This window comes from Haliotis rubra, unplaced genomic scaffold (assembly GCF_003918875.1).
Source record: "Haliotis rubra isolate DU_JTF1 unplaced genomic scaffold, ASM391887v1 Scf21, whole genome shotgun sequence".
Classification (NCBI taxonomy): Eukaryota; Metazoa; Mollusca; class Gastropoda; order Lepetellida; family Haliotidae; genus Haliotis; species Haliotis rubra.
In genome coordinates this window covers 1,288,963-1,433,141 of record NW_025766114.1, presented here as the reverse complement: position 1 = coordinate 1,433,141, position 144,179 = coordinate 1,288,963, and the positions used below count along the sequence as shown (strand labels likewise).

The following is a 144,179-nucleotide window of genomic DNA, read 5'->3' as shown; positions in this document are numbered from 1 at the left end:
AGGATTCAAACCCAGACCTGACAGTAAGGCACCTAATCGCCAGCACACAAGTCAGTGATCTAAACCACTCGGCCACTGCAGCTTACTCAACAAATTCTTTTGAATCCCTGATTGGCGAGACCGTCTCCGTGGTGTAGTGGTTAGAGCGTCCGCCCGGAGTACGGAAGGTCGCGGGTTCAATCCCCGACCGCATCATACCAAAACACGTTAAAATATGGTACTTGTTGGTCCCTGCCTGGCGTTCGGCATTAATGGGTACAACAAGGACTGGTCGGCTCGGAGTCAGTATAATGTGTCTGAGTGGGGTATTCATGCTTCACTGTGGCATGGTATCTCAGTGGGCTAGCACTATAAAACCAGCTTCAGTCTGGGCTAGTACAAGCAGCTGCACATACACATACACACGCATGCACGTCAATATAAATATTCTCAAGCACGACGTTAAACCCAATTCCACCACCACCACCTGATTGGCGAACTGAAGCTTCAGGACAATTTGTCACACACATAACCTACATATGTCCAGTTTCACATCGATGTTCAACGTGTGGGTGGTTGAGGTTCAGACCCAAATGAAGTTAGAGCTTTGCATGACAGAATGGTTGTGATTCGTATGTCAGACTGACCCTGATCTTGACACAGTGTTTCTGCTGGCTTTTTTTACAGCTGGACATTGTGACAGGCTAGCAGTTCAAATACCTATCATTTGTACATTTTACCGGTCAAGTGATCATGCTTTTCATTGTGCGCGAAACCTTGCACCCTAACACCAATCAGAAATGTAAAGGTTTTCACAATGCATCAGTGCCGCTAATTTTGCTTGGGGTTTTCCAAAACTGCAATTTTTTATTTGACAACACCTCGATGTCATTGTGAAAACGTAATCTTTTTCGAGGAGAAATAAAATTGACTGTGGTAATTAGAAAATTGATTTTAAAATTTGCCCGACACGATGACCGCCAGCCTTTGAAATTACAGGACGTTCTAACTTTGTCAAAGGATTGGATGTTCTAACTGCATATCAGTGTATCCCAATAGTGTTGGTTGATGCTCACAGTAGCAATCATTGGATTGTCTATCCCAGACTTTAATATATTTGACCCCTGTCAGATATGCTGGAATATGGCTGAGTGTAGTTGTAAACAGCAAACTCATTGCCAGGGCAGAATGTCAGTGCCCAGCTGAAATGACCATGGTCAACCACAGCTTACCACGGTAGACCATGGTATTACCATGGTTTTCCATGCTAAACCGTGGTTACCAACATTTCGCCCCATGGTCTACCATGGTACACCACAGCAGACCATGGTCACCAGAAACCAGGGAAGACCATGGTCATCTTCAAGTTTTGATAATGAAATAAGAAAAAGTTATGCAGTAATAGTGAGTGAGTGAGTTGGGTTTTACACCACTTTTAGCAATATTCCAGCAATATCACAGCGAGGTATCCCAGAATTAGGCTTCACGCATTGTGCCCATTTGGGGAATCGAACCCGTGGTCTTCAGCATGATGAGCAAACGCTTCAACCACTAGGCTACCCCACCGCCTGCTATGCAGTAAAATGTCAAGGGAACAGTTTAAAGCAACCTTAGCCAATTTCACTTTCTTACTCACTGGATATTTTAATCAGTATGTGATATATATGTGTATCATGTGCTTCCTTCCTGGAATTCAGCAATCCCATCAATAAGAAATCACTGCTAAGAACAGAATCGATTGTACAATCTGAACTATATTATGAGCATGTGTTTGTTTTTCTGTTTAATGCCACACCATCACCATTACCATCACCATCCATCACATCAGCATCCATCACCATCACCATCACATCACCATCACCATCACATCACCATCCATCACCATCCATCACCATCTCAAATTTCAGCAATCATTTGTTTTAACTATTCATTCCTCCAAGGTGTTTGATTGACATAAACATGTCAATTGCCTGTTCTTAAAAATTTGTATGTTTAAAACATTGAATTTCATTACAGGCTAAAGTGAAATTCTTGTGAAAGCTTTGACATGATGGGAATTTTATTGCTTGTGATCTATTAGTTCTGAATGTTGGAGGCACGATATCAAGCACAGTGCATTTAGAAACAGATTGTAAAGAGGAATGGAGAGCTTCTTGATGACCTACAAAATTTGATCTGGTAAATTCTAATGTCATTCAGTTGTAGTTCTTTAAGATGCAGTAGTTCAATGCTGCACTCAGCAATATACCAGCTATATGGCGGCGGTCTGTGAATAATCGAGTCTGGACCAGACAATCCAGTGATCAACATCATGAGCATCGATCTACGCAATTGGGATAAGATGACATGTTAGCAAGTCCTACCACCCGATTCCGTCAGTAACCTCTTATGACAAGCATGGGTTCCAGAAGGCCCATTCTTTGATCCAGATCTTCACAGGTGGTTAAACCAGAGAATATTCTGACAATTATTGAAACAGATTCCATAGGTAGTCAAAGGTAAAATAAAGTGATCAGAATTACATGAATGGGTAACTGTAAACCAGTGATGACAAGTGGTGATAATTTTGTCAACCACTGTGTCAAAACTCACGCACTCACACTTTTAGCTTAGCTGACAAGTTCCAGCATCCTCCGTCATTTGTCATTTGTAAACATCTTCTCCTCAGAAACTATTTTTGCACAAACTGGGATAAAATTTGATACTTATAAAGTTAGTTGTGATTCCACACAGAAATTCTGTTTTCATGCAATATTCTTAAGAAAGTCTTTGTTTTGATACCATGTTCTTAAATTGTTTCTAAATGAAAATTTGCCTCTAAAATGTTCTCCTCCAATATAACTGTTGTAGATGAACTTAGGAATGTGTTGTTCTATTATTGTCCAGTTCATTGGGTTTGATGTAAGTCCTCAGTATTGAAGTAGTAATTATATTTAAATGTCAATTCCTGACTGTAACGATTTTTATTATTTGCCTATGACTTTATGTATAGGTGAGCTACAGTGCCGTGGCAATATTTTCATAATATATGAGTCTTATATAAGTCTAAGATTTTTATGTATGTTTTGGCTTGAGGCACAGGGCTATAGTCGTACTAATGGTGGACAGGACTGGTCACTTGGGTTCATTAGCTTACCAAGACAAATTGCAGAGTACAGGGTCAAAGAGAGACAGACTTGAGTTGACAGTTGCAGCATTATTCATTATCTGCCAGAAATATCCCTGGATTACTAGATGTAAAACCTTCACAGGAACAAGGGAACACTGTTAATGTCACAGTCAGACATATTTCAGCTGTCCACAGCAGACTATACATGGTAAAGGCTGTAGTATGATGGCAACAACGGACAGTGTCTGTCTGTCTCTCTCTTTCTCTCATATCTCTCCCTCTTTTTCTTTTTCTCTGGGGCGGTGGGGTAGTCTAGTGGTTAAAGCGTTGGCTCATCACGCCGAAGACCCGGGTTCGAATCCCCACATTGGTACTATGAGTGAAGCCCATTTCTGGTGTCCCAAGCCGTGATATTGCTAGAATATTGCTAAAAGAGGCGTAAAACCAAACGCAGTCAGTCAGTCTTTTTCTCTGACTCATCTCTTTTTCTTTTGCTCTCTCTCCTGAGATTTCCTGTCATTGTAGAAATGTTGTTTTGATGATAGCAAGTGTTGGTGATGAATTAATTATCCTGACCAACCATTGGCACCCATCACAAACACTGCAAACCCCTGAACAAACAGGGAAGTCTTATTGAGTTCCCATGACCATAAGGGTTGGACTAGTGGTTAAAGCGTTCACTCGTCACGCCGAAGATCCGGGTTTGATTCCACACATGGGTGCATGTGTGTAGCTCATTTCTGATGTCCCCCATGGTGATACTGCTAAAATTCTGCTTACAGCAGAATAAAACTAAACTCACTCACACTCATTCAAATCCCAGATTCTCATGATTATTGATTATTCATTTTCAGCACCATACCTGTTCATGTTGTTTCTGCCCTCCATGTTTTTTGTGAATAATTGCCTTGCCTTTGCGTGTGTTTGTGGTCAGAGCCACATGCTGGGCAGGATACATTTTTTCACAAACACCTGGTATCATGACTATTTCATACAAGATTTCTTCTGATTGTAGAAATAGTTTTCTCTTATGTCCATTCTCAGTTTCTTATTATCTGTACATTCAGAGGTTTTTTAACTTTGCATTTTGTCATTGTATTTGAACAGGGAAAGGGTTTGGTCAATTTGATTTGCAGTTGCTTTCAGACCTCTGTCACTCAGCTCATATTTTTATGGACTGACTGACTGACTGAGTTTAGTTTTACGCCGCTTTTAGCAATATTCCAGCAATATCACGGCGGGGGACACCAGAAATGGGCTTAACACATTGTGCCCATGTGGGGAATCGAACCCGGGTCTTCGGCGTGACGAGCCAACGCTTTAACCACTAGGCTACCCCACCGCCCCTATTTTTATGGATGTCTATATACAATACATATATAGCACACTGTCCATGGAACAAGACTTGTTTCCAGAACAATAACTGACACACATGGAGATGGAATCTGCCATGGAATTATTGAAACGTGTGTGAGATTCCTCCTGGCCAGACTCCAAGCCAATTCAAGGAGCTGGAGAGAATTCATGATCAGTTTATGATGGCAGAGAGCTATAGATTATCGACTTTTTGAGCTGACCATGTTCTTTCAAGGAAACAGTTGCATGAGACTGTTGTTATTGTAAAGTTGTTACACTACTGAAGTGTATAAACCATGCCTCAACTAAGAAAACCTATTAATTTTAAATTACGAGCAGACAGACTCAACGGAAACAATGATTGTCCGTAAATATAGTTACAAGTTCCAAATGAAACCTCCAGTCACTTCCAGTCTCAAATGATCACCACTGCCAGACCATAAATACCTGATACCCAGACTGAAAATACTTGGTCCACTCAGTGGCATAAATCCTTCACGTAGATGCAAATGGACCCGATTCCAATCACCTTCAGGTTGCACCGAAAACCATTAACGAGACGGCAGTAGGTAATAGCACACCTTGAGTTAATTACAATCCTCCCAAAGACTCACTGTTTTGTTTCAGCTTACAATGAGACAGACATGGTTCTATGTCCTGCCCTGACCACGCAGCCATTAAACTATCGCGGGACATAAATTTGTTCTAACTACTGTCTACCTTGACAAGACTATGACTGAGAAGCAGACATAAATCAACGATAATAATTTACACTTTTATTGACTTTCCCCTGTGACATTAGCCATGGAGGAATAAAAGTTATTTTATATGGCCCGGTCCTGTTGTATTGGAAATATAAAATGACATAATGATAATTGATGTTCACAAGGATGTGGTGGAGTTTATGGACGTGTCCGAGATGTCGGCATCATTCAACGGATTGTGATGTTGACAGAACCGAGGATGAAGAAGCTCCTTGGTGAATTGTTACAAGGACATGCCTGATGGATGTCCAAACACTGTGGATGCTAACATAGGCATCCATCAACCAGCAGCTTCAGTGTATTGTGCCACTGGAAGACGCTTTATGACTGCATGTTTTCAATAGTGTGTCAGGAGTATTGTAAATGCTAAATTGGGCAGGATCTGTTTCATGGCTGAGTGAGCAATTGGTGGCCGGTTCAACGAACAAGTAGGGTGTGTTGGAGAGTATTTGTGTCACTGACTGAAGGATCGGGGATGATCTATTGTAGTGGTTCAAGGATGGGTGTTGAGCCAGGATTCCCGGACTCTTGAGACTGCAGTGTGTATGGTTCTTGTCCTAATTGGTTATTTTGTCTGTGGAGTGGAAGGTTAAGAAGACTTTTCTGGCTGATAGAGGAAATTGAAACTGGTCCAAGTAGGTTATGTTTCGAGGACCGTATTTGCCATTTGTGTCTTTAAGGATGGAAGGATGACTTCATGTGATATTATTTTTGGCAGTCTTCTTTTTTCACAGTAGTATGACTCAGAAAAATCAATGAAATACAAGGTGCTGTAATTATAATGCATATGAGGGTAGGGTAACCTTGTGGTTAAAGCGTTTGCTCGTCACACTGAAAACCTGGCTTCAAAACATGGATACAAAGTGTGAAGCCCATTTCTGGTGTCCCCCACCCTGATACTGCTATTATGATCCTAAAAGTTGCAAAGAATGTTACTCATTCACTTAAAGTGAATATTTTAGAGAAGGGATTATATGTCCCTATGGCGTGCAGGGTAAATAACAAAAGGCTGGAATTTCAAAGAATGCGACTTATAGAATGTTTGTTACAATCAGTAGATAAGGAATCACATTATTGAGGATAATTTTATCACAGACATTACAACTGTGTACAGAGCTGGTTCCAACATGAAGAACGTACATCAGTGTCTGAAGACAGAAGCAAATGAAGAAGGATCGTTTTATCATAGACATTAGAGCTGGTTCCAACATAAAGAACGTACATCAGTGTCTGAAGACAGAAGCAAATGAAGAAGGATCGTTCTATCATAGACATTAGAGCTGGTTCCAACATGAAGAATGTACATCAGTGTCTGAAGACAGAAGCAAATGAAGAAGGATCGTTCTATCATAGACATTAGAGCTGGTTCCAACATGAAGAATGTACATCAGTGTCTGAAGACAGAAGCAAATGAAGAAGGATCGTTCTATCATAGACATTAGAGCTGGTTCCAACATGAAGAATGTACATCAGTGTCTGAAGACAGAAGCAAATGAAGAAGGATCGTTCTATCATAGACATTAGAGCTGGTTCCAACATGAAGAACGTACATCAGTGTCTGAAGACAGAAGCAAATGAAGAAGGATCGTTCTATCATAGACATTAGAGCTGGTTCCAACATGAAGAACGTACATCAGTGTCTGAAGACAGAAGCAAATGAAGAAGGATCGTTCTATCATAGACATTAGAGCTGGTTCCAACATGAAGAATGTACTGGTACGTAAGTATCTGAAGACAGGAGCAAATGAAGAAGGATAATTGTATCATGGACATTAGCTGTGTTCAGAGATGGTTTCAACATATCAAATGTATTTTAGTTTCTGAACAGAAGAAGCCAAATTAGAAGGACAATTTCTTCAATGTTAGAATTGTGTCCAGACCTGGTTCCAATAACTGTATGTATGTCACAGCTTTGGCAGACAGAAGCCAATTCAGATGTAAAGTTCCATCAAGACATTTAGTTCCTATTATGGACAGTGCTTAGTTCCGACATACTGAAATGACCTGATTTTACCATAATGCACCTGGGACCAGTTAGTTGCAACTGTAATGAAGAAGACAAATATACCGTTAATTACATCCACCATACTCGTGACATTCTACAGTTGTTGGGTTTAACTGTACACAGAACGTTGTCTACTTGGTGGAGCTCCTTCGTCTGATCCAACATCCATCCAGTGACACATGCTACTGATGTCCTTGTCCCTCATGCCCAGTTTAGCTGGGGATAATTGTCTGAACACTTTCTGTCTGCCCCTGTCTCCAGAGAGCACTATCAAACATTTGTATTAGATTTACTTCAGTTAAGTAATTGATGTCACTGAAAGACATGGGCGCTCTTTCCACTTCTTTCCTTTTAAACAAGTTTGTCCTGGATCAAGATGTGGCAGGTTTGGAAAAGAGTGCCATTAGAAGCCGCACAATGGAAAGTCCAGATGCGGGACTGGTTGTTTTCGTAATGACTTCCGTCATGAAATTGCCGCTTGTATAGCTTAAATTGGCTGGTTAGACTAGCAAGTTGTTGCCCTGAATACATGCTGTAGCTTCATGGAGAGGGATTGCAGCGACATGCAATTATATGACAAGGTGTTCCTTGATTGGAATCATTTAGTTTATGTGGACGGCATTGAGCTATGCATAGACCTTGAGCTGCATGACAGTCTGTCCAGACAGTTGTTACATAGCTATTATTCAGGCAATGTGTCAAATCTGTAAACACTGCATCATTTTAATGCATGTTTATCTATCCAGAAACAGCTGTTACATGCGTGATTGTTCAGACAATGTACCAGTGAATCCAAGCTAAACAGCATCAGTTTAATGCATGATGACCTCCCCAGAGACAGTGTTTGGTTTGGTAGTTTTATGCCGGACTCTACAATATTCCAGCTACATGGCGGCAGTCTGTAAATAATCAGGTCTGGGTCAGACAATCCACTGATCAACATCATGAGCACTGATCTACACAACTGGGATATGATGGCATGTGTCAACCAAGTCAGGGAGCCTGACCACCTGATCTCGTTAGTTGCCGCTTATGACAAGCATAGGTTGCTGAAAATCAATTCTAATCCGACTCTTCATGGGTCCCAACAGACAGTGATTTTAAAAGACTTGCTATTCAGTGTATCCTTGGTGTCAATATGGTATCAGTTTAATTAATTCTCTGTACTTTACAGTGAAAGTGCAATCCTAAATATAACATGTTGCATTTGACCACTTTCAAACATAGCCTTGGCAGTTGGAACAGGGTCAATTTACTCTTGTCAGAGGTGTACACAAAGTGTGACCTAGACTACCAGTTGTTTGACTTCCATTTTTGTGGAAACCGTGGTGGCAGAGTGGGTTAGATCGCTGATTTGTGTGCTGGTGATTAGGTGCCTTGACACTCTAACAGTGTGGGTTCTAATCCCAAATGAGGCTCAACCCAAAAAAGGTACAAGATTCTGTACCTTTCTGTAGGGGTGAAACGGTACGCTCTTACCACAGCATGGTACGTATTGCGGTACAAAGCATTTGGTTCGGTCAGTTTTGGTTCCATATATGAGATATGATCATAATGCAGAAAAGAAAAGAAACGCATAGATTTTGACAAAATGATTCTATTTCTAGACATTTTAGAAATGGTTTAAACAGGTGAATAAAATGGCGGTACAAAAACCGAAAATAATTATTTTTTTGGATTGTATTACGGTATACCATACTGTAGGCGAAATACTGCGGTTCTACTAATACCGTGGTATACCGTTTCACCCCTACCTATCTGAGAAAGTGTAATCCCAAATGTAACACATGTTGCACCAGTTTAAAGCATGATGATCTGCCTGGAGACAGTTGTTACATAAGCCATTTATCAGATACACCAGGGGACCAAGATCATTACAGTAAATTCATGATATACATTTTCACTTGATACTTAATGTGCATCATTCTTTATTATTTGATTTGTTTACCAAATGAAGAATATGGCTTACAAAAGAAATGCCGCCTTTTGTTGTTACGGGAATGTATAAATCCCTTCTCTTCAACATTCACCTTGAGTGAGTGAATGAGTGAGTATGATTTTATGCCCCTTTTAGCAATATTCCAGCAACATCACAGCAAGGGACACAAGAAATGGGCTTCACACATTGTACCCATGTAGGTAGTCTCTCATACAGACCTTGAAGCAAATATATCCAAGAAAGCCCACCAAGTCTAGAAAATGTGGCAAGTCTAGATTTCCTCAGCTTCAGGAAATGAAAAATGTCTCAGGGCTCCTTTTCATTATATATGGGTTTTTTTACTATGAACTTTTTTTCAGTAAAATATGTTCATTTGAGTGACTAGCTGTTAGTCTACCATGTAGGGAATTGAACCATTTCTTCAGCATGATGAGTGAACACTTTAACCACTGGACTACCCCAATGCCCCCTTCCCTTTGAATTCAAATAAAACTCATCAAAATACAATATACCTTTTGTCTTTCACATGACTTGATTTACGTGATTAAAACAATTTATGCTATGTCTGAAAAAGGACACATTCTCTCACGACTTTCATACTATCGAAGAAAATTAGGTGGGCACATATTAATCAAAATACCTATGTTGTCTCTTTCCAATGTCGTAGAAAACATGAAACCGGCCATGACGTCAACCCAGTGGTATAAAGTTTTCAGTCATTCATTCCATGTGGTAATAGGACTTGTTCTCCATTAATAATTGGATGACATGGATCAAATTACATCTACATAGTGATGAAAATGTGTCAGCCTGAGACCTAATTTAGTGTTTAAATCAGGGCATCTGTTACTTTATTAGTTTAGTTTTGTTCTGTATTTTTAATAGTATCTTATGAATTGTCATAACAAAATGTTTTTATTGAAACAGTTTGGATATTCATGAATATGACAAAAATGAGACCACCCTTCAAACACCTATAATTCTTGGGATGAAAAACCTGCTTTTATACACAGCAATATATGGTTTCTATGTGAAATTTGATGTTAGGGAGGTTTCTGAATGACATATGACAGTTTAGGTATTTTCTTTAATACGCTTTACTTCTTTGACCTGCTGTAAGTAAAATACTTCTTTTTCCAAAATCTTTTGGACCATTCTTCTTTTACTCTCTGAGGACTTTTGAAAGTATAATTTTCTTAAAATTATTTGCTTAATATGTCAAGTGAGCTGCAGAGGATTTTGGATTTTTATTTTTTTTATTTTAACCATGAGAATATGCTATGTAGAAGAAAACATGTGTAGAGGAACCTTTAAAAAGGTAATAATTCAGTAAACCCCTGAAGAACGGCGTTAGAATTGGTCTTCTAGTAACCCATGCTTGTCATAAGAAGCGACTAACAGGATCAGTTGGTCAGGCTTGCTGAGTTGGTTGAAAAGTGTCATCATATCCCAATAGATCCAACAGAGTTTTCACAGCTTTTTTTGTCTTCTACACAAAGTGGAATCTCCCTCTGAGGAAGTCAAACCCTACCCGTGAAGATCCGCATTAGAATTGGTCTTAAGCAACCCATGCCTGTCTAAGGTGACTGAAGGGAATCGGGTCATCAGGCTCACTGACTTGGTTGACTTGATGTTGATCACTGGATTGTCTGGCCCAAACGTAATTATTCGCAGACCACCCATATAGCTGGAAAAGTGCAGAGTTAAAAAAATAATAATAAAAAAAATAAAATTAAATAAAATAATTTATTGTATGTTGTTGCAGTAAATGTAGGTGGTCTTCAGTGGAACATAATTGATAATGTGTCCAAACTGTAAACAATAGTAATTCCGATAGATAATCTGATGAAACTGTAACCATTATGCCTATAACGGCAGAAGGATCTGTCCACAGTAGTGTTTCACATTAACAAAGGTCTGTTGTCAGTCGTCAGCCAGATGAAGTGCAAGTCACATAATTTAATACTGATCCAGCAGTCTGGACACTATACCTGAGTCACAATTAAAACTCATGATAGGTTTGCATGTGAAATGTCTGGGACATAATAGTTTCAGGGTTTGTAATCAACTCCATCACCAGCAAATACAGTGATATGTGGTTTGAAATGGGACACAGTCAACTCAAGAAAGTCTAATATTGTAACAATGTGTGGAGTTGGCTGCAAGAGATTGTGGCTAATATTGCACAAGAATATTGTTGTTTGTGAGATGTTATTGGTGTTCAAAGAAGATGGTTTCCCTTCCGTTGGAAACAGGCTTCATTTTGATTTGTTGGTTAGAAATGAAGCAGCAAAGTGTACGTATCTATTCATGTGTGATAGAAGAATGCAGTGGAGACAAGATAGAGAGACAAGATACTCTCAACAAGGATGAGACGAGAGGGATGACTTGACATACCAGTCATCGCCCTTCCCATCATGTTGAACAATATTCCAGCATTTCCAACCTTTGGTATCAACATTTCACAACATTTGAGTTAAAATCAAGCAAGTTCTAACTTTGAACATTCCAAATGCATCTAAGATGTTTCATGAAGTTTATACCTTTCAAGTCCTCAGCAAAGCTTTCAAAACATTTAATGGTAGAAGTGACATTTACATATTTGATGCATCCCTGACAAAAATTATGTCCACGCATGTGTCTTTATCATCTCGTGTTTTGAAGTGAGAATTAACTTGCCTTTGCATGTGTTTGTGACTAGTGCCACTGTTCTTTGCAGATTAAGCGCATTTTTTCTAAACCAGGCATTCTCACTATATAATGGTAATCTATAAGCACATGCTAATGCTATAGTCAGAATCATTCAACGGAGTCTGCTTTTGGCAGAGGTTTCTTTTGATAATAGACACGTTTTTTGTCACTTTTATTTATTTACGAACCTATGAAGTATTGATGAAGCACACTGTGGAATTGCCAGTGATAGATGACGAGGAATTGTGTACATCACAGATTCCGACAGTGATCACTGATCGAAGTCACATGGGACACCCTGCTACCAGTTCCGTTTTAAACAACCATTCCCTGATCTCTCCTTATTGTGAACCAATCAATTGCCGTGACAACCTGGATGGTATATTGATACAGTTTATGTGGTGTTCCTGTTGATTTATCAGTTAGCAAAGATCAAAGAATCTTAGATATATTGGCTGAGCTGACACGTAAAATTTCTTTAATCTTTATCAACTTTGTTCACAAGTAACAAATTATTTTCATAGATGAAAGTAACTTTTGATGTCTTACCTTGGAGGGTCAGCTGTTAATTTTCAATGGAACCAGGACAGATTTTGTTAGGTTGGTATACTGTCTATAAGGGCTGGCTAAAATGGTTGGTAATCAGATATATCGTTGATAGCAAATATTTTCATTGAATATCGATATGAAAATCGTACCATTGATAATTTCATACAGAAACTTTTGTGATAGAATAAAATTTATTCCCACAATACACAAAGTTAGGATTTTATTCATTGGCTGCTTGTTGATATGTTAAGTTCTCGAATGAGAGATGGATGTTTTCTCTTGATGGTACCTCCCAAATTTAAACACACTAATCATCTTGTTTTTCCATACTTGCCTTGGGTAAGTTTCACGTAATTAAGCAACTGAAATTTGAAGCATTTTGACACAAGTGATAAGATCGAAAAAGTGGGTAGGTTCAACAAGTTTCTTTAAAGTTATCTAGGTGCTGACAGACTTGTTTGTCTCTGTTTCTGGGTTGTTAATCTCAAGACAACAAGGGCTTATTTATTTTCTTGATAAACATGGTGGTAGTGAATGAGTGAGTATAGTTTTATGACACTTTTGATACTGTTCAAGCAATAACATGGCTTGGGGGACACCTGAAATGGGCTTTACACATTGTACATACCTGCTTCTTTGGCATGACAGGTGAATGTTTTAACCCCTAAGCTACGCCATCTTCCCCATGATCTTTGTAAAACAGGTTCCCGAACCACAAAGCGTAAGTAACGTTACAACCTGTCGTAACTCATAGACTTACGAATGTCGTAGCACTATGAACCCCCCAGTACTCCTAAACAGACCCTAAATCACTAAATTCTTACTCAGCACCACTCAGTCAATACCATCACCAATCCTAGTCCAAAGTAGTGGACCCTTACGACAAGTATAGGATCACGGGGACCATTTCAATCCATACAACAGACAGGGTGGTGGGGTAGCCTAATGGTTAAAGCGACACTCGTCACACTAAGTCAATACCATCACCAAGCCACACCCAAAGTAGTTGACCCTTACAACAAGTATAGGATCACGGGGACCATTTCAATCCATACAGCAGACAGGGTGGTGGGGTAGCCTAGTGGTTAAAGAGACACTTGTCACATGCAGTCAATACCGTCACCAAGCCTAGCCCATATAAGTGGACCCTTACAACAAGTATAGGATCACGGGGACCATTTCAATCCATACAACAGACAGGGTGGTGGGGTAGCCTAGTGGTTAAAGCGACACTCGTCACACTCAGTCAATACCGTCACCAAGCCTAGCCCATATAAGTGAACCCTTACAACAAGTATAGGATCACGGGGACCACTTCAATCCATACAGCAGACAGGGTGGTGGGGTAGCCTAGTGGTTAAAGCGACACTCGTCACACTCAGTCAATACCATCACCAAGCCACATCCAAAGTAGTGGACCCTTACGACAAGTATAGGATCATGGGGACCATTTCAATCCATACAGCAGACAGTTTGGTGGGGTAGCCTAGTGGTTAAAGTGTGCGATCGTCACACTCAGTCAATACTGTCACCAAGCCTAGTCAAAAGTAGTGAACCCTACCAACAAGTATAGGATCACGGGGACCATTTCAATCCATACAGCAGATTTTGTGGTGGGGTAGCCTAGTGGTTAAAGTGTGCACTCGTCACACTCAGTCAATACCATCTCCAAGTCACATCCAAAGAAGTTGACCCTTACAACAAGTATAGGATCACAGGGACCATTTCAATCCATACAGCAGACAGGGTGGTGGGGTAGCCTAGTGGTTAAAGCAACACTCGTCACACTCAGTCAATACCATCACCAAGCCACATCTAAAGTAGTGGACCCTTACGACAAGTATAGGATCACGGGGACCATTTCAATCCATACAACAGACAGGGTGGTGGGGTAGCCTAGTGGTTAAAGCGACACTCGTCACACTCAGTCAATACCATCACCAAGCCACATCCAAAGTAGTGGACCCTTACAACAAGTAGAATCACAGGGACCATTTCAATCCATACAGCAGACAGGGTGGTGGGGTAGCCTAGTGGTAAAAGCGACACTCGTCACACCCAGGTTCAATTCTCCACATGGGTACATTGTGTGAAATCCATTTCTGGTGTCCGCCAGAATTGTTTGTCAAAGTATTGTGGGTGGTGGGGTAGCCTAGTGGTTAAAGCGTTCGCTAGTCACGCCAAAGACCCGGGTTCGATTCCCCACATGGGTGCAATGTATGAAGCTTATTTCTGGTGTCCCCCGCTGTGATATTGCTGGAATAAAACTAAACCCACTCACTCAAAGTATGGTATAGTAAAACTGTCACAAATCTAAAAGGCAACATGCAACCAGTACACAGACTACAGGCATGCATGTTACAATAATAGTGCAACATCATGAATGCAAACACTCACTAAAAAGTTAACTTTCAACCCCTTTCACCTTTGCTGGAGACTTGACATGTTATTTCACTTGGTTTCATGGTCCTTAATTCTTTTAAAGTTCATATGTTATTCTCAAATTACTTCTCTTTGTAGTTCTATAATGTGAGACAAGGGTTCAGTTCAACTCTTCAGGTAAAAAACCGACAGTCTATAGCCTTGTTATGAAATGTCACCAGCTGAGCATATCATCATGAGGGTTTTGTGTTGCAGGATGGCAGGTGAGAGATGTAAAGTTATAATATGACTGATGTAACGTCATGATAGATGGCAAGTGTAACATCATGACAGATGGCAAGTGTAATGTCATGACAGATAGCAAGTGTAATGTCATGACAGATAGCAAGTGTAATGTCATGACAGATGGCAAGTGTAACATCATGACAGATGTAACATGACAGATAGCAAGTGTAATGTCATGACAGATAGCAAGTGTAACGTCATGATAGATGGCAAGTGTAATGTCATGACAGATGGCAAGTGTAACGTCATGACAGATAGCAAGTGTAATGTCATGACAGATGTAACATGATAGATGGCAAGTGTAATGTCATGACAGATAGCAAGTGTAATGTCATGACAGATGGCAAGTGTAACATCATGACAGAAGGCAAGTGTAACATCATGACAGAAGGCAAGTGTAACATCATGACAGATGTGATGCCATGAGAGATGGCAAGTGTAATGTCATGACAGATGTAATGCCATGAGAGATGGCAAGTGTAATGTCATAACAGATAGCAAGTGTAACATCATGACAGATGGCAAGTGTAACATCATGACAGATGTAATGCCATGAGAGATGACAAGTGTAATGTCATGAAAGATGGCAAGTGTAACGTCATGACAGATGCAAGCGTAACATCACGACAAGTGTAATGTCATGAAAGATGGCAAGTGTAATGTCATGACAGATGGCAAGTGTAATGTCATGACAGATGTAACATCATGATAGATGGTAAGTGTAATGTCATGACAGATAGCAAGTGTAATCATGACAGATGGCAAGTGTAACATCATGACAGATGTAACATCATGACAGAAGGCAAGTGTAACATCATGACAGAAGGCAAGTGTAACATCATGACAGAAGGCAAGTGTAACATCATCACAGATGTAATGTCATGAGAGATGGCATGTGTAATGTCATAACAGATAGCAAGTGTAACATCATGACAGATGGCAAGTGTAACATCATGACAGATGGCAAGTGTAACATCATGACAGATCCAATGTCATGAGAGATGGCAAGTGTAATGTCATAACAGATAGCAAGTGTAACATCATGACAGATGTCAATGCCATGATTTCAGGTAAAACTGACAGTCTACCAAACCACCAGATGTAACATGATAGATGGCAAGTGTAACATCATGACAGATGGCAAGTGTAACATCACGACAAGTGTAATGTCATGACAGATGGCAAGTGTAATGGCATGACAGATGTAACATGATAGATGGCAAGTGTAATGTCATGACAGATAGCAAGTGTAACATCATGATAGATGGCAAGTGTAATGTCATGACAGATGTAACATGATAGATGGCAAGTGTAATGTCATGACAGATGGCAAGTGTAGCATCCTGACAGATGTAACATCATGACAGAAGGCAAGTGTAACATCATGACAGATGTAATGCCATGAGAGATGGCAAGTGTAATGTCATAACAGATAGCAAGTGTAACATCATGACAGATGGCAAGTGTAACATCATGACAGATGTAATGCCATGAGAGATGCCAAGTGTAATGTCATGACAGATGTAATGCCATGAGAGATGGCAAGTGTAATGTCATAACAGATAGCAAGTGTAACATCATGACAGATGGCAAGTGTAACATCATGACAGATGTAATGCCATGAGAGATGACAAGTGTAATGTCATGAAAGATGGCAAGTGTAACGTCATGACAGATGCAAGGATAACATCACGACAAGTGTAATGTCATGAAAGATGGCAAGTGTAACGTCATGACAGATGGCAAATGTAATGTCATGACAGATGTAACACCATGATAGATGGCAAGTGTAATGTCATGACAGATAGCAAGTGTAATCATGACAGATGGCAAGTGTAACGTCATGACAGATGTAACATCATGACAGAAGGCAAGTGTAACATCATGACAGAAGGCAAGTGTAACATCATCACAGATGTAATGTCATGAGAGATGGCAAGTGTAATGTCATAACAGATAGCAAGTGTAACATCATGACAGATGGCAAGTGTAACATCATGACAGATGGCAAGTGTAACATCATGACAGATCCAATGTCATGAGAGATGGCAAGTGTAATGTCATAACAGATAGCAAGTGTAACATCATGACAGATGTCAATGCCATGATTTCAGGTAAAACTGACAGTCTACCAAACCACCAGATGTAACATGATAGATGGCAAGTGTAACATCATGACAGATGGCAAGTGTAACATCATGACAGATGGCAAGTGTAACATCATGACAGATGGCAAGTGTAACATCATGACAGATCCAATGTCATGAGAGATGGCAAGTGTAATGTCATAACAGATAGCAAGTGTAACATCATGACAGATGGCAAGTGTAACATCATGACAGATGTAATATCATGACAGATGGCAAGTGTAACATCATGACAAATAGTAAGCATAACATCATGACAAGTGTAATGTCATGACAGATGGCAAGTGTAATGTCATGACAGATGTAATGCCATGAGAGATGACAAGTGTAATGTCATGAAAGATGGCAAGTGTAACGTCATGACAGATGGCAAGTGTAACATCACGACAAGTGTAATGTCATGACAGATGGCAAGTGTAATGGCATGACAGATGTAACATGATAGATGGCAAGTGTAATGTCATGACAGATAGCAAGTGTAACATCATGATAGATGGCAAGTGTAATGTCATGACAGATGTAACATGATAGATGGCAAGTGTAATGTCATGACAGATGGCAAGTGTAGCATCCTGACAGATGTAACATCATGACAGAAGGCAAGTGTAACATCATGACAGATGTAATGCCATGAGAGATGGCAAGTGTAATGTCATAACAGATAGCAAGTGTAACATCATGACAGATGGCAAGTGTAACATCATGACAGATGCAATGTCATGACAGATGGCAATTGTAATGTCATGACAAGTGTAACATCATTACAGATAGCAAGCATAACATCATGACAAGTGTAATGTCATGACAGATGGCAAGTGTAATGTCATGACAGGTGTAATGTCATGAAAGATGGCAAGTGTAACATCATGAAGATCATGACAGATGACAAGCGTAATATCACGACAAGTGTAATGTCATGACAGATGGCAAGTGTAACGTCATGACAGATAGCAAGTAATAATGTCATAACAGATGTAACATCATGATAGATGGCAAGTGTAATATCATGACAGATGGCAAGTGTAATGTCATGACAGATGACAAGTGTAACATCATGATAGAGGTAACATCATTATAGATGGCAAGTGTAATGCCATGACAGAAGGCAAGTGTAACATTATGACAGATGGCAAGTGTAACATCATGACAGATGTAACATCATGACAGATGGCAAGTGTAGCATCATGACAGATGTAACATCATGAGAGATGACAAGTGTAATGCCATGACAGATGGCAAGTAACATTATGACAGATGGCAAGTGTAATGTCATGACAAGTGTAACATCACGACAGATGGCAAGCATAACATCATGACAAGTGTAATGTCATGACAGATGGCAAGTGTAATGTCATGACAGATGTAATGTCATGAGAGATGACAAGTGTAATGTCATGACAGATGACAAGTGTAACATCATGACAGATGGCAAGTGTAATGTCATGACAGATGGCAAGTGTAATGTCATGACAGATGGCAAGTGTAATGTCATGACAGATGGCAAGTGTAACATGACAGATGGCAAGTGTTACTTCATGACAGATGGCAAGTGTAACATCATGACAGGTGGCAAGTGTGACATGACAGGTGGCAAGTGTAATGTCATGACAGATGTAATGACAGATGGAAGATGCAACATTACGGCAGATGAAAAATGTGACAGTATGAAAGCTGTAACATGATACAGATGTACCAGTATGACATGAAAAATTGAACATTACAACAGATGACAGGTGTAATGTTCTGATGTCTGACAGATGTCACAACATAGAGATGACCTTTTCACCATAGATATTTTGAAAATGCTACATCCAGTCATTGCTACAGGCAAGTCATAATGACAAAGACTATACTGATGTCAGTGGCCGGGATTCCATGGTATTGTTACAGTACAGGCAAGCCCTCAGTACATCCACAACTAATTATCGTTCAGCTCAAAACACTGTTTCCTGAGACAAGGTCTCTATCAGGTGACCGCCTCCGTGGTGTAGTGGTTAGAGCGTCCACCCGGAGTGCAGAAGGTTGCGGGTTCGATCCCCGACCGCGTCATACCAAAAGACGTTAAAATATGGTACTTGTTGGTCACTGCCTGGCGCTTGGCATTAATGGGTACAACAAGGACTGGTCGGCTCGGAGTCCGTATAACGTGTCTGAGTGGGGTATTCATGCTTCACTGCAGCATGATATCTCAGTGGGCTAGCACTATAAAACCAGCTTCAGTCTGGGCTAGTACAAGCAGCCGCACATACACATACACACGCATGCACGTCGTCATATGAGCGAAATATTCTCAAGCACGATGTTAAACCCAATTCCACCACCACCACTCTATCAGGTATTCTCAGTTGTATCTGAGATGGATAGTGGTTTGGTTTGGTTGTTGTTTAACGCCGCACTCAGCAATATTCCAGCTATATCATGGCAATCTGTAAATAATCGAGTCTGGACCATACAACCCGGTAAGCAACAACATGAGCATCATTCTACACAATTGGGATACGATGACCTGTGTTAACCCAGTCAGCGAGCATGACCACACAATCCCGTTTGTCACCTCTTATGGCAAGCATGGGTTACTGAAGATCAATTCTAACCCGGACATTCACGGGTGAATCATTACACAGAAATGCTAATGTCTTGGATACTGAAGTAGCTATACTGTATCAGAACTTTCTATCTCGAGGTGAATGTCATTTGACTTCTGTCTTCCCAAAATAGAAGTGATGTCATTAAACCTGAAGTAATAATAGCTTTTCGACTGAGGTAGCTAGAGGCACAGAACTTTCTGTGTCAGATTAAACGAAGTTATATATCATATTGCAGACTTTTTCTGTCAGTGACGTCAGTAAATTAGACGTGTTTAGAACTTAAGGTACTATTACTATGGGGATTTTTGTTTCAAATTTGCCCAGACTAGGTATTTGTTCTCTCGGAACGGAACTTAGTGAGGTGAATTTGCACACAGACATAACCATTTGTCATTTAGAAATATTGAAATGCATCTGGCCCGGCCCAGATGAGTTTGATCTATGACAATTTGTCTTGTGACAGGGTAAATTGGGGACGAGGTTGTCTCTATCGCACTAGCCTATTATTTTTATGTGGCTATTTATAAAAATGTCACATTTCAGAAACAAAAGCAGTCAATTTTGTTCATGATTCCAGGCTCTTAAAAAATTATTTCAAGCACATTTTTCAATTTCAAAATATTTTTGGGGAGCTCAGACTTTAGCAAATTTTAATCCCATCAAGGGAGATGTATCCTTTTGTGTCTGAAGACATGGAAGCATATTTTGGATGATTATGACTTGGCTCTCTGATTCCCTACAGGAATAGTCTCTGATAGGATTAATAAATCTTAAAAATATTCCCACTTCCGTTATTTATGGGCAAAATAAATTCATGGTCGGTTTAGTTATAACCAGAAGTTGAACATGTCACTGTAAGAGATGTATCCTTTTGTGTCTGAAGACATGAAGCATATTTTGGATGAATTTGGTATGGCTCTCTGATTCCCTATAAAAATATTGGGTTTAAATAATCTTAAAAATATTCCCACTTCTGTTATTCATGGGCAAATTAAATATTCATAGTTGGTTTGTTGAGCATGCCATACTAAGATATTCCATTTTAAGTCCATGATATTCAAATTTTTCTTCATAACATCTGAGATGAAGAAAATACTTTTAGGGCAATAACCATTAGAAATCATTCATTACTTTGAGGAAAAATTTCTTGAACAAAACTAGGCTCTTACTTAAATTATCCATCTTTATGGACAGACGAACAAATGGTCAGTCTTGGAGGATGAAGATAATACGTCCATGTGTAACTGTATGCTGGGAGACATGATCCAGACAAACGTGGTTCGACTGTACGGAGTATTGAATGTTAGATAATACCACATCATTAACTATGATGAGATTAGCACATTTGTGTGTGTTTGAACAAGCACGGGATGTGTTTTTTGTTCCATTCAGACTGGGCTTATAATGAATTAGTTCATTGATTCCATATATTGATCGTGTCCCACTTCATTTCGGGGCCTGCAGTTGGCTTAATGTCAAAGGTTGGCAAGGCCCTGTTCTCATTCCTGCGAAAAAGGCTCTCAAATCTCTGTCTTCCTTGCTTGTCTTATACAAAGATTTGTGATAATTTCCCAACTTCGTGGGTATACTGGTATTTTGTGATGATTTCAAATGCTAAGGGTGCCATGTGGTAGCCGTGTGGTTAATGTGTTCACTTGTTGGGTTGTAGTTCTTAGTTTGGTTCCCCCCACAGGAACATTATTATGTAAAGTTTTGTATTGGTGTCTTTATTGTTTGGGAATAATGCAGAAATGATGACAATCCCAGTGTTACCATATTATTATTATGTTTCTTTTTATCATCATCATCATCATCATCATCATCCACTCACCAGTGAAGATCCGGGTTAGAATTGATCTTCACTAACCCATGCTTGTCATCAGAGGTGACTAACCGGATCGGGTGGTCAGGTTTGCTGACTTGGTTGACACATGTCATTGTATCCCAATTGTGTAGATCGATGTGCATGCTGTTGATCACCAGATTGTCTGGTCCAGACTAAATTATTTACAAACCGACGCCATATAGCTAGACTATCGCTGAGTGCGGTGTTAAACAACAAACCAACCATCCAATCCACTCTTAGTCTTTGGTAGGATTATTTGTTATCTTTCCATGATACAACAGACTATGATAACTCAAGTGTGTTTTGAAATAGCTGATCATCACTATTATAAGTTGAGTGAGTTATCTTCATTATTATCATTATCATTGTTAACATAGTCATGCTGCTAACAGTTCCGTGGCCGAAACTTCTTTAGGTTTTCAACTGGTATTTGATCGCTGGAGTTCATATGATCACGCATTGTCAGTTATCTGAAGCCTTAAATGTTACACCAACTGATATTTGCATGCTGTTCGTCAAGTCAATGAGTTGAAAATGGGTTCAGTCAGTTTATACGATTCTTCCAAATCTAACAGTTTTCAAGACATCAAAACTTTTCCAAGTGATGTAATTACTATCAAACTACACTTTGAATGTGTGCTTTGGAGAATTACGTGAGTTTTATTAATTTGTTTAAAAAAAATTTAAGCCATTGATTTAGGAGTCAAGTTTTGCCAAGTCTGTGAGCTTTGCAAAAAGAAATATCCTTTTGTCCTTCAAACTGTTGTACCACCTCGAGATCTTCCATGTATATTTGTGATGATATGATCATGTAGCCTGTATTACGAATATGTTGCCCCTTCAAGCAAAATACTCCAAGAACTCAATTTTGCTGTATAACTATCATTTTTATATTCTTCTATAAATCCAAGATAATCAAATTATTCTTTATGGAATACCCAAGATGAAGAAAACATTATTGCTGGTCCAAATTATGTGACAAAACTGGACTGTAACGTCTTTAACCATAGCCAGGTCTTTGGAATCTTTCATGACAAGGAGCAAATCAAATAGCATGCAAATCAAATGGAGGGAAGAACGTGATTTAACAAGAAGAAAAGATCTAATTGTGCTTCCCCGTTCGAGATAAAACCTTTCTTTTCACACTGAACCCAAAATACACCCCCTAGTGTCAGCAAATCACATCACTTCTTGACGTCGTTTTAATTCTTTTCATGTGCTTTGCATGCGATCCCTGACTTTTTTAGTCTGTGGAACTAATGAATGGCCCTGATTTCCAATGCGATCGTCATGTTGAGAACAACTAATTTTCAAAGGTTTTAGCTTCATTTTAAAGTTCAGCTGATTTTCCTTGAGGATAAAACAGCCAGACGTGGTAATTGATAGATGTTTGATTTCATGTTGGTCGGAGCATTCATCAAACATGTTTGAAGGCAGTATTCCCTATCAAACATGATTGATTAAACAAGGACTTGTCTTTGATTGGATAAAAGATTAAAACTTGTGTTTGGTCAAAGGGGCAAATGTTAGTTTGGTTGGTCTTGTATGTTACTGATCGTATGATGACATTTGTCTGTGATAAATTAAACATGGCAGTGGTTGAGTCAGCTGAAAGTGTTTGTCATTTGGGTCAAAATTTTGAAAAGATTTTCTTTAAATATTATTTTAATGCGGGTAAAGGGTTTTGTTTGTTTGATGCCAGCGCCACATCCAGCACAGTTTTATAGCTACGTGATGGTGGCCTGTAAATAATTGAGTCTGGATCAGACAATCCAGTGATTGACATCATGAGCATCAATCTATGGAATTTAAACACATGATATGTAAACTAAGTCACTGAGCCTGACAACCTGAACCTGTTAGTTGCCTCTTATGACAAGCATGGGACTTCACAGGTGATTTATCTTACTGGTAATCCTAGTTGGTGGATATGTTCAGAGATTTGGCCCAACTTTTCACAGTTTTTTTTTTCTTCTTTTTTTTTCGTTTTTGGGAGCTCACTCACTCACTCACTCACTCACTCACTCACTCACTCAACCACTCACTCAACCACTCACTCACTCACTCAACCACTCAACCACTCACTCAACCACTCAACCACTCAGTCACTTGCCCACTCACCCACCCACCCACCCACTCCATCTTCCTCCTAACTGAGATCTGTAGCCCTGACCACTACCTTCTAAATGTCATCCAAGAACCTCTTCAGGGGAAATATGGCTGAGTCCAAATTTACCAATTCCTTGTCTATCATCTATAGTTTACAAGGCTTGGAGCAGAGTGTATTATGAGTGTCTGTAGATTGGTTAGTTTGTACAGCAGTGTAAAAGGACTAAAAGCCAGAAACCCTTCTCCATAAGGCCACAAATAAAAGCGTCACGATCCTTTCCATTATCATCGCAATTCCATTGTATTCAGACTATATCATTACCATGTGTTAATGGAATCAGATTTGCGAAAAGATGAGTGTATCCTGCCCCAGCTGCGGCACCCGTCACAAACAACCAGTGGTTCGATCCCAGGTTGTGCCATAGACATACTTCTTGTTGCTCTGCCTGGTGTTGGGCATTGGGTGGTTTTTAAGGTGCTTTTAGCAATATTCCAGCAATATCAAGGTGGGGGACACCTTCACACATTGTTGGGGAATTGAACCCCGGTCTTCAGCATGACGAGCCAATGCTTTAACCACTAAGCTACCTCACCGCCCTGTTAAAGTACTAGCCAATGAGACACAAAGGTACATTGTTGACAGGCATTTCTTAGATGCTGATGAATGATAAAGTTTACAAACACTTATGGATAGCTTCTCTATTATATACTCACGTCGTCATATGAGCGAAATATTCTCAAGCACGATGTTAAACCCCATATCACCACCTCTATTATATACTACTCACACTTTGCTAAGGATCACAAAAAATTACAACTTTACTTAAAAATAAATTTATAATTTGAAACTGTATCCATTTAAAACTGGATAAATAATAATATGGTAACACCTCTTTAGGTAAACAGCCACTTCAATCTAACCTTATGCACTTGATACATGAGTAACCATAAAAATGCAATGAGATACTGAAACCTTAGAGGAACCATGCTTACAATAAGCTTTGATATTCACATAATAGTATTCTGTTGAATCCATGATTTGATCCTTAGCAAAGTGTGAATAGTATACTCTAATAACCATGTGTCTGTGTAGATCATTATATCACAGTTAAGCAAGGCAGTGGAAGATGATCTATTCAGAAACATAACCTTTGAAGCATCTCTCTCTCTCTCTCTCTCTCTCTCTCTCTCTCTCTCTCTCTCTCTCTCTCTCTCACCTCACACGTGCATTTCATCTCTCTATGAACACCTCACAGAAACATAACCTTTGAAGCATCTCTCTCTCTCTCTCTCTCTCTCTCTCACACACACCAACGTGCATTTCATCTCTCTATGAACACCTCACAGAAACATAACCTTTGAAGCATCTCTCTCTCTCTCTCTCTCTCTCTCTCTCTCTCTCTCTCTCTCTCTCTCTCACACACACCAACGTGCATTTCATCTCTCTATGAACACCTCACAGAAACATAACCTTTGAAGCATTCTCTCTCTCTCTTCTCTCTCTCTCTCTCTCTCTCTCTCTCTCTCTCTCTCTCTCTCTCTCTCTCTCTCTCTCTCTCTCTCTCTCCCACGTGCATTTCATCTCTCTATGAACACCTCACCTCTTTCACCCAGCTGCCCACCTCATGATACAAACCAACAAAGGCATTACTGACCAGTTCAAGAGAGTTTTCCTTTATCAAGAAAGTTAAGTTCCATGTTGATTAGAATTATTTTCTGCTTTACAAAAGGTGGAGTTAACAGTTAATCTAGGATTTAGACACCAAGCATTGGTGAAAGAATCTTATTGATAGAAATGAACAACTTTAAGTCATTTTGAGTAATTGCTTTTCTTAATACTTTCAGTTTCTGCGACTAACACTGTTTCATGTATCAGAACTTTGCAGTAAACACTTCTGGCCATTTTCGGAAACCTTTTAATCAACAGGGATGCCAAGATCATTGTCAAGCACTCAAGAAAGTTATGGCTAACATGCAAAAACAGCTGGAGAAGTTGGTGTAGGCGTCTGTTGTGGTCCTCTGTTAATTTGTCTTCTCTAAACTCAAAGAAAGGGTCCCCGAAACTTTAAGAGAGAGTCTGGCACAATAATTTACCTTACATTTGTCACTTCATTCAAATAAACATGTCATTTTGTATGTTGTTTTTGACACTTTAAGAGTAAGTCTGGCACAATAATTTAACTTAGATTTGTCATGTGATTGAAATAAACATGTCATTTTCTATCTTGTTTTTGAAACTTTAAGAGAAGCCTTGAGCAACAATTCCAATTAGATTTGACAAGGCATTAAAGTCACCAAACAATTTTAGATCTTTCTTGTTATAAGAGATTATTTTGTGAGAAATATTATGAATCTACTGAGAAACCACAATGACATGGGAATCTGGAACATAAGTATGATGAGAAGCGATATTGGAGTCAACTTTGTGTGCAGACTCTTTCAGTGTTGACACAACCCCTAGTGTACAGTACACAAACCTGTGCACTTAAAAGAACCCACGAATCCGTTGGTATATGACCAGATGGTGGCCACATGAATACGTGCAAACACCTAGTTGCGGGTACAGCAACGTGCAGTGAACTTGGACAAAGTACTGTGACTATGTGTCCCAGTCCACCTAGCTGTGAATGGGTACCTCGTTAGGATGAGAAAGCGACAATAACTCGGTGCGCCTAGTGGCTGCAAGAGTTGTATACTCCCCAGGGAGTTGAGATTGATAATACGATGTGGTGTTGAGATTGACATTCAATGATGGAGGGAAAAATACCAGCGCCTTGAGCATGCACTAGTTGCCTGGATATATGTGCGCTATATAAATATCCTATAATAATAAAAAATAAATAAAAAAATAATAAAATATTGTAGTGCCATTGGTGTTGATAATATACCCCTTGTCCTCTTGAACTGGGAAAGATTTGAAATCATTTAAGAAATCAGTTTGTCAGAAACAGGAGCTGTAGGTCAAGAGTGAGTTAGTTAGTTTTACACCACTTTTAGCAATATTCCAGCAATACCATGGTGGAGAACACCAGAAATGGGCTTCACACATTGTACCCATGTGGAGAATCAAACCCAGGTCTTCGGCGTGACGTGTGAACGCTTTAACCACAAGGCTACCCCACTGCCCCCTGTTGCTCTAGACATAAGTAACAATGAAATGAAGTGATAAAATTTACAGATTGCTTTTGGTATTCACATCTGACGTCCTCTTCAGAATGTACCAAACTAATGTGCCAAGTGTGGACATGTTTAGAGGGATGTTCCCCAAAGCAATTACAGGTCAAATATTTCTGGTGATCAATAGGGATCCAAATCATGTGTACAAATCACTGTCAATATAGACAAACAGGCCTTGATTTCTTGGAAAAAAATTAAGTGTTTACTCAAATTCCAAACTCAGAGTTTGGCAATTTGAAACAGCGGAATTTTTAACTCAACTGTAATTGTAAAATAAAAAAGCCCAAACAACTTACCGTATATGACCGACTATAAGTCGGAAATTTGATACCAGAAAATGAAGGTAAAAAATCAGACCCGACTTATACTTGAGTTCATTAATCTACCCAAAAAAATCCCGAGGTCAGGTGTGTTAATCTGCCAGCCCTGCGAACTCAACTGGCAATGTTTACCGGGATCCATATCATACTGTACGTTTCCAAAGGCAGCCAATCATATTACAATGGATACCGTCCTCGTGAACGAAAACTTAAGATGTAGACGAAAGTTTTGGGTAAAATAATGCTATTCTGAACATATTAAGCAAGAAATCGCTACCTATACGTAAATTATGGGATTTATTTGACGTATCGTGCTAGGTTATGACCTGTGACAAAAATGATTCATGCATATATTTTCGCATTAAACATCGTGTCCGGGCGTGAAGATTGAGGCGGCGATACCGATTCGTACGGGGAAAGGGACCGACTTATACTTGAGTTACATGGTTTTGGCAAGAATTTAGAGGGTTGAGAAAGGGGCCCGACTTATAGTCGGATTCGACTTATAGTCGGTCATATACGGTAAGTAATCTATCCACGAAACTCAAATTGTCTACTATGTTTGAGTTTAATATCAATTTCAGTTTATTCTGGGAAATGAATTTTTCTGCCTCTTCTCAAATTTGAGTAAAAACTCTGACTTAAGTCAAAACTTAGACTTAAGTTTGTTTCGAGAAATCGGAGCCAGGTGTCATGCAAAATGGGAACAGTCAATTTTAGCCTTGACCAACATTTTCATCTGCTACTGACCCATATGACTGGCAGATAAATATGCCATTGGAGACACAGGAAACTAGTGCTACTTAATAATCATCTCATTTTAAACATGGCAACAATAGTGATTGTGACGGCTCAAAGGCTCATAAGAGCCATGTATTTAAAGATCATACTTAATTGGAAATGTGAACCATATTTGGTATTTACACAGAGATTATTATACGATTATGTATGTCATACTGAGACATTAAACAAGAATAAAAATTCATGTGTTTCCCGAGCAAAGTAAATGTTATGCATAAATTATTACACAAGTCTCATAAAATCAGTCTGACACACATGAAAGTGTAATAATTTATTTCTTATCTATTAGCATGCTATCCGTATCATGCTCCATATCAGAAAAATGGACTGATCACAATGAAATTTCAGAAAAAGTAAAATTGTTGAATGATGTCAAATATCTTTCACAATGATGTCATTTCTCAATGACATCATTCTGACCTTATGATTGGCATGTCATCGGCAATGACTTCACTTCGGTATGATGTAAACAATACATTATGCTCATGTTGAGAAAGTTGCTTAAGTGCATGTGCAATTTTAATTGACTTGGGTATTTATAATAATAATAATAATAATAATAGTGCACATTTATAATGCGCTCATGTCCACACTAGCAGCATGCTCAAGGCACAACAATCAAAAAGTACATAGGAAGTACAAAAATTCATAGAACTGGCGGAAAAGATAGGTCTTGAGACTCGCTTTGAATGAATCAAATGTTGGAGAAAGTTTAAGATCTTGGGGAAGAAAGTTCCACATGTAGGGGGCATAATGTTCAAAAGATCTCTGATCCTATTGGTAATAAAATTGTTTATCATTTAATAAAGGATCTATCTGTGACATAAGCTTATGACATAAAAACGTGTATCATATGCAAATTACATAATTATGCAAATTAGATATGCAAATTAGATAACTTGGACTCTGTTGCCAATGCAAATCAGTTACTGAATATGCCAAAAAGAAGTTCAGGTGCATGGTTATAGTCTGTTTGCATTGAAAACGTACCGATGAATGTCAATTTAAACAAAAAAGTAAATAGAATAAGATGAAATTAAGATTGCGAATCCTCATAATTTTACCTTGCCAACTGAACATTTAAATCTCAGAATTTTATTCAACTTAGGATAAAAGTTGTTTAACAAACAATCATAGTTTCAAATCGCTATTATTGGTTTGTATTACAAGGGTGTATGCACATTAAATGAAACACCGGTACATGTAGAGTTGGTCTAAGTTAACGCTCATCACGAACCGCACGTGCATTTGTTTCACTGTTCCAACTACTGCTCTTGCCCCCTTGTAATACAAACCAATAACAGCGATTTGAATGTATGATCGTTTGTTAAACAACATATGTCCTACAATGAATAAATTCTGAGATTTAAACGATCAGTTGGCAAGGCAAAATTATGAGGATTCGCAGTCTTAATTTCACTTTATTTCATTTACTTTTTTGTTTAAAGTGAAATTCATCGGTACGTTTTCACTGCAAACAGACTATAGTCTCGCTGTATGGGGTCTTGCGTAGTCCTGTTGGGACAGGAACTGTGGACAATGCTGCATGATTGGAATGACGACTGGTGTGATGATTTGGTCACAGTAACGCTGAGCGTTGAGTGTTCAGTGGACTACCTGACCAAGTCCGCCTTCCAGGTTCCAGTGTATGGCAGCCCACACCATTATGCTGTCTCCTCCGTAGAGGTCACGTTGAATGACGTTGGCGGTGTCGAACCGTTCACCCCTTCATCGCCACACTCAATCTCTGCCATCCGCCTACTCCACACAAAAACGAGATTCGTCAGTGTATAATGTCTCGTTCCACTGCTGCCGTCGCCAGCGTTGATGAATTTGCACCCATCTCAGCCTTTAAACTGACGTTGTGGCAATGGCACGCCAACTACTTGTCATTATGCATGTAAACCTACAGGTGATTTCAGACTGTCTGGGCATGAATGCATGTGCCCGTTGCTTGTCATAGCTCATTGGCTAGATGTGCTGCACTCGTCCTGTGACGTCTCGATGACGTCACCAGATGATGATCCTCATGTGGGGTGGTTGCATGAGGCCTTCCTGACCTGGGTCAAATCCCCAACTTCACCAGTCTGTTGCACCAATTGTCGAAGATGCTGAATTGTACTTTCATGGACCTGGTAGGGTCTGGCGACGTGTCTTACACTCTGTCCCGCATGTAATCCCCCATAGCTTCATGAATTTGACTTTCATTCAATCCTGATCGACGCCCCATTGTCAGCGGAGTTTATCACTGTTTGGTTTCTTGCAACAGTGATGTCAGTGTGCGAAATCCACCCTTCTATGTTCCTCAGGATGCATGCAATTGTCATTAATTCACGTCAACGTGATTTGCACGTGTAACATCTGGGTTGTCAACACGCTTCAACTATTGCCCAGCCATTGACCGGATTTGGTAGAGTTAACATTTTCTCATTGTTTGACATCAACCTGGGCCCCGTTCCTCAAAGCGATTGTAGTGCAAAGTTGATCGTAACTCCCATACTTTAACATAGACTTACGACTGTGGTAGTGCTACAATCGCTTTGAGGAACGGGACCCTGAACTTTTGGCACAAAAAAATCTTCATTCAAAATTTACGAAAAGATAACATGCTAAATGTTTTTGGTTCAGTATTTGAGGTAGTTATCTCCTGTTTGTGTTTGTTCGTTCTTTTGTTGTTGAACGCCCCAATCAGCTTATTCCAGCCATATGGCGGCGGTCTGCAAATAATCAAGTCTGGACCAGACAATCCAGTGATCAACATCATGAGGATCGATCAATACAATGACATTGTTGTTTCTGGTTCAGGTGGATAACCCTGTTTAAGAAGCATGATACTAGAATTCACCACTTGTGTATTTAAATATGTCATTTATCAACTCCATTCCCGAAGCCAAAGCCTCGGCAAATATCACTTGACAAAGCCACGATTGATATTACCCATATAAAAAAACACTCTATGAATCTTTTATGTATGTCATTGTGGGTTAATTATAATCATGTTCACTTCATCATACAACCATTTATTAGTATCATACAAATAAACACACACACACACATATATATATATGTATGTTTATGTGTAGTCACCTCTAAAATAACACAATCTATTGCCGATGAGCCAAACTTCAACAGTATGACCTAGTTACCAACTAATGGCATCATTAAGACTAACCTGCAGGCGTACAAGAATTCAATACCATATATTTGAACAACATGGCATTATATTGCCTTACTGAAAGCGTCCTTCTCCTATTCCTAATGAGTCTACACATAAGTCGGTAATCATTGCATTGTGAAGGACACATGAAACATTTTTTTACTACATTTTTTTGGGGTTGGTTTACAGATCCACTGACCTTAAAAATAGTAAAATTAGGAACAAAATATATCCAGAATAACAAGGTTTTTCAATACTGTTGAAGGCAGAGATTGCTTCGACAACAAATATATTCCAAGGGATTTTTTGGACTTAGATATTTTCTGTCCAAAGGTTCAATATCGTTTTTAAAAAATAACCCATTTAATTTGAACTAAAACATGCCTTTCCATCTGTTTACGTTTAAAACAATTTTGCTAGCCCATTTCTGGTATCCCCAGTCATGATATTACTGGAATATTGCAACAAGCAGCATAAAACCCAATTCACTCACTAGCTCTTGAACCTGAACTCTGTTCATGTGTTAGTTTTCTGAAGCATCTAGTGAATGAGTGAGTGACTTGGAGTTAACACTGTTTTGAGCATGACAGCTTAAAATGACACAAACTTTCGGCACAATAACATTATAGTCATTATATATAATATATATAATGATCATTATTATAATGATAGTTATAAGTCTATCATCAGTGTGAAGCCCATTTCTGGTGTCCCCCGCCGTGATGTTGCTGGAATATTGCTAAAAGCGGCGTAAAACCAAACTCAGTCAGTCAGTCAGTCTATCATCAGTCTTAGATCTAGTGACAGGGTTACAACAGCATCATATGCAACACTTCAATCTAAAAAACGCAGTTGATGCTAAAAAACAAGAACTGAGAAATTTAAATGAAACTGTACTTTTGTTGATTTTTAACAAATCTTACGTTCTCACCACTAAATCCTGTATGATTCCCCCCGATATGAGCTCCTAGACAAATAATGGACCTGGCTTGGGGTTTGGCCAGTTGATGGCGGTAGCCTTGTGATTACAAAAATACCAAGCTACACTTCACATCATTCCTGGAGATTAATTCCACAGATATTTTGCATCTGGATGAAAAATGTCTGAAAGTTTGTGAATAATTCCTCAATACCACTAAAGTAGCATAAAAACCATATTCACTCCAATAAACTTGCTGTTCTCGCGTGCTCTTGAAATAGTTTTTTGGCTTAAAGTGTACACTCTACTCACAGGTTGAGCCAGAGAAATCTTTGTTCAAGATTAACATGGAATTCTTGACTCAATCATATTATGTTTTATTGGAGTCATAATCAAGAACACTTTTAAAAAGCAGAATTTTTTAGAAATAAATTGAATTAGAAAGTTCCTGAAGAAGTTTTTTTCATTTTTTGTGATATTAGAATAAAATAGATTTAAAACTTCAGACCAGACATGTTTTGCGTATAGTGAATTGTCTGATCAATTAATTCCTTATTTTGATCAATACATTCTGATAACTTTATTTTATGAAATGAAATTTGAAAGTGGCATATATCGCATTTTTACGAGTGTCCTTCAATGGGAGATTGCAGTGAATCGGAAGGACACTTTTAAGTTGTATAAAACTATTTAATTTTATCAGAAATGACAAAATGACTTTTGTCATGCCAGTTTCAAACCGAAACGGTTTCATAAAGAGGTTATTTGTACTGAAACAATATTTATTGACTGCTGTAATCTTCCATCTATGGTAACCGACGCCACGATGCATGTCAGTTGGGTAGCCTAAACCACTCCGTAGCACCTCGTTTCTTGGCAGTTGCTTCATCGGCTAACATTACTGGTGGAAACATTGGCGTTTATGTTTTTTCGACAGATAAACCCGGACACGGCAACGTTAGCAATCCCCAATGCACATGGGCATGAATTCACAGGTTTGTTGTGAAGAAACAATACATTTCAGAATGTGACCTAATTGAGAGGTCATCGGTTGTCAATCAAATCGTTAGAATCTCAGGTCAAGTTGTTACGATGTCAACGCGATTGAATATTGCTAAAAGTATGCATACCCAACGTTGACCTCGTGGGTAATAAATAAACTCAGTCATTGTGGTTCAGTCCATCTATTTATGTCTCAGGGTGATGCTTTTACCAAAGTCCAGTGAAACTTTTATTGGTCTGCTTTCTTCAGTCTATGTCTCATTACTCCTGGAAGACCAGGTTTGACCCCCACAAGCTAATTTCTAGAGTCTCCCTCCCTCTGTCCTTCCTGTCCTTCACCCACTCGTCCTTCACTCACTCACTCACTCACTCACTCACTTACTCACCATGTGGCTTAGCCAGGTAAATAAGAGGTCTGGCACTATGCTCTCTCAACCTCCAGTGCTGACAGTGTTAAATGGGAATATTGTTTGAAACCCGACAGGCACAGGTTCTGTGCAGCTCCACACAGTTTTTCTCACAATCCTTGTTTTTTCTAAGTTAAAGAGATCCAGCTGTCAGGAAAATACAAGTAACTTGTGTCTAACCTGGGTATAGGTTTTGACATGATGGTACTTCTTAATTGGAATAGGTTCATTTGTTTTCTCAGTGTCAGTAAGCTTTTCTCAGCTTCCTGGGGTGTATTCATTCTCATGGGTACAAAATCCTTGCACCGACACCCAGAAACTCAGGAGTGACTCATCCACCCACTGTCATTGACTGACACAGAAGGTGAAATCAGTATATATTAGGCTTCCATAACCTACTGAATTCTAAATGTCTGTCAAAATCTTGATTAGAAATGTTTGAGAGGCAACCCCACCTCTTCTGCATGACAAGCTATCACTTTATCCATGAAGCTATCATGCGTCTTAATGGAAAACAGATTAGATTTCATAGAGCTGCATGTCAAATGAGTTTGACATTTATCTCGCCTATATGCATTGACTACCACTTGAGGGGATTTGTCTGGAACGTCCTGAAACCCGTGTCACCAAACACCGGCTGACAGCGGAGTCAAGACGTAACACACGCCATTGCCATGACCCAGTTTGTCTTTGTGAATCCGAGCAGTTAATGCGTGACTTTTGGGGATAAGGTTCAGACAAAGACTGGGGAGAATCACAGGATGCATAATCTTGGCTTATGGACATTAAAAGACAAAATGTCAAGTCTTATTGACAGCACTGCCGCTTTTATTAATTATTACATGTCCAAGATAGGTTTTCAACTTCCTGAGGGATTACGGATTATTTGCTGGGGTTGTGTAGGACAGTGACATTATATTCACAGAAATGTTGTATTTCATTATGGGAAAGTAAGTCAGTTCGGTTCAACACGGCTTTGAACTGTATTCTTGTTTTATCATTGCGTGTCAGCTTAACGTGGACAGAAAGCTTGAGGCGATGCTTGTCTCACGTTTTCACCTCGGCAAGACTCTTGGGTATAATGCTGGCAAACCTTGGAAAATAATCGGGTGAATTGTCATTCGAACCCGCAGTTACACTTTTCTGTCGGTCCCTAGGGACACAGCTCTGCATAGTGATTCTGTGCAGGACCTTTGTCATGTCTTTGTGGGGGCGGTGGGGTAGTCTAGTGGTTAGGCGTTCGCTCGTCACGCCGAAGACCCGGGTTCGATTCCCCACATGGGTACAATGTGTTAAGCCCATTTCTGGTGTCCCCCGCCGTGATATTGCTGGAAAATATTGCTAAAAGCGGCGTAACACCAAACTCACTCACTCACTCACTCATGTCTTTGTGACACACCTACACTGATGTCTGTTTTTAAATGCTTTCTCTGAGGCAAGGACCCGTGAAGATCCGGGGTAGAATAGGTCTTCAGCAACCCATGTGCTTGCCATAAAAGGCGACTATGCTTGTCGTAAAAGGCGACTAACGGGATCGGGTGGTCAGTTTCACTGGCTTGGTTGGCACATGTCATCAGTTCCCAATTGCGCAGATCGATGCTCATGCTGTTGATCACTGGATTGTCTGGTCCAGACTCGATTATTTACAGACCGCCGCCATATAGCTGAGATATTGCTGAGTGCGGCGTAAAACTAAACTCACTCACTCACTCACTCTCTGAGGCAAGATAACTACATCCCTTGTGTGAGCCTGTTATGCAAATTACTTTGTATATGATCATTGCACATTCCTGTATTCAAGCATTTTGGCCAAATAGCTATACCATAATGAGTTACGAAAAAGGTTTGTATTGAGAAACTTATTATGATATTTTGAGAGTTAAAATTTTTGACATTTATTGACTCTGATTATACACCTAGATGATATTCTCTTTGAGTGGCATTTTAGAAGAATCTGTATCGATATGTCGCACTCACGAAATGAAAAAAGTTTGTTAAATATTGCAGATCCTATTTTACTGCACATTTAAGTAAATATTGCTAGTAATATAATAAAAGAAAACTGAAGTTTCTCATCTTTTTGGCAATGATGTCAAAGTCAGCACGTCCAGTTGCCACCATCTTGTCATTGATACAGGGAAAGAAGCTTCATGAGGCAAAAAAGCTCGTGTTTCTGATGTTTTGAAAAACAATTTCAATACCAAACATCATTGGTGTTGTATTTGTGGTTGGATGTGCTGTAAAACACTACAAAAATGATGAAACTTGTGGCAGATTTGTTTACCAATTGTACAGGAACACAAAAATATTTTTAGAACATGTATAATTTGCAAAGCATAATTCAGAATATTGGTAGTACCATGCAGCCCTGATGTATATTGGTGTTTCTTATTTACAAGGTGATAGGTTATCGCTTGGTAGTAATGGATGCTGTGACAGTACTTTAGAGCACCTGGCCAAATGCTCACTCGACCAAGATAAAACTTTATCTTTCCATGAGCAAGGTCACTCGACCTTCTATTATTGTATCAGGGCATGAATCATTCTTTACCAAGAGGGATTATCTTCTTTGGTCATGTGGACAAGGCAACCAACTTCGGATCAGAATGTCCATGGCTCGAATCCCAGCACAAGGCTTTGAACCTTTATGGTTCTACATTGAGGCACAACATGGGGCTGGCCATGCTCATATCAAATTTAAGCATAATGTGTTTCAATACCCTGTACTTTTAACACCAAAGACCTACAGACCCGTGCCAGTTATATTCGCACACTTGACGTAACTTCCATAGACTTACATGTTAATTTAGTGTAGCATAAATAATTTTCATTAACTTAATTTTTGTATGATCCAAGTCAAATTTTGCACATTTTTGAGGAATCATCTTACCTACAATCACATAATTTCTGTTTAATTGTCTGTTGCTTATTTATCAAACGGCAACAATTTAATCAACATATGTACAGTGCCGTGAACTCCTTTAACATGGCGGCCTATGGGATTGTGCATTGTGGAACCATACGTAAGCTGATAAATGTGATGTCATTAGTTAAATAGTGGTCAGAAAATTGAACTGAAATTATGTGCACAGAGCAGAGATGATTTCAAATTTGCCTGTCAAATTTTACAACGATCTATCCTAAACTCACATCATGAAAATGATTTATGCTACACTGAAATAACATGTAAGATCTATGGAAATGATATCAAGTGTCCGAATATTACTGGCACGGGTCTGTAGTTCCTGTCCTCCATTTTGATACAATGTAAAGCCCATTTGTGTGTGACCCCTGAAGAATCAGGTTAGAAATGGTCTTCAGCAACCCATACTTGGCATAAGAGGCAACTAACAGGATCAGGTGGTCAGGCTCGCTGACTTGGTTGACACATGTCATCATATCCCAGTTGTGTAGATTGATCTTCATGCTCTTGATCACTTGATTGCCTGATCCAGACTCAATTATTTACAGACCGACACCATATAGCTGTAATATTGTTGAGTACAGCGTTATACAACAAACCGACCATTTGTGTGTGTCTGCAGTCATATTACTGGAATACAGCTAAAGTCAAACACTAACTGGTCAACATGAACAGTTATCTAACACTAAGGTGAAATTGGGTTTAACGCATGCTTGAGAATAACACTCATGACGTGCATTCGTAGGTGTAGTCTTGTACTACAGACTGAAGCTGGTTTTATAGTGCTAGCCCACTGAGATACCAGCAGTGAGCATGAATACCCCACTCTGACAAATTATAAGGACGACCAGTCCTTGTTGTACCCATTAATGCCGAGCCAAGCAGGGACCAACAAGTACAATTTTAACATCTTTTGGAGCAGAGACCCTCTCGGCGGACGCTATAAGGACAAGTCACTGGGGTAAGATGGTTGCAGCATGCTGCTGAAGAAGTAGAAACCAAGTGTTCCTCTTCAATACCAATCATACAGCAATGAACATATTGTTGACACCATAATCATGATCTGTTTGAATGTGGGCTTTGTGTAACAAAAATTTGTTTTCTTTCCTAGTTTCTTTTTGATCAAATTGCTGTATTGATGGAGTTTTGTGTACAAGTGAGTGAGAAACCTATATTTGTTTCCTCACCAATTGCAGCATATTTTAAAATGTGTCGTAAAACTTTGAAATTTAATAACAAACTAAAATTAGTCCCTCTCAAATTGTTGTATCCAAAGTTTACTGTATGAAGGTCACATGTTACTTTAGGTCTTGCAGCCTTTGGCTATTGTTGATGTCTACCTTTATACTATAGGCACTAGACTTAGGTCATGGCCTACTAATAAAAAACTCCAGGGCCTAGATTTTCGAAGCTCTCTTATCGCTAAGATAATCGTAAGTGCCATACATTAACATTAACTTACCACTATCTTAGCTTTAAGAGAGCTTCAAAAATCTAGGCCCTGGGTTATAAAGAACTGTCTATTTTGTTTGACAAAACAGGAAATCCTTTCAAAACTCACCTGAGAGCTACCATTACTGGTGAAATACTCTGACATTGGAATATAAGTGACTGAATTCTTAGTTGGTCAGCCTCCTATTATCTCTTTGTGGGAGGCACCTGCAATTGGAATATATGTTACTAACAACTATGCTTGTCATAAGAGATGGCTGCTTGTCATAAGAGGCGACTAACAGGATCAGGTGGTCAGGCTCGCTGACTTGCTTGACGCATGATGATGCTCTTGATGTTGATCAATGGATTGTCTCGTCCCAACTTATCATTTACAGACCGTCACCATAACGTGGAATATTGCTGAGTGCAGGATTTTCAACAAACAAAGAAGAAAGGGATGAATACCTTTGGTCTTTGGACTGTTCATTCAAATTGTTTGCATTAATGGATCACTGGATTGTCTGATACGGACTCAGTGATTCACAGACTGCCATCATGTGGCGTGTACAAACAAACATACAAAACCTATGTGGGGAACATCAAAATATTCTCAAATGTTGGGATTCCCCAGCAACCCGTAGGAGGCAACTTAAAACCCTTGGAGCATAATGCTGCTGTAAGTATCAGACCTTGACTAAAGTCCTCTGTAATATGATGAACACAGCATTTCAGAGAACCGTCTCACTCCTCCATCAGGCGACTGAAAGAAAATTGGTGCCCCTGCCATTGGCATGCAGAAGGGCCTTGGTTGTCTTGCTGCTGGAAAAGGTGCCGTCTGTGTTGGCTTTGTTCTTGAAGAGGCTGTAAATCTGATGGCTGACAGGGCCAAAGTAGGGCATGGTGATTCTGATAATTAATGGGGCAGGTTTGGATCTTGGCTTGTAGTTGGCGGGCAGTGAAATTGAAAACTAAAACTAAACTAACTGAATATGAAGTTGGAAATGTACTATCCAGGGAACTAAAAGTGATTCTCTTTGTTAACCTGATGAAATAATTAAGTACATGTGTAATAATAAATGGAGAACTGAATGTGAATGCCTTTCAACATATGTAAATGTGTCAAGAAACTTAATGTGATACCTTAAAGTCTATTATCTACACTATCTAACTCTATTGCAGCTGGCTGTGTGGAAGGTCTATTTCAATGAACTATTAAATTCTGTTCATCAATCTACCTACGTCCTGCATGGATGATCTATCAAAATGACTCATGATGAGATGTCAACCTAAATCAAATAAGACCCAAACTCAAGTGCATCCGAATCGATGGTTTTCCTCATGGTCAACGATACATGGTCTGACCGCATGGGAAATGTCATACTCCTCAGTTTCCTGCAGGCAAGTTTACGTTTACGTGGCCTGTTCCAACTGTCTGTGTTCAGACCGATGGTAACCGCCTCCGTGGTGTAGTGGTTAGAGCGTCCGCCTGGAAAGCGGAAGGTAGCAGGTTCGATCCCCGACCACGTCATACCAAAAGACGTTAAGATATGGTACTTGTTAGTCCCTGCCTGGCGCTCGGCATTAATGGGTACAATAAGGACTGGTCGGCTCGGAGTCAGTATAATTTGTCCGAGTGGGGTATTCATGCTTCACTGCGGCATGGTATCTCAGTGGGCTAGCACTATAAAACCAGCTTAAGTCTGGGCTAGTACAAGTAGCTGCACATACACATACACATGCATGCACGTCGTCATATGAGCGAAATATTCTCAAGCACGAAGTTAAACCCAATTTCACCTCACCTCACCTCACCTCAGACCAATGGTCTTGTTCACCAGATGAAGGTATAAGAATATAATCCAAAACGTCGTCTGAGATTCAACTGAAGCATAGCTCCCTGCACACTAAAACCACAAATGCGTTTTTTACCTTGACAGTAGGACAATTATATCACAACACCAAAAAGTCAATCTTTATTCTCGGACAACTCCACTATATGTAGAGATCAATATACTTTGTGATCTCTGTTCCAATAAATCTATATTTAGATGCTAACAGTCCGTGTAGTGCGTTTTTTATACCTCCTCACAATGAAGAGTAATCAGAGTCATATTTCGGGGAAAGCTTGAAATAGGATCAGATAGGAATTTGTAAAAACCTCGCAGCTGTGATCTTGCAGTTGTAACATGGCTAACAAAAGAAGACTTTCAACATGCTCTGGGAAATAACTCTGATTATGAGAAAAGAATGAAAAAGAGAAAAGGGACAGTTCTGACATTTTAAATTAGTTTAATAACTGTCACATAACAAATTAAACTTGAGCTCAGTTATGTCAAAAAGCCATGTTTGTACAAAGCTGGTACATTTTTTGTGACAAAAAGTACAATAGCAAGCAAACAACTAAATATGTTATTAACAATGAACTGTACAATATAACATTAGGCAGTATCACATCTCGATAAACAATTTCCAACATCATTTTGGAGTATTTGTCAAATAAACATGATATATTCCTTCACTTGCAAATTCAATCCTGTTTCAGTTTAATTTTTTCTGTATTTTTGAAAATAAATTCAATATTAGGTAGAAAATATGCATTTCATGTATAGAATATATATTTTAAACATGCCTTGTCTCTCTTATTGTTTTACAATTTTATTTTCATAACTGAATGAAATTTATGTATGTGTGTCATATGTACACTATTTGTAAATTGTGAATGGAATGTGGTTCATTTTGTTGACACAGGGATCTTCAATGGCTCTTGTTGAAATAGAATATTCAATAGCATCTTTTTATATTTCAAATATATATGCTTGCTCAAAGGTTGACCATTGCAAATAGATAAATTCAACAAAAATCTGAATCAATGCTTTTCATCATTCATACTCTATTTCTGGATTTGGTTTTGTTTCTTCAGGTACTGTATGTTTTCTTGATTTGTTTATTGTGTACAATACAAATACTGAATCATGTATGACCTGATATTTACACCGTTATTCTGGGTAGTTTTTATTTGTCTTGAAACAACTTGGAGAATTCATTACCAAGAATCCAATTTGAAACCTTACAAAAACTAAAGAAGACACATATTTGTATGAAATTTTTACCAATTACTGAACACTTTACATTTTAATCATCTTAAATGAATATTTCTCACTGTGCTGTTGTTCACTATTGCAAAATAGTATGTTTGTTCATGTGTAATACTTTTTTGATGGTATATTCCATATATCTGTTTGGTATACTATTCCTTTGATGAATGCTGTTTTGAAACATCTTTAAGAATTTTGTCACAATTTCAGTTTCTCAGTTCAGTGAATTAAAATTTCTTCTTTTTTTTTGCAAATGAGGGAATACCATTCTTATCTGTCACCTGAATATTATGTATATATTGCATAATACATCATGCATTTATATATATGCATAATTTTCAGCATCTCTGAAAAACAAAATAGAAACATAATGTACAACCCATGAATACCAGTATGCCTGACTGGTACTTGTGAGTAACTGTTTAAGGCGAAAATGTTTGGTAGCATGTTTGCATGACCTTGAGAAGGGGTCAAGGCCCAAGGTCAGAAAACATGCTGTTGGCCTTGAACAAAGTCACTAACAAGTCTGTTTTTACAGAAAAAACATACATCATCCTCACAAATGCCTCATTCATTTTGAACTATTTCAAAACATTTTATTATGACCTGACAAGTCAAGATGCATGCTTCTATCGCCACGTCACTCTGACACATGAGTTTGCATATGGCTCTTTGGTCTCTACAAGCCATGGCTAGATAAAATAATCTACAGGACTGTTCCACAAGAACAGCCATACTGAAGCTTAAATAAGGCAACCATTATCCTAAAGTAAATATATCACATCTGATACCATTCTTCTGCACACCAAATGTTAATATTTGGTTATGCATAACCTTTGTATGGTTCCATGTCATCACAGGTATAGAATCCTTCAGATACTTTGCCATCACAATGCTTCCAGACAGCTTCTTCCCAAGCTATGTACATAGATACAGTTCATTTTGTCTTCAAGAACATTGTCACTGTTTCATGCTACAAGACAAACCTTTTGAAATCTTTCAATCTGGATGTGATTAATATCAGTTGAGATTATCAAGATCGAAGGTCATCGCACAACCTCTTCCAGTGGCTTATGACGTTTCAGTAGTTCCAATAGTTTTTAGTTATCCTGAAAGCAAATCCTGCCAGCAGGATTTAACAAAGCTTTTGTTCCTCCAGAAGCTCTGGATCTGACAAAGTGTTCTTGTTCTTCTGTTCCTGCACATGAACACTTTCCATGTTGATGGTGTCCGACATCAGAACGTCTCACCATTATCAGTTATGAAGATGTTTTTCTTCACGAAATTTTCCATTCATGACACCGTGTAATTTACAATCAAACATGCTTCAGCAGGTCGCGTTGTGTTCATATTGAATAATACATTTGTAGGTAAGCATGGGATGACAGCAACAAGAATACTCCTGAAGTGTGAGATCTCCACCAACAAAGTCTTCATCCCATGAAGATCAATATTTGTTTTTGAAGATCACCCACCACACTCACTCGGCACAAGTAAGAGGCACTGAATGTTTTACCCAATGGTGTGTGCATTCTCATATATTCATGTGAAGTGTTATCCAAGGCATATACCTGTATCAGTTCAGCTGCGTTTCAGGAGTGTTGAATCTTCACAAGAATCTGACCTTGTCTCATCACTATACCATGGTGGTGTCAGTCTTTACAACGCTGTAGGTAGCCCCATTCTGCTTGTGATATTTACTGAAGAAGGTTTTGTTCTTGCCGATGAAGAGGTTCTTGAAGGTGTTCCTGAACTGCTGACTCATGATGCAGTAGAGGATGAAGTTGACGCGCTGTTGATGAGAACCAGAATGTCCATCAGGTCCCCCAGAGTGACGTACACGTCCCACAGTTCAGTACTCATAGATCCTATTAGGGCCAGGATTCCTTGAGGCAGTTCTGTTATAACAAAAAACATCACAACAGCCACCAACATGACCGTTGTGCGGTTGTGCTCGTTGGATTGATGTTCATGGTCAGATGCTCGGCTCACTTTTCCTAGTAGTCGAGCACGGCGTCTTTTCGCCTGCTGCATAGCCAGAATGAGCAGTGTGCTTAGAAATACCAGTAAGATGCAAGGGAGGATTTTGATAACCACCCCATACAGCCACTTCACAAAGGACGTATACCAGACATGCTTACTGGCAAATTCCGTTTCCAAAATCCAATAGCATGAAGTAGAATTAGGGTATTGTGTTCTTAAATCCACTACCTGGTATATAACATAGTTGGGACAGCAGACAATGATGGTAACAATTACAATTAAGCCTACCGTCAGTTTGGCTCGTTGTGCACTGCATAGTGTCATGGCTTTGGATGGGATGCAAACAAATATGTACCTGAACACTGCTAGTGCTACTGTCAACCACATAGCCATGTTGTGACACGTGACGATGAATAGGTTGTGGAACAGAATGAAGTACATCCACTCCTTTGGGTGTTTCACATCATCACAGTTAGGTTGGCTGATGATGTACAAGTATGTTGCCATGATCGGGTACGTGCTCATCGTAAGCATGTCTGCTATTGCCAGCGCCGTGAGGATATAGTTAGTCGGTGATAACATATGCTTGCGCGTGAGGACAATTATATTCAAGGCATTGGATATAATTCCAAAAATACATACAGCTATGCTGAGGTAGCCATGAATCCTACCGTATGAGGTGCCAAATTTCTGGATTGGTGATGGCGTTGTGGCTGTCAACATTTGTGTCACGGCCTCCGCCACGTCAATCACCACACTGGGTTTGAGAATGTCAGAGCCATTCACCATGGGTAAATGTCCACTTTGGTAACCAATTGAATTTGCAGCCATTTTGAAGTTGAATCCGTTTCCCTTTCTCAAGTTATAAATCCAACCGTAACTGCATTTGTGGCAATGAAAAATCGTTAGATTCAGATCCCAAAATATGTTTCAGAATGAAACTCACTTTCAAATGAATGTATTTTGAATCCAAAACAAACAGAATTTCTCCAGCTTGAGTTTGTTTATCAAGTTTAGGGATATAAATTTCACTTAACTCCCTCCTAGAAGAAGAAAAGAGTGATTTGATGGGAGTTCACACAGCGAGATAAAACCACATTCCTTAATAGGAAAGCATAAGATGATAACTTACAGCGTCTCCAATCTAAATTCAAAAACGGATCTAATTCTATGAAGTGGCTTTGTCTCCACTTCACATGATAAAAGGCACAACAAGCTTGCTTCCATGTCCAATAAACAAAATTCAGCTGATGAAGTTAGGACGTGTCATTCGGTTTCTCAAGCTGTTGTCTACTAATTGCCACCCAGCTAAATCCATGAGCGGTTGGTTGAGGCTCCAAGAGTGGAGACTGCAGGAGTGTCCTTCCCTTCAATTTTCATCATCTTCTCAAAATTAGAAATTGCTGTTTGGCTATTGAATAATGGTAATATAGTCTCTTCAAGCTGTGGGGTGGGATTTACACAAGCTTCACCTGGTAGATTAGGAACGAATTTAATCGTCTTTCGGAAGACAGATTTAATTTTGCTGAAAGTTATATTCCAAGCCACTGTGTTGTGAGGTTCGTTTTTTATGAAGTTTTTGTAATGTTGTTGTCTGAATCTTTGTTTGATTTGCAGTTACCTCTTTGGTGTCTCTGAATTATGAAGATGGTTGACGCCACTTATTCACTTGATTACACCCTTCAATTCTCACACCTAATTATGCTCAAGTCCTTCGATCCTTCCTGTCTCACAAACTACATTTAGTGGAACTGCAAAATGGTTTAGGATCCCGTTTTCTTGAAGACAAATTAATCAAGTTCGGAGCAGTTATCAGATGTAACACTAGAAATGTCCGTCAAGTGGGAAAGTTGGCATTCCTCAGTCAGCGGACAGAATTACAACCTTCATGGTAAAGTCCACGACAGAACATCCTTCTTGTTCTTCCAGAATAATACAGCACACACAGGGTCACAATTTGACACGTATTCAGAGAGAAAGTTTGGAAATAGGTGAACCTGTTGACTTCCTGTCTTCGTATTGATCAATCCCTTGCTTGATGATTATTCCCGGAGGTCTGGATAATCCCTGTACTTTAAGTCACGGTTCTGCAAAAGTGTCCGTCACCATGAGCAATCACCATGCAGCCTGGCTGTGGTTTAAGTCTGAAAAAAACAAGATGAGGGTGTGTTATTCATGGGCTCAGCACACCAAAAAATACTGTTATTAAAACAAACTGAATTGACATTGAGGATTTCTTGTCTAAATTGGAGTCAAGATTTCTGGAAGAATGTTTAAGAAAAAAACAACTTCTAGAATGATCTGTGGGTTGTATTGATTTACAAATAATTATCCCCGATCATTTTTTTAAAGTGCTTTTCAAATTTGTCAGGTTTTCAATGTCATATGAAGCTTGTTAATTATGATGAGCTGGAATATTTTAAGATCACAAACACTCCAAATACATTCTAGGTCTTCAAAATAATTGATTTCAATGACATTTTTTAGAGCATTTCCTGGCAGTAATATAAACAATGGACAATATGGACAACCATTTCAGTCACACTTTCTTTTCAAACCAATTATTTTAATTGGAAATCCTAATTACAAAAATATGAATGAAATGAAGAGGATAAGGACCTATTAAGCCTGCAGTTAGTCTTAAACAACTTTATTGCAGACTGCTTTGAAATAATCGTGAAAAATAATTAGACATCTTCCAATGACTGACAGGTAGCTTTTCCACTGCAGGGAGGAGGTACCTACATACCCAAGATGAATTTCTTTATTTACTGTTTGAAATATTTCGTTAGTTAAAGGCTTGCTCATGTCGAAATGTGAGAAAACTTGATACTTAGTTATTTTCTATTTTAAAAAGTCTCCAAGATGAGCCTTTTTGACACATATATTAACCTTTACTGAACCACCTTGTCTGGAAGACACTTCTCTCATTTCTTCTGAAAGGCTCTTATAACCATTTTTCTGCATCAGTATTTTTAATTTGTCAGTGTAATTTCCTTTCTTATAGCTCAAAGAAATAGTCTAAACATTTGTAGTGTCACATTTTAATCGGTCTTGAATGGGTGGAAATAGTCCTCATTCCTTCTCACAACCTAGACAGTGTCAGAAAATATTTCCATTGTTGGCTTGGTGACTGAGATTTCATCTGTTTTTTCACCCAGTTTGTTGTATAATTCAATGTGTCATGTAGGTAGACGCCAGATTTCAGTACAGGTTGATCACTGTTACAGTGAGCTTATAGTGGTGTAAAATCCGATGGTGAAAAGTTTGGTTGGAAGCTCTGTAAATTACTTTGTATGTTGTCTTTTTAAGAAGAAAATGAAAGTTTGATTAGGAATAGTAGGGTAATGTAATAAGTCAGGGGCGTATACATCTTTTGATAAAGGGGGTGTACACAGTTCATTTTCACCCCTTTTCACGCGAGTTTCAATTGTCATTTAATAAACTAATAAACTTTCAGGACAAGGGGGGGGGGGGAACACCCCTGTGGATCAGCCTATGTAAATGTGATACCTAAGCCAGCTATATATCTTCTCAAAATATCAGTTATTTATGTCTTTAGTGACCGGTGACAGACAATGCTGAAAGCCATTGCTTTTTTAACAACAATTTGGAAAGTTGATGTGTAGTAATGGGAATACAGTAAAACAATGGGAAAATGATGTATAGTAATCTAAAGGTGGTGAAACAATGGGAAAATGATGCATTGTTATCTAAAGATGGTGAAACAATGGGAATATGATGTATAGTAATCTAAAGATGGTGAAACAATGGGAATATGATGTATAGTAATCTAAAGATGGTGAAACAATGGGAATATGTAATCTAAGAGATGAAACAATAGGAAACAATAAAGATGGGAATATGATGTATAGTAATGGGAAAAGGTGTATAAATCCAAAGATGGTGAAACAATGGGAATATGATGTATAGTAATTTAAAGATGGTGAAACAATGGGAATATGATGTATAGTAATCTAAAGATGGTGAAACAATGGGAATATGATGTATAGTAATTTAAAGATGGTGAAACAATGGGAATAATGTGTAGTAATCTAAAAGATGTAGGGAAACAATAGGAATATGATGGGTAGTAATCCAAAGATGGTGAAACAATGGTGTATAGTAATCTAAAGATGGTGAAACAATGGGAATATGATGTATAGTAATCTAAAGATGGTGAAACAATGGGAATATGATGTATAGTAATCTAAAGATGGTGAAACAATGGGAATATGATGTATAGTAATCTAAAGATGGTGAAACAATGGGAATATGATGTATTGTAATCTAAAGATGGTGAAACAATGGGAATATGATGTATAGTAATCTAAAGATGGTGAAACAATGGGAATATGATGTGTTGTAATTTAAAGATGGTGAAACAATGGGAAGATAATGTGTTGTAATTTAAAGATAGTGAAACAATGGGAATATGATGTATAGTAATTTAAAGATGTTGAAACAATGGGAATATGATGTGTTGTAATTTGAAGATGGTGAAACAATGGGAATATGATGTATAGTAATCTAAAAGATGGTGGTTAAACAATGGGAAAATGATGTATAGTAATCTAAAGATGGTTGGAAACAATGGGAATATGATGTATAGTAATCTAAAGATGGTGGGAAACAATAGGAATATGATGTATAGTAATCTAAAGATGGTGAAACAATGGGAATATGATGCATTGTAATCTCAAGATGGTGAAACAATGGGAATATGATGTATAGTAATCTAAAGATGGGTGAAACAATGGGAATATAAGGTGTAGTAATCTAAAGATGGTGAAACAATGGGAATATGATGTGTAGTAATCTAAAGATGGTGAAACAATGGGGAAAAGGTGTATAGTAATCTAAAAGATGGTGAAACAATGGGAATATGATGTATAGTAATGATCTAAAGATGGTGAAACAATAGGAATATGATGTGTAGTAATCTAAAGATGGGTGAAACAATGGGAATATGATGTGTAGTAATCTAAAGATGGTGAAACAATGGGAAAAGGTGTATAGTAATCTAAAGATGGTGAAACAATGGGAATATGATGTATAGTAATCTAAAGATGGTGAAACAATGGGAATATGATGTATAAAGTAATCTAAAAGATGGTGAAACCATGGGAATATGATGTATAGTAATTCTAAAGATGGTGAAACAATGGGAATATGATGTGTTGTAATTTTAAAGATGGTGAAACAATGGGAATATGATGTATAGTAATCTAAAGATGGTGAAACAATGGGAAAATGATGTATAGTAATTCTAAAGATGGTGAAACAATGGGAAAATGATGTATAGTAATCTAAAGATGGTGAAACAATAGGAATATGATGTATAGTAATCTAAAGATGGTGAAACAATAGGAATATGATGCATTGTGGGAATATGATGTATAGTAATCTAAAGATGGTGAAACAATGGGAATATGATGTATAGTAATCTAAAGATGGTGAAGAATGGGGAATATGATGTATAGTAATCTCAAGATGGTGAAACAATGGGAATATGATGTATAGTAATCTAAAGATGGTGGAAACAATAGGAATATGATGTATAGTAATCTAAAGATGGTGAAGAATGGGAATATGATGTATAGTAATCTAAAGATGAGGTGAAGAATGGGAATATGATACATTGTAATTTGAAGATGTTGAAACCATGGGAATATGATGCGTTGTAATTTGAAGATGGTGAAACAATGGGAATATGATGCATTGTAATCTAAAGATGGTGAAACAATGGGAATATGATGTAAAGTAATCTAAAGATGGTGAAGAATGGGAATATGATGTATAGTAATCTAAAGATGGTGAAACAATGGGAATATGATGTATAGTAATCTAAAGATGGTGAAACAATGGGAATATGATGTATAGTAATTTAAAGATGGTGAAACAATGGGAATATGATGTATAGTAATTTAAAGATGGTGAAACAATGGGAATATGATGTGTTGTAATCTAAAGATGGAATATGATGTGTTGTAATTTATAAGATGAAGATGGTGAAACAATGGGAAGATAATGTGTGGTAATGGGCAGATGGAAAAAAAATGGGAAGATCATATTTGGTCCTTTTAAGATGATAAAATTCATAGGAAGATATGCACAGAGATGAGCTTTATGTACATGATTTCAATTATCAAACTCATACTCTAGTAGTCCGATGAAAGTTTTCAGCAAATTGCTTTACTGTTTGAATTTGATTTTATATGGCATTCTTTTGGATCAGTCGACCCTGTAATGTTGTTTTCTATCTAGGAGGCTCTGAATGGTGGTCATCATTAGCATTTGGGGTTTGTTGGTCCATAGTCTGCTAATCAAAACATAAAATGTTTCGGCCGTGCAGGCTGACTTCTGACATTATACAGACCACCACTAGCCGGAAGTCGGACTGGGCATTTCATACTCCAGATTACTCGCCCTTACACAAACAATGGATGAAGTCAAGTAAATCTCAACTGTAGGATAAACAGAATCAATAACATTTTCAGAAAGAAAGATTCAAAGCCAGGAGTGACACCAGTGTAGTGCTTCTTAGTGCTGCAGGGGCGGTGGGGTAGCCTAATGGTTAAAGCGTTGGCTCGTCACGCCAAAGACCCGGGTTCGAATCCCCACATGGGTACAATGTGTGAAGCCCATTTCTGGTGTCCCCTGCCGTGATGTTGCTGGAATATTGCTAAAAGCGGCGTAAAACCAAACTCAGTCAGTCAGTCTTAGTGCTGCACATGAAACTGTTGGATGTGTTTTGGAGTTCAGTCTTACAGGCATATCTGGTTTGCATATAGCATTTGTCTTCAACACTTATCTTTTTTATCTAATACTCGGTATCAAAATTTTATTACACATGTGTTCTGAATATCTGAGATAATTTTGGCTATTTGAAACAGGTGTTGTGTAACCAGTTGAAAGTTATCCAGCAAGTGTTGTGTAACCAAAATAGGTTAGTCGACGATAGTGACATCAGAATGCTGAACTGTCTGTTTCCACCTTGATATTTTAAATTAACATTATGACTCCATTTAAGCTGTTTTTGACCCAAAATGTCAACCAAACCAAACATTAGTTAGTGGACAATTAAAATTCAATTTTGATGTCCTGGGGATTAGTAGTTTTTTCAATTGAATATTTTGAATTGTTTATTTTTATCTATAAAGTAGTTGTGACAGAGTTGTCTCCCTTGTTTACATCCGGCAATGTGCGCGTGATTTGTCATCATGGAATACACTGTTTTCCCTTTTTGTGTGTAATAAATAGATCATAAAACTCATGGATGTTGAATATGGAAAATATTCCAACTCAATCTTATTAATAATGGTTTTCGCTCTTGAATATATCTAAACATTTAAAAATATCCTGTTGGAATATTTTCCATGTTCAACACCCACTCATTTTGTAATCTCTATATACTGTGTTTGTGAAGAGTATATATAAATGGTTTAACTAGACTGCTAAGGAGATAATCTCTCTTGGAATACGATAACTGTGACTTCATATACAAGCAATTCAGCTAGTTCATCGATAAAAGATTTTCAAGGTTTGTAGACGATTGCACTATAGGTTCATGAAGAAGTGGTTAAAAGGCCTCTGGATAGATATTCAAACACGGTTTATGTATAAAGGATTTATCTTGGGGCATTGACAGATGGTTTGAGTGCAGATCATGTGGGTAGTCTGAAAGATGGATAATTGTTGCCTACGGTCAATTTGTAGATGGTCTTAAAAGGTTGGTAGGTGCGTGAAGAACGGTGTTACTGGACTAACGAATGGATGGATAATTCTTTTGGGTCTCTTTCATAATCTGCTGATGTTCGAGTTGAAACCGTTCCTGTGTGATGCCGATGAAACACTAATGACCAAACTCAGAGACGACACCACTGCTCTGATCACTTACAGGTGCAAATGAAACAATCACATCTTTTGTCTGGTCGGAATGGGAAATGGAATGTTGCAGAATGTTCTGTCTCACAAACATGTCTCCTACCCCCAAGCTTCTAAAGACCTGCTCCCCTTGCCGCCACATTCTGTTCTCCCCGACCCCACAAAACAAGCAGTGAAATGTATTTATGTGGGGTCTGACTCAGCCTCCATGGAACAGGGACATTTGTTTTCTGAAGAGCAGTCCGCATTTTGATTACCACTTTGGCTGCACTTCGGATATGTTAAGCAAATGTTGGCTTAACCCTAGTCTGGTAGATTTACTTCAGCTGATGTTTTTATGTTGTTTGTATTTCACGAAACCGAAACAAAAAAACATGAATCTTCTGTTTTTTACCTTTGTGAATGCACATTGCTCTTGATCACCAAAGATTTTTTTTTTTTATCACTACTTGTCTGAGTGGTGTAAGTGAGGGAGTCAGTGAGTCTGGTTTTACGCCACTTTTAGCAATATTCCAGCAATACAACGGCGGGAGACACCAGAAATGGGCTTCACACTTTATACCCATGTGAGGAATCGAAACCCGGGTCTTTGGTGTGACAAGCGAACACTTTAACCACTAGGCTACCCCACCGCCTCCTGAGTGGTGATTGCTGCCAGCGGTGCAGGACGTGATTACACTTTCCTTGAACACCTGGTGTCATTGCAATTTATTCATATATTTGTCACCACTCTTTGGGACTTTTACGCTCTATGGAATGTTTCTGTAGATATTTGAGAATATCTATAATTAATGAAAAACGTGACAGGCTTTATTCTAAGTTGGTCACTGAATCTCGCTTAGCAGTGAATCTGATGGAGAGAGAGATTTGTTCATTTTGTTCTGACATTTAACACCTGTGAAGTCATAAGAGCCGACTAATGGGATCAGGTGGGCTCGGCTGACACATGTCATTGGTTCCCAGTTGAGTAGAATGATGCTCATGCTGTTGATCACTGGATTGTTTGGTCCAGACTTGATTATTTACAGACCGCAGCCATGTAGCTGGAATATTGCTGAGTTCGGCATCAAAGTAAACTCACTCACTCATTCACTCATTCTGACATTTAACTAACATTGGATATTTCTGAAATATTTTTAGAATATTTTAAATATTGTTACAATGGACCTCATAAATACTGTCCCAACAGTGGGTTGTAATAATTACAACTTTATATGACAATAAATTTGTAAATATGGAATTAGCGGTGACAAATATAGACTGTTTCTGTGCACAGTGTGTCAGATTACGTCACTGAGGGTAAACAATGCTGGTTGTCTAGAGTAGTGTGATGGTGATTGTGTCAGGCAGTGATTCCTCTGAGTTTCTGGACTTGAGGGTTTCTGCAGCCTATCTTCTGTCCCACACTGAAATGCTAGTAATGCTGTCTACTTAGGCAAGTGATTGTGTTTGAAATATGCCTCTGTGAGTAAAAGGGTACTGACTAGTAACCTAGCATATCAAAGGCAGCTTGGAGCTGAAAATGCACTTATCCACTAACAACGGTATTTTGGCATTTGGGAAAACATTATATCTAAATTTGCTTACAAAAATCATGTGGGTCCAATTCTGTATGAGTTAGTGACATTTAGTAGTGGAATCAGAAAAGACCAGTTTCACATGTATTCTAACTTCAAGTGATATCAGCAGTGTATGAAATAAGCCAAAAATCCAGCCAGACATCAGGGCTTGTAACAGCCCATAATGGATTTAACCAGACCAAATATGGTGAATTTTTACCAGATCGTCAGACTGGCTAGCTGTAAATTTAAACCGTCCATCAGAAATCTCGGGTGGTTGGACGGGCCTTATTTCATACACTGATATCAGCTTCCAAAACTACACAGTTTCAGCCCCTATTTTATTTTTAATCTTCAGACTCCAACCACACGTGAAGATCCGGGTTAGAATTGGTCTTCATAAACCTGTGCGTGTTGTAAGAGGCGACTAACGGAATCAGGCGGTCAGGCTCACTGACTTGGTTGACACGTCATTATATCCCAATTGCCTAAAAGATCAATTGTCATGATGTTGATCACTCGATTGTCTTGTCCAGACTTGATTATTTACAAACTACAGCCTCATAGCTGGATTATTGTTAGTGTGGCGTTGAACAACAAACAAACAAAAAAACCAAAAGATTCCAACCCATCCAAGCATTAATCTTCCTGAAAAGCTACTCTCCGCCTCCCTGGTTCGCTTCATGTCCATGACTATATTACAAGAAGCATGTAAATCTAGGCTACATGTTGTCCGACAACTCCATTAGGTAACCATAGTGTTTAATAATAAATGTTTAGCTATTCTTCCCTCATCTACCCTTTTACTGTCATGGCTTTGAATAGCCTTGCAATGTTCAAGACGAAAGAGGCCATGTAGTTACTTTTATTGCTTAAACATGTAGAGCATTCACAACGGATGAGTACCCATGAGTCTTTGGTTTCCACTGGAATGGCATCTGAAATACATTCGTCTTCTCCATGTCAGGTTCACATGTCATGACTTTGAATACTTGTGCAGTAAGTCAGTGTTAAAGGTAATCAGTCGGAGTTTACAGCCTGGTGATAAGAATTGAAAGCATGGCTGGGAATAGATGAATTCTAGCCGTTAGATCAGCAGGACTTTACTGCCGTGCTTTTAACAGCCGCACCTTGAGAAGTTTGCGGTGTGTTTGCGTTTGAAGCAATCATTTGGATTTTAGAGCTCTTAAAATTTGGAACATGGTTGAGTGAGTGAGTTGGGTTTAATGCTGTGTTTAACAGTATTCCAGTTATATCACAGTGCTACAGTTTCATGTGGTGAAACTCATTCGTAAGGTGCTACAAACCGAGAAACATTATCAGGGAAATGGGGATGAGTTCGACCCACAATGTTAGCTTCCTGAACTGCCCAAGGGACACAACTCTTAAAAGAAATTGTGGGGATATTTTATCTACATTTTTCAATTCTGAAATAGTTTTTAGTGCCACATGTACTGTAAATGTACATGTAATTATTAATCCAAATCCCCCGAAAAAGAGTTTATTATCTGTTAAAATAGTGTTAGTGAGGGAGTGAGTGAATATGGTTTTATGACGATTTTACTAATATTCCAGCAATATCATGGCAGGGCTTCACACATTGTACCCATGTAGGGAATCGAACCCGGCTCTTCAGCATGATGAGCGAACGCTTTAACCACTAGGCTACTCCACCACCCCTAAAATAGTGTTAAGACCAAATAGCAGTGACAATTGTATGAATGGATAGCTGTAAATCATTGATGACACCTGGTGTTTGCATAAAGGTAATTATTCCCTGCACAACCGACCGCCTCCGTGGTGTCGTGGTTAGAGCGTCCGCCCGGAGAGCGGAAGGTCGCGGGTTCGGTCCCCGACCAGGTCATACCAAAAGACGTTAAAATATGGTACTTGTTGGTCCCTGCCTGGCGCTCGGCATTAATGGGTACAACAAGGACTGGTCGGCTCGGAGTCAGTATAATGTGTCTGAGTGGGGTATTCCTGCTTCACTGCGGCATGGTATCTCAGTGGGCTAGCACTATAAAATCAGCTTCAGTCTGGGCAAGTACAAGCAGCCGCACATACACATACACACGTTAAAGCACGACGTTAAACCCAATTTCAACTCACCCTGCACAACCACTGCCAACCCCCACGCACACAATTTTCAGGAAAGAGTGAGTATGGTTTACGCCGCTTTTAGCAATAGTCCAGCAATATCACGGCGGGGGACACCAGAAATGGGCTTCACATATTGTACACATGTGGGGAATTGAACTCGGGTCTTCGGCGTTATGAGTGAACGCTTTAACCACTAGGCTACCCCACTGCCCCTTTCAGGAAAGGACAAAATCCTTTGAGTAGGTAGTATAAAATCTCCCAGGTGCCTGCCGAAAGGTGAAAATGATTTCAATTGCTGGTGTATCAATGTAGTGTTATGTAACTGTCATGACTTGGAATGTGTTTGCCATAACATACTCTGGAGTGTAATAAGGCAGTTTTGTCAGCATGAGTAAGGTTTCGTTACATGGTTGTATCATAGCAACAGTAATTATTTTGACTGAAGGAAATCTTCTAAAATCTTCTGGAAACAGGAATGTTTTGTGCCTGGTAATGGTGTTATGTCATCATTTCGGTTTTCTTGCGTCGCCAATTCTTTGAAGTCCGAGCGCCATGTTGATATTGTCTGTCTATATGTCATCACCAAATGAATGGACAAATAACTCTGTTTGTTGCGTCACTTTATGCTTAAACTTGGAGAAGGTGTGTGATAAAGGTTTGACAGTTTGATCTTCGTTTGATGCTCTTGTCAAACGATGACCTTATCAACACATGAAGTTATCCTGTCTTGTAAAGTTTGACATGTCTGTCCTTCAACAAATATGTTGCTCTCAAAACTATTATTTGAAAACTCTTTGTGTTTCCTTGACCCATGTGGCTTTGTGATCAAATAAAGAAATTGGTGTTTAGATAAATATCACAATTAACTGTTATTTTCAAAGGTTTACATGGCAAGAAATATGCAGGACTCAAACTTAGCATATGGTACTCCACATACCAGATTGACCTGTCTAAGTTTAAATCAAACTCACATCAACAATTTAACACCCGACTACAAGTAGTTTGTAAAATTTAATCTCATTTTGAAAAAAAAATGTTTGAAATTATTAAAAATTTTGAGGCATTTTCTATCAAGCAAATAGAGATATTTAAGTAAGGTAAGTCTTGGTTTGAGAATGCCCTTGAATAAACATATCATTTCAATACAAAGTAAACTGTTTTAAAATGAAAGTAATGTATATTTTATTGAAACATATCTTTTTATGATTAGATGATCAGAAATGAATAAACAATAAAAGTATGTAAACGTTATGAAAGCTTAAACAAAACTATGGCTGCTTTTACAGGCATAGAGTTGAGCGTTAATAAACTGATAGTGGAAGAAGAAGAAGGATAAGTTGGAGTTAACTTTACCAATTATCTCTCATAGATTACGAATAACAAATGAGAAAATGGAGATGTGATGGTAAGATTGCCTGGACTGAAGAAAGAAGCCTTTTCCCACGCTCTTTATATTAAGGAGTAAAAAGGTCATAAATGTGCTTTTAAATGATAAAGATGTTACAAAATTAGAATTGGTAAATTAGTGTTTAAGAAAATCCATACGAAACCTTAAAAATAATGTCATGTGAGAGCTTAATGGCAATGTTATGGATGAAGATTAAATGTTTCTGAATAAAAAAATAATCTTGTTAGTATGGTGTATGGTGAAATATTGCCTGTTAACCCAGAAAAAGTGTCGTTTTTCCACAAATAGTCATGTAAAGGAGGATGTTTTTTAAATATAAACTGTTGCAACCACATTAATTATTGGAGTTGAAAACATATTTGAAAAGTGAAGACTGTACTCAGTTCATGTTCCAGGCATGATGGTCCAGAGATAAATTATCAGAAGAATTTTATTTGCCAGATAAATTGTCACAAGACCTTGAATTGGACATGTTCTGGGGTTTTCTCACAACGTATTCAGTGTTTTTTGTTTATTTGCAGGTCTGAAAAAACTGTGTGGACCAAGCATCAGTCTACAGGTCACTGACACGATGTTCCGTGGAGGAATTATTAGTGGACATTGATGAATGGGTGAGTTGGAATCTCCACGTGAATACAATCAATCTTTTTACACTGCTTTATCAATACTCCATCACCTCAATATAGAATCTATCACCCTCCATGTTGACACCAATTAGTGGTATAATTTGTTAAAAATAAAAAAGATGAATCTGTGCTCTTGTTTAGCTTAACTAAAAAATGCACAAGGGTTTTAAAGACCCCAATCATCAAAGTTTGGCGTTGTCAGAGTTTGGTCAAAAATGTTATCCTGACATTGACTTGAGTGGATTTAATAGGCTGAAAATACATGGAAAATTGATTACAATGTAAAAACTGTTATTTTTATTTTCTTCCAGAGATTTATTTTCCAAAGCGATTTGTAACTAAATTTGAAATGCTTTTTCTCAAATGCAAACAGGATCTTTGATGGTCGCAAAAGGGGGAAGGCTAATTGGAAGAAAATATTCATTTATCGGTTGAGTTTCAATTAAGCTTTAGTTCTTTCTTTAGCTCACCAGAACTAAAGGTCTGAATTGGCTTATGATGAGGCATGTTGTTCTTCATCTGTCCAGTCGTAATTCAGCAATAAGGGACAGTGAGATAGCTCAATGGTTAAAGTGTCCGCTCATCACGCTGAAGACACAGGTTCGATTCCCCACATGAGTACAATGTGTGAAACCCATTTCTGGTGTCCCCCGCCATGATATTGCTGGAATATTGCTAAAAGTGATGTAAAAATAAACTCACTCAATCACACCCCTTCATTAATGACTTAAGCTTTAGAAGGATACACATCCCCATTTTGGTGTGTTTTCTTTTGTTACAAGTAGGATAGGGTGCGTTTCCCCTTTTTGCATACACCTAGTGTCTTCATGCCATTAGGAATTGGTGTTCAGCAGCACATGCTTGTCGTAAGAGGTGACTAACGGGATCGGGTGATCAGGCTTGCTGACTTGGGTGACACATGTCATCGGTTCCCAATTGCGTAGATCGATGCTCTTTCTGTTGATCATGAGATTGTCTGGCCCTGATTTGATTATTCACAGACCGCTGCCATATTGCTGGAATATTGCTGAGTACTGCATTAAACAGAAACCAACAAACCAATTTACCATGATTCCTGCATATGTCACCACTATTTAGAATTTTACTCCCTTTGGAATTTGGTTTCGGCAGATAATCAGGCAGAATATTCTCTATCAGTGACATTATATTTTAACAAGGTCAGAATGACATTGACTTTCTAGGTTAGAACTAACAATCAATTGAAATTGACTTTTCTTTGATGTCCTGAGATGCATTCTTGTTTAGGTAAGTGATACTGAAAGATTAGTTACATGTATCAAAGAAATGATAATAAATAATTTCTTAAAATGTTTGCAAAACAGAAAAATCACAGTGAAAAATATTATTATTCATGATAGGACCTCTCCAAGTAATAATGCAATCTCACAATAGAAAGATTCAACATTACTGTCATATTTCAAAGGCCTGAGATGAGCATGAAATTAAATATGAAAAAGCATGTTATCTTTGTTCATTTAAGATATCGAAAAACTATACCATCAAAATATATGTAATATGGACATATTTGTCGTATTTCAAAGACTTTCTATCTCTGTTGTAAAGGAAGATTGGAAAGGATCTTGTAACAGCTTTTAGATGAAGAATGTTTTCTTTGATGTACCAGTTAAATGCCTTGTTTCTGGAATTTCTACACTACCTTAAGACCCAAGGACTATAGTCTTACAGTTAACATTCCTGAATTAAAGTTTCTACAATCATAATCTCCTTTAATGTTAAATGTAATTGTACTTTGGATCAATGAGGGTTTCATTTTTGTTATCAGAATCTCTTTCAAAGCAGTGTATTGTTTATCTTATTCAGTTGTGAGACTGGTGGAGTTCTGGATAGAGAACATCAGTGATTTACTCATCCTTGGGTGCATTATTCTAAGGGTCAGTAAAAATGGTAATTGTTGTTGTTGTGCCTGGTGCTTATGAGATAATACAGGGACAAGGATTGGAGTTCATATACATGTATTGTGTCTGTGAAGGCTATCCATGTTAAGGGGACAGTAGTTTCTGAATGGGCTAGCTCTTTAAAACCGGCATCAATCATGTTATGTTTCTACATTAATAGTGGCTTACGAAAGTTCATCAGCATGAACCCATATTAACACAATACGCGAACTCAGTATTCACTTGATGAAAGGGCATGGTAATGTCATTATAAACAATACAGAGGTCATTGCCCATGCCAGTTTAATGTCTTCATATATAGGTATGTTGGGGAGTTAATTATGAATCATTTGGTGAAAGATTAAATCTTTTTTTTGTGTGGTGAGTACAGCAGGGAGATTCATTAAGGCCAGTTCTCTTTTACTACAATGTATAAAGTGTGAAGCCCATTTCTAGTGTCCCCTGCCATGATATTTCTGCAATATTGCTAAAAGTAGTGTAAAACCTCACTCACTCACTTTGCTGTTTGGCAAAATGTTTATTGTAAGGATGCAATTCCTCCTTAAAATGTCAATATACTTTTTGAAATTAAACCTACAAAATACAACTACAATATGATTGGTACAAATTTAATAGCGGCATGTTACATGATGAACACAATATTATCCTCAAATCAACTGTATATGAATGTGAATGTCCACTAGTCAAAAGCTGCTGCCAAAACTTACATGAATAAACATATTTACGAAGAACCCTCCATATCCTCTCTGCTTACGTTACCAGAGTTCAAAACAGTGAACCATTTTTGTATAAATGATAACAGGGTGAAAATACTTCGTGTCCAGCTGTTCTATTATATTTACATTACGGAATATCCATGTGCTAATTTCCTGGAGACAACTGTCAACATTTGCGTAAGGCGGTCACCTTTATTGTAATATTGTCACCTGAATGGCGACCGATAATGACTCTAACGGATATTGTGGATAGCCGGACTGGTTGCAATAAGCAATAGACACAAAATGTCTATTTCTGGCTATTAGGACAATGACATATGAAATATTATTCCCATGGTAACTGTCAGATGTAACATCGGTGAATATGGCAACAACAATATGCCAATGTCGTTAACCATTTGATTGGGGTGTGGGTTTCGCAGGCATCAGCTTTGAATTTTTCTCCTGTTAATGGTGACTTATTTTGTTTCGTTCTTGTTATTTTGTCACGGAATATGGTGATTATGTTTTTGACATTAATGATAACTGTATAAAATATTGAACATTAACTGCAAGAAGTGGATGAGGGGAATTTGAATCAGCTGGAATATTGATTCTTGAGGCTATGGTTTCATGTTTTCATCATAATCAACTTGCCGCAGATCATGGAAAATGTTTGATGGCTCTGCATGATTGGGAGAACAACCTCATCGATTTAAATTTGTTTCAAATATACCATGCTATTATCCTCTTCTTTATCTTCGTCATTAATAATATCATCATCATCATCATCATCATCATCATCATCATCCTCTGCATGATGGAAAGAACAGTCTCAATTTAAATTTGTTTTCAAATATAGGATGTTATCCTATTCCTCATTTTCTTCATTAATATCATTATCATCATCATCATCATCATCATCATTATCATCATCAATTTTTGCCTCAGATGTATAGTCATTGTCCTCATCATGTGATTTAAAATGGCATTTAACTCAAATCACTCACAAACCATCATCATCATCATCATCATCATTATCATCATCCTTAATAAAGACATTGTAATAGTGGTATTTTTGTTATCTTCATCATCATTAGCAATATCAGCAGCAGCACCACAAACCACCATTGCAATCATCATCAATAAAGACATTGTAATTGAGGTATTGTTCTCATCTTTATCATCGTCATCATCAACCTCATTAGCATCTAGGCTGGGATATAAATATAAAACATCATCATCATCATCATCATCTTCTTTTTCTTCTTCATCAGCATCATCAATAAAGACATTGTAATAGAGTTATTTTTCACATCTTTATCATCATCATCATCAACAGCATTTACATCTAGGCTGGGATATAAATATACAACCTTCATCATCTTCTTCATTGGCAACAACATGATGATGATCATCATCATCAACAACAACAACCTCATTAGCATCAAGGCTGGGATATGAATATACAACCTACATCATCTTCATCGGCCTCATCATCATCAACCTCATTAACATCAAGGCTGGGATATGAATATTAAACCAATATTGTCATCTTCATCACCACTATTACTCATCTTCCAAACCACATCATACAACATTCCAGCTGGGATCAAATACCTGCTTGACTAAAATCCTGTGTATTTATAACCACTATCAAACACAGGAGCATTGCTAGGGCTATGAGTAACTGGAGCAGCTACTTACCTCCCAAGAGACCATTAACTCCTTCCAGTTTACCCTACTGCTAGGCCCACTGTTATTAGAACCAGTTGTCTCTTGAAGGAGGTCTCATCACTCTGAGTTAGTTGGAGAAGTTAATTACAGTACTTTTACCACTTTAAGGGTTTTACAGTCATGGAGTCGCTGGAACAGAGATTTATCTAGACTGCCCACAGGCCAATATTTGGCACCAAATCTGCAGCAGATATCAGAAAAATTCCAACTGAGTGATAACTTTCCCAATTTGTGTTAATATAGTTGTTGAAATTAGGCCTTGTTGAGGTAACGGGTTTTTCACTGATAACAAGACCAATAAATATGTATTGAGGACGAGGATATAGAGGCTTTGCTTTACTTCTGAATTATAAAAATCTAAAATTAAGAAATCGTAATTTTTACGAAAAGAATATATTTCACAGTTTGCCAGCCAAGGGCACTTTGTTTGGATTTGGTTAGTTGTATGTTGTTTAACGCTGCACTCAACAATATTCACCTTTTTTTTGGCGGTCTGTAAATAATCGAGTCTGGACCAGACAATCCAGTGTCTAATCCGGGTTAAAATTGGTCTTCACCAACCCATGTTTGTCATAAGAGGCGACTAGCGGGACCAGGTGGTCTGGCTCGCTGACTTGGTTGACACATGTCATCGTGTCCAAATTGCGTAAATCGATGCTCATGCTGTTGATCACTGGATTGTCAGGTGCAGACCCGATTATTTACAGACTGCCACTATACAGTTGGAATATTACTGAGTGTGGCGTAAAACTAAACTCACTCTTCTCCCAACCTCTGTGTTACAATTATATAACCATCTTTTTTCCACTTTAACTTTGATGGCAAATTTTTGAAAATATTTGCATATTTGTTACTTGAAAAGAAAATAAGCATATGAATCACTATACTCAGACCTTAAGTGATTGTCTGTCTCCCAAAGAGAATAAAATTCAAATTGATTCCAACGTCAGCCTAGATTGACTGGGCAAATCAAGATTTCCTCAGCTCCACAAGTGAAGAATTGTTCTGGGATCCTTTTGGGTTATATTATATATATTTGGTTTTTGGACTAAAAGTCAATCTGTTCCATTAAAGATGAATGTGTTAGGCTGCAGCAGCATCTGTTTAGATGTTACTTTCAAACAAACTAACAAAACATTAAGATGTGAAAATCTTCACCTGTTATGAGTGTCTTTATTACTGTATTCCTGTATAACCACCAGCATTTAATTAGTAATCATTTTGATGGAAAAGAAAGTCCTTTTAAGCCACATAATCCATTTTTCATCAAATCCTAATCATGTTCATGAGAAATTTCATTAAATGTGTGAAAATGATCACACATGGTTTAATTGAACCAAATTGGTTCACTAGCGCCTTGATGAAGCAGTATTATCAGCTGGCATCACTCTGCAGATTGCAGGCAGGGAGAAATTTACAACTAAGTGCATCACCCTCATTTCGTTAATAGCTGTCATATATCTGAAATGGACGACATGCAATAATAAACTTGAAGACCATCCTACAAGCTTTGGAAAACACTTCTCAAGTAATTTGACGTTTTCTTACCAAAGAAAGGAATTTGCCAAATCCCATCTAAAGAAGTGAGTGAAAACATTTTATGGCTTCTCATTTCCTAAGTAATTCTCAATAACAATTACCCTACTTAGAAACTGGTGGTCAGCTCAAGGAGGCCCTGTTTGTCAGTGCCCAGAGTCACTGGAATCAAACCACTTAAAGTTCTCTATATCAGGGAAGGATGAGTCAGTCACATCATAATGCACAAAAGAGCTTTGAAATAAAATTGAAATTCATTTGACGAGGTCTCTTCCTAGTACTAATGGCGCGTAGATCGAAATTGGATATGATGTGTTTCGAAGTGAATTTTTGTAGTTAGTTCACTGGTGTTCTGATTTAAATTTAATGACTGTTTCATGGAAATCATTGAGAAAGGTCTCAATGTTTTAGCCTTAAGAAAGGCATACATTGACATTTTAATTCTGTGAAACGCTAACAGAATACTGTCATCATTAAGTTTGATCATCTTTATTGCTTGTGATATTTTACAAGGAAATAGTTGATCTTACTTTTGTTTTACAATGCTAAAAACTATGGTTGCAACTGGATCAGTGTTGGAGCTGATATTCCCTTTACAGTGACCATTTCATTGTATTTGATATATTATCAAAAGGCATCATCTGGCATCAGGTTTTTATGTTTGAAGGATATATATCCTTTCTTATCAAATACCATGTTTGTCTTATCATATGTCCATGCAGAGTGCATAGTTTCAGCTCGCAACCAGTTCCATGACAGAAAAAGACAAACTGTAAAATTTAAGGGAGTACAGCAAAAAGTGTTTCACTTAATCTTACTGAGAGCAGTAGTGCCATTGAATCAGACTGAATTGAAATCCAGCTGAAAGTGTAATGTCACTTGAGTTCCAACTATATGTTATCTTGTCTGATAAACATAGATTGCAGAAAATAGTTTTATATTTGTAGTGGTGTCACTGTATCAAGGGGTGGTGGAGCAGCCCAGCGGTTAAAGCAGTCGCTCGTCATTCTGGTGTTCCCCCGCCATAATATTGCTGGAATACTTCTAAAAGTGGAGTAATACCAAACTCATTCATTGTCTCACTCACTCATTGTGTCACTCACTCACTCACTCACTGTCTCACTCACTCACTGTCTCACTCACTCACTGTCTCATTCACTCACTCAACCACTCACTCAACCACTCACCCTATCACTCACTCACGTTACAGCCTCCTGGTGACAACATCAGCATGTGGAATTTTATTTCTGCATGTCTACTTGGCAAAGATGAGATAACCTCTACTTACTGACCTGCACAGATTGGCATTTTCAGAGCCATGCAAGGTACAAGAGTGATCTGTGAAACACTAGCTGTTTCTGTATATCAGGGCAATAGCATGCTGTCGAGTTGATATTTTCATCCTAACTTTGAGTTTGCAAACAAAGCTGTAAGTCAATTATGTAAATCAATGCTGTCATGATTGTCTGGCTCACAGTCCCTGTACCATATTATTTTCCATTCCTTTCCGCCCAGCCTTTAGTCTTTTCTATAAATATCATTTAGGGACGTCTAGACTGTCCACAAGTTCAATATGCTGGCGCTTATTTTCAATGTAACATAGTTGCCCGTTTCTATAAATGTTACATATTTTAAGAGACCAAGTGAAAGTCTTCTGCCAGGACTTCCGTTTTACTTGAGCATAGATGAACATAAAGCTGCTGAAAAGAAATATTCTGCTATTTATTATTTAAAAGCTTTCTTATTATATTAAAACGAGGCAAGCTGTTCAATATAAACCTTAAATTGGAGAAATCTATACATGCCAAAGTATTGTATAATTTGTACAGTTAAGCCTGTGTAACTTTGATAATGTCATTGACAGCTAGTTCCGCACTGTTTACACGAGGATATCAGTTGAAATGTGTATAGTGTCAAGCATTAAAGTCAAGAGTTCAGGAATAGATTAACGGTTGGTAGTTTATAGATTTCCTTCTTGTATCATAGGATTCATCTTTCATATTGCTCTTGTGGCTTAGAGACAATGTACAAGTACACCTCCACATGTGTATTTTACATATGCATTTTGAAAAATGTGTTTTACATATGCACCTCACATATGTGTTTTACATGTACACCTTCACATGTGTATTTTACATATGCATGTTCACATATGTGTTTTACATGTGTTTTATATGTACACCTTCACATGAGTATTTTTCACATTCACATATGTGGTTTACACCTTCACATGTGTATTTTACACATGCACAATCATATATGTATTTAACATGTGCACATTCACATATGTTTCACATATGTATTTTACATATGCCTCTTCAAAAATGTGTTTTACATGTGCACCTTCATATATGTATTTTACATGTGCACTTTCACATGTGTGTTGTACATATGCACCTTTACATATGTGTTTTACATATGCACCTTCACATATGTATTTTACATGTGCACTTTCACATGTGTGTTTTACACATGCACCTTTACATATGTGTTTAACATGTGCACCTTCACATATGTATATTACATATGCACCTTCAGAAATGTATGTTACTTCTAATTTCTACTGGTCAAAGCCGCCATGCAGATGAAAGAATTAATGTCAAACCCGATAAGACATGTGGGCTCTTTAACACATGTTTATTCCGAAAAATTCCTATACCTGTCAGTTTTGATGTAACTTCAGTGTGTGTTATCACACTTATTGTGAGCCGGGATGGTTGCCATGTGTTCAGCTTCAGTCGTGTTATATACACGAGGCCGATGTAATACCGCAGGGGATACACGATCAATGTCGCAGGATCTGGGAATAGTCATTAAAGGTAATTTTCAGGTAGGGGATTGCACCACGTATTACAATGAGATTGGAAAAAATGGTAGCGTCATCAACAGAAGGTTTGGCATCAGCTTCCTTGTTCTTGAAGAGCAGCTTGGTCTGAGGTCGTGCTCTTAACTGGATCACATCACTGGTGAACATTTTTGAAGCAGGAATATTTTTATCTTTGACATTTTCTGCGTGACATTGTTCATATTTTAAGTTGAAATTTAAAAATTGTATTGTTAATTTCTATGTGGAATATTTTGGAAATTAAATTGATAAATGAAAGACACATATTGGATGTTGTATTTGAACACAGCATGAAGGGGGACATGGCTTAGGTGAACTGTCAGTCCTTGCAAATTTAATTGAAGTCATTCAATAGATGCTCGGCAAGTTCAAATTAGATTTTGTATAAATTTCTAAAGGTTATTGATTGTTCTTGTAACAGACATGCAGTGTCATAGATTGACACTCACGTCAATTATTCCAAACCCTCCCCCGCCATTCAATATTTATTCTGGGTTTGAACTGGTCCTCATCCTATTCTGGTCATAAGGAGCAACCAGATGGAATGGTTGGTCAGGGACAATGCTCACAACATCAATCATTGGATACCTAGTTATTTACACATGTAGCTTAACCAATGACGATCTGGTTTAGAATTGGTCTTCAGCAACCCATGCTTGTCGTATGAAGTGACTGACAGGATCAGGGGGTCAGGCTCACTGACTTGGTTGACATGTGTCATCGTATCCCAACTGCGTAGATTAAAGCTCATGATGTTGATCACTGAATTGTTTGGTCCAGACTCGAATATTTACAGACCGCCGCCATATTGCTGGAATATTGCTGAGTGAAGCATTAAATAACAAACAAATGAACACATGTAGCAGGAATATTACTGAAGGTGCCGTTAACAAACAAATAAATCAGTCAACTGATCATGGAACAACGTCACATGATTTCTTAAGCATCTGAATATCTGAATATAGGGCTGGGTACATGGTCATCAAGCTGATGATATGTCAATGGTTTCTTGATAACGATATGGACATGCAAAACATCTTCAAACAAGATCTTTCATGGAATTTGTGTAGTTTTATTTGATCTCAAACAAAGTCTGTGGAATGTCACCATAGCACAGATTACACCGGTTCCAAAACTCAGCCATCAAGCTTATTAATGGAACGGCAACTCTTTTGTTCTTGTTTGGTATCCTTTCTGTTTAAATTACAAATTGTTTTTCTGGAGCCACACTTATTTTTTGGGTTGACTTTCTTCTGTGAGTTTTAAGCATTTATTAGCAAAGATGTTTAATTCCTTGTTTACTGTATATTTCTGTATATTCTACATCAATTTTCAACCCATGAAGATCTGTGTTAGAATTGGTCTTCAGCAACCCATGCTTGTCATAAGCAGTGATTAATAGGTGGTCAGGCTTGCTGACTTGGTTGACACATGTCAACGTATCCTAATCGTAGATCGATGCTCATGGGATTGTCTGGTCCTGATTTGACTATTTACAGACTGCTGTCATATAGCAGAACCAATTTTCAGTGATCCAGTGAACCCTGGAATCTGTTTTGCCATATAACTGAGTTTGTTTTTTCTTTTGTTTTGACATTTTATATTTTATAGCTTAAGTGCAACCATTTGGGCAGAATATTGTCACCTTTTTCGCCAACACTTGTACATTGCTATTTGATACTGATCCATAAACATGTGCTTGATTGAGTCGTAAACGTACGATAGACTATGCTTTTAGTTAAGATTTTTCATGATCAGGAAAGCATTTCGTTGCTTTTCTACCGTCTGAAGAATGATGCATATGTTTCCACCTACAATTTCTGGAGTCCCATTTCGAGTATAGCAGAAAGCGATGAGAAAAAGTTATATAAATAAGCATGTTTTTTTTTCCATATGCCAAAAGCAACGGACATGCATGTCGGTTTCACTGTATGGAAATCCATTACGCTCAACAACCTGGTTCATATGAAGACACCAGCACAAAACTTCAGCTTTGAACAAGTGTCACCGAAAAAGATTGCTGTCTAGACCACATCTCTCCTCAAATGCCTAGCCAACAACAACATGATTTTGCCCAAACTTCATTTCTTCTATTTGGCCAAAGTGAGAAAAATAGATTTAGCTGGCGACAAGAACACCGAAGTGTTCTTTCCTCACCGAACCAGATGCATTTGGTGGGAGACCAGCTCACGCAGATGAAGCGTTAACGGCAACTTTTCATCTATCTTACTCATGATTCTCACACTAACGAGATTTCTGAAAGAGCTATTTCACCTACAGATTCCCTCTCTCCTGTAATCTCCCAAGGCATGTGGTGAGGATTAAACTTCTCTACTTCCTTCCTCAACCATCTCAACCAATTTTATTTTTGAATCCTTTAAAAAAACTTGGTAAGAGATACACAGACAGTAGGTGTCTTAAACATAGTCTGGCATGTGCGGTTTAAAGAAACAATTTGGAACGTGTATATGTGTCAGGTTTCGAGGAGCAGCGTGATGATGCTGCTGCTGATGCTGATGGAGAGATTGTCGGATGTTGCATATGTGCAGGTGCTTGGATTACTTCCGTGGTATCATGGGCTAATTAAATGTTGTATTTTCACCAAAAAATCTATACTTGTTTTTTAGCCTGTTTTCATTCCAGATGTCCCGATGATGAATTTCGCAGATGAGACTGGTATAAAATTTTTCACTGAGTCTATTAAAAACAGGTTAATGTAGAAAATATTCTTGTCATTTTCCATTTTGTTATTACAATGTATAGATATTATATATCTACTGACTAAATTCAGCTTCTTGAACAGAAGGTCTATTTTATCATCACTGGTTTACAAGTGTCAGTGAATTGAAATAATCTTGTTAGAAACCTTTGACAATCATGTTATTTAGTCAAATATGTAATGTCAATGCCAGAAAATAACCAGTCTAGATTATACACCAACGTAGACTCCTGTGGGCGTCAATGGGATAATAGAGACGAAAATAATATACATGAATCACTGAAAATCAGTGATGAGACACGATAGAGCTTGCCGTATGCTGTCGGCAGCACCGCCACTGATGTGATTTACGTAACAAAGTTTCTCTTTGTTTGTTGCCAGACCTTGCACGGACAAAACATCTAGATACTTGAGTAACCATGTAGAGGTATTTTTCCACGCTGGAAATTTATGCTAATATTTTCGCTGAAAACTTCTGAATCCTTCAAAGTGTGTCTGTATATGGTTGAAGAATGAGTGAGTGAGTGAGCAAGTATGGTTTTATGCCGCCTTCAGCAATATTCCAGCAATATCATGGCGGGGAACACCAGAAATGTGGGGAATCGAACCTGGGTCTTCATCGTGATGAGCAAATGCTTTAACCACTGTCCAAACGCCCCATATATGGTTGAGTAAGTTACGAAGGGAGGGGGGAAGAGTTTGCTTCACCATTTTGATCATTTAAACCCTTAGTATGATTGACTGTGAATAAAAGTCACAAAACCCTTTTCACAAACACAAGGAACCTCTGCAAGGACGAATTAGATTGTATGATTTTGACTAGACCATGAGCTTGTGTTTATGAATCACGATCAAATAGTGATGATAACAGGTTTGTTGTGTTGTACATTGCCCAATTTTATGCATCTGTGACAAAAATGGTTTCTGATGCAATTTTGGCTTGTATCATATTACGACTTGCCTTTGCATGTGTTTGTGATGGTGTCATCAAGGGAGCAGGATGTGAACACCTTTTTATGAACACCTGGTGTCATCACTTTTTGAAAGTATTTCATGGACACATGCTCATGATAGACTCAGAATCATGCAACACTTGGCTTTTTCAAGTTTCTTTTGAAAATAATTTCTTGTGTTCTATGTTTTGTGTTTGTTTATTGGAATAGAAGAATTAGGGTAGCACTGTTGAGATTCCAACATACAAGACCAACTCAGACTCCAGCTGGACATAAGCGCAGGAACACAACAAGGAGTCAGATGTCCGTCTCTGGATTGTGCCATTCTCCATTAGAAAGGTTACCGATCTGAGTTGTTGTTTGAACACAAGGCCACATGGCCCATAGCTCTCACTGACCATCCTGTTCTCCAGACAACTGACTGCAGCCAAGCAGTGACCTTCTCTTGGCCAGTCATGTAGAAGAAGGATAGTTAAGGCCATATTCACTGGCTATAAATATGGGTATGGAAAATGGGACAGCCAAACGACTTGCTACTAATGCAGATTAATGAACTCTTGGCTGCTCTCGGAGAAGAGTGTGTGCGAAAATTAAAGAATTTTGTTGTCTTGTATCTTCTACTCATGCATATTAATGAACACTTGGTCGTCTCTGACAAGAGTGTGTGCAAAACTTGAATAATTTTGTTTAAACGACTCTGCTTTTAGCAGAGATTTCTTATTGATGTCGAAAGGGTTTTGTTGTTTTTACATATTCCTCTAAACTGTTTTAGTCGAGAATTTGTTACATAATGCAAATAAACTGAGGTGAAGCTTCTTTATCAATAATATATTTAACAAGTTTTGAGAAAATGGTGACTTTGGTGAAGAGTTATGTTTGCATATACCATCAGCAACCATTAGGAAAATCAATAATGCACTTGTAACTTAAACAGCCATATATGTAGACTTGTTGTCAGTGAAGAATTCGCATGAAAACACTTTTTACAGCTGTTTGAGTCCCGCTTAAGTAACTTTTTAAGGAGAATTGCCAGAGTGCATGCCACAAATCATACTTGTTTTTATTAATGAAAAAACACAGAATTTGCCAAAAAAATAATCAGTAGATTGATCACAGTCAATAGTCATTTCCTCTTCTTTATAAAAACAAATGTTTTGGAGCTATCTTCAGCACTGAGCCCATCCTTACCAGACAAACAAGGTTTGTTGATGGGCAGTTGTTCATTTCACATGTGTTCTTCATGAGCAGACTCACAATCCCAGATATGTACTGTCAAATTCTTGATCATCAATAACCCATCCCAATGTACACACCGTATTTCTTCTGTTAACATTCCAGAACTGTGGTAACGTTAGTTTTCTCCCATGCCAAATGTTAGAGCCTGGTTCTGAAAGTGACACTATGGTTGATGCTCTGTGGCACTTTTTTAATGTAGGTCCTGAGACGTCTCTTTGCATTTGGGTCATAATGAATCTAAATTGATAAGCATCGCAAAATGTTAGCAAGAAAATGTAAATAGAGAGAGTGATTGAGTCTAGTTTGACGCCGCATTCAGCAATATTGCAGCTATATGGCGGCAGTCTGTAAATATTCTAGTCTGGACCAGATAATACAGTGATTAACAGCATGAACATCGATCTACGCAATTGCAGATGTACAAAGAGGTGTTTAAGGTACTTTAGTCATGCAAGCTGTTAGTTGGTCTGAACTTAGTTCCTGTTTAATAGAGGTCTGTCTATTATTTCATAGGCTTTAGTTATTTCAAAACAATCCCCCCAAATACCTGGACCCAACTGCTTACCTCTAGATGATCATGAGTCGCATATTTAAACATAGGTTTACAACAGTCAAGGCCCACTTTCACAGAACAACCTTAGTTACAATCGATCTTAGGTACTACAATCAACTTTCAATTGTCCTGCTCCTCAAACCGATCTCAGTGCGATTGTAAGACCTGGGCCCTATTGCACAAAACAATCGTAGTGCTAAGATGACTGTAACTCCCATACCTTAACATAGACTTAAGGTAGCCTTAGAGCTAAGGTTGTTTTGTACAACGGCACCCTGGGCCCCATTCCACAAAACAATTGTAGTGCTAAGATGATTGTAACTCCCATACTTTAACATAGACTTACAACTGTCATAGCGCTACGATCGCTTTGAGGAACAGGGCCCTGGACTTAAAAAGCGATCTTATATATTTTCAATAATTGTAGCGCTAAAATTGTTTTGTGCAGTGGGTCCTGAACAATAAGATTTCTTTGTGCAAGTTCTCTGTTGCCTTTAATGGAGACAGACTCTCCTCGACAAAAAATAGTACTCTTATTAACTTTACATCTGACACTTAGAAACCAATCTGTTCTTTCTCTAACCCATGCCACTCCTTGTCAATGAAACTATTGCTTGGATCTGGCAATTAATTTGACAGCTTCAGGCTTCCTAGCGCCAGTTATTTGTTTGAAACTTCGTTACGTGTTTTTGACCTCATACTGTACTGAAAACGCTGCTTTCCAGGACATAACATGTTTTGTTCATCTTGAAACCTTTGAATGAACTGCACTCTCGTAAGTACCCTACCTTGACCCTCACGGTCACCTTGGCACTACATTTATATACAGTTTATATCTTCATCCATGGCGCCACAAATGGCAACTTTTATTTCAAATTGTCTGGATGAGTACCATGTTCCATTTCAAAGGCATTTTATGATGTAACCATTATAATGACATCGTGTTTCAGGACCAAGTTTCTAGTATATGTAATGAAATCTGTTTCAGGACTAGTTCTATTTAATGTTATAACATTCTTTTTCATAACCAATTCTTGGTTAAAGTAAGGATGTCCTTTTTTCATGACCAATTCTCGTTTTTATGTAGTTTTGTATTTGTATCTATTTTGTAACAAATTCCTTGTAAATATTTTCACATCCTATTTCATAATTAATTCCTGATAGATGTAAGGACCCTGATTTACAACCATCTATTGGTTGAAGTATTGACATCATTTTTCCATAATTACTGGATAATTCAATAATGTCCTCTTAAATTGAGTGATTGTGTCACAGTTAATCCTGGTATTTTTCTGTATTTGTACAATGTTTGCAAGTCTTTACACTGATAGCTGCAAGTCTTTACACTGATAACTGCAAGTCTTTACACTGATAACTGCAAGTATTTACACTGATAACTGCAAGTATTTACACTGATAACTGCAAGTCTTTACACTGATGACTGCAAGTCTTTACACTGCCAGCTGCAAGTCTTTACACTGATGACTGCAAGTCTTTACACTGATAACTGCAAGTCTTTACACTGATGACTGCAAGTCTTTACACTGATGACTGCAAGTCTTTACACTGATGACTGCAAGTCTTTACACTGATAACTGCAAGTCTTTACACTGATAACTGCAAGTCTTTACACTGATAACTGCAAGTCTTTACACTGATGACTGCAAGTCTTTACACTGATAACTGCAAGTCTTTACACTGATAACTGCAAGTCTTTACACTGATAACTGCAAGTCTTTACACTGATAACTGCAAATCTTTACACTGATAACTGCAAGTCTTTACACTGATGACTGCAAGTCTTTACACTGATGACTGCAAGTCTTTACACTGATAACTGCAAGTCTTTACACTGATAACTGCAAGTATTTACACCGATAACTGCAAGTCTTTACACTGATAACTGCAAGTCTTTACACTGATAACTGCAAGTCTTTACACTGATAACTGCAAGTCTTTACACTGATAACTGCAAGTCTTTACGCTGATAACTGCAAGTCTTTACACTGATAACTGCAAGTCTTTACACTGATGACTGCAAGTCTTTACACTGCCAGCTGCAAGTCTTTACACTGATGACTGCAAGTCTTTACACTGATAACTGCAAGTCTTTACACTGATGACTGCAAGTCTTTACACTGATGACTGCAAGTCTTTACACTGATGACTGCAAGTCTTTACACTGATAACTGCAAGTCTTTACACTGATAACTGCAAGTCTTTACACTGATAACTGCAAGTCTTTACACTGATGACTGCAAGTCTTTACACTGATAACTGCAAGTCTTTACACTGATAACTGCAAGTCTTTACACTGATAACTGCAAGTCTTTACACTGATAACTGCAAATCTTTACACTGATAACTGCAAGTCTTTACACTGATGACTGCAAGTCTTTACACTGATGACTGCAAGTCTTTACACTGATAACTGCAAGTCTTTACACTGATAACTGCAAGTATTTACACCGATAACTGCAAGTCTTTACACTGATAACTGCAAGTCTTTACACTGATAACTGCAAATCTTTACACTGATAACTGCAAGTCTTTACACTGATGACTGCAAGTCTTTACACTGATGACTGCAAGTCTTTACACTGATAACTGCAAGTCTTTACACTGATAACTGCAAGTATTTACACCGATAACTGCAAGTCTTTACACTGATAACTGCAAGTCTTTACACTGATAACTGCAAGTCTTTACACTGATAACTGCAAGTCTTTACACTGATAACTGCAAGTCTTTACGCTGATAACTGCAAGTCTTTACACTGATAACTGCAAGTCTTTACACTGATAACTGCATGATATAACAACAAGTCAGGCTATGACACATTTCCCCTACTCCCATGCAGATACCTGTTTCAAACTGACACACTCTATATCACTACTTCAATCCACATGGCAACAAGCAGACAATCATCATGCTGCAAGCCTGTTTAGCACAAAGGTAGATGCACTTGCTAGCTAGGTTCAATTCCCCAATGTTATTTATGTGAATGGCAACTTATATCATGTTGTTTACCTAATTATACAAAACTACAGTATTTACATCCCAGGTGACTCTAATACTACGTATTAAATATTCATTGAAACCTTTGACTTTGTCGTTTCCATGAAATTTTCTTTCATGTGATTAGATAGGGAAAACATTGAAGTTTTTAAAGACCTGTATGTTAATAGAGATTGACGTAGGTGAGTCAGCTGAGTGTTTGAGAGGAATGAAGGTATGGGGTGGGGGTTGGTGGGTGAGTGGGGGGAGGGATGGAGCCATTAGATTCAATCAAAGTACAAAAAAAATACTGACAACATGCTATTTGCCTAGCAAATCGTTTGGTGAGTTAGGAAGTAGATAAAGAAAAATCATTACCATGTTCTTAACTATTCTGCCGTTGCAAACACCTTGTATAGAAAACATTGTACAAATGAAACAGACTTGAACAGATGAGATGTATTGTTACCCAGAAATGGTAAACACATTGCAATTCCAGTAGAATCGGGGATCATGCTGACCCAGTAATCGCCGACAATTTGCTGTGCAGAGTTGTGTCCCTTGGGTACACCTAAAACCTGTGCTAATGTGTTTGAGTGACACTGGGTTTGTCACTCATGCCTATACTGGTTGGCCTCACGAAAGAGAAGAACATTTGAGATCCGCATCATTTAAGGCTTTCCTACCACATCGACCTGCTGAGATGGAATACAATGCTGTTCAAAGTGGTGTTAAACCCAACTAACTCACTCACTCAAAGAGAAAAAAGCATGTTTTTGTCACAAAGCCTCTCAAACAATTTCACTCAAATGAAATAAATTTTGCTTAGCTTCACAAATTTTAACAAATTCAGAGGTAATCGTCGTGGCAACCTGTCACCAGATTATTATACAATCAGCAAGCACTTTATCCTGACATTACATCCTCCAGCATGTACCGGTAGTTTCATTCAAGACTTTAGTGATTCACAGACATTGTTAACTCTTACCAATGTCCCCAAGCAATGGTTTTACAGAGTTAATAACAATTAATTGAAACATGTTTCCCCAAAATCAAAATAACCAAGAGCTACATGAATTAAATCTGACCATAATGCCACCAACAGCAAGTTTCACATATAAAACCAATTGTGATGAAGGCAAATAAGACAATTTAAAAACGTATTTATCTGCCAGCAAGTTTAATCACATGATTGTTTTACTTTTGTGTGCAAGTATTAAGTCGTTTGACCTGAAGGTAGTTCAGCAGGATGTGTTTGAAAATGGAAGCGTTCGAAATGGGATTTTAATTGAAGGGCAAATCACATTTTGTATAATAAGGCCAATTAATCAGACTGTGTGCTGCTTGGATAGAATTGTTTGGAGAAGGAAAGTATGTCATGTAATGTTTATATTGGGACGAGACAAGTGTAATCAAGCAGAAACCAATGGAGGAAGCTCTTTAGCTGAGAACATTAAGGGGTTTCTTCTGTAATCAGCTTGCTGACCCGCCTGGCTCATGGCCAGTGTCCTGGAAGTTGGAGGTAGACATTTCGGAGGGATTCATTGAGGAATTTCCTCAGCATGATGGCACCTTGTCGACATTGTATAAGTGGATGTACTGTGATGGCAATGTTGTAGAAGAACCACTGATTGGCCATGTGTTATGTGGTATAACAACTACATGTAGTTTTGTGTCTGTGAAGTCCTGTAGTGTTGTACAAGACTGTCATGGAGGAAGAAACATATTTAGTGTTGTATGAGATCAATTGATTGTTTGTGTAGAGTGTTGTATAAATCACATGTAAAGGTATATGAGAAGAATCATTGATTGTTCATTTATAGTGTTGTATAAGACATAGTGTTGTATTAAGAACCACTAAAGTTTGCTTGTAGTGTTGTACAATACAAAGAGTGTTGTATCAAGAACCTCTAAAGTTCACTTGTAGTGTTGTATAAGACATAGAGTGTTGTATCAAGAACCATTAAAGTTCACTTGTAGTGTTGTATAAGACATAGAGTTGTATCAAGAACCACTAAAGTTCACTTGTAGTGTTGTACAATACAAAGAGTGTTGTATCAAGAACCACTAAAGTTCACTTGTAGTGTTGTATAAGACATAGAGTGTTGTATCAAGAACCATTTAAGTTCACTTGTAGTGTTGTATAAGACATAGAGTGTTGTATCAAGAACCACTAAAGTTCACTTGTAGTGTTGTATAAGACATAGAGTGTTGTATCAAGAACCAATAAAGTTCTATGAGAAGAAATGTTCATGGTTCCAATGGAGTGTTGTATGGGAAGAACCATTTATTCTTCCCGATGTTGTATGAGAAGAAACATTGATGTTTCCATGTCATATTGTATGAGAAGAACCATTTATTCTTCCCATGCTGTATGAGAAGAACCATTTATTGTTCCCATGCTGTATGAGAAGAACCATTTATTCTTCCCATGCTGTATGAGAAGAACCATTTATTGTTCCCATGCTGTATGAGAAGAAACATTTATTGTTCCCATGCTGTATGAAAAGAACCATTTATTGTTCCCATGCTGTATGAGAAGAACCATTTATTGTTCCGATACTGTATGAGAAGAAACATTGATGTTTCCATGTCATATTGTATGAGAAAAAACATTTATTGTTCCCATGCTGTATGAGAAGAAACATTTATTGTTCCCATGCTGTATGAGAAGAAACATTTATTGTTCCCATGCTGTATGAGAAGAAACATTGATGTTTCCATGTCATATTGTATGAGAAAAAACATTTATTGTTCCCATGCTGTATGAAAAGAACCATTTATTGTTCCGATGCTGTATGAGAAGAACCATTTATTGTTCCCATGCTGTATGAGAAGAAACATTGATGTTTCCATGTCATATTGTATGAGAAAAAACATTTATTGTTCCCATGCTGTATGAGAAGAACCATTTATTGTTCCGATGCTGTATGAGAAGAAACATTTATTGTTCCCATGCTGTATGAGAAGAAACATTTATTGCTCCGATGCTGTATGAGAAGAAACATTTATTGTTCCGATGCTGTATGAGAAGAAACATTTATTGTTCCGATGCTGTATGAGAAGAAACATTGATGTTTCCATGTCATATTGTATGAGAAAAAACATTTATTGTTCCCATGCTGTATGAGAAGAACCATTTATTGTTCCCATGCTGTATGAGAAGAAACATTGATGTTTCCATGTCATATTGTATGAGAAAAAACATTTATTGTTCCCATGCTGTATGAGAAGAACCATTTATTGTTCCCATGCTGTATGAGAAGAAACATTTATTGTTCCCATGCTGTATGAGAAGAAACATTTATTGTTCCGATGCTGTATGAGAAGAAACATTTATTGTTCGATGCTGTATGAGAAGAAACATTTATTGTCCGATGCTGTATGAGAAGAAACATTGATGTTTCCATGTCATATTGTATGAGAAAAACATTTATTGTTCCCATGCTGTATGAGAAGAACCATTTATTGTTCCCATGCTGTATGAGAAGAAACATTGATGTTTCCATGTCATATTGTATGAGAAAAACATTTATTGTTCCCATGCTGTATGAGAAGAACCATTTATTGTTCCCATGCTGTATGAGAAGAACCATTTATTGTTCCCATGCTGTATGAGAAGAAACATTTATTGTTCCCATGCTGTATGAAAAGAACCATTTATTGTTCCGATACTGTATGAGAAGAACCATTTATTGTTCCCATGCTGTATGAGAAGAAACATTGATGTTTCCATGTCATATTGTATGAGAAAAAACATTTATTGTTCCCATGCTGTATGAGAAAAAACATTTATTGTTCCCATGCTGTATGAGAAGAACCATTCATTGTTCCCATGCTGTATGAGAAGAACCATTTATTGTTCCCATGCTGTATGAGAAGAAACATTGATGTTTCCATGTCATATTGTATGAGAAAAAACATTTATTGTTCCCATGCGGTATGAGAAGAACCATTTATTGTTCCCATGCTGTATGAGAAGAAACATTTATTGTTCCGATGCTGTATGAGAAGAACCATTTATTGTTCCCATGCTGTATGAGAAGAACCATTTATTGTTCCGATGCTGTATGAGAAGAAACATTTATTGTTCCCATGCTGTATGAGAAGAAACATTGATGTTTCCATGTCATATTGTATGAGAAAAAACATTTATTGTTCCCATGCTGTATGAGAAGAACCATTTATTGTTCCCATGCTGTATGAGAAGAACCATTTATTGTTCCCATGCTGTATGAGAAGAAACATTTATTGTTCCCATGCTGTATGAAAAGAACCATTTATTGTTCCGATACTGTATGAGAAGAACCATTTATTGTTCCCATGCTGTATGAGAAGAAACATTGATGTTTCCATGTCATATTGTATGAGAAAAAACATTTATTGTTCCCATGCTGTATGAGAAGAAACATTTATTGTTCCCATGCTGTATGAGAAGAAACATTTATTGTTCCCATGCTGTATGAGAAGAAACATTGATGTTTCCATGTCATATTGTATGAGAAAAAACATTTATTGTTCCCATGCTGTATGAAAAGAACCATTTATTGTTCCGATGCTGTATGAGAAGAACCATTTATTGTTCCCATGCTGTATGAGAAGAAACATTGATGTTTCCATGTCATATTGTATGAGAAAAACATTTATTGTTCCCATGCTGTATGAGAAGAACCATTTATTGTTCCGATGCTGTATGAGAAGAAACATTTATTGTTCCCATGCTGTATGAGAAGAAACATTTATTGCTCCGATGCTGTATGAGAAGAAACATTTATTGTTCCGATGCTGTATGAGAAGAAACATTTATTGTTCGATGCTGTATGAGAAGAAACATTGATGTTTCCATGTCATATTGTATGAGAAAAAACATTTATTGTTCCCATGCTGTATGAGAAGAACCATTTATTGTTCCCATGCTGTATGAGAAGAAACATTGATGTTTCCATGTCATATTGTATGAGAAAAAACATTTATTGTTCCCATGCTGTATGAGAAGAACCATTTATTGTTCCGATGCTGTATGAGAAGAAACATTTATTGTTCCCATGCTGTATGAGAAGAAACATTTATTGTTCCGATGCTGTATGAGAAGAAACATTTATTGCTCCGATGCTGTATGAGAAGAAACATTTATTGTTCCGATGCTGTATGAGAAGAAACATTGATGTTTCCATGTCATATTGTATGAGAAAAAACATTTATTGTTCCCATGCTGTATGAGAAGAACCATTTATTGTTCCCATGCTGTATGAGAAGAAACATTGATGTTTCCATGTCATATTGTATGAGAAAAAACATTTATTGTTCCCATGCTGTATGAGAAGAACCATTTATTGTTCCCATGCTGTATGAGAAGAACCATTTATTGTTCCCATGCTGTATGAGAAGAAACATTTATTGTTCCCATGCTGTATGAAAAGAACCATTTATTGTTCCGATACTGTATGAGAAGAACCATTTATTGTTCCCATGCTGTATGAGAAGAAACATTGATGTTTCCATGTCATATTGTATGAGAAAAAACATTTATTGTTCCCATGCTGTATGAGAAAAAACATTTATTGTTCCCATGCTGTATGAGAAGAACCATTCATTGTTCCCATGCTGTATGAGAAGAACCATTTATTGTTCCCATGCTGTATGAGAAGAAACATTGATGTTTCCATGTCATATTGTATGAGAAAAAACATTTATTGTTCCCATGCGGTATGAGAAGAACCATTTATTGTTCCCATGCTGTATGAGAAGAAACATTTATTGTTCCGATGCTGTATGAGAAGAACCATTTATTGTTCCCATGCTGTATGAGAAGAACCATTTATTGTTCCGATGCTGTATGAGAAGAAACATTTATTGTTCCCATGCTGTATGAGAAGAAACATTGATGTTTCCATGTCATATTGTATGAGAAAAAACATTTATTGTTCCCATGCTGTATGAGAAGAACCATTTATTGTTCCCATGCTGTATGAGAAGAACCATTTATTGTTCCCATGCTGTATGAGAAGAAACATTTATTGTTCCCATGCTGTATGAGAAGAAACATTGATGTTCCCATGTCATATTGTATGAGAAGAAACATTTATTGTTCCGATGCTGTATGAGAAGAAACATTTATTGTTCAAATGCTGTATGAGAAGAACCATTCATTGTTCCCATGCTGTATGAGAAGAACCATTTATTTTTCCGATGCTGTATGAGAAGAACCATTAATGGTTCCACTGTAGTGTTGTTGATTTACATGTAGTGTTGTATAAGAAGAACTATCATCAATGTCAAACCCTTTAAAAGAATCCAAACATTCAGGTAATGCCTTGATTGACACACCACTGTAACCGTAAAGCCAGAAAACACTGAAACAGTGTTCCCATGTTCAGATCTAAGAATTACTGGCAATTACCAGAAACCATACCATGAAAGCTTGGCAGTTCTTAGATGAAATGATGACTGTGACATTCCGACAGATTAAATACAGATGGACCTGTCTATATGCAAGAAGCAAATAAGAAATCACTGTACCAATGAACAATTATTCATAACGAGAAATGACTAAGGGACAATCAATAGACGTTCACAACCAGACGCATCTGCCTGGACCAGATTGAAAACCAGACCTGATTGTACCATTTTATGGAGATAGTAGTTTCACATCCACATAAACATCCGTACATATTGTTCTGCCTGTAATCCCCACAGTCCTGTAAGAACTTCTCCAGAACATAGATGAATGACAGCCATCTTAACAACCCTTGTTGGGAATTGCCCACACTGTGATGGCTCTGTGCGTGAACCACCCCTCATTCAGAAGTAGTTCGGTTGCTGAGATATTTTCTGGGTTAATCTGCAGATTCTATTGCTTATTATCCTGAGATGAAAGCTGTCACATTCCTATTTGAAGATCTCACTTTGTGGACAAGGAAGACACCGTATTTTGTCTGTGATGGTAGATCATAATTTGTGAGGCAATTGAATGTGCCTAAGAGGATTATACTTTGTCGTTATCAATTTATTCAGCTTTTGTATCATGTGACAGTAATTCTAGCTCTGTGGGGGTCCATGGCAATTATATATCTTCTTCATCACATGTCTCGATCCCCTGTAGAGATTCCAGGTTGGGATTGGTCTCAAGCACCCTGGACTGGCCATGAGAGGTCATAATGGATTAGATGGTCATGTTGAGACTTGTTCGATGGTGTCATTGATGGTGTCAATATGAAACACTGAATCGTCTGGTCGAGACTTGCTTATTTGTTTTGATCTTTTTGAAGCAATGATAATGTTTTGTATGATAGCAAGACCAGTTAACAGCGTCTAAAATATACTGAGATATATTCGATACAGATTCAAAGGCAAGATAGTCATGAATATTCTGTGAACTGATCACTGAAAATATGTGACAACGTGAAGTGTTTTTGAAAGGATATTCATGTCCACCTCAACCTGAAGCATCCACTACTCACACAGATTCCACTAAAGAAAAGGTCGCAGAATGGGAGAGCATTGCTGGTGTGTGGTCCTGTGCATAGACCTTGGGTCGCAAATCAGTTGAAGTTAAGCAACATTGGGCACAGAGAGTCCTTGGATGGGTGACTGTGTTTGTCAGCTTGACTCCTGAGAGTTTCTTGGACTTCAGTCCTGCCTCACAACGAAGCACATGTGATACATATGGTCTCACCTTAAGCAAGGCAGTTTGTTAAAAATTGTCTCTGTTCACCCAACAGGAAAAATGGGTACCCGGTGGGATAAGTCATGTGACTATAACCTTCTAGCGCGCCTCACAGGCAGCTTGGGTTATCTGGGGTAATGATGTGCTGCGCTTTGATTGTTAGTGCTATGATATTCACCTTGTGAATGGTGTTTAGTGCATTACAAATGCACTTATTAAATGGGAGAGCATCACACATCATATCATCAAACCACATGACATACAGTCAAATCCCGATGAGTCGAATGCCGGTGTCTCGAATATTATGCATAACTCGAAGTACCTGTCGGTCCCGACCATTCCCTGTTATAGTTGTCATCATTTGATTTCTGGTTACACGGAATTCGTCTCATAAATACACACGATGACTCGAGAAGGAAATTTGGTCCCATGAGATTCAAACAACAGCAATCTTGTGTACATAAGCCGAAGTCAGTCAATGAGAAGTTGATTGGTGTAGTTTGCAAACCAGCGCAGCTCACACCTTTCCGCCATTGACGGGTGAGTTCAAAAGGCAGCTTAGTGATTTTACAGAAATTCCTGTCTGTGCTAATCAGACTGGAACTGATAAGGTGTCCCTATTAGTGATAGGGAAATCATTAGGTAAACAAATGCTTAGGTGGAGGAATTAGGACTGGATCATCTTTTTTCCTACCCTCATAGACATACCTATGTCTCAAATACATCGATAAGTCGAATTTATTACTTGGTCCCCAGCGATTCGACTCATCAGGATTTGACTGTATTTAGTAAATTCTCCTGAATGTCTGTGAAATCATTTCGGGAATGATTGAGCCCATCCTTTGATTGTGAGACCTAGATTGAAAAGCTTAGTTGTATGAAAGATGTGTCTATGAAAATGAAAACAATGTATACTTTAAAGCACCTATGCAATTGAGAAATGTAGACATCATAAGCTGAGGTTGTACATTGTTTGACATGAAGGGGGAAATTCAGGATTGGAAGATCAAAATGATCATCCCTCTCGCAATCTACCCAAATGGCATCAATATACGTCTTATACGGAAGCAGCTATTATTACTGTTGTCAAAGCCTTAATGAACATGCCTAAGTGCATGTCAGTGTTTTCTTGCTGCATATTGCCCTTGTCACATCAAGCACATTACATCATCAACTATCACAGGTTGTCATGGAAACAGGTTGACATGACTTACAGTATCGGGTGCGGGTCATGAAAACCTGAAATCATATCACTATTGTCAAGGCAATGTCAATCAGGCTCAACGTACAGGCAGTGGTCTGCATCAATTCTGAGCAATAATACCTGACGTGTTGTGGTGTTGCAATACAGTAATGTATTGCGGCACAAAGATCAAGATACAATACACTGATTTGCAACTTTATCGCATTACATATGACTCATCACATTACATGTATATTGATGGAAAGTATGAATAATAAAAGAAACTGTTCAAGAACTAGTTTATGCAGATTCTCCAATATGTCTTGGTTGACAATACATATCAGAATCTGAGCAGTGCCCAAGATTTTATGTTTCTAACCTAGAATATCCCATCTTTGCTATCTAATTTTGAACAAAATGATACAGGATATTCTTGTGAAAATGGAGAGATTATGAAATATAAGAACTGTATCAGCATATTATTGGGATAAGTATCGTATCACAGCCTCACCACAATGTTACACCTCTGCTGATGTAAATCCAATCTTTGGTTGAATCATATGTTTCCATGCTTTTTTCCAAAAAATAATTGACTTGCCTTTACGAGTGTTTGTGACATGTCATGATAAACTCTAGTTTTCATGTACTACTATATAACTGCTTTTGATAGTGTTTCACAAACACATGCTTACAATAAAGTCAAACCCACAAAACACTTTCCTTTTAGCAGTGATTTCTTACAATTGTTCAAAGGGTTTAATCTGTTTTTGTCCCAACTTGACAAACCAATACCAAAACACATACTTCGTTACTATTCCATATCAATAGTTATTGACTATTGATTTTCAGTAATCCATTCATACAATTTTCACCACAATGTTGCCTTTTTACGCTCCATGAAATATAATCCGTTGGATAATGAGACTGGTTATTCTCTGGCATTGACGTTTTATATTTATACCCTTTCAATTGCTTCTTCTGCTTCTCCGCATCCTGTGATGTGATGAAGCCCTTGCAGCCCAGTGGAGGAACATGCACTGTTTTGTTTCACTTTCCATTATGCCTTGGAGATATTTTTAGAATTTATCTAACTGAGGTCAATGTGATATGTGGATATTTCTGCAAGAAACTTGGAAATGCTTACCTATTTTGACTTGTTGCTTTCCTATTTTGACTTGTTGCTTCAATATTTTGACTTGTTGCCATGTTTTTTCCAGTAAACAATTGGTCTGCCTTTGCATGCATTTGTGACTCACCCTTTCATGAACTCTCCATGTCATTACTATTCAATAGTGATTTGTAAGCACATGCTTCCTTATTTTGAATTGTGGCCATGTTTTTCTTTCCAGTAAACAATTGACCTGCCTTTGCATGTGTTTGTGATGGCAAGATCAACTCACCCTTTCATCAACTCTCCATGTCATAAATATTCAATAGTGATCCCTAAGCACATGCTTCCCTATTTGGACATGTTGCCATGCAAACAATTGACCTGCCTAAGCATGTATTTGTGATGGTGCATCTTGTTGGGCAAAATGCACTCATCTTCGCACGGTCACTTCATGCCATTACTATTCAATAGTGATTCCTAAATATATTCTCTTAATATAGAAGAAATAATAGTCGACTTAGGTTTCATCAGAGATTTTATTAATTTTTCATATGTTGTTTTGATATCACTGTATATATCTGGTTTAGACTGTACTTGCTCGGATATTTGAAAGCCTGTGTTAGTTCACAGATTGTAAATTTAACATGTTGAGAAATATCAGGTGTTTATTTTCCAACTTTCCCTAACATTTTTGCAAAGATGTATCAGCTAGGGCTCCTCTAATGCTACCTTTAAGACTCCTCTCAATCGCATAGCCAGATGATGCTAGAATGGAATGCTTTGAAAGCCAAAATACTTCAGTTCAAATCTCATGAAAGATTCTTAACTCGCAGGTCTTGTCAAGAGAATCGTCAATTTCACCAAATAGGATCAGGAAGTGCTTAACATTTGAAGAGCTGACTTCTCATTTCCTCGTCTATTTCATCCGTGACCTTTTTGATGATGAGTGGAAGAGGGGACACCCGAAGCCAGCTGTCAGGGTGATTAGTAAGTAATTAACACCTACATTAATTCCGAATTGATCACTTAGTCCAATTTAGTGCACCCTTTTGGCTTCGAGTCCACCATCTTTTTTCAAGAATGCAGTGATAGTGACCACTGCTACGTTAAAGTGAATATCCTTTTGACTGATACTGACAAAAGATTGAGAATGATAAAATATTTGATAAAATGTCAACTCTTAGAATAAGTTTGGATTAATATTTGCCCGAACAGATTTATTTGGGAGCTGATATAGCAGTGAAAAATTATATAAATGATGAAGAATGATGATAATTTTATGGATAAAAATGATATAAATCATATATAAATGATGATAAATATTCCAAATTGATTCTCTAAAATAGCATTTAATTTTAGTTCATGAATTAAAATTCAATTATTTTTATGCGCAGCTGAACCAAGACATTAGGGATTCGAGCTCATGATGAAAATCCAACTAGTGCTCAGTATGATGCACCAAGTTCCACCTTGACAGGCCTCCCTTCACCCATTGCATTTGCCTGCATGAGAACCTTGATGTACATCAGACATAAGCTGTTTGGTGTTTCATGGGCTTTGTTTAGAATTAACCTACATTTTACCATCTGTTCCTTTTACAATCCCAACAAAAGGAACCATGGCAACAGGATTGAAAGTGGAATAGAAGCAGTTGAAAACTGATTGTACCACTGCATGCACAATGAAAATGGGAAAATATATATTATGGTAGGAAAGTCATCAAAATGATAATATATACAAAATCGTGAAAAAGTAAATATTTTCCTGAATGGGAAGAAAAAGATTACAATTCGGTGAACATTTTGAAAATGTCCATGTCAAGTAATACATTTCTGTACATGCTCTTGTTTGTCTTAGACTAGTTACCTACCTGCTTCAGCAGCTGTCTCTCCATCACTGACCTCAAGCACATTAATATGGCTTAAATAATACCATGACTTATGTCATAACCTGTCATGACCTTCATCCATGTCATCAACGCTATTTATCATCACCAGCTGTTAATTTCAGTGTATTAGGATCCTCGCACAAGGGATGAAGAGTTGAGTTTTGTCACGTTTGTGTCTAGACAGAATTGGATAGAAGGATGCCCTGTTTTACTTTCTTGTGAAATAAATGAGGTGATACTTTTCTGTAGTATGATGTTGAGAGATTGTTATCACTTTCGATCAGAATGGATTATGTAACCTATACCATATCACCTTCAGCGAGGTGATGATCGCGCGATTTGGTGATTGGAATCAATTCACTATGCCCCAGGATGCATATTAGAAGGTAATTTTGAAATTAGCACTTCAGCGATCCATAGATGAACACGATAACCTTTCATCATGATTAGGTATCAAGTGCATATAAGTAAATGAAACTATGAAATGTTTGGAAGATATTGTAGGTTGATGAAACACATGGTCATAAAAGATTAATTTTCATTTTTTTTCATGAACAAATTCAATTAGTCTTATCCAAGTCACCTTTGTAAGTGATACTTGATTTTAACATTTCACAATAACAAGAACATTATTATGCTTTGTTATTCAGACAAACTTTCTTTTGGCAGTGTTCCATGTTTTTAACAAAAGAAATCAAAACCAATAGCAAAAAGATTGCTGTAAAAAGTTACAATCCTTATCTGACATTCAGGCTTTACACATGAATTCTTACGTAAGTAAACCCATAAGCTTTGATATTTGAATAACAAAAAGTAATTAGTTCCGAAGGGACTGGCAAGAAATCGATCATAATTTGAAATTGACGACACTATGGTTATGCTTCTGACACAGATGTCAATTTCACCTTGAAACTGATGATGCATCAGTCTTACACCCAGTAGGATGTAGGATCATTTCCATTTCCCGGGGCAATGACTGGTGCCCTATTAGCGACAAACAGTGGGTGGTCCTGTGAGCAAAATATTAGATGGAATCGTTTACGGTTTGCCTGGAAGTTCATTGTTTCTTGGAGCATTGAACTGTTCAGGTTTTGAAGACATTTTGGAATCAATTTCAGCTTTAGTTTAGATTTCCATTGTAGATAACTGTTGACATCAGTAATGAAGTCTTGGAATGATGGATTTAATACCCAGTTGTGTCAGTATGGTTAATTGTTAAAATTTGGTCAGGCTACAAGAAATCTGGCTGCTCTGTGAAATATTTTTATTATGCTTTTAAAAAATGCTTTTCAAGAATAGCGGTATGCATAGGCTTTAGAAGAAAAGGTGGAGCCAATCTCAGGACCAGTGGGTAAACTGGTAGATGTCATTTTATATGGTTAGGTCTGATTAAAGGTTTCTGGTGAAATGCCACTGTCTGAAGAATGAGTGATAGATCTTTTGCTATTAAATTCTACAATCCAATTGTATGATGGAAGTTGGTAAATCATTGAATTTGGACCAGACAATCTAGAGAGTGACGTAATGAACACCATTCAACTAATATGGTGAGTGATTGAGTTTAGTTTTACGCTGCTTTTAGCAATATTCCAGCAATATCACGGTGGGGAACACCAGAAATGAGCTTTCACACATTGTACCCACATGGGGAATCGAACCCGGGTTTTCGGCGTGACAAGCAAACGCTTTAACCACTAGGCTACCCCATTGCCCCCAACTAATATGGAGTGTGTGATCACTCATAATATCAATCACTTGTTAGGAACAGATTTGATTATAAAAAGACCACCATAATGTTAATTAATTACTGAATGCGGCACAAAACAACGCTGTTAGCACATAATTACTTCTTTTGAAAAGTTTGAGATGTGACAGTAAATATTACTCACTTGTTCCGATGAAGAGCTGGTATGTGTATCACCAAGTCCTTCATAACATGTTATATATATAAGTGCATGAATGTCATGGACTTGACTTTCATGACATGTCATGTTGACATGATTGCAATTATTCATCCAACATCTGCACAGCCTATTGAGTGGTTTTATAATATAATCTTTGTTCACATTGATGAAACCCTGGCTCGGACATTGCGGTCTATTGGAAGTTTCTGAAGTTCATTGAATGAAAGATTGCATGTCGATTATCCTTGCAACAGTTGCAAACGTACACAGTTGATTGTGTCATTTGGGGTTGGATAAAAATACTTGATTATTATGCATTCCTTTATCCTGCACATGGCTGAGCGAATTGTTGCTTGTTTGTAAATAAAATCGAAATGTTGCATCTGGGCAGTGTGCAGTATGATTGATGTTTCCTTAAGGAGGAAACAGATCAGTATTATTTTTAGCCTGAAATGACCACGCCTCATATTGGTGTTTGTCAAACACAATTGTCATGTGGTTTATTATTATCCAAAAGAAAAACAGTGACTGATGAAATACAAGCGTTGCAATTTTGTGGGAAAAGTACAAAAAGAAATATTTCCATAATGATAAGAAATTTCTGACTATATAATGAGCATATCTTTATGAATCCCGTAACGATCATGCCAGGTGTTCAGTTTGTCAACTGTTTACCTGAAAATACAAGGCAACATATGGTTGAAGTCACAGTAGGGAATTACATCACATGCTGTTTTTGTTACATTTGGAAAAGTCTTGCACATTTTAAATCTTTACTGAGGCCTTGAATGTTGTAGACCTGGGCCTAGATTTTCGAAGCTCTCTTAGAGCTAAGATAGTCGTAAGTGCCATTCATTAACATTAACTTACGACTATCTTAGCGCTAAGAGAGCTTCGAAAATCTAGGCCCAGGACCTTGAATTTCGAAGTTGTCCTAGTGTTAAGTTCTCCTAGTGCAGGATCCTATGATCATGTATTTGAACACCTGGTGTCATCACTGATCCACCTTCAATGATCCACTGGTATAATTTTAACAGCTATTTTGCTTTGTGTCTCCAGCTGAATCTTTTCAGTTCATAAATGTTTATTCTCTGTTTTTGATATATTATATATAATGGAATTTGATTTTTAAGAGGATTCTTGATAATATGCAAGGACTTCATTACTTTGTGTTTGTATCTCTAAAAAGCTTGACTATAACTGAAATACTTCAGTATTCAACCTAACATAGTTATTCATGGTTCCAGTTTCACATATTGAAGTAAGTTTTGAAGTCAATTATTTGTGTCAATAAATTTCCTTTCTCGTTCTTTGGATTACATCAGTAATGAAGAAAATCAGATGAGTTGTAAATAAACAACGTACAGAAAAACAGTGACAGTCACATACATTTGTTAAAGTCAATACAACATTATATACAACCATAAATCCTTTTTCTCTGGTCCATTACGACTGTTTGCTCTGCTGCTTGCGATGCTTAATGTAAAAAACAAATTATCTTTACACATCACAACCTTTCTCTTCAGATGTCAATATCGTGTTGATTTTTGTTAAAAGTGTCCTAGATAGCAACATTTACCATGTACATTTCAGTCTTGACACTTGCTCCATGATATTTGTTGAAATATGGGACATTTTCACGAATCAATAACTGCCTCTGTGTGATGTATGATGGGTTGTAATGGGGCGAAAGTCGTCCCAAATACTCCCTTTCACAACAACGGTTTTCTTCATATGCCAATAAAGATTTTCAACAATGTGTTATGTCGACATGACATGTCTGTTTCATGTCAATTTTATTCTTTATTCAATGATACATGACACTATAAAATCTGATTGTTGACAGGGGTTGTCCACAATATGTGGGGACCGCCTCCGTGTTGTAGTGGTTAGAGCGTCCGCCCGGAGAGCGGAAGGTTGCGGGTTTGATCCCCGACCGCGTCATACCAAAAGACGTTAAAATATGGTACTTGTTGGTCCCTGTCTGGCGCTCAGCATTAATGGGTACAACAAGGACTGGTCGGCTCGGAGTCAGTATAATGTGTCTGAGTGCGGTATTCCTGCTTCACTGTGGCATGGTATCTCAGTGGGCTGGCACTATAAAACCAGCTTCAGTCTGGGCTAGTACAAGCAGCCGCACATACACACGCATGCACGTCGTCATATGAGCAAAATATTCTCAAGCACGACATTAAACCCAATTTCACCTCACCTCACCTCACCTCACCTCACCTCACCTCACCTCACAATATGTGGTGTAGATATAACTTGTCTCATTCATGCCACTTGCATTTTTGTATCTAATTATACATGACACTAATAAAAGAAATTACACACCATTGAAATTGCAAATACAGAATTTACTTTTCTGTTTGTAAATCAGCAGAGCTTTAGAAAGAGTTTGTCTTTAAAACTCATTTTTTCATTTCAAAATCAAGTCCTTTTCACAATCTTGAATGGTTTGTTTTTGATTCTTAAAGTATGTTCATTATCTGTGATACTTGATACACGACATGCGAAGAATCAACTATTTGCTCAGGTGATACTGAAAACATCTGATTATATTGGCTGAATTTCTGCAAAAACTTTATAAATGTTGACAGTTGATATGAGATAATTGTTGAAATGTATTTGGCATGTTTATAGAATTTAAGTGCCCCTTGGACATGATAATCATCACCATTTCAACACATTTCATGCTGACTTAAGTATTTTATCATGCAAAGCCTTTTTTCAGTTATTTTCAATGATCCATTATATGGTTTTCATCACTGGTATACCTTTCACGTTTTGTTGAATCTGTTTTGGCAGATGATGGAGAATGATTGTCTGGCACTGACGTTCAAATTTTAACTAAATGAGTGTTGGGAATTGAGATATATCTAACAGAACATGACTGACTTGTGTTAGGTTTACGGATCTACATTCTAGCTGATTGTGATAATAACATGTCAGCTGATTCTCAGATATGTACAGAGACTTGTTTCTATCTTCTACACCACTGGCTGTTGAATAACAAGATAAATCTTATATTTGTCCACTGGCTCTTAGGTCAGTCAAAAAGCACAAAGGTTCTCATTTTGCCTGTTGACTGGCTGTTCTGAGGTTCCGTTACTTCTTTGTCTAGTGCTTTTGGGTACAGTTGGTACCTGGGCTAGAGGTTTTGGGTATAGTCAGTCTCTTGAGTAGGGTTGGAACCTGGGCTAGAGGTTTTGGGTATAGTCTGTCTCTTGGGTACAGTTGGTACCTGGGCTAGAGGTTTTGGGTATAGTCTGTCTTTTCGGTACAGTTGGTACCTGGGCTAGAGGTTTTGGGTATAGTCTGTCTCTTGGGTACAGTTGGTACCTGGGCTAGAGGTTTTGGGTATAGTCTGTCTCTTGGGTACAGTTGGTACCTGGGCTAGAGGTTTTGGGTATAGTCTGTCTCTTGGGTACAGTTGGTACCTGGGCTAGAGGTTTTGGGTATAGTCAGTCTCTTGGGTACAGTTGGTACCTGGGCTAGAGGTTTTGGGTATAGTCTGTCTCTTGGGTACAGTTGGTACCTGGGCTAGAGGTTTTGGGTATAGTCTGTCTTTTGGGTACAGTTGGTACCTGGGCTAGAGGTTTTGGGTATAGTCAGTCTCTTGGGTACAGTTAGTACCTGGGCTAGAGGTTTTGGGTATAGTCAGTCTCTTGGGTACAGTTAGTACCTGGGCTAGAGGTTTTGGTTATAGTCAGTCTCTTGGGTACAGTTGGTACCTGGGCTAGAGGTTTTGGGTATAGTCAGTCTCTTGGGTACAGTTAGTACCTGGGCTAGAGGTTTTGGGTATAGTCAGTCTTTTGGGTACAGTTAGAACCTGGGCTAGAGGTTTTGGGTATAGTCAGTCTCTTGGGTACAGTTGGTACCTGGGCTAGAGGTTTTGGGTATAGTCTGTCTCTTGGGTACAGTTGGTACCTGGGCTAGAGGTTTTGGGTATAGTCTGTCTTTTGGGTACAGTTAGTACCTGGGCTAGAGGTTTTGGGTATAGTCAGTCTCTTGGGTACAGTTAGTACCTGGGCTAGAGGTTTTGGGTATAGTCAGTCTCTTGGGTACAGTTAGTACCTGGGCTAGAGGTTTTGGTTATAGTCAGTCTCTTGGGTACAGTTGGTACCTGGGCTAGAGGTTTTGGGTATAGTCAGTCTCTTGGGTACAGTTAGTACCTGGGCTAGAGGTTTTGGGTATAGTCAGTCTCTTGGGTACAGTTGGAACCTGGGCTAGAGTTTTGGGTTATAGTCAGTCTCTTGGGTACAGTTGGTACCTGGGCTAGAGGTTTTGGGTATAGTCAGTCTCTTGGGTACAGTTAGAACCTGGGCTAGAGGTTTTGGGTATAGTCAGTCTCTTGGGTATAGTTAGTACCTGGGCTAGAGGTTTGGGGATAAGTCAGTTATCTTGGTAGAGGTTCAAGGTCCAGTTAGTACCTGGGCTAGAGGTTCTGGACAAGGCCAGTTCCCTGGCTAAAGGTTTTAGGGTACAGTCTGTTCTCTTGCAAGAGGTTCTAGGTACAGTTAGTGACCTGGCTAAAGGTTCAGGATACCATCAGTTCCCTAGCTAGAGGCAGAGTCAGTTTTCTTGCTATATGATCAGGTGGTCAGGCACGCTGACTGCGTTGACACATCATTGTATCCCAGTTATGTAGATTGATGCTCATGCTGTTGATCCCTGGATTGTCTGGTCCAGACTTGATTATTTACAGATAGCTGGAATATTGCTGAATGCAGCGTAAAACTAACTTCACTCACTCTCTTGCTTGAGTTCTAAGTACAATTAGTGACTTGTCCTTAGCCCCAAGGCCCTGTTCCACATAGCAATCACTATGACTGTTATAAGATGGTAAGGCAAGGGAGTTACCATCACCTTGGTGCTATGATCACTTCGAGGAACAAGGGCTTAGATACCATCAGTGATTAATCTTAATTGGCCCCAATCCTCCAGTCACTGGATGGGATCAGTCACCGGTTTTCTTCCAGGATGACAGAATCCTCACCAGTCTTTGTAACTATGATGAACCCCTTTGGGGATTTTTGGTTAAATTTTATGTCCCAGGAACTCTTATCCTGACAATGTGGAACAATGCTCATAATATTAACCACTAGTTTGACTGGCAAGATTATTCACAGGCTGTCATCTTATAGCTAGAATGATTCTGACCACAAAAGACAAATAACTGATTCATTGGTTTGGTACAGTGTCTTACCCTTGCCGTGACAATGTAGGACAATGCTCTTAATAATAACCACCAGTTTGACTGGCGAGATTATTCACAGGCTGTCATCTTATAGCTAGAATGATTCTGACCACATAAGTCAAATAACTGATTCATTGGTTAGGTACAGTGTCTTACCCTTGCCGTGACCATGTAGGACAATGCTCCTAATATTAACCACCAGTTTGACTGGCGAGATTATTCACAGGCTGTCATCTCATAGCTAGAATGATTCTGAGTACTACAACAAACGAAACAGCACCCTTTCAGCTCCCATTGTACTGACATTCCTCTCTCATGTTTCCTTCCCTTTTTCATTTACTACAATAGCATCGGTTTCACTTTACCAGAATATTTCAGGACATACGTGGGAAGCTGTCATGTATATTCGTGACATAAGTATTTGAGATGATCGTCCTTCAAAATCCACTGAAGCATGAAATCTGATTGTACTGCTTCGTTTGTTGGAACAAATTGTCTTAGATGAAGTTCCATAAAGGTCTTTGCAAGTGGGTTTAGTTGGGTTGGGGGAGGCAAATGTTGGCAATGCGCTTTTGAAAGTATGTATGATGTATTTGTCATGTTGGCCGTTGGCCTATTAAAGAAAAAAAATAAAATAAACATTACAGTCTAAATCACACCAAGTGGTCAGATAGTTAGTCTTCAGTTTCAGCTTGGCATTGCATGAGTTGATTAATTTTGTGTATGACGTGTACATAATTTCAGACGAAGAATGTTAAATTACATATAAAATGGAGATTGACATGTAGTTGTTCACAACAGATTAAATATCGACCATCATCAGACAGATAGAATATTTATGATTATGATTATATAACAATCAAAGCAGCAAATTTCTTTTCATTATCACAAGAAATCCCCACTAAAAGCATTGTCAGTTGTAAACTTCAGACTATATTATGAGCATGTGCTTATGCATCAATATCATAATGACAAAACCAGGTGTTCATGAAAAGGTGAGTCTATCTTGCCCCTCTCCTGGCAACTGTCACAAACACATGCAAAGGCAGTCCATTCAACTGAAAAAACAGGAACTCAATTACGAGTGAAAATAGTCAATTGCATCAGACATAATGTTTGGAATTGTTTCTTTGAGAGGCAAGTGATCACTTGCTTGATAACAGTGTTAGTACCTACACCAAAACATCGCACTCATTGCAATAAAGAAGTTGATTATCCATAGAACTTGGTTTTCCTTTGGAACTGTTGTCTACGTGTCAACCATAAACCTTTTGTAAACTTTAGTGACATCTTGAATGTTGTTATCTTGATGATACGTTTCTTTAGAGAAAGTCATGCTACAGGTAAACTTTGGGTTGGTCAGAGGGATCATATGTTATATTTAGGGATTCAAACCCACACCCTTAGAATCAAGCACCTAATCGCCAGCACACAAATTCAGCTGCTAAACCCGCAAATAATGTGTAGATAGTGGAAGCGGCGGTGGCTGAGAGCGTTAGGCGGCTGACTTTGTATGCTGGCAATGAGGTGCCTGACTGAGGGTGTGGGTTCGAATCCAGCCCAAGGAAATCACTAGAATCTGTGCTTTACTGAGAAAGTGTAATCCCAAATACAACAAATGCTACATTTGACCACTTTCTAAATGGCACTGTGTATCCAATGTTTATCATTATGTACCAATGTTTACAATTATCTTATACTGAGACATATATAAAGTTTGTCAACACAGGTTTGAGCACCTGGGTTTAGTTCTTCTGAAAACATCATTCTTTGTAACAAGATTGAACCGCCGAAATATAAATTGTTTGTTACATTCTTTTGAGACTTATGCTGAAATAACACTGTGTTATGGGCTGGGTAAAATGCCTTTAAGGCTTAAACATTCAATAATTGTGGTGAGTTATACTGTTGGTCAAGGATGTAACTATGAGTAATTCGTAATGCTGTTTGTGTTTTTTCTTGTAGTTAAAGAAACCTTTGTAGAATTTGTAAAAGCAACTGCGTAGAAATTAAATTTTTAATATATTTTTTCACTGGTCCAAATTCAACATGTTTAATCAAGGAATTCATGAATGAAGGCTTTCTTATTGATTACCTGCATTCTAAACATTCAGTTATGAAGAAAATGTCTCCAGCTAATGAAATAGACAGAGGCTTAATAACCAGAACAAATTATTGTAAAGAAATGTTTGTGAGCTTGAAACAAAATTGCATGAGTTGACAAAAATCACAAGTAATTAAATGGGAATTGATTTTAGGTTTGCAGGAATATAGAATCCTTTCATTTAATTCATTGAATCATTGATGTCTGAAAAAAATACTTCATGGACCAGTTAAGTTCATGGTTGATAATTCAATCAATATTGAATCATGAATGCACACCTTTCTTTTTTACAATATCACTCAGCTGATGTTATGTCATATTTTTAATCTTTTTTCCCAGAGGCATGAAAAACCTTTGACCTTTTTTATGTCATACTGTGGTAAATTGTTTTCTTGAGCACTAACAGACAAAGACAATAATTCTTTAGGCATATGTTTATGGCCCAGTGTCTTCATTTGTATTGAAAAAGAATTGTTTCATCAGAATACTGTAAATTTTACTGTTATATTTTTGCATTGAATACTTGGCTGACACAGAATTGAAAGTGGTTTTATGAGGATTGTGAATGCAGAAATGTAAAGGATGAAAAATGAAGTAAAATTCCATCTAGTTATAACAAATTGATTAATCAGAATCATAATAAACTTGCTGCTGCTATATTTGAGCCTGGAAGGCAGTTTATGGAGTCAGAAATAAAATATTATGGAGTGTTTTTAGGATTTTGTGATTGAGTGAGTGTGGATGCTGCTACTGAGGTTCTCACATTGTACCCATGGGGGGAAACAAACCCATGCATATAGTGTGATGAGCCAACACTTGAACCAGTTCGCTACTCCATTGCCTGTTTATGACAAAGAATAATAAAGTTAAGAGAGCAAAAGTATGATGTTCATCTGCCATGATGGATCTGACCGCCTCCGTGGTGTAGTGGTTAGAGCGTCCGCCCGGAGTGCGGAAGGTCGCGGGTTTGATCCCCGACCGCGTCATACCAAAAGACCTTAAAATATGGTACTTGTTGGTCCCTGCCTGGTGCTCGCCATTAATGGGTACAACAAGGACTGGTCGGCTCTGAGTCAGTATAATGTGTCTGAGTGGGGTATTCATGATTCACTGCGGCATGGTATCTCAGTGGGCTAGCACTATAAAACCATCTTCAGATCTGGGCTAGTACAAGCAGCCGCACATACACATACACACGCATGCACATCGTCATATGAGAGAAATATTCTCAAGCACGACATTAAACCCAATTCCACCACCACCACCACCATGATGGATCACAAACCAAATCTTGATATGTGGTAGTTGTTTAACACTGCAATCAGCGATGTTTCATGTATATGACAGTACTCTGTGACCAGACAATCCAGTGATTGAGATTGTGAGCGATGATCCACAGTGTCATGGTATGACGATATGCCATAGACCAAGTTAACAAGACTTACACCTGATTCATTAAATTGCCCCTTTCAACCAGCACAGGCTCTTAAAGATCAGTTTTAACTCAAAACTAAACAGAGGTCTGGTTAACATTCTGTACAGTGTTTGACTCTCAGTCAATCTGAACATGATTGTATGTTTCTTTAAAACTGGGGGGTCAATTCTAACCTAGAATCCCCATCTGAATGTTGATTGCTTTGGGGAGATGTTATCAGCATAATCTTAATGATCTCTTGTTTCTGCAGTAATTGGCAGGGCAGCTTGTGTGCGCTTCTTTGTAGTGTCAACTGTGTGCAAGAGGCCAGTCCGTTGACAGCTAGGCATTTTGTGTCGGTGAAGGATCCAACAAGATGGTGATAAGTCCTACTTCTAGATTCTGATGACATTGGTGTCAATACCCTATTGTGAGACTGTAGTTTGATAGGATAAGACTTGTCATGGCTTAGTCATGGCTTGTCATGGTTTGTCAAGGCTTAGGGTGTCTTTTACACATTGAAGTGTGTTTGAGGGAAGGCGTTGAGTCTCCTGGAGAAGATGATCTGTTTTGGAAGGTGCTTGGGTATTGCTCGTGGCCTGTTTTTGTTGGAGAGTCATTATGCCTTGCAGCTTTTTGAGTTTGGAATGGGTGACATATTTTTAAAGGTTTGGGTAGATAATGAATGTTATTTTAGTTTGTTTATGACTGGTTATTATGTAGGTTGGGGAATATAGTATGTTGTCATCGATCTTGGAACAGCTTTGTGTCTTCTGTAAGCAACATGATTTTGAGAGATGATCTTTGTTACAATGACAATAAAATGGTTGACTGATGTTGGTGAAAACCTGTTCAAGACATCATGGTCTCAAGGGGGATAGATTTCTATTTTATGAATTCTTCATGAGGATAACATTCTCCATTTGATGATATGGTCTCTCTGGAATGGTTCAGTGTTTTATTAACCCCAAAGGGGACTCTGGAATAGAACAGGTATCTGGAGGCAACTAAAGGTTGGGGGCTGTTAAGCTCAGTGATTTGAGTGATTGAAATATATCCTTATTGTGAGAATTGATGATCGTAATGTCAAACTGCATCGGGGTTAGAATTGGTCTTCAGCAACCCATGCTTGTTGTAAGAGGCGACTAATGGGATCGGGTGGTCAGGCTCGCTGACTTGGTTGACACATGTCATCGGTTCCCAATTGTGCAGATCAATACTCATGCTGATGATCACTGAATTGTCTGGTCCAAACTGGATTGTTTACAGACCATCATAATATGGCTGGGGTATTGTTGAGTGCAACAAGGAACAAACAAATAGTTTGGACAAAGGACTGGATTATTTACACTGGTTCCATATTTCCTGTTTCTTTAGACTATTGAACATTCTGATGAATGTTTTAGTTCAATAAAAAGACATTAAAGTGAGTGAGTTTAGGTTTACGCCGCACTCAGCAATATTCCAGCTATATGGCAGTGGTCTGTAAATAATCGAGTCTGGACCAGACAATCCAGTGATCAACAGCATGAGCACCGATCTGCGCAATTGGGAACAGATGACAAGTGTCAACCAAGTCAGCGAGCCTGACCACCCGATCCCGTTAGTCGCCTCTTACGACAAGCATGGGTTACTGAAGATCAATATTCTTACCCGGACATTCATGGGTAAAAAAGACATAAAAAACAATGATAGGTATGAGTTCTTTTGGTGGGAATAGTTGTATGGAAAACCAGATTATGTGGTTGAAAATTCACTCATCATAACAGCCAACTACTAAAATGCTGGCATTTTCGTTTTTCAGTCATGCCATCAGTGATTCAGTCAAATCATCAGTTGGTTCTGGCTCAAACAAAATACACACGGATATGCATTCTTTACCTTCAGGAATGTTCCAGCCTAACTGTTAAACTGCATTGATTGAGTTAGTTGCTATATTCCATCGTAAATAGCTCCGAGTCCCAAACACTTCAACATGCAATGCTGGAGTGAACACCTACTGGTGTAAAAGGTTATCTCCAAAAGAAAACAGTAGAAATAATGTCATCATCATTTGTATAATTCTTGTAGCTTTTTAAGTTCGGGAAGAGTCTGAAATGAATGTTCAATAATATATATCTTATATATGGATTGCAGCGTGATTGACAACAGACATAAACAGTGAAGCATTATCTTGGTGGACAAGTGATATTTCCTTGACATTTTGGTTTTACGCAGTTGGCTGAGCCTATCAGCATCATATTGACCAATAGTGGTCTGACATTTGGGGAGGTACCTCATCACAAGGATTCCTTTGGCATACTAGGAAACAAAGGCCTTAACATCGCCAGAAGATGTAAGTGACCCTGCCATCTGAGGAGGAGACATGAGGTGTCCTCATTGCTTGAACTGTTATTGTGCCTCTGACTCATCCGTGGTTACACAGTGTTCAACAAAAATAAGTTTTCAAAACAACAAAGGACAATAGCCCTGATAACCATTTCTGATCAGGAGTCAAAAGTTGTGGAATCCAAAATGCCGAAACTTGTCATGCCCAGTTCCGTCTACAGAATGATTTGAACTCTCTAACTGATAGTGTTTTGGCTAAATGTTGTGTGAGTCGTTGATCTTCCAATATGCCTGTTTTGTCAACATTTTCATCAGTGATGGGAATTGAAAGTCTCCCCGATCTTCTTAGATAGGCTCAAAACTTATCAGCCACCTTTGTAATCCTATCAATACAATGTAGTCCAGTTCATTTAAGGGTATTCATTGCATTGAAAAATGGCTAGTCTCTACATGATTATTGGAAAAATATTTAACATAAAAATGTTTTGGAATCAAAATGAAGAAACAGTCACCTTGTTATATTTGGCCCCTGTCTGATTGAGGTTACAAGTCTTATCCAGAAGGCTAACTTGGTTAAGTGCTTTATAGATTTTTGTTTTGAACTAACTAGAATTATGAGACTCCCTGGAAATATAATCAAATGTCAATGCCCTTACGTCCAAGACATGTCGGTCAAATTTGCACATCATATTGATGATCATAAAGTCTATAAGGTGATGTGTTCATTTCATTACAAACCACATAAAAACTGCTTTTATTCTTCGGTTTTTGTGAAAATGTCTTTTCCTAGCAGTTTTATGAAGATGTCGTAAATGTGTTTTTGGTAATCTGAATATTTCACACAAAAGATCTCTATGTTCTGAAGTATTGTTGATTTCATGAAGAAATTTCATGTTTTATGGAGATTTTGTGAACATGACATCTTTATCATGAACATGCTCTGTTAATTGGCATGTTCTATAATATGACATCTTTTATATGACATCTTCATCATGAACATCGATGATATCACATCATCATCATGAACATGTTGTATAACATGGCATCTTCATCATGAACATCATTATCTTGAACATTTAAAAGAAATAATCTCAACATTATGAAAGATTACTGAAATTTTTATTAATACATATTCTTGGTTATTTAAAGGTAACCATTTCTTCATGAAAATCTAAATCCTTCTGTCAGTGCTTTAATTCTACTTTTGGGTTCATAAGCTTCTTATAGAAAGAAACATGAAAAGGGTTTATCATAATTTAATATGTGAATGTTGTGTTTCATGGTATTGCACATAGCTTACATGTGCTCATTTATCTTCAAGGCACACAGGAGAAATACTTTACATCCTCTGAAGACCCCTTTTTCCAAACTTCAATATTCTGTTTAAGAGGTAATGCATGATCCAGCACGATAATTAAGATGGCAAGAAAAGATGATCAGAGTAACTAACCTGGATATAATCATCCTGCTTATCAATTTCATCAAACTGATGCCAATGGATGCCAAGAATTCTTAATTGCATATGACATGTCTTAATCATGCTGATTGGAACCCTTCTGATGAGGCTGATGAGTGCAAGATGAGGAAGTTGTCTAAGATCATCATTCGTCTTTGTCGACGGTCACATGACAGTCATCAAGTGATCACTGCACCATCAAATTGTTACTTTGCCATCCTGATTGACTTGTGTGTGTGAATCGATGTTTGCAGCTTCTTGTGATGAGGTTTTAGATGCATGGGGTGGGGAGGCAGGGTCAGTGTGCTCTTTGGAAACATGGCTTACTCGCTGCCTCAGAATGCCAGGAATCTTTTCTTGGAATTTGGAGCAGCAATCAATTCAAAGCAAGGATGCAATTGACTATTAATTGGTATTTTAAAAAATAGTTACTTTAAATAGGTTAAAGAGATAACCATGGTGTTATTCAGAACTCCCAGCTCCTGATCTCAAGTAGCAGGGACATGGAGTGTAGGACATGCTCACCAGTGATTGTCAGTGATACATTCAAATAATAGTCATCATTAATTTGGCTTTTACACTTGATGGAATCTGGTTTGGATGAAAATGGAGACTGGTTATTCTCATTCATTATATTTATTCTGCAGAAGCAATATTCCAGCGATATCTCTAAGGAATGTCTGCGTGGCAACAGTACAAGAATCCGTATCGAAACGCCGCATTCAAGAAATAACAGAAGTTATAATCCATAAAGTTTGTTCAATAAAATGGTTGACTGTATGATCAAGATCCACAAAGTCAGGTGCTTAAAGGGTCAAATCTTGACAACATATAACAATGGTTGACTGTATGATAAAGATCCACAAAGTCAGGTGCTTTAAAGGATCAAACCTTGACCACTGATAACAATGGTTGACTGTATGATCAAGATCCACAAAGTCAGGTGCTATAAAGGATCAAATCTTGACAACATATAACAATGGTTGACTGTGTGATCAAACTCAACAAAGTCAGGTGCTTTAGAGGATCAAATCTTGACCACAGATAACAATGGTTGACTGTGTGATCAAAATCAACAAAATCAGGTGCTTTAAAGGATCAAATCAGACCAGTGATTCACTGTATGATCAAGATCAACACCATCAGGTGCTGTAAATTATCAAATCCCAGACAAACAAATTAATGGTTGACTGAATAATTGACGTCACAATTGTCACACATCATGGCCACCTGGGTCCCCGCTCTACAAAGTTATCATACCAGTATAAACTGTGCCACTAGTCTAAGTTAAAATCTATTAATTGCTTTGTTGAATGGAGCTCTGATCATCAAGAGTCAACATGGGGTCTGTGTTGATCTATTCTGCCCTGGACACCCAGGAGGTAGATTAAACCAACACGATCCACACCAGGTGAACAATATCATTGTGAACAGGTGAACAATATCATTGTTTCACCTGACCTTATTACCCTGCCAGTGTATTAGGGGTGGATTAGTGTGATACTTAGGACCATCAATGTTTTGAGAAAAATGTATTCCAAACCAATAACAACTCCATGCAGTCCAAACATAACAGTAAAACCCTACAGCCTTCAGTGAATGTGCACAATGCTGGAGAAATAATGTTACGTTTATTAATCTCACCTGCAATGAGAAAAGTAATAATACATATTGAATTTAGATAAAACAGCTGGATGCACAGTTCCGTCAGTTCATTGTGTATTTGTGTTTATTGTCATTGCAGAAGGGCCATTTAAAGATTAGAACTACTACTCCTATACTTAAACAGCTTAAATATTGATATGCGGCTTCAATCTGCAACAATAACAGGGTAATTGTATAAAGACAATTTGTATTAAGTATGCTTGTTGTATTGTTATCTTTGTACATTAATCCTGGCGTACGCATTTAAAGTTCATCAGCATGCACCAATATTAACACATTACGCAAACTCAGTATTCACTTGATGAAAGGGCATGGTGATGTCATTATAGGCAATACAGAGGTCATTGCCCATGCCAGTTTAATGTCTTCATATATAGGTATGTTGGGGAGTTAATTATGAATCCGTTTGGTGAAAGATTTTTTTTTTTTGTGTGGTGAGTACAGCAGGGAGATTCATTAAGGCCAATTCACTTTTACTAGAGTGTATAAAGTGAGAAGCCCATTTCTGGTGTCCCCTGCCATGATATTTCTGCAATATTGCTAAAAGTGGTGTAAAACCTCACTCACTCACTCACTCACTCACTCACTCACTCACGCACTCACCCAATCACCCACTCACCCACTCACCCACTCACCCACTCACCAACATCTTACTGGTTTTCATTATATATTCTTCTGGATACATCTTAGATTTCAAACTTAAGTGCCCTTAGCAGGCAAATTAGGAATCTAAAACGTATATTGTTCTAAATTGAGATCTATTCTTATTTGTTTGTTATCCTACATCCAGAGTTCTTTTAACATTGTTGTTCAGCAATTCATTCAGTGGAGTAATATGAAACTAAATATTAAAGTCTGTTTTTTTCTTTATTGGTTTAAAATATCCAACTTTTAGAGTTTCCTTCAGGTCATATGTTTCCAGTGCATTCCCTGGAGCAATATAAAACTACAGCCTCCTCTGTAAGGCTGTCAAATTAGTTTTGACTATGATATAGCATGATTTGTATTTTTATTGTTCCAATTTGGTACGTTTTACTGATTTTTGGTGCAGAATGTCTTAAATATCACCGTTGATTGACTGCTTTGGTAAACCAAAACCTTTCCAAACATTTGGCACAGAATTCAGAGTTAAGAATACTGGACGTGATTGTATGCTTTGGCTTTAAACCTTTTGGGAATTTCTAGGTATCATGAGTGAGTGAGTGAGTGAGTATGGTTTTATGCCGCCTGTACCGTACCAATATTCCAGCAATATTGCGGTGGGGGACACCAGAAATGGGATTCACACATTGCACTCATGTGGGGAATTGAACCCAGGTCTTCGGCATGGTGAAAGAACGCCTTAACCACTAGGCTACCCCACCACCCCTAGGTATGAACAACAGATGTTTGGTTTGTTGGCATGGGGGAAGTTTCACCAAAGTTTACATTATTTGAAATCCTTAATAAGTTACTGAGGAAAAATTTGCTTTCAATCTTGCCTTGAAGGTTGTTTGAATATTGCTGAGTGTTAAACAAACAAACTTTATGTGTAAATAATTTCATCTGGATAAGACTATCCAGTGATTGACATCATGAGCATCTGTCTGAGTGAGTTTGACCAACAGATCCTGTTAGTCTCCTCTTCCAAAAAGCATGGGATGTTGAAGATTACTTCCAACCCAGAAGGGGCAGTGGGGTAGCCAAGTAGTTCAAGTGTTCGCTCATCACACCGAAGACCCAGGTTTGATTCCCCACATGGGTTCAATATGTGAAGTCTATTTTAGTTGTCCTCCACCATGATATTGCTGGAATATTGCTAAAAACAGTATAAAACTAAACTCACTCACTCTTACACAGAAAATGTAGGAAAATGTCTGAAAGTTGATGTGACAGCTTCAATATGTTTAAAGGAGATGAAATCATTATTGTTCTGATATTTTTTATCCCCGACCGCGTCATACCAAAAGACGTTAAAATATGGTACTTGTTGGTCCCTGCCTGGCCTTTGGCATTAATGGGCGACAACAAGGACTGGTCGGCTCGGAGTCAGTATAATGTGTCTGAGTGGGGTATTCATGCTTCACTGTGGCGTGGTATCTCAGTGGGCTAGCACTATAAAACCAGCTTCTGTCTGGGCTAGTACAAGCAGCCGCACATACACATACACACGCATGCACGTCGTCATATGAGCGAAATATTCTCAAGCACGACGTTAAACCCACTTTCACCTCACCTCACCTCTGATATTTTTTACTTTGACACCAAATGTTTTCTATTTAACAAAAAAAATTTTGTTTCAGTAACCACCTGAGTTAATTACCCTGATTATTAATTCAAAAATCTTTTTCATAGATGTCGCATCGAACAACTGCATTCTGCCTTACAGAAACTGTAAAACAGTTTGGTAGATACATCCACCATTGCAATCTGTTTATTAAATGTATGAAAGTTCCTTCTGGCTTGGGTTACTTGGCTCAGTCTCAATTTGTTTTGAACTTCAGTTCTGTTATTCTACCCACATGTCTATATTTCTTTCAGGTGTAATTGGTCAGTCCTCCATTGGTAAGGTTGACAAGCTTGATATCTTCTTGTCAAGATAGAATAAAATTGAAAAGTTATATAAAGGGAAACAGATTAAAATCTTTAAACTTCATTGCTATGAAATACACAAAAAGAGTCAAAACTTCGGGTTGGCTTCTGGAGCAACTTTTCAAAAAATTGAAACATAATTTAACAGGCTGTGTGTTGTAAGCAGGATCAGTTGGACTGCTCAGCATCATTTACATGTGTTTGAAGATCGATTCCTTCATGCTTATCATCACTCTTTTAATCACAATCCATCCCCAGTGCCTAGATAACAAGAAAAGACTTGTTTATCAGAACTAGAACAACAAAATATTGCTCTTTCCAGCGGGAAGCATCTGTGGTTTGGAACAATCTACATAAAAAGCAGTCTGCATCAAAGCTTTCTGCAGGGAACTGAGAACACTTTGTGGTCTTCCTCATACATTGTAAAGTGGTCTATGAGAAGTCTATGTGGGACTCTGCAATATATGCAGTACTAGTAGTGGAAGCTGTGGTAGTTGGTTGGTTGGTTTGTTGTTTAACACCGCACTCAGCAATATTCCAGCTGTATGACGGCGGTATGTAACTAATCAAGTCTGGACCAAACAATACAGTGATCAACAGCATGAGCATCAATCTATGCAACTGGAAAACGATGACATGTGTCAACCAAGTCAGCGAGCCTGACCACCCCGATCCCGTTATTTGTGGTAGTGGTAGTGTTGTAGTGTAGTAGTGGTGGTGGTAGTGGTTGTAGTAGTGGTAGTGGGGATGGTAGTAGTAGTTGTAGTAACAGATGTAGTAGTAGTGGTAGCAGTAGTAGTCATAGCTTCTACTTATTTTGTACCAGTGTTGTGATATTTCTCTTTCATGATCATGACTTCTACCGAGCAAAAAGGATTCAACTGAAAATATTTTTTTTGAGGTGGGAGGATATCAAGGACATATGTAGATAAATAACAAACAAGTCAAAGAAAATATACCATAATGGAGTCAATTTATGAGAAATATTAAAAAAAAACACCATTGCCTTTGTTATATAGACAATATGTTCCCTGATTAATATCTTCAAGTAATTTGATCTGTAATCATGAAATCTAGTACAGACACGCACAGATAATGGGAAATGTCTAAAAGACAATTTGGTTATATTGATTCTGATGATGCCCTCTTGAAGAATATTGTCTGCTTCATATGTCATTGATGAAGGGGAATCATTACATGAACAGATGTAAACAAGCTCCGAGCCCAAAAGATGAAGAATATAGGTTTCCCCGAAGCAAAGTGTTTCGTAGTGGTATTGACAGGAGATGAAATCTAAGGACGTCCAGCTCGGGGTAAATATATATCTACATCATTCTCTAATAATGATCTATATGATCTTTACATGAGATGGATTATCATATTTTTCCTCTTTATTACATTTTAAAAATATCTTAAGACTGATCGATGTGATGCAAATAATCCATATTCGTCTATTTTTCATGTGAAAACTGCTACATATATAAGAAACCTTGAACTACATATTTGCGTAACAGCTGACATATTCTTTGTATATTTTGATATCAGGATTTGATGGATGATATTAGAGAGTATTTATATGGTCTGCCATAATCGTCCTGTTGATGGATATGCACTTATATTGCTCTCTTTGGAACTACTGCCATGTTTATCTGTTCTTGCCTCTTGATGGTGTTTACTGATGAAGTTTGCAACACTGACGGCCCATGAAGCATGTCTGGAAACTTGCATTACGATGTAAATTGTGCTAGGGATTGGTCTGGATTTCACGCCGTTTTGATGTTCGATGAAGCTGGGAGAAACTCTGGTTATTTACAAAGAGGTAATTTGCAGGAAAGTCGAACTCCAGGTTGAATTTTTCTCGCAGTGCTTGTGATAAATAAGTTTTCCTTCAAGCAGAAAGCTGTGGAATGGAAATCATCGTTGTAGGTAATTGTGCATTGCGGACCACTTCTTAAAAAACAATATGAAGACTTTCTTGTGCCAACAATGTGGTGCTTTGGCGTTTTGTCCCTTTTTTCATTGGTCATTAGTTGCCAACGTTGTTGGTGTTCTGTTCAAATTGTTGTTTTCTCCTGCCAACCAGGTGGTGGTTTGGTGGTTTGTGCATTCCCATCTTTGTCCTTCTGTTGAATGGATTTTAGGAAACAACATTGTTGGTGCTCTGTTCAAAGCTGTGTTTTCTCCTGCCAGCCAGGTGGTGGTTTGGTGTTTTGTGCATTCCCATCTTTGTCCTTCTGTTGAATGGATTTTAGGAAACAACATTGTTGGTGCTCTGTTCAAAGCTGTGTTTTCTCCTGCCAGCCAGGTGGTGTTTTGGTGTTTTGTGCATTCCCATCTTTGTCCTTCTGTTGAATGGATTTTAGGAAACAACATTGTTGGTGCTCTGTTCAAAGCTGTGTTTTCTCCTGCCAGCCAGGTGGTGGTTTGGTGTTTTGTGCATTCCCACCTTTGTCCTTCTGTTGAATGGATTTTAGGAAACAACATTGTTGGTGCTCTGTTCAAAGCTGTGTTTTCTCCTGCCAGCCAGGTGGTGTTTTGGTGTTTTGTGCATTCCCATTCTTGTTCTTATTTTTAGTAGTCAGCAGGGAACCAACATTGCTGGTGTTTTGTTCAAAGCCGTGTTATTTTTCCCTGCCAACTTGGTGATGGTTTGGTGCATTCCTATCCTTGTCCTTCTATTCCTTTGTCCCTCTTTTTTGGTCATTTGGAGTCAACGTTGCTGGTGTACTGTTCAAGGCTGTGTTTTTCTCACTGGGAAAAACGACAGCTTGGATTTCCTTTGTGATTTTCAGTTTTTAATCTGTGCTTTGCAGACCTTTGTTGTTTGTGTATGTAGTGTAGGGTTTCTTTGTGTCTTGTTATTTTGCTGGTGTCTGCTGTCACTCATGCTTTTCAATAGTCCACACAGCTGATTCACATTGTTTCATCACAAATACATATGCCATTTCCATGCCCTTTTACATCTATTGTCCTGTAACATTTAGCATCATTTAATCATGCTTCAAAGCTCTCTAGTGATCTTTAAAATAAATATTTTTTCAATGCTAGCCAATATTTGGAGAGTGGGATTACAGCTAAAGTTATTGATAAGAATGGATGCTTTGCATATATGAAGGCAGATAAGTGAATTGTATATAGGACCATATAACTTTTCCTGTGTCAACTTAACCACTTTTTTCAATTCGGATTTTGGAGGACAGTTTGTGTAATCATTGATTTCATTGATAATTTTCATGATGAAGATGATGATGATGATGATGTCATGAAGTAGTGTTTTGTCAATAGAGAAGAGAGGATGATGATGATGATATGAATTTGTCAATAGAGCAGAGATGATGATGGTGGTGATGATGATATAAAGTAGTGTTTTGTCAATAGAGCAGAGATGATGATGATGATGATGATGATGATGATGATGATATAAAGTAGTGTTTTGTCCATAGAGCAGAGAGGCCTGCTAAAGATACACTGCAGAATGTTTAAGGTAAATCAGGCCCTTACAGAGGAATCCAGTCTTGTAAACACAGAAGGATTATTTGATTGTTGTCCACCCATATATATCTTATCTTTATTTAGTACTCCAACTTGTAGATGCCTCTCAAAGAAGTGCTGACAGTTGTAGGAATGTATATCTGAATATTAATGATGACACCAGGTGTTTGTGAAAAGGGTAAGTATGTCTTTATATAGCACCTATCACTCACAAAAGTTTTGAAGAAAAGTGCTGTTTCTTGCCCGACAACATACAGACCAAATCTCCTACTGTCAGACAGTGACCTGTAAATAATCAAGTCTGGACCAGACAGTCCAAAGCTCATTGTCATGAACAATGATTGATGTGGTGGTTCAAAGCCATTGTGTCAACCAAATCACCAAGGATGGCTACCTGATCCATTACAGAAGTTCCAGAACAGAGGAAGAGATGTACTCATCACATCATCCATCTCATCTCTAACTTAGCACAGAACTCTCATTCTCATTGGCTGGAAGATCAACAACCAATGAAACTTGCTCCTGTGAAGGCAAGTTTGGCAAAGATCTACATTCAAAATCGCTGCCTCATCAGACTGAACCTTGATGTTATAATCGAATCAGAAGATGAAAAGGTGTTTCCTTAGTATATTTATACAAGAGGACGAGAGTCCTTTTTCCACAGGATGTTCTGGTTGCATCAGAGACAGCACGCAAACGTCCAGTGAAGTACTCATTATTGGGCCCTTGTTCCAAACATGAAAGACTCATGTTTCCAGATTAGGTGTCTACTTGTAGCATCTTGTCATTCCATCCCGATTCAAAACAAAGCTATAGGGCAATCGGGTCCAGCGTATTTATCACAAGTTATCATCCACAGGAGATATCTGCTACCATGACATCACAGTCATCTCTGATCTCTCTGATCTTCTCAAGTGAAGTTGGTTAGTTGTACTTTCAACACTCCTGTCTGTGGTCATTACTACGTACAAACTAGAAAAGTTTGAAGACAGATTTTTGAAGATAGGTTGAGGATCTCACTTGAGTGTCTATTGCTAGCAAATATATAAATGCGAGTTGATAAAAGTTATAAACTTTTGTCTGTTGTATGCTGCAGAGTTGTGAACTTTTAGAAGCTTGCATCTTAGTTATAAACTTTTATGATCTTTCCTTTGAGTTTTTAACCTTTGTGGACATACCTCAGATCTTTTGATGCTTCATGGGCACACCTCAGACTAGAATTTTAAACCTTTATCTGCATGGTATGGAGTTTTGTACCTTCATTGGCATGCCACAGAATTTTAAACTTTTGTGAACTTGTCTCTCAGTTATGAACTTTGATGGCATACCTTGAGTAGTTAATCTTTGTTGGCATGCCTGGAGTTTTAAACTTTTATGAGCATGCATTTGAGGTTTTAAGTTTTACAGGCTTGCTAGTGTTAATTACTAAAGCATTGCTTAAATCTGCAGAAAATTCATCTTGGGTAAAAGGTTTTCTCCAATCCATGTTCAAACTATATGCCGCTTACAGAAATTTTGCAAAAGGTTATGAACTTTATTATGCCACCAGTCCCAAACTTGGCAGATATAAGAGAAATAGAGGTGGTATATTGCCGAGAGTGAGTAGATGTGAGTGTAATGAGCGTCTATGCCTAATTAAACACAAAATCAGAGATGATAGAGTTCATAATTCAGTCTTACTGTTAATATCACTTTGCATAACAAATGCTTTTGAAACCCATTTAATAACTTTTCTCTATTTTTTAAAACTGTCATTTTATAGCTGCTTATAGGCCAGGGTGCCTTAATGTCAACAGGGGAAAGGAAATAAAATATTCAGTTTGTTTGATTTAGTTTGACTACGAGTTTTTAGTTTTGTGAACTTGCACAAAAACTTATCACAATAAATGTTTCAATGTTTTCATAAAATGTAACATAATGCCATAATGAATGAAAAAATGATACTTTCATTCCCTTTCATCACAGTGGAACACCCCGATTCCCATTAGGTTGTTTTCCCAAAGTGCCAACAGATTTATTAATCACTGTGTGTTTATTCCTTTTCCATCTATTTGCTGAAATACAACCGTGTCCAACCAAAAGCCCATGCTTCACGTCAGTGATGATGTTTCAGTTTTGCAAGCACCATATCCATGCTCGTGGGACTCACCGAAGCGAATTCCTGCTTCACTTGTTGCTTTCCTCCCATCTTCTGATACAATTGGAATGATGTTCAAAGCTCTGTTACTGTTATGGGACAAAAGTGACTAAGTCATTGTTGGAATAGAGTGGTTTCCCTTGGGCATCCCAGGAACCTATGATCATCAGAGTGAATCTCAGTTCAACTGCTTATTTTGTTTGTTTTCTCAGCAACAAATGCCTTCTCTTGGGTTTCCTCTCACATTAAGCTGTTTAGCTGAACATTATATTATCATTAGGAGTAACTTCAAAGCAATTTGAGTCTCCCTACTGTTATTTAATAGCTGATATATTGGGCACAATATCAGGTTAACAAAACAGACTAATGTTTGTAATGAATTTTCAACAGAGGATGTTCGTTTTGTGTTGAGGAACGAGGTTTTGACATTAATGAGATCTCCAATTTCTAGGTTTTTTTTTTTTTTTTTGTTTTTTGGGTGATGTTATGAAGAATAATAGCATCAAGAATTTGAGGTAGAAAGAAAAAAACTGAAAAAATAATTAAAGTTTGAAGTTTTGATCACTCTGACAAATTAAGTTTAGTTCTAATTTTGAAAACAATAAATTCCAGGATGTCAATTTACAAACATTTATTGTCAGAATGGAGTAATGGTATAAGACTGTGTAAAGTGCAAGGGTCTTTGAGACAATGGTTTGAATCTCTACAGGATTTCTTCCAGCATCAAAATGACATCCATGATAAAACAGAATGACTGTTTCATTGAGAGACATCAATCTCACATAACTAATGAAAAACAACATCATCTGAAATCATTTTTGTTTATTTAAAGCAAATATTATGACAGAAACCTGGCATTGTTCAAATACCCCTGTACTTCGGGAAGTAAGAAAGAAACCTGAAAGGATATGAAATAATTTTTAATAATGTTTCTGTCAGGGGCAATTAACCAATTAGCTCAGAGAGTACTTGGATGGGAGACCGTGTTTGGCAGCTTGACTCCTGAGAGTTTCTAGGACGTCAGTCCTACCCCACAATGAAGCACATGTGATACATAGGCAAGTGAGTTCGTTCAAAATTGCCAATTCACCCAACAGAAAATGGGTACCCGGTGGGATAAGTTATGTGACTATAACCTTCTAGTGCCTCACAGGCAGCTTGGGTTATCTCGGGTAATAATGAACTGTCTGCGCTGTGAGCGGTGTCAGTGTGGATTTAGCTCAATATAAATGGTCTAATTATTATTATCATTATGTCCCAGTTGTGACGATGCTCATGTTATCAATCGTTGGTCAAGACTTGAATATTTACAGACTGCTGTCATATTGGTAGAATATTGCTGAAAACAGCGTAAAAAACACACACACAAAAAAAACAATTTAAAAAAATGTATTAATATGAATCAAGATGACAAATCATACAGATTCAAAACCCATCCAGGTCTTAAACTCCATGTAACATCCACCCAGTTTAATGAAGGGAGTGCCATGTAATAACAACCTCAGCTTGACAGATGTACATTTCCTATAACAACGAAATGCATCACACTACAGATATCGTCCATTTCAATTGCTTTCTCCACCATGCCAGGGGGAAATGATGAAACATAATGCAAAATTGATAAGAATATTTGACATTGAGGCAAGGAAATGATACTGGGATTAGCGGACATCTCGTGATTTATGCTTCCCCTTTGAATCGTGATTCTACATGGGCTGATCTAAGAGAAGAAAATCAGTTGAAGGAGCTTAGTTCTGATTTACAGCCCTACTCAGCTATGATATTGACATCCCTCTGCCAGCTGGTTTGTCACGTCTTTTACAAACAAGATATGAACGCTTCCATGGTTATATTCGTCAGATGATCTCTCAGATAAATCAGGATGTTGGAGAAATATATGTCACTATTTAAAATATGATGAAATATGGCATGAATTTGTCACACTGTCTGGGACAGTTATTATATTTTATGGTTAAACTACTCACAGTGAGTGAGTATAATTTTAAGCTGCTTTTAGCAATATTCCAGTGGCTTGGAACACCAGAAATAGGCTTCACACATTGTACCCATGTGGGGAATTGAACCCGGGTCTTTGGCGTGACAACTGAATGCTTTAACCACTAGGCTACCCCCACAGCCCCTACTGCTTACAGATACCGAATTTTTTTATAATGTAAATTTGAAGTACTTTGGCTTGTTATCTCAAGGCTGCTTATCTCAAGTCATTATGTCAAAGTTCTGCCTGACAAAGATAAATTGTTACTATGCTGTTGAGAAGACGTTAAATTTCGTAGTTAATCTGTGATCTGTGATCCATGAAAGTTTGGACCTCAGAAGTGAGTGAGTTTTAGTTTTACGCCGCTTGTAGCAGCACTGTAAATCAGTCTTAAGCCCAGGCTAGAACAAGTGCCCCCCCCACCCTAACACACACATATATATACAGTATAGAAATGTTAAACCCCACCCAACTTCACCTCACATAGACCCTTGAATAGCCAGGTTAGAATTGGTTTTCAGTAACCCATGCTTGTCGTAAGAGGCGACCAACGGGATTGGGACTCGCTGACTTGGTTGACACGTGTCATCGTATCCCAAGTGCATAGAATGATGCTCATGCTGTCGATCACTGGATTGTCTGGTCCAGGCTGGATTATTTGCTGAGAGCTGGTATTTGCTGAGAGCGGCGTTAAACAACAATCAATCAATCACCTCACTTGTGTGTAATTGTGTGTTTACAAGGAAGGCACCGGTACGTTCTACGTTCTACATTCTACACGAAGTCCAGCAATCATAAGGGTGTACTAAAATACTTGTCTCCCAGACAGCAAAAATATTTCCCCCGATAATTGCCTGTCGTACTCTGTGTAAATATTATCGTACAAGCTTTCCAGAATGCTTTAAAGTAATATGCTCTGACAAAATTATCAAGGAGTATTACTGTGTCATTAGTGGAGCGATAGTCACTTTCAGATAGTATACCCCAAACATTTCACCACCTTGCTGTATTGACATGGATGCCAGTGAGATGGTTCCAGTAATGGATCTTGCAATGACAGAGTAATCCCTTCGTAGTCAATGTTGTATGTTTTCCCAGTTTTAATCAGGTTTCCATGGCGTCTCCTAACTTAAGTGTGGCCAGTTTTTGCACGTAGATTGTCACATTTCTATTTTGCGCTTGAAATGGGGCTTCTTAGGCTCTAGATTTCTGTCTGCTTCGGCCCAAAGATTGGTATCAATATCGATTCAGTACCCATAACCTGACAACCAAGAGCCAATTATTCTAAACAGAAGATGAATCTGATTGTCTCTACATGTAAATTTGGCAGTCGCTGACAACATTCATATTTTGTTTCTATGAAACATGCAATGTATGAACATTGTCAAACATGTTTCGTTGTCAAGGATATAATTTTCACCCTATCAAGGTCGAAAGGCTCTACTGTGGTGAATGTAATTGTCCCATTTCAATTTTCTGCTCCAATTAAGATGGGATATTTTCCTCATCATCAAGGGAGCAAGGTTAGAAAGATGGCTATCCGTTTCTCCTGGGATTTTGATGTTAGACAGATATGAAGACCACAGGGTCTTAAGCTGGTGCCAGTTTATAACATTAAGGCTGTCTTCAACCTTGGTTGGAGATGCTCCTTGAGAGCTGTACCACAGACTGATAATCATCTCGGTTCCATGTTGTGGCATGTAGTGAAGAACATGATGATGAACATGCTTATCCTACACGCTGGGGCTGGACTCTGAAGGGCACCTGTCAGATGCTTGATTTGAGAGGAGGAGAAAGTGCATGAGATGAAGCTGAAGATGATGATTGTTTTCGGGGAGGGTGGCTTGGTTTCTGAATGGTTTACATCTCCATTCATTTGTTTGAGGCTGTGTCAGAATGTTGACTTAGATGAGGCTAGGTCCTTAGGGAAGAATGAATAGCTCCTGTCAGAGAAAGAATAGGTTGAAGGCTGGGGTGCTGTAGGAGGGAGGGGGGAAATTGAGGGTCCTGGAAGAATGGCGGTTAATGATGGAGGAAGAATGGTGTTCCTTTCAGTGTGAATAGAAGCAGCTGAAACCATTTTCTTAATCAGAAGAGATCACTTCGGAAAACATTGTATGATTGTCAGTTGTACAATTTACACATGTGTTTATGAATTACAAATAAATAGCAAAGAGTAACAGGAAGTGAATGTGTGTTGACAAGTAATATCATGGTGATGGGCATACAGATATGGGCTTCAGTGGAAATGACTGACTGACTGAGTGAGTTTGGTTTTACGCTGCTTTTAGCAATATTCCAGCTACATCACGGCGGGAGAACATCAGAAATGGGCTTCACTCATTGTACCCATGAGGGGATTCGAACCCGGGTCTTCGGCGTGACGAGCCAACGCTTTAACCACTAGGCTACCCCGCCGCCCCTCAACATGATGAGTGCACACTAACACCACTAGGATAACCCATGTCTATCAATTCGTTGATATAGAGGAAAATGGAGGAAATATGTTTCAATTCATGTTTGTAGAGGAAAATATGTGTCCAAATTTATTGTTGTGGAGGAGAGTAAAGGAAAGATATCTCTCAATTCATTTTTGAAGAGGAAATATGTCTCCCAATTCTTAAATGTTGAGGAAAACATGTCTATCAGTTTGCTGATATAGAAGAAAATATAGGAAGTATATGTCTCAATTCATAGATGCAGCTGAAAACATTTTTCTCAATTCACTGTTATAAAGAAAATATGCATCCCAGAAAATGTGTCTCCCAGTTTGCTGATTAAAATATATTTCCTACATCGTTGATGTAGAGGAAACATATCTCCCAGCTTGCTGATGTAGATGACAATATAGGAATCATGTCTCCCCAAAAATTGATACAGATTAAAATATATTTCCTACCTGGTTGATGTAGAGGAAAGCATATCTCTCAGTTTGCTGATGTAGATGAAAATATAGGAATCATATCTCCCAAATTATTGATGCAGATTAAAATATATTTCCTACCTGGTTGATGTAGAGGAAAGCATATCTCTCAGTTTGCTGATGTAGATGAAAATATAGGAATCATATCTCCCAAATTATTGATGCAGATTAAAATATATTTCCTACCTGGTTGATGTAGAGGAAAGCATATCTCTCAGTTTGCTGATGTAGATGAAAATATAGGAATCATATCTCCCAAATTATTGATGCAGATTAAAATATATTTCCTACCTGGTTGATGTAGAGGAAAATGTGTCTCCCAAATGATGATATACTGTAAAATATGTCTCCTACCCTTCATGCAGAGGTAAATGTGCCTCCCAAATGATGATGTAAAGGAAAATATGTCTCCTACCTTTGATGTAGAGAAAGGCATGTCTCTCAGTCCCTGTGTCGATGAGTCTATCAACAGGGAGCTGATGACTTGGGATCATATAGAGAGGCCCACCCACCAGTGGAGAAAGGAAGAGGATGTAGCTGAGAGGTATGTACTTAAGATAGACAAAAGAGGAAGAACTCAATACTGCAGTTCTTGGCATTCATTACTCTTGTATATAACGTGTCTCATGTATCTGTGATGCAGTAACATGTGAAAAATATATGATAAGAAGGATTCACGACCATATTCAAGCTTGAACTGTGTAGGTGGTTGATAATGAGTTTTAAACTTGTGCAGTGAGTGAGTGAGTTTAGTTTTATGGCGCTTTTAGCAATGTTCCAGCAACATCATGGCGGGGACACTAGAAATGGGCTTCACACATTGTATCATGTGGGTAATCGTCTTTGGCGTAATGAGCGAATGCTTTAACCACTAGGCTACCCCTTAAACTTGTCGAACTTGTTTTGTCTCCAGTAAGCATCATTTCGCATCCTTACAATGACACTGATGAGTTAAATGTACATGGCATAAGTGCTTGTAAGAAAGAATCACTGATTTGCATCCACATGTAAGCATTTTCTTTGTAGGTGCTTAAAAGACTCAAACTTGACAAATTTATTCAGTCGCAGGGAGACATCATTTCACATTCTGGCAATGACCTTGACATTCCGAATTTCAACGGACATTATCGCTTGAAGCTATCCTGCTGTCTTATCATCTCCATGTTAAATGGATTTTGAGAAGATTATGTTTAAGAACCTTGATGATATTAGATCTTTTTGTGGTTGAAACCGTAGGGCAACATGCTTTCCGAGGATCAGCAAAGTTGGGGGAAATATCTCATCCAAAATATAAGATGAAAAAATTAATAATCCCTTCAGCATTGAGATGTAATCCCGAAGGCTCAAATATTGAAAGATGTCCTCCATCATCTGATAAAAGTATCAAACCAAGATGAAGGCCATTTAATTATTCTCCTTCATGAAGGACCATAGGTGCACTTGTTACTGGGCAGTGCAGTGCAGTGAGTGAGTGAGTTTAGTTTTATGCTGTGTTCAGCATTATCCAGCAATATCATGGCATTGGACACCCGGAAATAGGCTCCACACATTGTACCCATGTGGGGAATCGAACCTGGGTCTTCGGCTTGACGAGCGAACACTTTATCCACTAGGCTACCCGACTGCCCCGGATATTGTTTGAGCATTGTCAACATTGTTGTATGACATGCTTATAATGTTGTCAAAATGTTCTTTTTAAGTCTAACGATGAGGTCAGAATGCTCCAGCTTAATTGTCAAACATGAAAATATGGAGGATTTAGAGTTGATCCATTTTTTAATTACGCAGAGTTACAGAGAATACAGGAAAATATCAATGTAAGAGCTGCACTAGAATCTTTATAGAGTACAAATCTCTATTCTTCTGAAATACTTAATGAAGAAGCACATAATGCAGGACTAAAACGTATTTCACTATGTGAAGATCTGGGTTGAAATTGGTCTTTATTAACCCCATGTCGTAAGAGGAGCATTGTCAACATTGTTGAATAACATGCTTATAATTTTTTCAGAATGTTCATTTGAAGTCTTAGAATGAGGTCAGAATGAGGTTAATGGTATCAGTTTATCAGGATTAGACTGATGCCTAGTCTCTGAATATATATGATTTCGATAAAAACAAAATGGTTCCATTTAGATTGAAAAGGAGCCCCAGTGAGAAGGGAGATTCAGAGCCTGAGGAATCTAGATTTGCTTCATGTACAGTTTTAGAAGAAAGTGTTGGGCAGAAGGGAAAATGAGACTTTGAGACTGACTTGTCAGACTGGTGGACTAGATTTATGAATGCTGATGATGTTTATGATGTGAATCACAGGATTGTCTGGTCCAGACTTGATTATTAATATAGTGTCTGTGACTCAAATGGAATACTGCAGAATGCAAAGTTTTTCCATAAACAAAATGAAACAAAGTAAGTAAAATGGTGACTGGAGAGCCACAATGGCCGCTTTAAATGAACCGTTTGTTAAGTGCTGGATCCTTTTGCTTTGTTTTGTAATTTAATGAATCATTGATGAAGGTGAGAGACTTCTCTTGGTACTAATTACACTTCAATCCCAGCCTCTGACTATTGATTGACGGCAGTATGATGGAGTACTCTTGATACACTTCCTGGACCAATGTTTCTCTAAACATCCTTGGTCGTCAAGTGTATTTTCAGATCCGTAAATGAAGTATGCATTTTCACAATTGGTAACAAAATACGTCCAGCTGGTGAATTTTCCATGTTTCTGTATCGTCAGGCTAACACCATCACGTAAATTTAGATCCCGATTATGGATCGGAGTGTACAAGATAAATATGACTGTTTACATTAATTTTCTGTCTGAGAATTTCTGAAAGAAATGTTTAGCTTCTTTGCATTTTCTTTATCTGAGTCGAGAGGCTCAAAGACTTATCAGACACTCAACCAAGGGTGTTTGCAAATGTAGATATGAATAATGAATGAGATAGGAAGATCAGTGCAAATGTCAGATGGAAATATACACACTTCATTTACTCACTGATAGCTTGTCAGTTGCGAACTGATAACACTCTGAGTTCGTATTACAAAATATCCGCCCATAAGAATGGGATTATATATATGAAATGATATCTGTACATCAAAACCAATACATTTTGTAATTGACCCTTGTCAATTGTATTACCCTCGTCAGATAATCATTTTTTATATTACCCAAATTACCATATATGATAAATCACTTCAATCTTTGCTGATACTAGTGATGCTTTAAAACTGAATGTAAAATTCTCCTCTAGAAAAACCGCCAGATTTCTCATGAATGTTGTTATTACAAGGTGGACGGAGGGTCGTCTAGTGCTTAATATGTTTGCTTGTCACGCTAAAGACCCAGGTTCGATTCCCACATGGGTACAATGTGTGAAGCCCATTTCAGATTTCCCTTCCCATTATATTTCTGGAATATTGCTAAAACTGGTGTAAAACTACAACGTGAAATCTATAGTTGTCAATTTCAGCTCATGATGATTTAAACGATATTTATATTTGGGATTACATTTTCAGTAAAGCACAGATTTGAGTACTTTTGGGGGTTGAGTCCCATCTGAGATTTGAACCCACCTCTCACAGTCAGGCACCTAATCACCAACACACAAAATCAGCGATCTAACCCACTTAGCCATTGCAGCTTTCTGAAAATGTATAGTCATCAATTTCAGCTTATGATGATTTACACGATATTTATATTTGGGATTACACTTTCAGTAAAGCACAGATTTGAGTACTTTTGGGGTTGAGTCCCATCTGAGATTTGAACCCACAGTCAGGCACCTAATCAAGTCAAAATCAGACAACTGCCACCACAGCTTCCTCAAACTGGAAGTAAGACAACTGGTAACCTAGATCCCATACTTTGTGTACCCCTCTGACATTTAAATGACACTATGAAACTAACACCTGATAGACACATCATTTCCTTGGTTCTATTCTATCCAGTCTGTCATTGTATGTACATGGCATGGCTCTTCATCAATTTCAAGCACTTCTGTAATAGACAACGGCATTGTTGCCTATGCAGTCAGAGACACCTTGTATACCTGTCAGTGTGAGAGATGTGTCTTGATGTCGATGAACAGAACAAGAGTCAGTTGTAATCTGTCTCCTATAAACATTTGAAACAGACAGCCTTACCGGGATTGGAATGGGATTTTCGTTGTTGCAACTGGCGTCTTCTTTCTGAGACTATCTTTTGGATGACAGCGGAAGTAATTCTTGAGCATTAAATCCGTTGCAATATCTGATTCAGACTTGATAGCCCAAATTGCTTTTCCATTGGAGTCATTGCTAGCATTAATTGTTTTTCACATATGATTGTTGATAAAACAAACCTCGCGAAATGACATATTTTCAGAAAAGAGCATTTTCCATGATACAACTACTGCAAATATTGGTTCTGTTTTTGCCTGGAATGGACTTGGCTTTCATGTTGAGAAGACACATTTAGTGGTGTTTCCTTGTATATGTGTGTCAGGGATATCTATAAATACGAAAAAAAGGACTTTTCATCAAGAGGAGATCATGTTTCTTTCAGTTATTTAAATTTTTGTCATGAAAGTTTTGGCCTTGTGTTTTCTGATCAAACCTGATTAGGATTTCTGTCCTCAGAAAACCTAAAGGCAGGAGGGAAAATACAAAAAATAAAAAATCACCAGTCACAGTAATATTCCTTTTAAGTACTAAAAGTAGTTTACTTTTGGCAATTTATGAAGTGTATATAGGGAAAAAAGCAATCTGAAAAACACATCTCTTGCAAGTTAACATTTTTTACCAATAAAATATTACGATTTTATTTTTTGAGTTTGAAAAATTACATATTTTTTTCATATTCTTGAAAAAATATGATCGGTGGATCCATAAAACAAGAAAGAAAATTGGTCTGGCTTTCACTTAACATACTCAAGGTTTCCACTTTCATTAAATAACTGATCTAATCCATAAGCTATAAATGCATCACTCTTGTATCTGTAGTGTGGTGTAACAGAATCGTTTTCTTTTCACCTACATGCTTTGATTTTTAAGAATTGGTGCATCCAGTGAGCATAAATATGTACCACCTTTTCTGAATTTTAGGGCAATTTTGTTTAAAACTTACTCATATAAACTGGATGGCCCAAGCATGTGAATTTTCACCGATCAAGGATCATCAGGGGGAATTAAGGATTGATTCCCAACATCTTTGATCCTAACTTGGCAAAGGGAGGCAACTCTGGCACCAATTTATAGTTAAACGTTGTGTGTTTCAGATTGGCAGGTTTATTTAGTATTTGATGACCTGAAATTTCTTTTTAACTGACAGCATTTCGGAAGCATTATCTATATGAACTCACAGACATGGGAATTTGATGACATTATGATTTGGTGAATGGCATCATTGGTTGCCATGGTAACAGCAGAATGTTGAAAAAAATCCATCTAGATCATGGTTGTTCTCATAAATATTGATCAAATTTAATGTTTAATAAAGTGGTATTCACTTGGCAGTGTTTTCTTTTGTTTTGGGGAACAGAGAAGATATTTATCAAGAAAATAATTCATATGGAGTGTATAGTCAAAGAGAGTTCTGGGACTCTTCATATATCTCAACCAATCATATTCCAGGAATGGAATGTTTCTTGGATTATTTAGACATTCCAGTATTGACATCCCTATGGAGGATGGGGAGCTACATATACCTTGACATTTCACCATCAGCATCTCATCAATGTTTAAATGGTCTCCCTTATTGATTTGCCACTGGATAAAGTTCAGATCCTATTTTCAAATTTCCCTCTATGTGAATATTGTATCTCTTTAAACTAGAGTTTCTGAGATCATATTAATTATTTATATTTATTTGTTGTTATGGAATTTATAGATTGACTAATCTTCTGACTGTATGGTAATCTGCCCTTTGGGATGAAGACTGACTCTTGATCTCGACATTACAACACCATGGTTTACATGACAAGCATACCGTCTGACAATCAACATCAGTGCCAGGTTCATTGTCAAACACCGGTTGATATCACAAGTGGAGGTTGAAAGCAAAACAGCAAGAAATCAGATCTTTTACTTCTAGTCCATCTCACAGTCCCTGAACCACATTATTTTCCCTACTGCCTAGCCCTCTCTGCAATGCTTAAGCCCTAAATGAAGCAAGTCTAGATTTCTCCAGGTCTCAATCTCCCATCACACGGGGCTCTTTTTCAATTTAAACAGGTTTATTTGTTACTCCCAAAATTATATATATTCAGAGACTAAGTGTTAGCATGTTTTACTCAAAACTATACTCATTCATGTTCCTCATTACGGGTATGAAAAACTCATCTAATAGGCACCGATATATGGTACATAAACCGCCTGCTGCCCTCATCCGTATTTCACACAAGAAATACTGGTCAAAGATTAATCCCATGAATAGATAGTGAAGGCATCATCTATGTTGTTACTGATTCTTGACACAAGTTGTCAACATGGTGATTAAATGGATGAGCTGACAGGAAACCCCATAATGCAATTAAAAATCCAAGGCGCCATGATTGAACTTGCACAGCATGACAAACACCAGCAGCCCATTTGAACCCATTGGCGGATGTGTTTTCCAAGTTGGACTCTATTTCATTTGGTTTTCTTTTTTTCAAATTTGACTTTTGTAAAGCATTTGTGATTAGGTATGCTCTAAAATATTACAACTGTTTGCCCTCAAACAAGAAACACACAAAGAATGCTCAAGGTCAAGGCAGTTGTTTTTTTACCTTTGAAACTGCTGTCTATCTCTGATGGGTGAAATGAAGGAAGTGTTTCACTTTACTTGTTTAAACACACTAACCGATGGGCAAAAAGATATCTGAACTCTGAAAATTTACTTGAAGTCAAATTTGAAAAAAAGAAAGTCCATTTTGAAGTTGTGCGGAATATTGAAACACCAGGAGAGATGATTTTTTATTTATGTTCTTCTAAATTTGAAGTAAAAATTTAAAGTATGTATATTGTAAAAACTTATCGCAGGAGTTTTGTTTTCACAATACCGGTACAGAGCAACTTCAGCCAAGTTAGCTAGGAATTTACACAAACTCGATATTTTCTTACCTACCATTAATAACTGACTCACCATTACAGAGGGAATGAGGGGCTTGCCCCAACACAACAAATTGAAATCAATGTTAGAAGTAAATTTTTTTGGTTTTTCAGTTTCCAAAGTTATTGAAAAATATTACAAGTTAGTGAAATATGGCTTCAATGGGCATCACAGATGAGGCCGCAGCTCCCAATTATAGACTTCTATTTTGAGTGATTGTTATATCCAATTTATAATGTTTTTGAATTGCTTTGGCTATTCAGTTTTTAATCATATTAAAAGCACAAATCGAAAACAAAAAAAATCTTATTTTGAGCAGCACTCTTTTAAAAAGAAGTATATATGTTGTCACATGCTGCAATATTGGAAGCCTGAAACTTAGATGGCAGATAGGAATCAGGTATTCTGTAGGTGTACCTTTTGTCTTTAGCTACCAGTATGACGTCTTCCTAACAACTCAATTAAATCCGGCCATAGTGTGTTTTGTTCGTATTAAAATATTATTCCCTTTTTGATGTGGTTTTAAAAAAATTAAAGGAGCGTACAGGGAATTATAAAATCTATTAGCTATATGTTTGCTTTGAACAAAATTTAAATACTATTCCCCCGTGAACTACATATCATCATGGAAAAAAATCCCACTTTCACAATGTCACCCAAAATATGATTTATTGACTTCACAAAGTGATTTCCCTGACATGGGGGAAAAACATTTTTGAATCCTACACACGAAACTGGGACTTAATTATCTCTTTTTGACAGGGGGAGCCTGAGATCAACAGTCTGGCGTTAGAGAGAAACTAGTCATAATACATCCTTGTCATATTGCCTGGATATGATCACCAGGAATCTACAACTGTCATCTTCATCAGAGATCTGAAGCCAACCAAATTGAGGCACTATGAACGACTTGACTCTGCCGCTGGTTTAAATTATGTTTGATGATTTAACAAGAAAAATCTTTTTCTGGTTTACTTGTTAATTCTGTGGTTACATTTTTTAACTTTCATTATAATATAATTATGGTTTCATGTTTAGATGTTTGTTGATCAATAGTTGAATAGCTTGATGGAACTTTCAGTTTTTGGGGTTATTTTTCGACGTTTTAAAATGTTCAAATCATGATTCAAATCATAAATGATGAAAAGCTTTTTAGTTCAGGAGCTTCCAGAGAATTATTGTCAATGACGACTACAAGTAACTGACACATCCAATTCTGTCTCTGTGTTTTTAGGTGAAAGTATTTTGGGAACAGTTATCTAACTACAAAACTATATCTCTTAGTGCCACCATTCACTGGTGCAAAAGTCTTAAGCTTGAATTGACTTCAATTCAGTTATCTTATTGTTAACACAGATGCTTCCAGAAATTAATTTCGCAATGTCCACGATGACTTTTCTCGAGGGAACTGTCCAGTATATGTTTTGGAAATGCTTTCAGAAAATCCATGGAATTTCTGGGGCTGTAAAACTCCCTGAAGAGTCCAATCTTTTCAGGAAGTGTGGAAGTGATGTTATAGCCTAATATGAGACTGAAAGATTTAGGATGTGTATTGAGTAAACGACTCTGGCTTTCAGTGTGTGTCTAACTTACGAGGGTGCATTCAGGTACAGATATCTCCTAGAAACATCAGGCCTTGTATAGCATGTACTTGTTTCTGGTCAATGCTAACACAGTTTATGGATTGGTAGAAGTTTATTGCATTCCAGGTCTTTTTTTAGTTTTATTCCGACTTTTTTCACCGTTTTGAACTTCCTTGTCACCGTGTTGTTTACAACATGGAAAGTGAGTGCACATTTGCCGGGGATAGAGGTAAAAGAGAAGAGGCTAGATATAGAATTGTATAGAACAGCAGCAATGTCAATGGAAGTTTGGAAACGATTTACTTTGTGTCAAGTTTATGTACATACTTTAATATTTTTGGTGCCTGTTGCACTAACTTCGATGCAGGAAAGCTGCCTCACTTGATTTGGTAGCTTTCTTTAGAGTATGATTATTTTTCTCTTTTAAAGACTTTTTTTTGTAATATAACAAAATTCATTTTTCTAATATCTTTATGTTCATGATGTAGTGGAACTTGTATGGCCTCATGGCCTAAAGCACCACATTTTGAAATACAGAGTTGAGGGAGGATCAGATTCACTCAGATTTGAATTCCTGGTTTGTCATTTCTGATGGATTTATTTACACCCTCTCAGTGGTTTATCTTCAGCCCAAGTTTGCAATAAATGACTGTAGTTTCTCATAATTTAAAAAAATGGAACAAATAATGTAATTTTGAACACTTGTACAATTTTTTCCCCTGCAAACGTCTCTTTGTTTGGAATCTGAGATAATTATTTTACACTAAACCCATGTGTGTGAGTTTCCTCAATGTGGTAAGAGACTTTGACCAGCATCACTCTTATAACATGTCTCATAACTGTAATATACTGAACAAAAATAATTAGGGATATATGTAATGTTTGAAATTATGAATGATGATATATTTATTCATTGACACACTGATAAAATATAAATCATAAAAATACCAATATCCCTAACTTATTTTGTCCAGTATATTTGCAAATCACCATTGAACTCCTGTGTATTTACTTCATGTATAGTAAGGGCTAGTCAGATAGCCTAGTGGTTAAAGCATTGTCATACCTAAGACCAGGGTTCTATTCCCACATGGGTTCAATGTGTGAACTCATCTGGTGTACTCCACTATAGTCATTCGGAACTTATTCTGGTGTGCCCCGATATTGTAAACAGTAACTTACACAGTTGGCCCCATGTTTTATTGCTTATGTTAGACTTGCCTCCATGTCAATAGCGCTATTGACAAGCTGGAACACATTTCGGTACACCCCCTGGAGAAGTCATTTGTGTATGGTTGTTATACGTACTGAGGAATCACTTGAGGATGGTACAAAAGGGATCCCTGGCCCTCATTAATGACAAATAAGCTCATCATCACAAGCACATGATGATCGAGCCATCCTTCGGCTGTAATAAATACCTAGAGCAGCTTCAAGTGAAAGGGGAAACGTTTGGGGAAATCAAAGAGATCCCTCAATGCCTGTTTCATAAGATAAAACCACATGTCTTTTTGTAGTTTGAGAGAAAATCAATAAAACCTTCACCAGCTGTTCTTAAGCACTAGCTGACCATGATCTGAACGACTATAGTGTAGATGTTCCATGTTGACTTCAAGAGGACGTGCCTGCGGCTATATACTCGGTTTGGAAAGATCATTATCTTGGAGGTGTAATATTATTGCTTATGAATCCGGGGCTTTGTGTTTGTTGTTTCTGGTAGATGGTGACATGGTTTGTGTGGTGAGCAGCAGTGCGTGGTTCCAGTGATGGGGATTTAGAGCCTGTTTCCTCTTTCTCCTGGTACTTTCAGGTAGTTATATACCAGAATTCTGAAGTAACCATGGCTAACAAAGTATTTTGGTTCTTATATATTCCAAGTCAGTGAAGCATCTTGAAATATTTTGTTTCAGTAACAGATGTTATATTTGGGGTTGCACTTTCTCAGTAAAGTACAGATTCTTGTCATTTTGTTGGTTAAGTCCCATCTTGGAATCGAACCCATACTCTCAGGGTTAGGCACCAATTTGCCAGTCGAAATGTCAACAATCTAACCCACTCAGCCACCAACGAACGGTAAGGTGGAGGTTTTGTCCCTACCCTCATCATTCCAAAAGACTCATGATGTTGATCACTGGATTATCTGGTCCAGACTGGATCATTTGCAGACCGCCTCCCTATAGCTGGAATAATGTTGAGTGTGAAACAACAGACAAACAAACAGTCCCAAAAGATAGTAAAATATGATTGCATGTTGTTACCAGAGGGTTACTCTTTTGGGTTAAGTGAGTGAGTATGGTTTAAGCCGCTTTTAGCAACATTCCAGCAATATCCTAGCGGGGAACACCAGAAGTGGGCCTCACACATTGTACCCATGTGGGGAATCGAACCTTGGTCTTTGGCGTGACGAGCAAAAGCTTTATCCACTAGGCTACCCCACCACCCCTCATGGTCAATGCTCATGATATCAATCGCTAGGCTGACTCACAGACCAATATCAGACAACAGGAATATTATTGAGTGCTACCTTAACAACAAACAAACAATCGAAACACTCGAAGGGACTCCAGGAATGGACTTCATACACTGTACCCATATAGAGAATTAATCCGTGTGATGAACCAACCCTTCGACCACTCGGTAACCCCTCTGACCCAGTGAAACAGATGAAAGCACACTAATGATTATATGATTGTGGACAAGTACATTATTGGAAGCTTCCATTTAACTAATGCCAACCAGGATTAAGTCTTCGATATGATCAGCTGGCACTCACAGAATCTTGAGATAGATTTACAATAGTATTTTCAGGTTGGCAGGCCACCAGCCCTGCAGAAATAATGCCGCCGATTTTGGTTCATCACTTGTACATTTCAGTCACACGCTGTCGTGTGTGTTTGTGTTCATTTCTACAATGCTGGAAATAACAGATACATATATACAAAGCCATACAGTATACTTAACTATAGTTTTATCTCAATCCTTTTCAATCCTGCGACATGGATATGATTTTGGGTGAGAAATATAAATGTCAATTTCATATTTTATATCGTACATTTCAAAATATGTCAATGTGGATATCTGGGGTGTTAAGTGCACTTTTTTTGTAGATTTTTAAGCAGAATCACTCATGGTGTGAGGGGCGGTGAGGTAGCCTGGTGGTTTAAGCGTTCGCTCATCATGCTGAAGACCTGGGTTCGATTTCTCACACGGGTACAATACGTGAAACCCATTTCTGGTGCCCCCCGCCATGACATTGCTGGAATATTGCTAAAAGAATATTGTTAAACTATACTGACTCACTCACTCACTCACTCATCGTGTGAATCAAGTTTCATGGCTTTAGATATTTGGCAGTAATCAACACAGTTATCATTGGCTATTGATTAAGCCGGAGGCTATCGCAGGTCAGTGAAGAGGTTTAATTGTCTGCGTATTTAGTATTGACCATTCGTCCTTCTGTTTCATCAGTCAATCTAAAACAGGAAAACAGTTCTGAATAGCCCATATCAGAAACCTCGAGTGTATTTATAGTGCATTAAATTTTAATGAAGTGCTCCTAAAAGAATAGGAGAGAGTTATATCTTGATAACTGAGTAAATATCTGACTTGGTTATTGATCGAGGGCTTGCACCGAAATCAAACCCTGCTGAATGATCCATTGAATACGGCAGTGGTTGCTGTTTAAGATCATAATCTGCGTCATTTATCTCTGGAAGATAATAGGGGTCCGACAGCTGATCTACAAGTTTGATATGGGAATGTCTTGTTGCCGGCTCCAGTGGTCATCACCTGTGACACCTGTCGTCAGTGTCAGTGGTCCTTAATGGATGTAGTAGTGCAATAAGGCATGGAGGGCGTTTATATCAAGTATTTTTATCAGCTTAATGAAATCAACATGAACTTGATGATTGAAAATTGCATGGAATTTCGGTAGAAAGTGTTTAAGTGCCATTACTGACATGAATATTCAAGACCATCCATTGTGATATTTGACAGAAATTATTCCGCAGCTGAAATGACAGCACGTAAACGTATATGGATTTATCAAATGTATATGGATGTATAAAGCTATGCCAATTACTAACTTCAACAGATCTCAACCAGCATACTTCCCATGGAGTTGAAAATGACAAAACTTACACGAAAATAAATGCAGTATTCAGAGCATTGTTGTTGAACAATATCTCCTTCGTGCGAACAACCAATAGAGTTAAATATGTGTAAATATGAAATTATTATGAACAATATTTTGTTGTTGCTGCTGCTGTTGATGATGGTGATGTCCTAACTACTTAAGTAGACAATATTAGATGATAATTCTAAGATGCTATCATCAATGCCTGAATCTTTTCACATCTTCAAAAATATATTTCTGTTTTCTCTGCTGATATTTGTCATAAAGGTGTGAAAATATTAGACGTTGAATTTCTTTCATCTTTTCCCTTTTTGTGTTTTTTTATTTACAGAGTAATTTCAGTCGGAGTTTAACAAAACAATCACGGTTTTCAAAAACATGACAAGCCATTACAATAATCATAAATGTCAACCTTCGAAGTCTTATTTATTCACTCAAACTAATTCGTTTGGGTGTAAATGGCGAAAAAAAGATGTCAGTTACAAAATCAGAGTGAGTGAGTGAGTTTAGTGTTATGCTGCACTCAGCAATATTCCAGCTCTATAAATAGTTGAGTCTGGACCAGACAATCCAGTGATCAACAGCATGAGCATCGATCTGCGCAATTGGGAACCAATGACATGTGTCAACCAAGTCAGCGAGCCTGACCACCCGAACCTGTTAGTCGCCTCTTATGACAATTATGGGTTACTGAAGATCAATATTCTAACCCGGATCTTCACAGGTTTGAAAATCAGAGATGACACCAGGTGTTCATCAGTAATCATGTCCTGCTTCACCACTAGCACCCACTCAGACAATTTGCATGAAAAAGTAAGTCTTTTTTGCCTGACGCTACACAGCAGAACTGCCATACGACACCAGTCTGTCAACAAGCCAGACAATCAAGTGATTGATGGACTGGAAACTTGAGTAACATGATAGCACATCCATAGGAAATCTCCAATCTCATTTGTTTGAATACGACTACACTTAAATTTGTTTATGAAGCACCAGAGTTGGTACCAGATGTAATGTTGAAGTTAAGCTGATGCAAAACTTCATCACCTCCTGCTCTTCTGAAATGTTCTTAAAACACAGAGAATGATGAATTTTTGCATCAAACTTTTAGAATACTCTTTTGGTACATTTTAAAAATGTCAAAATGTTGAAAACTGTTTTCTCATTGAATAAAGAGATCTACTATTTGATTTTCAACAAATGTAAATTTGTGATAGGAGTGAGTGAGTGAGTATGGTTTTATGCCGCTTCTAGCAATATTCCAGGCATGTCATGGTATGGGGACACCAGAAATGGGCTTCAGACACTGTACCCAAATGGGGAATCGAACCCGGGTCTTTGGCCTAACGAGTAGAAGTGAAGCAGTCACCCATCAACCCATCGTGATAATAATTGCTTAACTTCACCCAACCCCGCAACCTGTGTTCTGTTTATAGAACAACCACCATGAACCCCCAACCCCACTCATTTCAGTTACTTTATATCTTAACTTTGATATCAAGGATTTGTAAAACTGAACAGTTGATATGACAAGGTTGACAGACTGATAAATATGCTGTATATAAATGAACTATTTATAAACACGATAAATAAGATTACCGCTGCTAGGGAATCAGAGATTGTTTTGTCCGTCTTGCAATCGCCATATCTATATTCACAGAATACAAAGCTGGATGTATTGTATCAAAACAGGGCAAACCGACCCAACCAGGCAATTATTCCTTGATAAAGAGGAAGTGAATTGGTTTTCGCACTGTTGTTAGCCATCATTCATCCAAATCACACCCGCCTGCATTGTGACCATGAATTCAGGCAATAATAGTGTGATAAACCATTTCAGATTTCTGTACTTATTTCTACAAGGCTCAAGGTCTGAGGTAGAATGTGTCTTTAATATACTCATAATGTTGTAAGAAGTAGAATGTGAAATGGATGGCCATTTCATGATTGTTTTGTATTTAGCTATCCAGATTGTGAGTGTGTGGGAGGAGGGGGAGTGTATGGGAAAGGGAGTCATGCTTACTGTTTTTGTCAACAGTGGTGTCATTTTTAGACGAGGCTACAGGAAGGACAGGTCATGCTTACTGGGGGGGTTTCCAACACCTGGTGTCATTATTTGGAAGCAGGGGCCACAGGAAGGAAGAGTGATGATTACCATTTTTTGTTCTCAAACCCCTGTGTCATTTGGAAGCAGGGGCTACATCAAAGACGAGTCATTATTTACCTTTGTTCAAACACCTGGTGTCATTATTGGAAGCTGTGACAGTTCATTATTACCATTTTGCAAACACCTGGTGTCATTTCAAGACAGGTCTGCAAGAAGGCCAGACCGGTACCATGCTTACCGTTTTTTGGAGACAAGGGCAGGACTATTTGTGTGAACACCTGGTGTCATTATTTGGAGATGGATAGCTACAGGAAGGGAAGGACATGCTTACCATTTTGACAAGCACCTGGTGTCATCACTGATTGTCATAGATCCATTCAAATAATTTTCAGCCATTTATGAAAAACAAAATTCTTTTGTCAGACAATCATGTATTTATTTTTCTCAAGTAGTCATGTCATATATGTTTATGTTGCCTGTATTCGTGTTTATGACACAGGTGGCCTAGAGACAGCCATGTGCTGAGGGCATCGATTGATTTTTATATTAGCATCGTCAACCTCCCATGTCTCCAGCAGTTGCAATGATACAGGATAGAACACCTTTCATACCCCAACTCATTGTTATGATGCCTTAATGCTTTATACTGGGGTATTGATTTCAGTCCAAACAGGCACCGTTGGGCATAAAAACCAAAATAGCTGTGAAAACGATATGTATATATCCTTAATGCACCAGGCAGGAACTTGTGAAAAGGGTGTTCAGCCTTCTTCAGATCACATATATTCAACACCTAGTCTTTTGCTTAGTCTCCGAAAATATATGATTTTGATAGTAACAAATAAACCCATATAAATTGAAAAGGAGAGAGATGGCAGATTCATAACCTTTAGGTTTTTGAAATTTAAACGTTGCTGCAATCATTGTGAAAACCCAAGTTGACTTGGGGTCAATTCAAATCTTTGTTTGAGCAAAACATTTGATCTTTCAGAAATCTTTAAATGGATTCGTGATTTTTGGTGAGGTAGGATGGGGTTAAGTGTTTATTCAAGATTATTGCAATCAGTTTTGTACTCTCTTGTACATGCGTGGTTGCTTGTACTAGTCTCAACTAATGCTGGTTTTGTAGTGCCAGCCCACTGAGATGCCATACCACCAAAGAACATCGGATACCCAGTCAGACACAGTATACTGATTCCGAACCAACCAGCCCTCGAGTTATCTGCTTTATGGAAGCAGGTGGGTAGCCTTGAGGTCAAAGCATTCGCTTATCACGCTGAAGACCTAGGTTCAATTCCCCACATGGGTACTATGTGCGAAGTCCATTTCTGGTATCCCCAGCCATGATATTGTTGGAAGTTGGAATAATAGTGGCCAAGGCTAGATTACAGTAGTTGCAAAAAAGAGAGTCCCAGAGCCCCTAAAAACGAAACAAATTTTTATTTCAGAAACTAGATGTTAATCTACTTGTTTATCATTCAGTGCTAGTTGATTCATATCATCACTCCAGTTTCATTCTCTTTTAGCTTGTTGAAATACAATCGTCAGTATACATCGTGAAGAAACGCACTCACAACTTATGGAATATACCTCTAACAACTTCCTGCAATGCAAAGACCACTCCTTTTTAAGAAAGTTCAGACGTTCTCTTAATGTACGGTTAATGTTTAGTTTTACCATCAAATTGTAACTGGAATACATCAAGTCGTATTTAGGCATACGTTGTCAGAAGACACTGAATAAACAAGTATGGTTAAATGATCCGTTCCTGAAACTGCCATTATAACATCTATTCCATTTTGACACCATGTCTCTTAAGGCATGCGATGCTGTTTAACGGTAGCATCAACACGAGTAATATGACTTGATGGAAAAGGTAATTGCAGCTTAAAAAGTTCAAATGCTATGGCATCTGCTGTTTGCATATATTAAAGGTGGATGTACCTTCTAGACTGATGCTGAATGGGGTCTTGTTTAAATGTCAATACTTGAGGGGGTTTAGAATGGAATGTGGCTTGCATAGTTAATAAAGAAAGAGCTCAAAAACTTATTAATGCCATCATATGTAGCATTCTTTCATAGAAAAATGTCAGGAGCTTGGAGTGTGAGCAGAGATGAAGACAAAATCTAGTTCTTGTTCGCTCGTATAAAGGGGGCGTGAATTCCATATGATGCTGCATAGATTCCGAATTCCATACAAGGATTCACATATTCCATAGGATGGAGAACAGATTCCTTACAAGGAGATACAGAATCTATACAAGAGGCCACAAAATCTGTATATGGGAGCACAAAATCCTTATAAGGGGGCACAAAATCCATAAAAGAAACAGAATCCATATGAGGGGGCACAAAATCCATATATGGGGCCATCAGAAAGGGGACACAAAATCCATATAAAAAACACAATCCGTATAAGAGGGCACAAGATAGATATCAGGTGGCACACAATTCATATAAGGGGGGCACAATCCATATAAGGGGACGTACAAAAGGGGCCACAAAATCCATATGAAACACAAAAAATCCTTATCAGTGGGCAGAGAATCCATTTAAAGCATGCTCAGCTAGCTGTATTAATTACCCAATCAGTTACTCAGTACTCGGATTTCTTTCTCAACTCCCTAGGAAGTATACAATCCAAAATGCTACTGAGGCACTAGAAGCTTAACAGTCACATTACAATTATATCCTTTCGGGTACCCATTCACTGATGGACGAACAGTCACTTGTGTGAGGATATATGTGCTCCAGAGTTTTGGATTGGGCAGAGTGGAAGTTCTAGAAGCTCTCACCTACACCCATCCACCAACTGTCTCCAACATTGCTCCACTTCAGCTGTGAACTGTGCACTTTATACAGAATAATTTTGACATTTGATCCTTTCCATATGAAGTTAACAAGCTGTGATATAAGCAATGGTAACCAAGGTCACTTGATGAAGACAGAGGCGCCTGGTGCCCTGATGGTCAAACGCTGTTCTATCTTAGCCACTAACTATTTGTATAGAAATAACCCTTCATCTAATAACATGAAAACACCACTAGAGTCATTCCAACCATCATATTCCACAAACCAAGAGACATTCTTTGCAGACATTTCAATATCCTTTCCTATCTCAACCGTTTGTACAGGTAGACACCAATGCCATTCCACTTCGTCAATGTTAATGACACCTGATGTTCACAATATGTGTTGTGGATGCTCTGCTTTACAAAGTTTTGACCCTTTAGAAATCAAGACTTCATAATGAGAGTGAGTTTAGTTTTAAGCAACTTTTAGCACTATTTCAGCAGTATCACAGCGGGGTACACCAGAAATGGGCTTCACATATTGTACCTATGTAGGGAATCAAAACTGGGTCTTAGGCGTGATGAGCGAACAGTTTAACCACCAAGCTACCCCACTGCCCCTGCAAATAAGAGTTTAAATCCCAGACTCAGTCTGGTTTTTGTACTTTGTTTGTGAGCACCATACTTTATACTCGATGTAATTTCCTGCATGATTAATTCGGTTAATTTATAATTTAAAACTTTACACTGTGCATTCTGTTTAAAATCCAATTTAGCACAGTTAAATCTGCAGGTAACTCGGTTAAACATCCAAAACATATATGCTTGTCTCCGGACCGACAAAAAGAAATATTACAGCTCTTGTTAAGCTCATTAGAAATCACTGTTCAATGCCACTAACAGCAGAAACATCAATAAAACAACTGTTATATAATTTGAGTTCATTTTCAAACCATCATGAGATTTTTAACTCTTTTCCAAACCATCATGAGATTTCTAACTCTTCGCAATGTAAATTTGAAGGCATTCTGAGAAATGTACAGGAATAAGAAAAATGTTGTAAGGCTGTTTTTCAGTTTTATTTTCACACACAATTCCATGTTAATACCATGGTAACCTTACATATTTGAAAATGTATTGGTACATATCTGTTGAAATATGCGACCTGTCCTTTGAACAGTCTTATAATGAATACAATAAGGTTATTGTGAGACCTTTGATCAGATCTCTTAAAAAAATCATTGATACATTTTGTACAATGGTACTCCCACCACTTAAAACCTATGCTTATTTAACGTTACCTTAATAATCTTTCTCTTGTCTTCAGAAGGTGGGAGTTTATTGTTTAGACTCTTCCTACTTTGAAGGTTTTTTCATTAGTTCTATATCTATTTGAATCTATACTTGCTTGAGATTATTTTTAGGTTTTAATAAATATTTCAAAGTTGATCTTTTATGTTCAGATTTTCATTTTGTTCACTGAAAATCTATTTTAGAAAAATTGTCAACTCAGTGGAGCCTTGTTTAAATCTAATTTGAAACATTAAATTTTTTAAGTTAAACCTGAAATATCTGAAGTGGCGTAAGATGATATTTATTCATTCATTATACTTAAAATAGAAAGAAGTTTGCAGGAAAGAATTGAAATGGGATCTTACAAAGGTATTCTGTCTCCTGGTTGAAGACATATGTCACCGCAATGTCTTACGCAATGCAAATGATGATTACAATCAAATGCATTCATAGAATTGTGAATTTTCTCAATTCTTACTTTTTATTTGCAAATTAAAAAATATAGATACTTTGTAGATAATAGACCTGGAACGATGTGTTATGTGTTCTCAAGATGTATCAAAGACAGGCTGCGGCTAACTGAAGTGAGCTGACAGATCTTGGAGGAACTGTTCATGTGATGAGGCAGCTCCTTGCACGGTAGCCCCTTTCAGGCTATGAGAGAGACCTAAAGCAGTATTCACGTGCGTCTATGTCTCAACCAAAACATCCCGGTGTATTCAGTGTAAGACTATGCTAGCCTCTGGCATGGCATAGAGAGGGAAGGGTCTGCTTCTGAGGAAACCGGAATCTGTATTAGCTGTTAGTCCTTGAAACTGAAGATTATGCTCTTTTGGAATGTTGGTTTTATTTAATGAAAATTCAACTGGAAATTCAATAGATTTAGCTTTCTCTTTGAAATCAAACCTTGATTGATTGACACTGTTTTCTGTTTGTATTGATCTTAATGTGTTGTTCAGGATTGCATTTTTTGTCAAGCGTATTTCATTTTCATAAATTTACAGATTTAATGACGCGGATGTTTATTCAGGGTGATCAGATGGAGAAGTATCTTTTTTGAATGGCTTTTTTGGAACGGGTTATAATGAAATATGTTATCAAGTAATAAAGCTGTTAGTTTAAGCGAAACATTTCTCAAGCTATTGATAACATTTGCTTAAAGTATTCTCACCTGGATGTGCCACAGGCTCCTTCCGAGAATGTAGCAGGTCGTAGCAAATTTGATCTTGCATCTGAGGTTATTAAGTTGTGTGAACGCCTGACGTATTCAAACCGGATAATTTCGAAATGATTATAAGCAAAGCTGACACACTGCCGCATATTGCTTTGTTCATTTATGTATTCATCGGATATTCTGGGTGTTTACTTCCCTTTGATCTCAGCGTGTCTGTGTGTTTATTGATCAGGTCGATTCATGTCCATGTCAACTTTATTCTCAACTCTCAACTTTTCTTTCCGTGAAATGAAATGACCTATACGCTTGAGATGTTGGACGAAACCTTTCATTGGAGTTTGAGCAATCAATTACAGCATTTCGTCAATGTTTTTAATATTCGTGAAGGTTATGAATAATTATGAGCTGTTGTACTTACTGAAATTTTACTTTTAAGTATTTTCCATTTGTAATTATTTGATAATCTTTAATGAGAGACATCTAAATATAGGTTTCATCTTACATAAATTGTGATAAATTCGATATTTTATCTGGGCTGGATGTAATTAGGTTTTTATGAAGGGAGGTATGTGTGAACATTTTAGACAATAAACCAGTCTTTATTGATTTATGTTTGACATGATTCTCATCATTGAGAAGACATGTTTATTGTTTGTAGATTTCAGTGTACATTTCAAGGCTTCTTAATAGTGATTAGCATGTTCAGATCTTGACAGTACCATACATTTCTTTGGCTTCCCACCATCTGTGACTAAACCTTTGCAATCAATTAATGAAATTTACAATTTTCAAGAGCAAGACATGTTCCTCCAATAACATCATTTGCCTGCTAATAGACATGTTTAATGAAATTGACTTGCACTTTGTCTCTGTTAATCTGAGTTGAGAGGCAAACCCAGGACATACTTGTCAATCATTAATGGAAATTGACAGATTGTTCATGACATGCCCTGATATGTACGTCCCTGAGACTGAAATTGACATCGTTTGGGGCTCAGTCAAGCAATTGATTTGCAGTGCTATTCTGTGCTACATTCGTCAGTTTGAGACTCAGTGCACAGAATATCATCTATGAATGTGCAACCTCAGTAAATTAGTTTTCATGAATATCAATGATCATGAATATATGACACCACTAAAAACTACTGTTTCTTAGAATAGAACCTATGTTATGAGAATTATGTTGAATGAAAGTAGTTTATAAGCTTGATAAATTGATAATCAACCCTTAATATGCTCAAACTCAACTTGATAATGATTTAAATGCAGTGTTTTATATTACTGTTAAAGCATATTGCAGGATATTATAATATCTAATGATGTCTAAGATGTCATTGAAAGTGATAAGATTGATAAAATTGACATCTATTACATTCATTAAAGTACCACCTCGTTTTGTGCTAATTAGATCAAGTGTTAGTCATGTAACCATATTATTATCAAATGTAACATAAAATATTAATTTAATAGAAATAGAAATATATGAGTGAATCTTTTAAGTAATTGATGCATAAATAAGTAACATATTATAATAGGATGAGAAAAAAAGTTGAATGTTTCTTAGGTGAACAAAATAATGTACCTAAAAAAACAAGTGTCCTGTAGATGTGGTTGAAATAAATGACAGGTGTGAGGCAATGGTTTGAAGGTAACACAATTGAAATACCTACTGCAAAGTTTCCACTCTGGTCGGTCGTGTAATTCCACATCCAAACACTCATCATGTCAAAGTTTCCAAACTCCCAACAATGGCGAACATAAAGACACCCAGTTGACATAAGGACACCTTGTCCGTTTTGTTAGCCTACAAACTCCAAGGTAGACGGTGGTACCTTCCTGTACAATTTACACCACAGGTCTGGTCTCCAGTACACGGTTTGATGGTGTGTGCACGTCAGTTTGGTTTGAGAGTTTCACGGATTACACTGTGATAAACACGGCCTGGCGACTTGCTGCCAATCAGTGGCCCTGATACCACTGCGATCACTCCCCCTCGATCAACAAGTCGAGTGAGGAAGGAAGACAATACCAGCAGGCAGAGCTCTGGAGTTGCTGGTGGAGTCTTTGGCTGCCTCTATGGTTATTGACAATGTCTGGTACTATTGATAATTACTGCACGTGGCTTGTGCCACTGGGGGTGTTCTGTACGGTTTCCGAGGATGCTGGCAGTTGGTGTGGAGAGGCTGGATGTTGTAGTGGGAGAGATTGCTGCTGCCTAGTGGTGATCGTGTTGGTTTAGTCCAGTTCAGTATCCTTAACAGGTGTGGACGGAAAGTGAAAGTGGTTTTGCCCGAGAATGTATGGTCTTAAAACTATGTAGGATACCAGTGTCTTGTTGATGGGTGTAATATCCTAGAGATAACAGATGATGTTTATGATTGCATTTTGTAGGTTGACTATTGGATTTGGGCATGGATATCTTGAAACTGTAGTTATTGATTGCTTTCTTATTTGAAAGTAAATGTTGATTGAACATGGGCTATAGCATGCTGATGTTTTTATACAGAAATTAAGACATTTAGAGGAATTTTAATACCATAAAACTGATCCAGTGTGAAGATATTTTCACTACAAATCAAGCATGTCTTAGTGTTGCATATGACTGAGTGATAATATTATATACAATGGATACAGCTGGATATAGTGGGTCGAAGGTTTTGTTATGTCAGTTTTATGTTAAGTAAAAGAGGTCTTATCAGAGAAATATAATTCATGATAGATTTGTTTAGAAGTACTGTACTACTTTAGGAATGTGTTCTTGAGTCCATGATGAAGGTACTCAAATTAGTTAGCATCAAGAGAATTTTGGTTGTCATGGAGAAACATTTAAAGTTTCAACATCAGAATGGAAACAGATCTCCTGGCTGTTAATATAATTCATGTTTATAGTACAGTTTTCTGAAGGAGATATCAATTTTCATGTTTTCAGATTTTTCCAAAATTATGAATAATGTGAATTTTAAGCTTGGTACATTTTCATGAGAGTATGCATTTTGTACTTTGCAAAAAAGAGCTTATTGTATGTTCTATAAATAATGGTGTGCAATTCTAGCAAGTTTATCTCTTGTTATTTATGGTATGATTTCACATCTTCATGTTAGATGTCCTATGGGAAATTACTGGAACCCTCACTTGAACCAATGTAGTTGGCATCAACAGTGGAAATATATACTCGTGCCAGCATAGGTTCAACCTCTAGTGTATGAAAATCATCACCTTTCGTAATACCAATCACCCACCACCACTATCATCTATACATCCACCATCACTACTACCATTTCTACTACCATATATACATTTACCATCACTGCTACCACCACAATTTCTACCATCATCACTACTACGTTCTCCACTTCTACCATGACCATCACTACCATTTCCACTTCTACCATCACCACCACCACTATCCCCACTTCTACTGAACAATCACTACCATTTCTACCATCACCACCACTACCACTTCTACCATCACCATCACTACCATTTCCACTTCTACCATCACCACTTCTACCATCACCACCTCTACTATCTCCTCTTCTACCGAACCACCACTACCATCTCTAGTTCTGCCTTTACTCACTCACTCACTCAACCACTCAACCACCCACCCAAAATGTAGTCTTTGAGAAAATAGTGATGTTGTCCTAAACCAGTGATCATTTTGTTTTAAATCCAACATGTTGCTGATCAAATCTTGCACCGGAACCCACTATAATATGATTCAGGCATGTCAAACAGATGCAACTCTACATTGTGAGTTGTAGCGGATTAGATGACTTGGCCACCATGGCTCTACCCCACGTCTTCCCACTTCATAAACCATTACAACAACCGGCACCTCGTAAACCATCAAGTACTTGATATCTCGTCTTAAACAAGCACCCCCAACCACCATCCCCTCGTAAACCATCCCTGTGTCCCTGGTCTCCTGGATAGGGCGTCTGCCGAGAGAGCACAGGGTCGTGTTCGAAGCCCTGGCAATACCATAACATAGGACATTAAAAGACGCCACTTGTTTCCCAGCTGGGCAATCAGCATTATGGTAATTAAACAAGAACTGGTTGGCTTGGAGTCAGTACACTGTGTCTGAGTGGGGCATCCATGCGGGATGCACATGGTATCTCAGTGGGCTAGCACTATAAAACCAGTGTAAGTCTTGACTGTTACAAGCAGATACATACACACATATGCACACAATTACATGACTGACATAATCTGGAGCATGACTGTTTCAAGACCCTCAAAACATTGCCGCGAACTGCAGTGATGGTATTTTTTATTTTATTCATGTATTATTATTGTTATTATTCTTATTATTGTAGGATATTTATATAGCGCACATATCCACGCAACTAGTGCATGCTCAAGGCACTGATATTTGTTTTCCCTCGATCATTGGATGTCAATCTCAACGGCACATCGTATTATCAGTCTCAACTCCCTGGGGAGTATACAACTCTTGCTGCCACTAGGCACACCGAGTTATTGTGGCTTTCTCATCCTAACGAGGTACCCATTCACAGCTGGGTGGACTGGGACACATAGTCACAGTACTTTGTCCAACTTCACTTGCATGTATTCATGTGGCCACCATCTGGTCATATACCAACAGATTCGTGAGTTCTTTTAAGTGCACAGGGTTGTGTACTGTACACTAGGGGTTGTGACAACACCGAAAGAGTCTGCGCACAAAGTTGACTCCAAGGTTTTTACACCCGGTCACAGGTGGGCTTGATCCCGACACCTCAACCTCGCTGGATCAGTAGCCTGGCGCCTTAGCCAGCTCGCCCACCCTGTAACATGTCGTATATATATATTTGGGATAACACTTTCTTAGCACAGTACCAGTTTTAGTACTGGTGTTAAAAGAAACCCCCTGAAAAACTTGAATGAGGTGAATACCTAGTACCTTTTGCTCTTACACTTTCTATATACAAAGTACAAAGTCTAGTGTTAATAAAGTGTAATCCCAAATACAACATATGTTACATTTGACCACTTTCTGAAAGGTTTCATGTTATTCATTTATGATAGGCATGTTTTAAGGGTTTTTTATTCCATAGGACATCAACTTCATTGCTGCTAAATATAATCCTTTAACATTGAGTAAGTTTAGTTTAGCTTTACGCCACTCTCAGCAATATTCCAGCTATATGGCGGCTCCTTTAACATTGAAAGATTTTGTATATCAGTTTGTTTGTTTTACACTGCACTCAGGAATTTTTTACAGGTGTATGATGACAGGTTGTACATGATTGTGTCAAGACCAGAAAATACAGTGATTGACGTCAGGAAATTGGGATATGATGGGGTGGTAGGGTAGCCTAGTGGTTGTAGCGTTTGCTCATCACGCCCAAGCCTGAGTTCGATTCCCACGTGGGCACAATATGTGACGCCCATTTCTGGTGTCATGATATTGCTGGAATATCACTCACTCACTCACTCACTCACTCACTCACTCACTCACTCACTCACTCACTCACTCACTCACTCACTCACTCACTCACTCACTCACTCACTCACTCACTCACTCACTCACTCACTCACTCACTCACTCACTCACTCACTCACTCACTCACTCACTCACTCACTCACTCACTCACTCTCACTCACTCACCACTCACTCACCACTCACTGACTGACTCATCCATCAACTCACTCACTCACTCACTCCTCACTCACTCATGACTCCTGTTAATTAGGATATTATGACATCCATCAACCAAGTCAGCAAGCCTGACCACATGATCCTGTTAATTGCCTCTTATGACAAGCATGGGTTACTGAAGACCAATTCTAACCCGGATTTCCATGGGGGCGTTAATCAATAAAACTCTTGCCAACCCCATTCATCATGGAGATTCTACACCCAGCAAAACACCTTTAGTCACCTTTATTAAAATGTATTCAATAAGTTAATGATCTCGGAATATTGATGGTTTGGAAAAAGCATCGATGCGTTTTCTATGTATTACATTCCATTGGCAAATACGGAAATGTTGCAGAGTAGATTAAATATGAATAGATCCGAAAATACCATGTACAACATGACTAATAAATTTTAATGCTTTCAAACCATCCAAAGTCAATATAAAGCTAGTTGAAGGACATGTAATAGGATGCATACTAATGCAGTATGATAGCAAGTGTGGTCTTACAAAAGTCATTGTTATGTATAAAATAGCCTTTATGTAATACATCTTTAATAACATAGATTCTTGACATGTTTCTAAGGAAATTGTGTCCTTGAATTGACAACAATACGATACCAAAATTAATTTTGTTTCTGTTATTCCTGATGTAATTCACCAAAAAATAACAGAAACAAGAATCTATAGCATTCAAAGCCATTATTTCTATGCCATGGCGCTAACTGAAAATGATGCCAAAGATCCAATTGAGCTGGCAGTAGTAAATTACACATAGATAACACAAGGCTATACCAATACAGAGAACAGGGATGAAGACAAATTTCTGGTAGTTCAGCGATAGAGCAAACCCACTGCCGATAGAGCTGAGATGCTCGAAACTAACTAACAGCCCTCCAAGAGTGGAGTGTATCTTGACTGTATGTTCTGGGGGGACGTGTGGCTTAGCGGAAGGCTAATTTGACCACCTGGTGAAGACGGAGGCATGGGTGTAGATTGGTGGTACAAGATACTCACAGTTAGATGGACCTCTGTCAGGTCGGGTTACAGGTCGCTGTGTTCATTGTGGGAGACCTGAACCGAGCCTGCTGCTGCTAATGTTACTGTAATCGCTCTGCTTTCAAATGGGTGTTACAGAAATGCGGCTGTTTTAGTAACAGAGCCTGTTATAGCTCTGATACTGCAGTAATTGACCTTTTGAACGTGCTCATTTGAGGCAAGTGTTTGAAAGGAAACTGACTTAAGCTCTTTTAAATAGGATATTCTTAGGTTGGTGTTTTTCTTTTTCTAGTTGAACTATGTTTGTGGGACTTGTACTTTAAAGATGGGGATTGGAAGGTGAAAATGGCTACTTCGTATGTCAGACTTTGAAATGTGTAAGACTGCCAAGTACCATCTGTCTTGCTGAGTCTTTGAATGGCATTTAGAAGACATACACTTGAATGGTACGAATTTATGGAAGTCAACTTTTTTATTATGTGGACCACAACATTTCGAAGTATACTTCACCTACTCTTTGATCAGATGAAGGAGTGAGATATACTCAGAAAGTTCGTGTTCCGCATAATATGGAAGTTGGCATCCATACATTCTCAACTTTTATGTCTTCCTGATACCTCAGTTATGTAAATACCAATGATGATTTTGTTTTACAAGTTGATACTGTAATGATTGGTATGGATCTTTGGTTCATTTCAATACAGGAACCTAATGAGATGAGGTGAGGTGAAATTGGGTTTAACGTTGTGCTTGAGAATATTTCACTCATATGACGACGTGCATGCGTGTGTATGTGTATGTGCGGCTGCTTGTACTAGCCCAGACTCAAGCTGGTTTTATAGTGCTAGCCCATGCTGAGATACCATCCGCAGTGAAGCATGAATACCCCACTCAGACCCATTATACTGACTCCGAGCCGACCAGTCCATTTTGTACCCATTAATGCCGAGAGCCAGGCAGGGACCAACAAGTACCATATTTTAATGTCTTTTGGTATGACGCGGCCGGGGATCGAACCCACGACCTTCCGCTCTCCGGGCGGACGCTCTAACCACTACACCACGGGGGCGGTCGGAACCTAATGATGAATATTAAAACGGATATATACTTTGATATACTTAGTGAGTGAGTGAGTTTAGTTTTACGCCACACTCAGCAATATGCCAGCTATATGGCGGCGGTCTGTAAATAATCGAGTCTGGACCAGACAATCCAGTGATCAACAGCATGAGCATCGATCTGTGCAATTGGGAACCGATGACATGTGTCAACCCATTCAGCGAGCCTGACCACCTGATCCCATTAGTTGCCTCTTACGGATATACTTAGCAATATTTAGCTATTATCATGTCAATCAACCCATCCTATATTTGCCAGGGCACAATTAAAAAAAAAATATCATCTTTTATGTCATGAAATTTTGTGAAGATATGAGTATGAATAGCCGTAGTTTGCCATTTGGGGGATTTTTATATTTTCTTTTTAATTTTTAATATGATGGTAGAGTGGTGTTGGGTATTGCAGAACAGCTAACAACACCACACCCCCACCTTGGTTTTGCTGGGTTTGACTATATGGAGCAATAAGTAATACTAACAAAGAACCATTCAGTGGGAATCATACACACACACAAAGTCAAGTACGTCCTGTCCACCAATCCTTTTGCTAATAGATTTTTCATATCAACAAATTATAATTTTTGTCCTCTTGTTGACTGACTTGTCTGAACACCCTTGTCATGCTAATTCAGAACAAACGGTGTGCCACAAAATTTAGTTGTGACCAAAGTGTCATTGCCTCAATGGATTGTAGTTTGTGTACAGAAGGTTTATAAACTCTTTCCTCATTCCTGTTATCAAAATTTGCAAATAATGAAAAGTTCCATGACAGGAACGGGGAAAGTTCCTGGATTGATAGGCCAGTATTTGTAACATGTATGGCGGCAATGTGTCTGTATATGCTAACAATATCAGGAAGTATTTGTAAAGAACGAATTGATGTCAGTGTAATGAAATTCTAACGAGGATGTAACTAACACAAAACACAAAATAACACCAAATCCCACATAATCAGTGTATGAAATAAGGCCCGCCCAACCACCCGAAACGGGCTACATTTTTGACGGACAGTCTAAATTTACAGCTAGCCATCCCGATGGTCTGGTAAAAATGTTAGATATTCCACACATCTGAGTAAATTCACCATATCTTGGTGTCTGGTCTGGTTAAATCCATTTGGGACTGGTAAATTTTGAAGTTACCAGCCCTGATGTCTGGCTGGGTTTGTGGCTTATTTCATACACTGATATAAGTCAGGGTAACATTTGTTACAACTGTTGTTTGAATGGTCCCTTTACAGACTGTTCAGGATAACTCCAATAATTGAGTTCAATTCCTATATAAAGAGCTTTTACATGATTTGTACTTCCTCTGTATCTTGTGAAATATATCAATACATGGAAAATTGTATTGAAAAAAGATATCTTTTGAGATTATTTTTGCATATACATGTATGATATATATATATATATTTCATGATTTACTATACTACATTATGGACGATCATTTGATCGACTCC

General features: G+C 38.0%; 1 protein-coding gene and 1 long non-coding RNA gene across 2 annotated transcripts; one reads left to right on the top strand and one right to left on the bottom strand.

The window, feature by feature from the left end:
- The first annotated feature begins 24,792 nt into the window (after positions 1-24,792).
- Positions 24,793-41,006, top strand: LOC124276544. The gene is made up of 3 exons (XR_006898562.1): positions 24,793-24,803; positions 33,672-33,681; positions 40,927-41,006. It is a non-coding gene; the product is annotated as an uncharacterized LOC124276544 (long non-coding RNA).
- Positions 40,162-137,025, bottom strand: LOC124276543 (G-protein coupled receptor dmsr-1-like). The gene is given in 3 exon segments (XM_046712181.1): positions 40,162-42,772; positions 42,775-45,111; positions 136,626-137,025. Coding segments are annotated over 2 exon segments (1,176 nt in total). The 5' UTR covers positions 43,799-45,111; positions 136,626-137,025; the 3' UTR covers positions 40,162-42,620.
- Positions 137,026-144,179: the final 7,154 nt, after the last annotated feature.